The 144,179-nt window shown below is 36.0% G+C and overlaps 6 protein-coding genes across 15 annotated transcripts; 3 read left to right on the top strand and 3 right to left on the bottom strand.

Moving 5' to 3' along the window:
• The first annotated feature begins 5,714 nt into the window (after positions 1–5,714).
• On the top strand, positions 5,715–6,413 carry LOC137825181 (secreted RxLR effector protein 161-like). The gene has a single exon (XM_068630855.2). It carries the CDS (start codon positions 5,715–5,717, stop codon positions 6,411–6,413), a length of 699 nt encoding a protein of 232 aa, XP_068486956.2.
• Positions 6,414–13,099: 6,686 nt separating this feature from the next.
• LOC137826604 (BURP domain protein RD22) lies at positions 13,100–15,976 on the top strand. The gene is made up of 3 exons (XM_068632627.2): positions 13,100–13,183; positions 13,729–13,831; positions 15,003–15,976. The coding sequence occupies exons 1-3, from the start codon at positions 13,145–13,147 to the stop codon at positions 15,881–15,883; spliced, it is 1,023 nt and encodes a 340-aa protein (XP_068488728.1). The 5' UTR covers positions 13,100–13,144; the 3' UTR covers positions 15,884–15,976.
• A 31,382-nt stretch (positions 15,977–47,358) lies between these two features.
• On the bottom strand, positions 47,359–77,507 carry LOC137824152 (MUS308 and mammalian DNA polymerase-like protein). Of its 4 annotated transcripts, none has more exons than XR_016514899.1 (26): positions 77,295–77,507; positions 76,723–77,075; positions 75,965–76,196; positions 75,030–75,866; positions 74,604–74,668; positions 74,008–74,113; positions 73,658–73,858; positions 73,303–73,503; positions 66,982–67,143; positions 66,661–66,894; positions 66,195–66,407; positions 65,288–65,638; positions 62,265–62,417; positions 61,925–62,122; positions 58,723–58,941; positions 58,495–58,612; positions 57,012–58,177; positions 56,694–56,891; positions 54,389–54,648; positions 50,518–50,707; positions 49,998–50,105; positions 49,005–49,357; positions 48,484–48,592; positions 48,243–48,383; positions 48,078–48,158; positions 47,359–47,950 (listed from the first exon to the last, which is right to left on the bottom strand). XR_016514899.1 is itself a non-coding variant. In XM_068629626.2 (26 exons), the coding sequence occupies exons 1-26, from the start codon at positions 77,328–77,330 to the stop codon at positions 47,871–47,873; spliced, it is 6,381 nt and encodes a 2,126-aa protein (XP_068485727.2). In that variant the 5' UTR covers positions 77,331–77,507; the 3' UTR covers positions 47,359–47,870. The 4 variants fall into 4 exon arrangements, 3 of the variants coding, with proteins under 3 accessions (XP_068485727.2, XP_090150118.1, XP_090150117.1); XM_068629626.2 differs by having other exon boundaries at positions 48,078–48,174; XM_090293992.1 differs by lacking the exons at positions 74,008–74,113; positions 74,604–74,668; positions 75,030–75,866; ... (1 more) ...; positions 76,723–77,075; positions 77,295–77,507 and having other exon boundaries at positions 48,078–48,174; positions 66,982–67,139; positions 73,658–73,854.
• Positions 77,508–82,000: 4,493 nt separating this feature from the next.
• LOC150025590 (helicase and polymerase-containing protein TEBICHI-like) lies at positions 82,001–101,464 on the bottom strand. 6 transcript variants are annotated; one of them, XR_016515110.1, is made up of 16 exons: positions 101,214–101,462; positions 100,642–100,994; positions 99,884–100,115; positions 98,949–99,785; positions 98,523–98,587; positions 97,927–98,032; positions 97,577–97,777; positions 97,222–97,422; positions 90,901–91,062; positions 90,580–90,813; positions 90,114–90,326; positions 89,207–89,557; positions 86,184–86,336; positions 85,844–86,041; positions 84,540–84,760; positions 82,918–84,389 (listed from the first exon to the last, which is right to left on the bottom strand). XR_016515110.1 is itself a non-coding variant. In XM_090294434.1 (15 exons), the coding sequence occupies exons 1-15, from the start codon at positions 101,247–101,249 to the stop codon at positions 82,781–82,783; spliced, it is 3,417 nt and encodes a 1,138-aa protein (XP_090150560.1). In that variant the 5' UTR covers positions 101,250–101,461; the 3' UTR covers positions 82,001–82,780. The 6 variants fall into 6 exon arrangements, 2 of the variants coding, with proteins under 2 accessions (XP_090150560.1, XP_090150559.1); XR_016515109.1 differs by having other exon boundaries at positions 82,918–83,570; positions 83,723–84,760; positions 101,214–101,461; XM_090294434.1 differs by lacking the exons at positions 82,918–84,389; positions 84,540–84,760 and adding an exon at positions 82,001–82,855 and having other exon boundaries at positions 101,214–101,461.
• A 5,372-nt stretch (positions 101,465–106,836) lies between these two features.
• LOC150025589 (uncharacterized) lies at positions 106,837–108,676 on the bottom strand. The gene is made up of 2 exons (XM_090294356.1): positions 108,459–108,676; positions 106,837–108,308 (listed from the first exon to the last, which is right to left on the bottom strand). The coding sequence occupies exon 2, from the start codon at positions 108,076–108,078 to the stop codon at positions 107,110–107,112; it is 969 nt and encodes a 322-aa protein (XP_090150482.1). The 5' UTR covers positions 108,079–108,308; positions 108,459–108,676; the 3' UTR covers positions 106,837–107,109.
• A 14,523-nt stretch (positions 108,677–123,199) lies between these two features.
• LOC137824879 (abscisic acid receptor PYL8) lies at positions 123,200–138,348 on the top strand. 2 transcript variants are annotated; one of them, XR_016514947.1, is made up of 4 exons: positions 123,225–123,628; positions 136,429–136,644; positions 137,262–137,358; positions 137,732–138,348. XR_016514947.1 is itself a non-coding variant. In XM_068630559.2 (3 exons), exons 1-3 carry the CDS (start codon positions 123,497–123,499, stop codon positions 137,948–137,950), a joined length of 567 nt encoding a protein of 188 aa, XP_068486660.1. In that variant the 5' UTR covers positions 123,200–123,496; the 3' UTR covers positions 137,951–138,348. The 2 variants fall into 2 exon arrangements, 1 of the variants encoding a protein (XP_068486660.1); XM_068630559.2 differs by lacking the exon at positions 137,262–137,358 and having other exon boundaries at positions 123,200–123,628.
• Positions 138,349–144,179: the final 5,831 nt, after the last annotated feature.

Genomic DNA, 144,179 nt, shown 5'->3' with positions numbered 1-144,179 from the left:
CCCAAGTTTGAGAGGATTCGACCTCGATTTTAGAACTCCTGCAGATAACATAGTTAGTTTGTTCACATATAAAATAGTGCAAGGTGTGGGAAGTGAAACAAACTTATGTTCTTTAAGCTTGGGAAGTTCAAAAGGGCAAGCTCTTCGTACAAGCCATGTTGGGAAAGAATATTTGGGGATGAAAGGGCTTGGTGATAAAAAATCTTCTCAAAATGTGAGAACCCTTAGGAGGTGTTTGATGTTCATCTCAAAATTTCTTTGTCCAAGATGTCAAGTAATTAGTTTTATTTGGTAATGAAAAAGATAAGGAAGAAGAACACCTTGGAGGTGCAGTTTATAGCATGGCATAAGTCAACATGATTGATTTAGTTATATAAGATGATATGTTGTGACTCAGTTTATCTTTTCTTTCTTTATTTTTTCATTTTATCTTTTGTTTTTCATTTTATTTGATCCTCATGGACCTTTCTTGGAGAAAGAGATTTTAAGGTATTCTTGTGCCCATGGAAGGTGAAAGAAATTTTGTTAGTAAGGCCATCATGTAAAGTCTTTTTATCAAATTGCCATTGCCTTCCTAGAAGAATATGTGTGACTTCCATAAGTACAACATCACACAATAACTCATCCTTATATTTTCCAATTGAGAAGGCTATGAGGACTTGTTTATTAACCAAGATTTCCCCCTCTTTACTAAGCCATTGGAACTTGTAGGGCTTTGCATGAAAGATGGTGGGTAACCCAAGTTTTTTCACCACTTTTGTGCTTGCCACATTGGTGCAACTACCTCCATCCACAATTAAAGAACACACTTTGTTGTTGATAAGGAACCTTGTGTGAAAAATGTTTTCCCTTTGACTTGCATCAAAAGGCTTTTGAATGTGACCAAGCATGCGCCTTATCATTAACAAATCTCCCTCACATGGTAACTCACACTCTTCCTCACTTTGGCTTCTTGGAGAGGTAGGGGACCTAAACCTTCAGGAGTTATGGTCACTCATGACAAGCTCCCTTTAACCATCATGTTTCTTTTTCAAGAACAATTGGCTACTATATGCCCAAAATCTAGACATTTAAAACATTTTTGACTTGAGGTTTTGGTGGGTGACTTAAGTATATAGGGTGAGGGTTTAGAAACTCTAGAATTGTAAGTGGTTTCTTTTACTAAGTTAGAAGGAAAGGTTTTTGAAGAATTTTGATTTTCGTCCTTCCATGATGTTTTGTAGAAGCCATCATTATGAGTAGTTTTGAAAGAAGTTTTCTTTAAAAAAATTGATTCAACCTTGATGGCTAGGTGAACCAATTTTTCCAAAGGGGAATACTCATATAATTCTATCACATCTTGGATTTCTCTTCTCAAGCCACTTACAAATCTAGTTATCTTTGACTCCTCATTTTCATGCATGTCAATTTTAGTCAAAGTAGTTTCAAGATCTTTGAAGTACTCATCTACACTTCTAGGTCCTTGTTGAAGTCGTTGGATCTTCAACAAGAGTTCCTTCCTATAATGAGGAGGAACAAACCTCGCGCGCATACATTCTTTGAAATCATACCAAGATACCACGATTGGATTCTTGTTTAGCTCAATGTCCATTACAACTTGGTGCCACCATTGCATGGCATAGTCTAAAAATTATAGGGAGGCTAGATTTACCCTTTGGTCCTCTTGAACCTCATATACATTGAAAATTTTCTCAACCTTAGCCTCTCATCCTAAGTAAATATTGGGGTCACTTTCCCCACTAAATCTAGGCAATTTTATACAGGGAATTTTTCTTTTTAGAAGGATGGTGTTGGTGGCTCCTTTCATCATAGTGGTGAATTCTCCAATCTTCATCTTCTTCATGGCTGCCGTAATGGTTATAGCTCCTTGAAGCTCTCCTTTACTCCCACCTCTTTCCTCTTGGTTTTCTTTCATGTGTCGTTTCAAGTCTTTGAAGTCCCTCCACCAATTGTCGCATTTCTTCCTCTTTTTGGGCTAAGGATCTCTTTGCTGCCGCAAGCTCACCCATAAGAAAAACCTTTTGGGGAGATTGAGGTTTGGATGATTCTCCTAAAAAAAGAAGAGCCATAAAAATTGCACAAGGAGAACAAACAATTAGTGAAAGAAAATTTAATAACCCCCTCCTCACTTGTGTCACTCGTTTGTGTGTAGCAAAGAGGCGAAATAAACAAAGCACTCAAGAAAGAAATCTCTCTAAAACAAAGGTCTATCTTGGGATTTCAAGCTCTCAAATGAAAAAGGACAATGCCCTTAACACTTGATCTCAAAAGAACCACAACAAAACTAAAGAATTTTAAAATACAAACAAGAAAAGCCCAAAACAAAGAAGTTAAACCAAGTTGGGAAAAGAGATTATGACAAAACTTTTAAAGAAAGAAAATCAAGAAAAAACACACAAAAAGACTCTAAGATACTTACTTAACCTTTAAAAATGAAGTTTTTCTCTTGCTAGAAATTGTAAAAGCAAAAGGATCAAATTCCACAATGTTGAAATCAATTTGCCAAATAAAATGAATCAACTTTTTAAAAATGTTGGTCTTGCAAAAGAAGTTTGCGCAAATTGTGCTTTCCTTTTTTCTTTTTTGTTATGGTTTATGGAAATAAGATGTCCATAATTCTTATCATGCATATTTTCATTCATTTCCAATTTTTCACAAAAATAAAAGTTTGGGATTCAAATTAAATGAACACTTGAAATCTATGTTTGAAACTAAAATCTACTTCCACTTAAACAAATTTCTAGTTACTTTTTTATACCTTCACAATTAAAAGCAAAATAAGGACTCCTAGAAACACTAAGAACATATGACTCAAACAAAAATAGGTAAGAACAAAAATTGGACACAAAATAACATTGAAAAGCGAATTGAAAGTTATTGAATAAAGATAATCCCGAATTGAAAAAGCAAGAAAGTAAAGGTTGAATTTAAATTTGTTTGAATGTAAAGACAAGAATTTAAAGGTGCAAGAAAAGTAAAGTGCCAAATCAACTCAAAGCAAATATGCTAAAAATACCAAAGCTCTGATACCACATGATGTGAGTTGATTTTAGATTGTTCCATTTTAGAGGTGACACTTTACTTATCATTAAGATTTTTAACAATTATATGGTGAAACCTATGGAAGATTCTCATTGGACACGAACTTAACCAAGTGGTTAAGTAAGTGTGAAGGTTCACTTCCAAAGGCAAAAAGGAAAATCACATAATAAGGTGACAATGATGCATAGTGCGGAAATTGAAAGACATGAAAGGAAACACAATATCATAATGGAAACTGAATTGAAGAATGAAGCAAAACAAACATAGGAAACACAAATGAAAGTGGCGTATGGAAATGGTAGAAGAGATGAAAGGAAGAATGCTTATGGTGATGGAAGAGAGTTGGAGACACCACTTGGAGTGTGGTTCTCCAAGATGAGTGTAGAGAGCCACCACTTGAGAGCTCTCAAATCACTCAAGATAAGACTTAATGCTTAGAGCAAACTAGTCTCACACAATTTGTGCAAAGTTTTCCTTCTTCTATAAAATTCAACATCAAAATACAAGGAGGAAGGCACCCTATTTATAAGAGATGGTGCCTTGGAAAACAAGATGCAAGGGTATGATGGTAAATGTGTGAGTGGGCTGTCTTTAGGGTTTGACTAAGTCAAAAAACACATCTTAGGTCATTTCTTCTAGAAACTAGGTAAAAAACAAGTTAAAATGATAACTACACCCTCTATTATGCTAAAGGCACCTATTCTAGCATATCTTGTTATTTGAACCCCTAAAGTGAGCCAAATTTATTTACAACTTGTTTTATTATTAAGAAGACCAGAAGGAAGAACATTTGATGTTCTGGTCTTTGCCCATTTCTCCTTCTGGTGAGGTCTTTTAGATCCTTAGTGGGGTTTTCACTTGAAAGTTGAGATGACTTCTCATAGTGTGAATAGTAATTTGAGTTCTTGGTCATCTTCTTGTTGGCTTGGATTGTATCAGTTACCTAAGCTCAAGTTTGAAAAAGATCATATATGTGAAGCTTGCCAAAAGGGGAAACAAACTAAACATTCCTTTAAATCGAAAAATATGGTTTCCACTTCAAAACCCCTTGAGCTACTTCAAATGGATCTGTTTGGTCCCTCAAGAACTATGAGTCCTTGTGTGAATTACTATGCTCTTGTTGTGGTTGATGATTTTTCCAAGTTCATATGGACACTGTTTCTGGAATTAAAAAGTGATGCCTTCTCTACATTCAAAAAGCTAGCCAAAAGGTTGCAGAATACTTGTTGCAACAACATATGTGCTATCCGCAGTGACCATGGAGGAGAATTCCAGAATGAGAAGTTTAGCTCCTTTTGTAAAAAGGTTGGTATCTTCCACAATATCTCTGCTCCAAGAACACCTTAGTAGAATGGTGTGGTGGAAAGAAAGAAAAATTCACTTGAAGAACTGGCTAGGAAAATATTGAGTGAATCCTCCTTGCCAAAATACTTTTGGGCAGATGTTGTAAGTATTGCATGCTATGTGATGAACTGGGTTCTCATCAGGCCTATCTTGAAGAAGACTCCATATGAACTACTCAATGGAAGGAAATCCAATATAGGTCATCTGAAGGTATTTGGATGTAAGTGTTACATTCTAAATAATGGTAAAGAAATCTTGTAAAATTTGATGAGAAAGCAGACAATGGTATTATTCTTGGTTACTCTTTATCTAGTCATGCTTATAGGGTTTATAATAAAAGACTCATGACTGTAGAGGAGTCTATACATGTAGTATTTGATGAAAATAACCCTGCAGAACAAGGTTCTCTAAGGAATTGTGTAGAAAAAGATGAGCAAAACATCTTATTAAAGAATCTGGAAACCTGTCCAGAAAAGCAACCGATTGATTTTGCGAATCATCTGATTGATATTCTGCAACAGGAGGAGCTACCCAAGGAATGGAGGATTCCAAGAGGCCTCTCTGTGGAAAACATAATTGGGCAGATTCATAAAGGAGTTTGTACATGAAGAACCATATCAAACTACTGCAGGCACATGGCCTTTGTCTCTCAAGTTGAACCTAAGTCAATTAATAAAGCTCTCAAGGATGAGAATTGAATTGCTGCTATGCATGAAGAGCTAAATTAATTCATCAGGAATGATATGTGGTTCCTGGTTCCTAAAATAGATTAGATGAACATCATTGGAACCAAGTGGGTGTTCAGAAACAAGGTAGATGAATAAGGGGTGATTATAAGGAACAAAACAAGACTTGTTGCAAAAGGGTACAATCAGGAAGAAGGGATAGACTATGACGAAACCTTTGCACCAGTGGTCAGATTGGAAGCTGTGAGGTTACTATTGGCATTTGCTTGCATGAGCGACTTCAAATTGTTTCAAATGGATGTGAAGAGTGCCTTCCTTAATGGAGTTATCAATGAGGAGGTCTTTGTCTCACAACCACCCGAGTTTGAAGGTCATCAACATCCCAAACATGTATACAAGCTGAAAAAGGCCTTGTATGGTCTCAAGCAAGCTCCAAGGCAGTGGTATGAGAGGTTAAGTAATTTCCTCTTGTCTCATGACTATGAAAGAGAGAAGGTTGACAAAACTCTCTTTATTAAAAAGTCAAATTCTGCCATTATTTTAGTCCAAATATATGTTGATGACATTATTTTTGGTGCTACTAATGATAGCTTATGTAAAGAATTTGTGGCAGCTATGTAAGGAGAATTTGAAATGTCAATGATGGGAGAGTTGTCCTTCTTCTTGGGATTGCAAGTCAAGCAATCTAAGGATGGCATCTTTCTAAGTCAATCCAAGTATTGCAAGGAGATCATCAAAAAGTTTGAAATGGAGAAGTGTAAAGAGGCAACTACACTAATGTCCACAAGTTGCTATATGGACGCTAATGCAGCTGGAACAGTAGTGAATCAAACCAAATACAGGGGTTTGATTGGCTCTTTGCTCTATCTTATAGCCAGCAGGCTAGATATTATGTTTGTAGTGTGCCTCTGTGCTAGATTCCAATCCAATTCGAACGAATCACACCTTCAATCTGCCAAAATAATTCTAAAGTATCTAAATGGCACATCCATTGTTGGGTTATGGTATCCCTCTCACTCTCCTATACATTTAGTTGGATACTCTAATTTTGATTTTGCAGGATGCAAACTGGACAGAAAAAACACAAGTGGAACTTGTCATCTTCTTGGATCAAGCCTTATATCTTGGCATAGTAAGAAGCAAGTCTGTGTGGCACTCTCAACTGTTGAAGCAGAATACATCGCTGCAAGAAGCTGTTGTGCTCAGATTTTGTGGATCAAACAACAACTTGAAGACTTTGGGTTGAAAGTTAGCAAAGTACCTCTGCTCTGTGACAACACAAGTGCCATTAATCTCACAAAAAATCAGGTTCAACACTTTAGGACAAAGCATATTGAGTGAGATCTGACACCATGTCCTAAGGGATCATGTGAGCAATGGAGATTGTGAGGTGAAGTTCATTGCAATTGAAAGGCAACTGGTAGACTTTATCACCAAACCTTTGCCAAAGGACAAGTTCTTCTTTTTAAGAAATGAGTTAGGAATTCTTGACTCACAAACTCTATCTTAATGTTGTTTTTATCCCTCATTTGAGTCTATTAGTGAATACAAATAGGGGGAGAAGTTTATGGTTTGTAATGTGCTTATATTCTGCTTTAAAGCTTGGTTTATATGCTGCTTTATTCTGATTTGCAAACTGTTGCATAAACTCTGATTTGCACCTTGCTTTCATTGGTTTTCACACTGATTTTGTTGATTTTCCTTATGGAATCACTAAGTGAAAATTGGTTTTGTGGTGCTAATGAAATCTAGAAATGATTACCTCTGGTACATGCACATTTTGTGTTTTGCAGGTATTGTCAAATTCAAATAGAACATCCGTAGAAAACCAGGGATTTGTCTTCATCAAATAGGGGAGATTGTTGAACTTGAAGCTTTGATGTTTCAAAATCCATGAAGATTGCTTGTAGACAAGGTTGCTGCTTGTGGGCATAGGTTCTGGGTAGATTAGAATTTGTCAATCCACTCTTAACTTAATCCAAAACTGAATCAAACAAGTTCTTTCAAAAGAAAAGTGTTTTTCAATGTAAGTGAAAAACAACCTGTTGATTTGTCGTTTCAATCGGTTGTTTTACACTTGGTGATTTTGGAAAGATTTGAAAAAGCTGAAATTGGTTGACCTCACAGTCAAAGCCAAGTCAATCGGTTGAATCGTGCTTTCAATCAATTGTTTTTTAAAAACTTAACATAATTGGTTAAGTCTGTTAAATCTGTTTTTCTTGATTCAAATTTGTTTTAGCCCTTGATTGAAAGTCTAAAACAACTATTTTTTAGGCTACATAACTGGTGTTTAAATCTCTAAAATGAGAGAGTGATTAGATTACAAAAGAGATTAAAAGTTTTCCAAAATTTCTTGATTTCTTAAGGCTTTGCATTGGTTAAGAGTGGAATAGGATTTGATGTATTCATTTTGTATCAGGTGTGATCGTTCTTGTTCTTACTTGTGTTTCAATTCATATTTGTAAAACTGTAAGATACTGGTGTATAAAGTCAAAGGGTGTTCTGACTTGTAGTGTTTGTGTTTCAAAGAGGGTGAGTGTTCTTGAAGGATTCAAGATCACCTATTTGGTGTTTGTGTTGTGTAATCTATGGTTGATTACTTAGTGAAATACCCGGGGGTTTCTGGGGACTAGATGTAGCTCAGGTTAAGAGTGAACCAGTATAAACTTTGTTTGTGAATCTCTCTATCCCTCACTGCTTTAAAACTGTTTGATCTTTGTTTTTGTAAACTCCTGATAAAAACAATCAGTTGATTCGCATAAACAACCGATTGATTTTCTGAAATCAATTTAAAACAAATTTGTCTCTTGGCTGATTTGATTGCTTCTTTTGTGATTCTGCATTAATCTTCATTCTTGTCCAGTATTTTTGAAAATATTTCATTAAACAATTCACCTTCCCTCTTGTTTGAGGCCTTTAATTCTAACACCTGAGTATGTTGTCATGTTAGCATGTCTATAGAAATACTGGCACACACAATTTCCATGCATCATATATTAGAATGCAAGCAACTAAACTAAGCCTCTCCTCTATCTTTTTTCTTGATTAGTTTTATCTAGAGGTGTGAACTATAACTACCCAGGTTCCTAACCAGTGCATGATGGTGTACACCCTTATATGTTGAAATTGATACATAAAATAGGGTGATACAACATTCAGAATATATGAACCTAGTCTTAAAATATTTTTTGGAGATCCAACTTCATGCTTTTACTTGTGCACAGTTAATGTGCCATAACAACAATTCTATATCTTATTAGTTATACTAAATTAATTATACTAATAGTTAGGATAGATTAGTTATTATCTATAACTATATAAATCAATTAAGATAAGATTAATTTAACTACCAACTAAGTCTTACTCATTATAAACAGTTATTGTTTTGGGCTTCACCAAACCCTTTTTTGCAGCATAGGGCACTATTGATGTACCATGTCCTCTCAAAAAATATGGTAACATAAGAATATGAGACATATACTATTAAAATCTTAAATCTAAATTTAATTTTTTTTTAAAAACGAGTTTGATTCCATTCATTACAACTCACAACCTTCAAATTAAAGTTATATAGAGAAGTACCTATAGATGGAAAAATGCTTAAACTGCCACATCAGGTTACATCCAAGCCATGCAATCTCTAAACTTAGCTTTTATTAATAATCATATCTCATAACATTGAAAGGAAAATAGAATAGATATAGTTATGTCCATTGAAATGTTGGTGTTGTTCTTGATATATACTATTATTATATTATTAATACTAACTAATTATATAAATGGTATCATAAAGAGCATAGACATGGTCTCAAGACTCATTGTTCCAAGATCCATAGTTCAAATTCATGAATCTAAACACAACTAAGATGAACACTTTCAAAACTAAGTGTCTCAAATGCAAACCAAGAGCACAAAATTATGAAGCACTAGCCAATAATAAAAATACACAGCTAGATTTTATGACATTAAAAAGCAAATGTAATCATTCCATAGTAGAAGAACAATATTAAAGAAAAAAAATATCAAAGAAGATCAAAACAAGAAACGAATCGAAGAAAAGTGTTAGATCCTCACAAAACGCACGAAATGCACGAAACACATTGTATTTCTAGGAGGAAAATACACCATATGAGAACAATTCTTCACACAAAAAAACAAACACACTAGAGTTAGGCAAAGAATGTTAGAATATATGGCCTTAAACGAGAGGGGGTTGAATTGTTTAAGAGAGGTTTTTGAAAACTTTTTCAGGTTTAACAAAATTTTTTGTGTGAATCCAGAATAAGAATCAAGTTAGCCAAGAATATAAGCAACAAAACAGCAAAGCAACAGAAAAACAATCGGTTGTTTCTTCGAAACAATCGGTTGTTTATACTAGTAAAGCTTAAAACAAAATTTAAATAAGTTCAGAGTAAGAGAGAGATACACCAACAATTTATACTGGTTCACTCTTAAGCCAAGAGCTACATCCAGTCCCCTGAAAACCAATGGGTAATCCACTAAGTAATCAAACCAGATTACAACACACAAACCACCAAAGTAGTGACCTTGTACCCTTCAAGAAACACACTCCCTTTGGCAAGACACACCAAGAGTATTGATCTTGACCACCTCAAGAGCACACAACACTCCTTGACAACACAACACTAGAAATACAATAGGTTGAGAAAGGATTACACTTGTTCACAGTACAAACTAAAATCAATACAATTGCAATCCTATTTCACTCTCTTTGAAAACCCAAAGCTTGATGTGAATGTTCAAATCTTAGAATCAACTTTGTCACAGCTGAAAAACTCAAATATGTTTCTCTTGCTTGTTTGAAAACATAAACAAACCATTTATATTTTCCAAAGATTGGTCAAAGCAATTAATGAAGGAGCGTATTCAGTTGAAAAAAATTTAAAGCACATTCAACAACCAAAACATAATTATGTTAGGATTTTCAAAGAAACAATCGGTTGAAACCACGAAACAACCGATTGTTTGGTTTGATAGTTAAGTCAACCAAACTAAAACAGTTTTCAACCTTTTCAAAACTCATAAGAGTAAAAAACCCGGTTGATTCGACAAAACAACATGTTGTTTTTCACTTAGTTGGAAAAACACTTTATTTTCTAAAAGGTTTTAAATCACATCAGTTTTAGATTCAACAAAAGAGTGGATCACATTCTATTCTACCCAGATCCCTCCCAAACACAACAGCAACACCAGTCTTGCATCAAATACATTGGATTTGAATTCTTCAAAGCACTTGATCAACAAAGAAGAGATCTAGGGCATAAGAAATGAGGGTTTGAAAATACATACCAATTGGAAGCAGAGAGAAATGAGGTTCGAAGCAAAGGTAAAACGATGTCACACAATTCCTATTCCTATGACATAGGGAGAAAATGATTTGAAGATTAGCTCTAAAAGAGGATTTTAAAATATGTGAATATATGAAAAAAAAATTGTATGCGAAGACAATGTGTGTTGAAATAAGGAGCGAGGTGTGCTCCGAAAATATGTATAAAAGAGGGAAAAGTCTTATGTGTTTAGAAAAGTGAAAGTAAACGTGGGAAAACTTAAAAAATACAAGAAATTGGGTGCAGTTTGTCAAAACACTGAAGATACTCATAAGGGGTTTAGAAAACCTCCAGTATGACATGTCTTACCAGAGGTTATTAGAACATTAAAAATAATTTTTTTTGCAGTGTAACAAAAATTACATATTCATAATACTTCAAAAAAAACTTCAAAGAGTATAATAATATTTGTATCGGACAATCCCAAACTGAATACCAACATGTTCGTAATAGGAATACTACTACATTAACAAACTAAATCTATCATAATTGTAAATATATATTAAACAATACTATTATCTAATTTAAAAATTAATAAATTATTCTAAAATAAAAAAATATATAAATTTAAAAAAATAACCGCAAAAAATTTTGGCGGTTTGCTAGTGTTTTTTTATCACAAAATAAATTAAAGGTATTTATGGGATACCTCAACCCTTGTACAAAAGACCTACCTAAGTCTGTCTCCTTCCAACCTCGTTACACAAGCAAAAACCTTGAGTCTAATCTCTTATACAAAAATAAACTAAAAAGTTTTAAAACTAACCTCATTATAACCCCTCTACTCATCAGCTATACCTCCTAAATTTTTTTTGACAAACTTCATACAAACCAGTGGCTCAAGACACCAATCAGAAAAGGAAAAACATACCCTACGGGCTTTCGACTTTACTAAAGACCAAGCCTTCTGTTGCGCCAAAGTAAAAATCTCATTACGATCTATCCTACTGCCTCTGAAAATTCTCTTATTCCTGTGCCTCTATAATACTCCTACCACTGCTTTCCACACAACCCCAAATTTGATTAACACTTTATTTGGCTTCCCTTAACTTGAAATTAACAAAATGTTTTTGGGCTCCAAATGATTCGTCGATGCCAACCCCATCCACTCGTAGCACTTATAACACACAAGCCAGACAACTCTACACGTACATTAAAGATGAAACGTATTTTCCTCTCCCTCCCCACACATACAACAAAGTACAAATCCCCCTTCTTGCCAAATTCGCTTTATACGTTATTTTATCTTCAAAAACCCTCCATTTTGTGAGATGGGATGATGGTTGTGCCTTTATCCTCCAGAAATTCTTAAACAAATCCCTCTCGTCTGCCTAAGAAACTTCCTTAAGAATACTGTATGCAAATTTGTTGTGTACACTATTGTCGCGCCATCTTTCTAAACCCAAGAATCCTTTTTATCCACCCTTACCCTCTTCTCTCCTAAAAGTTGCATCATCTGTTGTTCTTGAATCTTTTCCTAGTCGAACAAATTCCTTCTCCATTCAATCTTCTAGTTCCATTATGAACTTTTTGTCCTCTCCCCTTCTTGGAAAGGAAAGATTCCTTATTGACATAGTGTTGACGTAAGAGTCATGGTACTGTAGTAGAGGAGGTACAGTGTTGGTGCTAGTGCGTTGAAGGCACGGTGCTGTTGAAGGCACAGTGCTGCTGTTGGCACGGTGAAGGCTTGGGCCGTTTGAACGGTGAAGGCGCAGTATAGTCCAATCCAGTAGGGGTGACACTGGTGACGGTGGTTCAGGCGTGGTGGGATGCGGTGACACTAAGGAAGAACGCAGAGGAAGAGAACCACAGAGGTGCTTGTCTTGCGGTTATCTGACACTAGTGGAGCGGTAAACTTCAACGGAAAATGTGGAAGGAAAGTTCAAAAGGAGCGGCGACACAAGCAACCGGAGAGTGAAGAGTGTAGAAAAAAATGGAGTTGGAGCAAGCAAAAAATACTAATGGATTGGAATGCATTTTAACAACGGTTGGTACATGCAACCGTCGTCATTTGCCGAAACAAAATTAATGTTATTGAGATTGAATCGTCGTTATTAAGTATCGTTATTTTAATATTTTGTGATTATATTAAAGAATCGAAGTTAGCGGGTGAGAGAGGACATATGATATCCAGAATCAAAGAACTTAATAACAGTTTATAATACAATGACACTAGATACCATCTTCAAATAAGGTTTTGTGTTCAAATGTTTTAAATAAAAACACATAATTAAAAGAAAAAAAAAACTCTACTTAAAATAACTAAATTTTTTCCAAGAGAATTAATATTAAAAAACGTTGATACATATATCATAGTAATATCATTTTAAAAATAAATAACCTTTGCAGCAAAATTGTTGTATTTTTCTTGAAAATAAATTAAGAGGAGCTGTATGAAAGCTAAATGTTGGAGTCACGTAATGCATGATGTGGAACTTGTTGATAAAAATAATAAAAAATGAAAAAATGCATGATGTGGAACTTTTGAACCATATACTCTACCAAACTCCTTACATACACCTGATTTTAATCAATTCTCTTCTCCTCCCCGCCCATATAAAAGAAAAACATTATTACTGAGGTATGGGTAGTTAGTTGAATTGAAGATAATAATTAATAAAGGTGGTTGATTCTTGAAAAAACAATTCACTATATATACTACGGTTGCAAGCCACTTTGTTTCTCATTTCTTAGTTGCATTTGATCAATTCTCCAAATAACAGTATGGAATTTCACATTCTTCCCATCGTTACTTTTCTCATGGTGAGCTCCAATTCCTCCCCCATCCACTTTTCTTTAACATAAAGTAGCTCAAACTCTTGCTTTACACAGTAGGAAAAAATAATTATTTACTATTAGTATTTGAGTTTAATGATAATGTACTTATTATGTAAATTATTTTGCACTGATAACCAGTTAAAAGTTATAGTTGGTATAACTTTCAATATAATAAACTTAAACAATTTAATTATATAATTATTTTTAATTGAATAATAATATGACATTATTTTAAATTGTGGTGGCGTAATTTATATTTCTTAATTTTAAATTATTTGAGCAGTGGTGATTAAAGTGCATTGGTGAATAGGGTTTGGACTAATTAAGAGGATAAACCATTTTTATTTCATGTAAAGTTTATAATATTTTGTTAGTTTTATTAATTTTAAAATGTCTCACCTAGAGTTTCTTTAGAACTGTAGGTCTAAACATACGTATAATTTATTTTCTTTGTAGCCTAAATCTTTATTTTGCATGTGAAAATGATTGTCATATATGAGAAACTAATGGGGTTGTGTTACGAAACGCAGCTTGGTGTGGCAGCTAGTGCAGCATTATCTCCAGAATTTTACTGGAAGTCCGTGCTTCCCACCACACCAATGCCCAAAGCCATCACTGATTTGCTACACCCTGGTCAGTACAATAATAGTCTTACAAAACAAAACAAAATTAATATTTGACAAATATTTTACTTATTTCAAATTTTTTTCAGGCTATGAACCTCAACACTATCTTTGTTTTAGATTAAAGGGAGACTCTTTCTTCCTCCATTCCATAGTTTCTTCATGCAACTTGATAAGATGTTAGAAAAATCAAAATTTATTATTCAAATATTTAGATTATGTAATTTAAAATATATTTTGGATTTGATTTCGAAATCTAAAAATGCATAACATATTAATCTTAATAATTTAAAAATATATTTTAGATTGTATAATTTATAATGTATTTTTTAATTATACAATTTAAAAACATATTTTAAATTGAATAATATAAAATACATTTTAAAACAGTAAAATCCAAAATATAACTACAAATTTTAATTTTAGATTACAGAATTGAAATATAGATTATAGAATTCAAAATATTTTTGATCCATAGATAATTTAGATTTTCTGATAGAGATACTCAAGAAAGCCTTAAAGAGAATACTTCAAAAACACGTACCTTGGAGGGCAACAGGCTAGTCTTGTTATGTAAGGATAAATTTCAATGATACCATATGCTTTTGCAAATACGTCATTAAGCAAAATATTAGTTTTAACTAGTTTTTTATAAAAATAATATTAAGAAAAAAACATAAATAAGTTTTTTTAAAATTAAACATACATAAATTAATATGTAAAAAATCATTTTTTTATAATTTGTACTGTTAACTTGTGTTATTTTAACTTATAAAATAACGGCTTAAGAGTGTACTTAAAAAATCCAATATTATCAGTAAGACAGACTTCATAATCTGATGAAATCCGTGTGAAATTTATTACATATGTGAGCCTTATTTCTTAGTATATCATTGTCTAACTAACACGAATTTCTTTACTAGGTAGAAGCAAGTTTGTTCGAAAGAAAGTATATTCCATTGTGATTAGTAATTAGCACACAATAAAGTAATAGCCACTTTTTGTTTGAGAATGAGACAAATTGTAAAAAAAAATGCAGCTACGTACTTTTTTTCTCTATTCTTATTTTCACAAGTTTTCATAGAATTCCCACCGCATTATAATTGTAAGAATGTATAAGAAGCATATTAAAAATAATGAGTGATTACAGTTTTCTCAAGTTAAAGCTGAAAAGTATGCAGATTGGAAGGAAGAGAAAGACGGGTCTGCAGATGTAGGGAATGGTGTAAATGTTGGTGTAGAAAAGGGAAACCAGGGACAAGGAGGTGGCACTGATGTTAATGTTGGTGGAGGAAACGGTGGAGTGAATGTACACGCAGGACCAAAGGGAAAGCCGGTGCATGTTGGAGTTGGGCCACACTCTCCATTTGATTACACTTATGGAGCCAGCGAAACCCAATTACGTGATGACCCCAATCTGGTACTCTTCTTCTTGGAAAAGAACTTGCATCATGGAACCAAATTGGACTTGCTCTTCTCTCAAACCTCTAATGCTGAGGCCACATTCTTGCCTCGTCCTTTGGCTGATTCCATACCCTTTTCTTCAAACAAGGTCAATGACATATTGCACAGGTTCTCCATCAAGGCCTGGTCAGATGAGGCTCAAGTGGTGAAAAACACCATCAGTGAGTGTGAAAGGCCTATCATCAAAGGAGAGGAAAAGCGTTGCGTGACTTCCCTTGAGTCAATGGTTGATTTCGCCACTTCCAAGCTTGGGAATAATGTTGGTGCTATCTCCACAAATGTGAAAAAAGAAAGCAAGTGGCAACATTACAAAATAGCAGCAGGAGTTAAGAAATTGGGTGAGAAGAGTGTTGTGTGCCACAAGGAGAAATACCCATATGCAGTGTTTTACTGTCACAAATCAGATAGCAGTAAAGCCTATTCTGTCCCATTGGAGGGTGCTGATGGAAGCAGGGTCAAAGCAGTTGCAGTGTGTCACACTGACACATCAAATTGGAATCCCAAGCATTTGGCCTTCCAAGTGCTCAAAGTTCAACCAGGAACTGTTCCTATCTGTCACTTCCTCCCTCAGGGTCATGTTGTCTTTGTTCCTAAGTAGAAGACCAAAAGTCCTAAATATGATGTTGAATAATTAGGCAGTTTTAATAGCATAAAATGAGCTATAAAACTGAATCGTAGTATTATTATAGTATATCTCACGTTGTCTCAAGTTTGCTTTTACAGTTTTACGCATGTAATATGTAATATTGTTTTACAAATGCACCTTGACGTTCAGCTTTTGATTACAAATCACAGATGAAAATGCTTTCTACGTCATCTAATATCAGAACAAGCACCCAAAACATGATGTTAAAATTAAGAAGAATAATTTAGATATAAGGTATAAGACTATATATTACCATTGTTTGTTTCATTTTGGAAATCTTTGTCGTAATTCAACGTTTTCGCAACTGATTTAAGGACACGCAAAGGTATTTATTGTTTTTCCAATTCCTGTATAATATGTTAATAACTTTCGAGTGTGGCGAGGAATGTATTTGGCTTGTGCTTCCAACACATTCAATAGATAATTTACCTGATGATAATAAGTAAACGATAATAACTGCTATAACTTAATTACCATTATTTTATATAGGGTGAGTTCAGGTACTACCTGACAATTTGTCATTGTTGTTCTGCAATGTTCCAGTTTGTGTATTTGTTCTTTTACTCTTTGAGTCGTGTGCATCATTTTCATGAATTTCTGAATAAGTATTTATAATGTTGAAGTAAATAAATTGGTCAACAGCAACACTTATATACAAACGAAAAATAATTTGGACAAAAAAAATTACATCTGAAACTCACCACAGTTTATCTCAGATAAGGGTGTTCTTTTCGTTTGGTGACCTGCTGCAAATTCAGAATAATGAAAATCAATAACATACACAGCTAAAATTTTAATCAGAGTTATCATTGTAGGCTGAGTTTGTCTTTGAGTCATCTTCACTTTCATTGTTGAAAATTATGAATAATTTTTCACCTAGACCTCGAATTTGGTTCACAAAACCATCTTTTCGGTTTTTCATAGTTTTTTCTTTTCGGTTTTCATAGTTTTCACAATAAACTATGGTGACGACTCCCATATCTCTATTTTTACGAAAACCTTAATTTTATTTGGTTCCCTTCGTGATCCTGGTTGTGATAACGGAAGATAAAACAGATATCAGAGAGAGATAATTGCATAGAAGATTGATTCACTCTTACACTAAGAGTTACATTTAGTCCCCATCAAAACCACTAAGAAAACCTTCTTTACAACTCATTCTCCAAGAATTATTTCAAAACTTTTTTGTTTCCTCTCTGATCATATTACATCCTTATATAAAGTAATAATGATTGAAAAAAAGGTTTGATCATTTAATAAAAAAAGGTTTAAGCCATAAGATCTGTGCACAACCGCTTTTCCAGCAGCAATATATTTTGCATCTGCAATTGAGAGAGACACACAAGCTTATTTCTTGTTGTGCCAGGAGATCAGACTAGAACCAAGCAAGTGACATCTACCACTTGTGCTCTTCCTGTCTAACTTACATCTTACAAAATTTGAATAAGATTATCCAATAAGACTAATAGGAAAGTTAAAATGATACCATAGACCAACACATTTTTTCCTTTGAGATATTTATGGATCCTTTTAGCAACAATGAAGTGAGATTCCATGGGATTTGACTGGAATCAAGCATACAGACATATAGCAAACATGATGTTTAATATGCTTGCAGTGAGATGGAGAAGGGATTCAATTAACCCTTTAAACTTCGTTTGATTTATAGATTTTCCAGCCAAATCAACATCCATGTAACAACTTGTTAACATAGGTGTTGCAGTTTTTTTGCAGTTTTCCATATCAAACTTATTCATAATGTCTCTACAGTGTTTGGTTTGACTCAAAAAGATGTCATTATTCATTTTTTTGACCTGCAGTCAAAGAAGTATGATAATTATCCCATCATGGACATCTCGAACTCCCTCTGCATAGTTGATACAAAATCTTCACATAGGTTGTCATTAGTAGCTCCAAAAATTATATCATCAACATAAACTTGAACTAAAATAATATCATATATAATCTTTTTAAGAAAAAAAATTCTTATCATTTTTTCCTCTCCCATATCAAATACATAAGAGAAAATTGCTAAGTCTATCATACCATTCTCGACGAGCTTGTTTTAATCCATACAAAGTCATTTTAAGTTTGAAGACATGTTCAGGATGCTTGTGATCTTCAAAATTAGGAGGTTGAGAAATATACACTTCTTCATTGATAAAGCCATTCAAAAACGCGCCTTTTACATCCATATGAAAAAAGTTTGAAGTCAATCATACATGCAAAAGCAAGCAATAATCTCACAACTTATAATCTTGCTATAGGGGCAAACGTTTCATCATAATCAATACCTTCTTCTTGATTATATCCTTTTGCAACAAGCCTAACTTTATTTCTAGTTATTATTTTTGCAATTGTACAACTCATAAGGGGTTTTCTTTATAATTGGTTTAATGAGTACTTTATTCATAACATAACAAATTGTGCTAATTGCATCAACCCATAAATATTTTGGTAGAGAAGACTCACTTAAAATGGTTCTTGCAAGTTCTTTAAGAGACCTATTTTTCCTTTCAACAACCCTATTTTGTTAGGGAGTTCTAGGAGCGGAAAAATTGTGATGAATAGCCCATTTTTCACTAAAAGAACTGAATTTTTCATTTTGAAATTCCCCACCATGATCACTTCGAATGGAATAAATATTGCTACAGTTTTTGTTTTGTAAAAGCTTAGCAAGCATTTTAAAAGCAAAAAAGGTATCACTCTTGGATTCAAGAAATAGGGTCCATGTGAATCTTGAGAAATCACCAACAATGACAAGTGTATAATAATTTCCACCAATGCTCATAGTTCTTGAAGGACCAAATAAATTCATATGAAGCAGCTCAAGAGGTCTTGATGTTGAAACAACATTTTTTAGTTTGAATTTTTTTTTTATCTTGTTTTTCCCTTTTGGCATGCTTCACTTATATGCTACAGTTTTTGTTTTGTAAAAGCTTAGCAAGCATTTTAAAAGCAAAAAAGGTATCACTCTTGGATTCAAGAAATAGGGTCCATGTGAATCTTGAGAAATCACCAATAATGACAAGTGTATAATAATTTCCACCAATGCTCATAGTTCTTGAAGGACCAAATAAATTCATATGAAGCAGCTCAAGAGGTCTTGATGTTGAAACAACATTTTTAGTTTGAATTTTTTTTTTAACTTGTTTTTCCCTTTTGGCATGCTTCACTTATATGATCCTTTTCAAACTTGATTCTTGGTAGACCATCAACAAGATTTCTTGAAATTAGTTTTTTTTTTAAATGATGCATGTAAATATGAGTTATCCTTCTATGCCACAACCAAGATTCTTCATGTTTGTTTAAAAGACAATTAATATTAGATGCAGAATGAGATATATCAAGTAAATAAACATTGATAAACCTTTTACCAACCATCTTAACATTCTGCGAATTTGGCATAATAATCATACAACAATTTGATTTAAATGTAACCAGATAGTTCTTGTCATATACTTGGCTTATGCTAAGAAGGTTGAGTTTCAGCCCTTCCACATACAACACTTCTTTGACAAGAAACGTGTTATGATCGCCTAGTGTGCCTCTGCTAAGGATCCTCCCTCGGTTATTGCCACCATATGTAACATAGCATCCATGCCTAAGTTGTAGATCCACAAATTTATTATTGTCCCCAGTCATGTGCTTTGAGCAACCACTGTCCAAATACCAAAGATGTTTTTTGGTTTTCAAATATTCCTGTAAAACAATTTAAGGAATAAGATTTGGTCCCCTTATTAATTTGAGTTCAATACTGTTAATTAAACTTTCAGGCATCCACTTAACAAGCCCCTTTGGAAAATCATATTTTCTAACTCTATATAATGTAATAGTGTGGCCTCTGTTTAAATAGTAAAAACAACTTATAAAGGTCTAGACATTGGTTCTTTGTTCTTGAAAAAACTTATGAAAGATTTGTGTTTGGTGCTTGGATTATAGCCTAGACCGGTTTTTCTAAAAACACAGTTCTGAGAACCAAGAACTGCTTCTAGATTTGACTGCCCTCTTGAAAACATGTCTAAGGTTTTTACAAGATATTGGACCTTTTTTTGGAGAGAGTCACAATTTTCACAATTTTTTATGTCAGCACATTTACAATAATATCTTTTATAAAAGATTTCTAGATTTTCAAAATCAATTTTGGTGTTGTTTAACTCTTCTTCTAAAGACTTGACTTTATTTTCTAACCAGTTGTTTAAACCTTTCAATCGATTGTTTAATAGAGCCAACATGTTATCTTTTTCATGTGTTTCCTTAAAAGCATCAAGCAATTTGTTAGAATATATGGCCTTAAACAAGAGGGTGGGTGAATTGTTTATAAGAGATTTTTGCAAACTTTCAAGGTATAATGAAATTCAATGCTGAATTACAGAGAAAAGAATCAAGGAAAAAAAGACTCAAAACTATTTTCAGATGATATCAGAAAAACAATCGATTGTTTATACCAGTTAGAACTTAAACTGCTTAAAAACAAGATTTAAAGAGTTAAGGGTAAGAGATAAGCACACAAGTAATTTATACTGGTTCACTCTTACACCAAAAGCTACATCTAGTCCCCAGAAACCATTGGGTAAACCACTATGCAATCAAAACCAGATTACAAACATCACACATCAAAGTAGTGACCTTGAACCCCTCAAGAAACACACTACCTTTGGCAAACCACACCAAGAATGTTGATCTTGAACACCTCAAGAACACACAACACTCCTTGGCAACACAAATACAAAAATACAGTAATCAAGGAAGAAGGGAATAGAATACACCTGGGTATTCCAAAGCTTAAAGTTCAGAAATTACAACCCAATCCTATTCCACACACTTAAGAATGATCCAAAGCTCTTTCAAATCTTGGAAAAATTGTTTTGATAAACTCTTTCTCTTACACCAAGATTAGGAGCATAAAACCACCTTTATATAGACCAACCAAGTGGTAAAAAACATTTAATAAAGGAGCCAAGTTAGTTAGGATCGTTTAAAACATATTAAAACCACTTAACAAAATTTTGTTAAGGTTTTCAGAAAAACAATCGATTGTTTTGTCAAAACAATAAGTTGAATTGACTTGACAACAAAGCCAAGCTTTTCAAAAACTGTTAAGGTAAAACAACCTGTTGAAATTTTAACAGCATTTTAGAAAACTCATCTTTTGAAAAGGTTAAAGATTCAAATGTGTTAGAATATATGGCTTTAAACTAGAGGGCGGGGGGGGGGGGGGGGGGGGGGGGGTGAATGGTGAATGGTTTAAAGAGGGATTTCGAAAACTTTTAAGCCTTGAATGAAATTACTTCGAGAATATCTTGATTAAGAAATCAGTTTTTCAAAACACAAAGCTAAAAGCACAGCACCAGAAAAACAATCGGTTGTTTCGCAGAAACAATCGGTTGTTTATACTAGTTAACAAATATCAAAACTGAATTTAAAGAGTTAAAGGATAGAGAAAATGCACACAGAGATTTATACTGGTTCACTCTAAACCCAGAGCTACATCCAGTCTTCTCAGAAACCACTGAGGAACACCAGTAAGCAATCAAACCTATATCACTTACAACATGATCCTGCCGGTTGACTCGAGTGCAAGAGTCTTGCCACGTCAAAGGTATCTTCTCTCGATCAGCTTCGCACCACACTAGCCTTCGATCTTCACGTCTCAATTCTTCGCGAGAACCTGAAGAAAACAAAGACACAGAATGGCGCCGCAGCGGCCGATCGCGCTCCGACGCTCAAGTCAGTGACTGAATCACCAAATACTAAGAGAGAAAAGCTAAACTCAAGGAACCGTGCAAATGTTCTCTCAGCGTACTCAAGTGTTCTCAAAAGCGTAAAGAAGTGTTCTAAACGCGCGTACCTCAGAAGTTCGTTAGAGTTCCTTATATACCTGAGCACTTTCTCTCTTCTGACGGTTACACCTCTGGACACGTGGCTCGCATCCAGCTGTACACGTGTCACCATCTGGAGCCACCTTCTACTTGAGCGTTACCTCTACTCTTCAAGCTTTCAACTAAGTTACCCATGCAAGGAGTAACTACAGCTTCCTTGGAGCGCGATCTCTTCTAAGTGGCGAGTACGGGGTGTCACCATGCACACCTTCTCTGTGGTCTCGCCTGCCGCTATCACGATCTGCTTCACTTGCACATCGTGCATGTTCTGGTAAACTGTTCCCTTGCCTCGACCTCTGGCTAGGGAATGATCATCTGATAACTTCATCCTTCGTGCTCGTACTTCATGAAAGCTTTAAGCAAGCCTTCTTGATCTTTCGGCGATGTGCCCCCTTTCGGCGGTCTCTAACCACTTGGTCGCCTAAGACTCACATACAGCGACTATGACGCGAGCCTGGTGACCGCCGGTTATACACACCAGAGATCGGAGAACGCCAAGCTAACAATTGGCGACTACACAAACTTCCCGATGTGCTTCCCTTCTGTCAGCCAAGTGTTCCGCTCAACACGTCTACATTATCGCCTGCTGCCACGTCATCACTTCCGACTACCTGATCGGTACACAAGCCCCCCAGTCTTAAGCTGAGACTTGACCAGCGAAAAGACTAAGAGGTCACGTCATCGTTGATCTACGTGGCACTGGTGCAGATTTCCGTACGTCCGTACCCTCTGCTTTTCTGACGCTCCACCAACCTCTTTTTCCATCACTCGACACGTGGCTTCATCAACGGTCGTCTTCAAGTGTCGTTTGCGCTTCCGAAAACGTTCGAAAAACCCTTAAACCCTTTGCGCTTCCACTGTTCCATCATCTTTCTTCACTCTCAAGCATTCCAAGCGTTTTCTCTGCGAACCACGAAGCTTCTCGTCTCTCTCAATCTCCAACTTTCTTCAACGCTCATCCGATCACAAAAAGGTAACCCTTTTACTCCTTCTATGGACATTTGCTGCATTTTAATCGGTTTGCATCATCCATTATCTGTCTGAAGCATACGTTGTGGGCTGTTTTTTCCTTTTCTCCTTTTCTCGTAACTTAGGGCTTCATCCTTCATAACGTTTATCCCAGCGAACCCTTATTCGTTCGCTCTGTCTTCTTCGTCCTCAATGGAGTCATTCTCTGTTATCCTCATTTCATCCCTTTCTCTTACCTTTGCAGTTCCTGCGATGGCTCACACGAAGTCCACCGCGAACCCTCCTCCTTCATCGTGAAACCCTCCACCCCAAGTGCGTAGGGTTGCCCCTGGGGCAAATCCTCCACCAGCGCGCAACCCATCACGAGCCTCTGGTGCTCCCTCTACACAGGCTAAGAGGCCTACCTCTTCTCACGCCAATCCCACTCAGGCAACTCCACCAGTCGCCGGAGGAGCCTCCCTTCCTCCGCAAGACTACAAGGAGCTCTACCCTTGGGCCACCCCAACTTTGCTAAAAGAAACTTCTTCGATAAATACTGAGTTGGGCGTGCACCGATTGAGGAAAGGAGACCAGCCCGACCTTTCCTTCCATAAAGAGCATGATAGCAAAGTGGTCGTGCTGCCCTGCTTCCCGGGTGAACCGATCTGCGCAGATGATAAGGGGAACAACGACGAGTTGTTCTGCTTTATCTACACCACTTTGTTCAAGAAAGTGAAGCTTAGGCTTCCTTTTACCCGCTTCGAGAGAGAGCTGCTAACCGAGCTCGATATCGCCCCCGCCCAGCTTCATCCCAACAGCTGGGCGTTTATAAGGGCGTCCCAAATTCTGTGTGCACACCTGTTGCTGCCGGCCTCAGTCGACGTCTTCCTCTTCCTGTTTGAGGCAAAGAACCCCGGAGATCGCCTCTGGGTCAGCTTGAACGAGATTGCTGGGAGATCCATCTTCTCAATCTTCCAGCAGTCTTACAAAGACTGGAAGGGGAAGTTCGTGAGGGTGTGCCAAAATGACCAAGACCCCTCATTGCTCGACGGCTTCCCCTTGTATTGGGTACACAAGGGGAACAAGGACTCTAAGGACAACTTTAGAAGACCAAGGAGCCCTGACAACATGGGGGAGTTGGACAAGGACCTTTGCCTCTTCTGGAAGAGCGTAGCTGCCGCCAACATCACCTTCCCCACCGCCTCAATCATTCCTTACGAGTTTTTCGAGAGCCAACTCGAAATACACATAGGTTAGCTCCTACCTCCACACCAAGTCTTTCACTTTGAGCTAATACTAACTTAGCGTCTTCACCACTCTGTATTGGCATACCATTATTCTGTGTTGACCCTGATCTTTCATCCATGTATTGCTTGTGTTGTCTCTGCATAAATATGCTTGTACTTTTTGTTTCCGTTTTGGTTGCTCACCTATCCTTTACCTTGTGCAGATAACATGCTGGGAAAAGGAAAACTAGCAGAACTGAGGGCGATCGCCCGATCCCACAAACTCGCGGCGGGCTCCCAAGCCATGCCTAACCCGGTGGTGGCGATCGCCGCCACTCAAGGCAAAACCCCGCCCCGAGGTGCAACCTCTTCCGGGGTATTACCCGCCCCTCAAAGGAAAAAGCTGATCTTGAGGAAACCAAAAAGGAAAGCTCCTCAAGTGGTGCAAGAGGAAGAAGAGGATGATGAGGGGACTGAGGATGGCCTCGTCACCAAGAGAACAAGAGTGGCTCCCTCTTCACCACCTGCACTCCCAACACCAACACCGCCCTCACCTCCAGCTCCATCACAACCAGTCCAAGCAACACCCTTGGCCGCCACAACCCCCGTGGTTGAAAGCAGCGACCCCAACTTCATAGAGAATCCTCCAAGCGCCTCCACACCGTTCGTATCTGTTGGAGAGGGTCCTCCTTCTACCACGTCTATTGCTGGGGCCGCACCAGGAGGAGATGAGGGCGCTCATAACTCGCCAATACTCATAACAGAATCTCTGACCTCACCACCACGCCAAGAAGCCCCCCTTGCCCTTCAAACTCAAGAGGGTGGTGGTGAAAGTCAGCACCAAACTCCTCCAGTACCTCCACCAGCAACAACCTCAAGCCTCCCAACCTCCCTCGAAGAGATCTTGGGGCCCTTCACAGCTAAACTGAAGATGATGGCGGAGGATCTCCCCTTGATTGTATCGAAAGCCGTAAAGGACTCCCTCAAGAAGCTCCAAGAGGAGAACTCAGCACTCAAGGAGTCAAATCTGATTACAAGGGCTGAGGCTGAAAAACTCTCGTGCAACCTGCTGATGACCGAGTTGGAGCACTCAAGGCTGAAGGACGCCGTGGATGCTGAGCTAAGGAGCACTCGCAAAGAAGCCTCCGATCTGCGCCAAAAACTGCACCTCCAAGTACAAGAGAAGATCGACTTGGAAAGCAAACTTGTCCCTTACAGGCTCAAGGTGGCAGACTTGGAGGCTGCAAAGAAGGCGGATGCGACTAAGATGGAAAACCTTGAGAAAAGGTCAGCAGATCGGGAGGTGCTCCTTGGGAAGGTTGAAAAGGAGAGGGACGATGCCATTGCTGAGCTTGCCAAAGCTCGAGAGGAGGCCACGAAGATTGCTGCGGAGTTGGCCCAGGCTCGGGACGAAGGCAAAAAGGCTGCTGAAGACCTAGCTCGAGCTCATGAGGAAAAGGAAGAGCTGAAGAAACAAGCACAAGAGCTCGAGCAAAGCACCGCCCAAGTCCTCATCGCCGGGTTCGACGCCGCTCTGGAGCAGGTTGCATGCCAATACCCCGAGCTCGACCTCTCCATGGTGTCAATCTGCAATGAGGTGGTGGATGGGAAGATCGTACCCTCTGAAGACTAGCTGCCTCCCTCCATCACCTTGCTTTTGAAACTTGGCGCTCATCTTTTGTAAAAACTTTATATGTAATTCTTCTGCTTATGTACTTGTTTATGTATGTATGTAAACTCGAACAACCACTTCTTGTACAACTTTCACTGTTGAAATGCTGTTTTCTGACACTTCGCTTTAAATGCTTCTTACTTGTTGTGTGGTTAATCAACATAACCGGTGAGACTCGCTTAAACAAATTAACTCAGCGATACTTCAGGCTTAACCATTCACTCACTACTTTGAACTTGAGCAAACTGTTAATCTTATAACAATTTATCGAACTGTTAACTCAAAGTAAAACTTGAGCAACTATTAACTTTCAAGCGATGACATTTAATATAACTTGTGAACTTAAGGCAACAAACTTTAACATTAGTTACTTACTAGGCAGCAAGTTTTAACTTAAACTAGTATCACAATACAATTTACCTGATCTGCCCAGCAAAGTGAGCCCTTATTCCTGTCACCGCCTGGAACTTTTCTGATCGCCGTAGGGTTCTGGCGATGTGAACTCTCTTGCCTTCATAACTTGACCATTGTTCCCTCATCTGGGGGGTAGAGGCGCCTCTCGGATCCTTCTCTACCTCCCTGAGTTTCAGAGCAATGAGCTGGATAGTGAGGTGTTCTCTTTGAACCTACCTTATGATGGATATCCACTAGGAGAGGATTTTATTAATGAAGGAAGAGGATTTTCACCTACACATTTGAAGTTCTTCCTTCTAGTCTTCTCACAAATTAAAAGAAGTCAAAGAGAAGATCAAGCCTAAAGATAAAGAAGTCTACAAACTCTCAAATAATAGGCTTCATATTAAATATCTCTCTTTATAGTTTCTTTTTAAATTGTAAATAATATAGAATAATGTTTAGAAAGGTGCTTAGAGGGAAACATGAGACACCTCTTTTGTAAAAGCATCTTTAGGCTTTAGTTTAGCAAATTCTAGAAGCTTGGGGAGTGAGCTTAGTAAGGGGGTGTGATCTTAGGAGTTTTTTGGGTAGCTTAGGGAATAAGCTATGTAAATGACCAGCCCTTACTCCTATAAAAGGAGGGCTTAGGTCCTTCACAATTCAGATTGGAATTTTATAGTAGAGAGACTATACTCAAATTTAGAGAGAAATTGTGAGTTTTGAGTCTTCTTCTTCCTTTGCCTTATCTTGTGTGCAATGGTGAGTTTCAAGTGGCGGCACTCCTTCAAGTGGCGTGAATTGTTCTTCCAAGTCTCAAATCCAGCAAGTTCTCTTCTATAAGTGCTCCTTCTTCCTTTTCTTCATTTTTCATTCGGTAGTTTTTAATTTCTAGTGTTTTACTTGCTTTTCTACCGTTTGAATTTCCGTTTCCAGCTTTGTTTCCAATTGTTCTGTTTGGTGCAGTAGCTTAATCTTTCATTTCTGTCCAGCTTTCATTTCTTGTTCTTCATTATTGTTGTTTGATTCCATTTGACAATATATGGACTTCCATATGAGCTTTGGTTTGGTGCAAAGTCTTGGTGAATTCTTGAATTAGAACTTTGATCCAATTCTAAGTAAAGTGCCATTTCATGACCAACTCAAGTTGCTCCTAAGAATGTCAAAGAATCATGTATTCTTGTAGTTACATTCACAACATGTGGTATCTAGAGTCTAGGCTTGTTTTTGCTTAATTCTTGAGTTGTATTGCACTTTACTTTCAAGAGCTCTTTAATTCAAGTTGTTTACCATTCTGTTTTAGGATTTATTTTGAGTTTTCTTGCTGTTTTTCTTTTGTTACACCATGTGTTTGTGAAAAGGTTTCTAGCACTCATTGTTCATATGAGTATGGCTGCTCTTGTGGAATGGCATTCTCCTTCCTAGAGCTGACCTTAAGCTTCCTTTCACTTGTGGTTATATCTTGTTATATGTCTTTTAATGTTGTAATCATGTCAAGTTTTGTCTTAGTCATGTTATTCCATAATTGTCATTACTTCTAGTAGTACTTTTATTGCTTTAATTGTTTCTTGCTTTGGTTTACTTTCTGTTTTTTTAGTTTATTGCTTGATCCTTTGTGCATTTTCATTTTTAGATTTGATTTCATGCTTGTATTTTCATTCTATACAAGTTCCTTTGCACAATTTCCATTATGTCTTTGCTAGTTCATCATACTGTTTTTCATTCCTAAATAGGCTCCTCTGTTTTCTTACAAACGTGCTACTGTTTTCAATTTACTGCAATTAATTGGCTCATAGGAAATTTGTGAAAATTTGGATTTGCATACTTCAAAGTGTTACAAAAGCATAGAAAAAAGAATCACTCAAAAATTCCAAGTACACAAAAATGATAAATAAAATACGAAAAGTGTACAATACTGCCGAAAAGAATACGGTAATTGGGCAGCAATTTTGAAAAATTTATTTCTCTCAATTGGCTTACTGTTTTTACCTCATTCCAGTGCCATTTTTGAGTTAAGACATTGAAGTTTCTGTGGTTAATTTTTCACATTCCAGTTCTCTTTCAATCGGTACAGTTAAATCTGTAAACATAGCACAGTTTGCTTTAAAAAAAAAAAATTCCAGTAGCTGTTTTTCTGTTTTCTTCAATCTACTCTAGCACTTTTCTTTAGGACTCTTTTTGTGTGCCTTCTTTCTTTATTGAGTTCCTTATTTTTCTTGATTGTCTTTCATTCATATTCTTTCTAGTTTGTCAAACATTGCTCTCTGTTTTTGGTTTAGCTATTATTGTTTACACCTTTTCTTACTTGTCTTTTTGTTCTTCTTAAAGTTGTGTGGAGACTTGTTCTTAAGTAAGTTGGTTTGTTGTGACATATTTCACTTGAAGCTACTCCATTCCACAAGCAAGGCTTGGTTGAGGACAAAATATTTTCTTGGAGTGGTTTGAGTGCTTTCTTGGGCATTTTCCAGCAACCTATATCTCACTGTTTTTTTGGTCTAACAAGTTTCTTTCACTGTTTTGTTTTCTGTTTTTGTGTATTTTCTGCTCATGGCTCATTTCTCTAGTGGTGAGTCCTCCAAACCGTGCTCCCCACAAAAGGCAGCCCTTTATGAGGACTTAAAGAATGTCAAGCAATCCAATGCTCACTATCTTGAGGTGATAAGGAAGATGGAAGCACGACTCCAAAGTTTGGAGTTAAACCGAGAAGAAATGCATCAAAACCGTGAGAGAAGAACTCCTCCTCCTAGTCGGCATTCTTCAAGGCACTCCCATGGTTAATATGAAGATAATCCAAGGCTAAGACATCATCACCATGAAGAGAGGCGCCAACATGTGGCTGGCCCTTGTTCTCCTAATGTAAAACTTCCTAGTTTTAGTGGTGAAAGTGATCCCAATGTATACTTAGGATGGGAGGCTAAGGTGGACCAAATTTTTGATGTAAATGGGGTTAGGGATGAGCATAGGGTTAAGTTAGCTTCTTTAGAATTTTTGGACTATGCCATGCAATGGTGGCATCAATACCTCATGGACATTGACCTACACAAGAGGTCGCCCGTGGTCTCTTGGAACGATTTGAAAGCATGTTTACGCGCTAGATTCGTACCCCCACACTTTAGGAAAAACCTTATGTTGAAACTCCAACGGTTTCATCAAGGCGCGCTAAGTGTGGATGATTACTTTAAACAACTAGACACGCTTTTAATTCGAGTTAATATGGATGAGAGTGAGGAAGCTAAGATAGCTAGGTTTGTGAGTGGCCTTCGAAAGGACATTCAAGACGTGGTAGAGTTACAAGAATATTCTTCTTTGGAAAATGTGGTGCACCTTGCTAGCAAAATTGAAAATCAACTTGCAAGGAAAAATGCTTTCAAAAATTCTTCTAAGGATAACTACTACCACTCTTCTTGGAAAAATAAAAATAACTCTTTTTCAAATATCCCTTCAAAGGACTCTACTTTTAAACCTAGAGAGTCTAAGCCTTCCACTTCCAATTCTCGACCTAAATCACCACAAAAGTCGTCTAGTAAGAAGTGTTTTAAATGCTTAAGCTATGGACATATTGCTTCTAATTGCCCTTCTAAACGAGCTATGTATATGCATGATGGGGTAGATAGTAGTGAGCATGGGTCCGAATCTTCTAGACATTCCTCACCTTCTAGATCCCCAAGTGAGAGTGAAAGTGAAAGCCCACATGAGGGTGACCTATTAGTAATAAGACGCATGCTTGGACAAGTGTTAAAACCTTTTGATGAAACTCAAAGAGAAAATATTTTTCATTCAAGGTGTCTTATTCATGATAGAGTATGCTCTTTGATTGTGGATGGGGGGAGTTGTGCGAATGTGGCAAGCACAAGAGTGGTAGACAAACTTGGATTGCCTACCATCTCTCATGCCAAGCCCTACAAGTTACAATGGTTGAGTGAGGTGGGTGAGATAGTAGTGAACAAACAAGTCCTCATTACATTTTCTATTGGTAAATATAAAGATGAGGTCTTGTGTGATGTTGTCCCAATGGAAGCCACACATATTCTTTTAGGTAGGCCATGGCAATTTGATAGAAAAGTTTTTCATGATGGCTTTACCAACAAAATTTCTTTTCACTTCCATGGGCACAAAGTCACTCTTACATCTCTCTCTCCAAAGGAAGTACATGAGGACCAAGTTAAAATGAGAGAAAAAAGAGAGAAAGAAAATGATATAAAAAGTTCCAAGAGAAGCCTTCTCATGTCCACACAACAAGTTAAAAGGGTAATAGTTACTCAAAAGCCTATTTTTTTAGCTATTCCTAGGACTATTGACTGTGAGTCGGCTAAGGATAGTCCCACATGTTTGGACAATTTGGTAAAGGACTATGAAGATGTGATTCAAGATCCTCCTAAAGGATTACCACCTCTAAAAGGGATTGAACACCAAATAGACTTAATGCCCAGGGTTTCTTTACCACATCGTCTAGCATATAGGACCAATCCCAAAGAAACTCAAAAAGAAAATGAAAAGGAAATTGAAGTACATGATAAACCGAGTCTTAATACCTTCTCAACTAAATCACTTTTGTTGACTCGTGCTACGCCTACAAGGTCTTCTTCTTATTTGTCATTTTCATTACCCAAGGTTCCTACTTCCACACCATATTGGATAAAGAATGTTAAGGATGATTTTTTCATATCTCCTATTTTACCAAATAATATCATTCCTAAACAATCTTTTCCAACATGGTCTGTGTATAGACCATCTTTTTCTGAACTCCCAACATTTCAAAGTGATAAGTCATGTTTGCCCATTTCTTCTTGTCTTCTCTTATATAATAGCAAACTGACTTTGTTTTATGCAGGAGTACTGAATTCGTGGACGAATTCTCTCCAACTCGGGGAGTATGATGGATATCCACTAGGAGAGGATTTTATTAATGAAGGAAGAGGATTTTCACCTACACATTTGAAGTTCTTCCTTCTAGTCTTCTCACAAATTAAAAGAAGTCAAAGAGAAGATCAAGCCTAAAGATAAAGAAGTCTACAAACTCTCAAATAATAGGCTTCATATTAAATATCTCTCTTTATAGTTTCTTTTAAATTGTAAATAATATAGAATAATGTTTAGAAAGGTGCTTAGAGGGAAACATGAGACACCTCTTTTGTAAAAGCATCTTTAGGCTTTAGTTTAGCAAATTCTAGAAGCTTGGGGAGTGAGCTTAGTAAGGGGGGTGTGATCTTAGGAGTTTTTTGGGTAGCTTAGGGAATAAGCTATGTAAATGACCAACCCTTACTCCTATAAAAGGAGGGCTTAGGTACTTCACAATTCAGATTGGAATTTTATAGTAGAGAGACTATACTCAAATTTAGAGAGAAAATTTGAGTTTTGAGTCTTCTTCTTCCTTTGCCTTATCTTGTGTGCAATGGTGAGCTTCAAGTGGCGGCACTCCTTCACTTATCTTGGATCAAGGCTCCAAGTGGCGTGAATTGTTCTTCCAAGTCTCAAATCCAGCAAGTTCTCTTCTATAAGTGCTCCTTCTTCCTTTTCTTCATTTTTCATTCGGTAGTTTTTAATTTCTAGTGTTTTACTTGCTTTTCTACCGTTTGAATTTCCGTTTCCAGCTTTGTTTCCAATTGTTCTGTTTGGTGCAGTAGCTTAATCTTTCATTTCTGTCCAGCTTTCATTTCTTGTTCTTCATTATTGTTGTTTGATTCCATTTGACAATATATGGAATCAACAATTCAAGTTTCTCCCCCTATCTTTTCTTCATTCAACAATTCAAGTTGGTCAAATGATTGCTCAAGAGGTGGATTTGGTAGAGATATTCTTTCTTTTGTTAAGAGCAAACCTACGTTCCAAAGATTTATTCACAAATATTCATCAACCCCATGACCACCAATGTGGTTGCCATTCATAAAAATCTTTGAATTTCAAAGAATATATCTCTTTATGATCTAATTCAGAGGAACAAAGAATGCATATTTGACTTATAATGGGTTATGAAAGAAAAGAAACAGTGTTAATCATGCATAAGAAATCATAACAACTTTACTAGTAGCCTTATACTATACTAATGTATGAAAAGATTATTTTAATTACGCCCTAACGAGATTACTGGCCAAACTGGGCCCAATCACATGGCCCACTTTGTTGGACCAACAGCCGACCTGACCTGCCTATACCATGCACTGAGCCCCGACCACTGAGCCCTAAGCGCTCGGTCCAATACAAATTTCACTTAACAAAAAAGACAATAGAAAACAAAATATTTTTAAAACTTTAAGTATTTTCAACCTCTTGATATGATAAATCAATCTATTAAAAATACTTACGATAGTCATCAGACTTTTATAAAAGTAATTTTAACCGATTAAAACATTAATCAATTGATTACAAAATACAACATATCTAGAAAACTTTTCAAGGAGATAGCTTTCCAAGTGACTTGTACCATAATGTAATGCAAAGATATACAATAAAATCTACCTAAGCACACACAGACAACTTCAAATCTTCGTGAAAAATTGGAATCATCAAAGTTTCTTGGTCAACAATCCCCCCCTATTAAATGTAGACAAATCCTTGGCACGTGTTATAGATATTGACAAAAGAAATCCTGAAAAACATAAAGGGAATAGTAAGCAATCCAAAATATGCAAATATATGCAACATAGATGGGTCACCAACAAATTATGCATAAATGAAATTATGCAAATAGTAAACCATAAACCAAACAGAATTATGCAGAAAGTGTAAAAATATTACAACAAACATAGTCAAATGTTATCCCCCTTTTGTCTTCAAGAAATAAACATTTAAAAAAAAAGTATAAGAGAAAAACAAAATTAAGATTTGTTTCGGTAATCAAGAATTCCCAATTCATTTTTATCCCTGGAAAGAGATTTGGTAAAAATATTAGCGAGTTATTTTTCAGTTTCAACAAACTTAATTTCACAATTACCGTAGATAACGTGATCACGAATTAAATGATGTCTGACTTTGGACCATAATTTAATGCATAGATATACAAAAAAATATACCTAAACACACACACACACAAAGTTTCAAATCTTCAAGACAGATTGAAATCATCAAAGCTTATTAGTCTACAATTAGAATGTTGTAGTTGATTTCCTTTAAATGCCCATGGAGAACAACATTTTTAAACATGTGATTGCGTATGATCTACCAAACAAAAGAGGAAAATCCTACAAATAATGGCAAGCAAATAAATTAACTTGCATGATAAACAAACATGATAAAAAAAATGTCAGAACACGAATATCACCAGGTAACTTCATGGTATATAGAGTAGTTGATAATGAGAAATGAAACCAAAAGACCGTCAGATAGCGATGTTTGGTCCTGAATTTGATCAAAAAATCTCAACACAGAAAATGGAGAAGCCTCTCCATTGAACATAGTAGTATGAAAACAAGTACCACCAACATATCGAAACAATAGATGATGGTCTCCTTTAAAACCATATAACTCTCCTAATTGTAAGCACCTTTCGGTAATCTGAGTGTACAAAAAAAATCCATCTTGTACGTGTCAACATGGTTAGTGCCTCCACTTTTCGCCAGACACCATATTGGTCCAAATTACATTTCAAACTCTATAACGAACCCACAGTCAACAAAGCCAATTTTCTTTTAAGATCAAAAAAATTAATATGGTACTTATTCATTGCAATTTTCAAAAGAATAATATTACCATTAGAAATGAAGTTGAAACATACATCATTGATTAGGTTCATCATGTTGAATTTGCCCTTGTTTTCAATACGACTATGTTCTTTGACTTTGACATGATATTGTTGATCAGGAAAGCAATGAAGAAAGCAATACGAAATAAAAATAGGGAAATAGAACAAAGGATATGACAAAAGGACTGTGAATAAAAAATAAAATATGTAAAGAATTGTATTTATAACACACTTTTAGTTGACACATTTCGGTAAAACTTGGAATAGAAGATGACCTGCTCCTTTGCCAAACATACAAAAAAAGGTAAAGATCATTCTTTGCAACGGCTTTGTGATGACAGACAAAGCATAAAATTGACTGACTTTGAATTTTGCAATAAGTTCAATTCTTACTTACAAATAATAATAATGTTCGTTTCTAAAAAAACATGAATTTGGATTTGAGCACATCAAATTATGCCAACACCCCAAAACTAATATAAAAAACTTTAAAAAAATTGTAGGACATAAAAACTTATCATTATCATCTTATACAATATTGCTTATTCAAGTAATAAAAATTACAATTGTAGACAAGAAAAAGGTAAACAGTTATTTCATGCTAAGCATAAAATGATATAAACAAACAAACAAACAAGAAAACTTATCATTATCATCTGATACAACAGAAAGGAATCTTATCTCTAATGAGAGCATAAAATAATAACAGAACAACCACCTGCCAGCAGGCACTATCTTAGGTGCCAACAATAGGGAAATATTTTGCTTGCGTGGGCACCCTACTCATGGTTCAATGTTATTCTTTACCATGCATGCAACTTAACCACTATGTGCCCTAGAACACACATACTTAGGTTAAAAGAAACATTTACTTGACCTAGCCACCACATGTACTATACGTACCCCTAGGTTAAAAAATACCCTTTACTAGTAGCCTTATACTATATTAACGTATGAAAAGATTATTTTAATTACGCCTTAATGGGATAACTGGCCAAACTGGGCCCAATCACATGGTCCACTTTGTTGGACCAACAGCCGACCTGACCTGCCTATACCATGCACCGAGCCCCGACCACTGAGCCCTAAGCGCTCGGTCCAATACAAATTTCACTTAACAAAAAAGACAATAGAAAACAAAATATTTTTAAAACTTTAAGTATTTTCAACCTCTTGATATGATAAATCAATCTATTAAAAATACTTACGATAGTCATCAGACTTTTATAAAAGTAATTTTAACCGATTAAAAAATTAATCAATTGATTACAAAATACAACATATCTAGAAAACTTTTCAAGGATATAGCTTTCCAAGTGACTTGTACCATAATGTAATGCAAAGATATACAATAAATCTACCTAAGCACACACAGACAACTTCAAATCTTCGTGACAAATTGGAATCATCAAAGTTTCTTGGTCAACAATCTCCCCCTATTTGATGTAGACAAATCTTTGGTACGTGTTATAGATATTGACAAAAGAAATCCTGAAAAACATAAAGGGAATAGTAAGCAATCCAAAATATGCAAATATATGCAACATAGATGGGTAACCAACAAATTATGCATAAATGAAATTATGCAAATAGTAAACCATAAACCAAACAGAATTATGCAGAAAGTGCAAAAATATTACAACAAACATTGTCAAATGTTCTCCCCTTTTTGTCTTCAAGAAATAAACATTTAAAAAAAATAAAAAGAGTATAAGAGAAAATCAAAATTAAGATTTGTTTCGGTAATCAAGAATTCCCAATTCATTTTTATCCCTGGAAAAAGATTTGGTAAAAATATTAGCGATTTATTTTTTCAGTTTCAACAAACTTAATTTCACAATTACCGTAGATAACGTGATCACGAATTAAATGATGTCTGACTTTGGACCATAATGTAATGCATAGATATACAAAAAAATATACCTAAACACACACACACAAAGTTTCAAATCTTCAAGAAAGATTGAAATCATCAAAGCTTATTAGTCTACAAATAGAATTTTGTAGTTGATTTGCTTTAAATGCCCATGGAGAACAACATTTTTAAACATGTGACTGTGTATGATCTACCAAACAAAAGAGGAAAATCCTACAAATAGTGGCAAGCAAATAAATTAACTTGCATGATAAACAAACATGATAAAAAAATGTCAGAACACGAATATCACCAGGTAACTTCATGGTATATAGAGTAGTTGATAATGAGAAATGAAACCAAAGGACCGTCAGATAGCGATGTTTGGTCCTGAATTTGATCAAAAAATCTCAACACAGAAAATGGAGAAGACTCTCCATTGAACACAGTAGTATGAAAACAACTACCACCAACATATCAAAACAATAGATGATGGTCTCCTTTAAAACCATATAACTTTCCTAATTGTAAGCACCTTTCGGTAATCTGAGTGTACAAAAAAAATCCATCTTGTACGTGTCAACATGGTTAGTGCCTCCACTTTTCGCCAGACACCATATTGGTCCAAATTACATTACAAACTCTATAACGAACCCATGGTCAACAAAGCCAATTTTCTTTTAAGATCAAAAAAATTAATCTGGTACTTATTCATTGCAATTTTCAAAAGAATAATATTACCATTAGAAATGAATTTGAAACATACATCATTGATTAGGTTCATCATGTTGAATTTGCCCTTGGTTTCAATACGACTATGTTCTTTGACTTTGACATGATATTGTTGATCAGGAAAGCAAGGAAGAAAGCAATACGAAATAAAAATAGGGAAATGGAACAAAGGATGACAAAAGGACTGTGCATAAAAAATAAAATATGTAAAGAATTGTATTTATAACACACTTTTAGTTGACACATTTTGGTAAAACTTGGAATAGAAGATGACCTGCTCCTTTGCCAAACGTACAAAAAAAGGTAAAGATCATTCTTTGCAACGGCTTTGTGATGACAGACAAAGCATAAAATTGACTGACTTTGAATTTTGCAATAAGTTCAATTCTTACTTACAAATAATAATAATGTTCGTTTCTCAACAAAAACATGAATTTGGATTTGAGCACATCAAATTATGTCAACACCCCAAAACTAATATAGAAAACTTTAAAAAAAATGGTAGGACATAAAAACTTATCATTATCATCTGATACAATGTTGCTTATTCAAGTAATAAAAATTACAATTGTAGACAAAAAAAAGGTAAACAATTATTTCATGCTAAGCATAAAATGATATAAACAAACAAACATGAAAATAACATTAACAATTTAAAATTATTATGTATAGCACAAGAAATTATGGCAACACATTATAAAATCATGCCAGTAAATGATATGAAAATTGTTAGAATTATAGGCCTTAAACAAGAAGGTGGTGAATTGTTTTGAAAGATTTTTGCAAGTATTGAAGGTAGAGTGAAAGCTATGAAAAATCATTCAATTAGAAAACTGTTCAGCAAATTAGAAAATTGTTTTTAGTTTGATTCCAGAAAATCAACCAGTTGTTTTTGCGAAAAAACTGGTTGTTTATACCAATAGAATTGAAAGTCAATTATAAAACAGTTTAATGAATGTAAGGATAGAGAGATCACACAAGATGTTTATACTGATTCACTCTTAACCAAGAGCTACATCTAGCTTTTAGCTAACCAATGAGAATTCACTATGTAATCAAACCTAAATTACAAACAACACACCAACAGTGATGATCTTGAACCCCTCAAAAACACACATCATAATTTGGAAAAACACAGTTTTCATAACAACCCTCGGAACTGCACCACACCAAATCACATAGAAATACAATGTTCAGAGAAGAAGGGAATAGAATACACCTGGGTAAATCAAAGATTAAAGTTCAGAATTACAAGACAATCCTATTTCACACTTGAGATGATCCAAAAGCTCTTTGAAATCTTGAAAATTGTTTTTGATTAATCTCTCTTTCTTAGTTAATGACCAGGAGCGTAAAATAACCTTTTTATACTCCAATCAGATGGTCAAAGTAGTTAAATCAAGAACCAAAGTTAGTTTGAATCATTTAAAACAGATTGGTACAACTTAACAAGATTATGTTAAGGTTTTCAGAAAAACAACCAATTGAATTGGTTTGACAGCAAAGTCAAAACAAAGCCAAGCTTTCCAAACTCATTTTAAAATCCACTAAGTGTCAAACAACCGATTAAATCAACATTTTAACAGGTTGAAATCTCACACTCTTTAAAAAAAACTCATCTTTTTCAATAGGATTAAGATTCAATTAACCTTTGATCATCATAAAGAGTGGATTAACAAATTCAAAGACTACTAGACACACACATACAACCAAAAGCAATGTCTTCAAGCATTCCTCTTGGATTTAAAGACATCAAAGCACCTTGTTCAACAATCTCCCCCTATTTGATGAAGACAAAACTCTTGTTTGCTTGTGTTGTAGTGTTTGAATTTGATAGGTTCTCCAAAACAGACTTTGTTCATATACAAAGCATACATAGCAGCAGTATAACCTTGATTTCAAAAGGCACACAAGAACCAGTTTTTTGCATAAGCCTTTAAGCAGAAAAACCAGTAAAATAGTGTGTAAACCAGTGTAGAGTAAGGTGCAGTTCAATGTGTATATCAGAGTTATAGCAACATAATAACACAGAATAAAGCATCATAGAGTATAGTAGCAAAATACAACACAAAAACCACCAAATCTCCTCATATTTATCTTCATAAATAGAATAAGAGAAGGGATACCATAAACCAACACGGGTTGTGCCCTTAAGATATTTTAGAATTCGTTTGGCAACCTTTAATTGAGATTCTTTTGGATTTGATTGAAATCTAGCACATAGGCAAACTACAAACATGATGTCAGGCCTACTAGTAGTGAGATAAAGCAAGGAACCAACCAATCTTCTGAATTTGGTTTGATCCACTACTGTTCTAGCCAAATCAGCATCCATATAGCAGCTTGATGATATTAGTGTGGATTCCTCTTTGCAATTTTCCATCTCAAACTTCTTGAGAATCTCCTTACAGTACTTGTTTGGCTTAGGAAGATGCGATCCTTTGATTGCTTGACCTGTAGCCTTAAGAAGAAGGATAACTCTCCCATCATAGACATTTCAAACTCCCCCTGTATAGCTGCAACAAACTCCTCACATAGGCAGTCATTAGTAGCACCAAATATGATATCATCAACATAAATTTGAACCAAAATGATGGCAGATTTTGAATTTTTAATAAAAAAAAGTCTTATCAATTTTCCTCTCTCATAGCTATGAGATAGGAGAAAATTGCTAAGCCTTTCATACCACTATCTAGGGGCTCGCTTGAGTCCATACAAAGCCTTTTCAGCTTGTACACAAGGTTAGGATGTTGGTTATCTTCAAAATCGGGTGGTTGTGAGACATAGACTTCTTCATTGATGAATCCATTGAGAAATGCACTTTTCACATCCATCTGAAACAGTTTGAAACCACTCATACAAGTCAATACAAGCAGTAATCTAACAGCTTCCAATCTAGCCACAAGTGCAATGGTTTCATCATAGTCAATGCCTTCTTCTTGATTCTATCCTTTAGCAACCAACCTAGTCGTGTTTCTTGTTATCACACCCGATTCACCAATTTATTTCTAAACACCCATTTGGTTCCAATGACATTCATGCAATCAGTTTTAGGAACAAGAAACCACACATCATTCCTAGTAAATTGATTCAACTCATCATGCATGGCAGCAACCCAGTTTTCATCTTTAAGTGCATCACCAATAGATTTAGGTTCAATTTGAGATACAAAAGTCATGTGTTTGCAATAATTTGAGATAGAGTTTCGAGTAGACACTTCCTTATTAATTTGTCCAATGATGTTGTCCATAGAAAGATCTCTAGGAATCTTCCATTGTTTGGGAAGTTCATCATGTTGTAGACTTTTTCAACAGGTTGTTTTGCATAATCAACCGGGTTTTGTTCTAAACAAGATTCCAGCTTCTGCAGAATGGTATTCTGATGATCTTCTTCTGCATCAGCTTCATTACCACTAGAAGAACACCCTTGTTCTCCATCTTTACTTACCCATTTGCCTTCAACCTTAATGAATCTCATCTTGCTAAGTGATCTATTATTGACTTCATGAGATGGCTTCACCACCTCAAATAGTTCTTCCTCAAGGTCAATTTCAAAGTAATGCAGAAGTTTTGAAATAAGAACAACATAGGGAAAGTGGTAGTCACTTAACCTCATTGATTTTTGTATGTGTTCTTTGAAGATGTGAATCCAATTAACCTTGATCTTCTTCATAATGCAGTATATGAGAACAAGATCCTCTTCGGTAAGTACCGAATGATTGCTCCCCCTTAGAGTCAACATGCAAGAGACTATGAAAGCAATGATTCTTTCATTCAGCTTCAAGCCTCCCACAGAAAAGCCTTTCGCTTTAGAATGAGGATTCTTGAGGCAGCTCCTATAATATCGCATCTTGTTGAATTCCTCCACTACACCAATATTCCATTTTTTTATTCTTAGCCCAGCATACTTCAACCCTATAACAGCAGTCCACACATCTGGAGTAATTTCCATATCAACACTTTTTACATGTGAGCATAAGTTCTCACCATCAATGTGAAGATTTGTGTAAAAAACCTTCACAAGATCAGGATATATGTTTCCTGACATTTCCAGAAATCGTTTCAGTTGTTGTTCCTTCAAGACATTTCTCACATCATTGAGGTTTTTCCCCTTCAGCCAGTTCAAAGTTATCAGCTTAGGATTGTTGATGGCTTTCCTACTTGATTCATGCAAGAACTTCTCAATCTTCCCATCATCACCTGAAAACCAGTTCTCTAGGTGCCCACCTCTTTTTACAGCATCTGCTTTCATTCTCTTTGATGAGGGAGGTGTTGAGGCCATGATGCATAAATGAATTTTGAGAAGAGGTAGTGAAACCAGCATATTCAAGTGAAGTAACAGAAGAAAAATAATGGGTTGATCCTGTGAAATATTCAATTGAACCAACACATGTAATAAGTAAAAAAAGAAATCAAGATACATTGGCATTTAGTGGGTTGTTTTTCAACAAAAAAATAATTTGTTGCAGTGTGAATATGCAAGACGTCATGCCCAATCAAATACGACATTCACAACACCTTTATTTTGATTTGACCATCTATAAAAAGCACTTAAATTTCCAAGGAAACCATGAAATATATTCCTTTATGACCAAAATATATTTCATTATGATCTCATTCATAGGCATAATTAATGCATATTTAACCCACAATAGGTTATGAAGAAAAAGAAACAGTTGGAATCAAGCATAAGAATTTATAACAGCTTTAATTCAGGAGTGCCAAAGGTAAAACATTTGGTTGTTTCGTGAAAACAATCAGTTGTTTTACTGAGACAGCAACTAAATGTTTTTTAAAGCAAAGAATTTTTCACTGGATGAGAAGTGCATAATGTAAATTTCACTTACCTTTGCACAGGGAATTTCCTCAACAGATTTAACCAAGAAAAGCATTTGAGTTTTCATTTGATCAATTATGAGGCACACACATAAATTGGGAAATGAAAATACACATACTTCTTAACTTTTGAAGATTCTCTTTTAACCAATCACTAGATATAAGCCAAGGATGTTACTTAGCATTCAAAGAATTCTGCAATGTGTAATTGAGAAGTGCAGACACTGGAGTCATACTTCTTTAGATGTGATTCTTGGCTTACAAGGATACCTACAAGAAGAATTCAAGAACAGGGTGCTTTGATGTCTCCAAATCCAAGAGGAATACTTGAAGACCTTGTTGTTGGTTATGTGTGTGTCTAGTAGTCTTTGAATTTGTTAATCCACTCTTTATGATGATCCAAGGTTAATTGAATCTTAATTCTTTTTTAAAAATATGAGTTTTCTAAAGAGTGTGAGATTTCAACCTATTGAAATGTCGATTCAATCATTTGTTTGACACTTAGTGGATTTTAAAATGAGTTTGAAAAGTTCGGCTTTATTTTGAATTTGCTATCAAACCAATTCAACCGGTTGTTTCGAGAATTCAACTGGTTGTTTTTCTAAAAACCTTAACAAAATTTTGTTAAGTTGTTCCAATCTGTTTTAAATGATTCCAACTACTTTTGGTTTTTGATTTGACTGTTTTAACCATTTGATTGGAGTATAAAAAGTTTGATTTACACTCTTATGCATTAACTAAGGAAAGAGAGATCAATCAAAAACAAAATTTGAAAGAGCTTGAATCATTCTCAAGAGTGGAATAGGATTGTCTTGTAATTCTGAATTTTAATCTTTGATTTACCTAGGTGTATTTTATTACCTTCTTTCTTAAACGTTGTATTTCTGTGTGTTCTCGTGTGGTGTAGTTTCAGAAGATGTTTCTGGAAACTTTGTGATTTGCCAAAAGTGGTGTGTGTTCTTGAAGGGTTGAAGATCATCACTTTTGGTGTGTGGTTTGTAATCTAGGTTTCATTACATAGTGAATTCTCAGTGGTTAACTAAGGTTTGGATGTAGCTCTTGGTTAAGAGTGAACCAGTATAAACACCTTGTGTGAATTTCTTTATTCCTACACTCATTAAACTGTTTTATCTTTGTTTTTCAAATATGTTGGTATAAACAACCAACTGTTTAATCAAACTAAAAATAGTTTTCCTTTTGGTTGAACAAATTTCTAATTGATTGATTAATACTTGCGAAAATCTTTCAAAAAAATTCACCCCCTCTTGTTTAAGGCCTATAATTCTAACAAAAACAATATAAAAAAGGACTAATGCAAATGTCTTTAATCCAAAGAATGAATAACCCAAAAAAAGTAGCATACGTCAAATATTGATTAGATAACAATAAAAGTTACGAAAAAAATGAAATGTAAAATTGTCTTGTTTTCATTAAAGGGAAACATTTGCCAAAATGAACAAAGAGCAAAAACAAAAACAACTTTGTTCCGTCCGGTTGACCTGGGACGTCTTCGTGCGCGACCTCAACCGTCAGCTAGGGACTCCTTCCCACTGGTTACCTGTGTAATCCTGCAAAGAAGGACAAAAGGGCGCCCTAGCGGCCGTTTGCACTCTGACGCTCAAGTCAGCCAGCAAGAAACACCAAAAACTGTGTACCTCCGTATCGGAGCACCGCGTATGGCACTCTGAATGTGGTAAAAAAGAACTGTGTCTAGTGTATCTTTCTCCTTCTAGCAAAAATCTTTCCCTAGTCCCTTGTGCATAACCTCAAGGCTCGAGCAAGCAACTAGAGAGTTTCTGGGAAATTTTCCAAAAGTTCCAACCCTGTTTCCAACATTCTCAGCGTTATTTAAACTACCCAAGCATTTAAAGCGCCTTAAAGCGCTTTTAATCATAAAACGTAACGCACTTAATTAACGCGTCTAATTAGAAACGTAGCGCATTTAAGACGTTGAAACGCTTGGGAGTCTTTATAGTACCTGAAACGCTCGAAACAGAAACTGTATTGAATGACTTTAATTACCTGGTACCTGACTAAAGGGCGTTTCTATTCTGACCTGGTTGTCGTACACGTGGAGGGCCTCACGCCGCCATGACCCCATCTGGGGACGTTTCTGCGTGTGAGTCCTCCTGCTTGGGAGTGCTACTGGGGTGACTCTTTGGGTGCCAACTCATGCCCCCAATCATCTAGTCACTCACTTTGAGAGCGTATCTGCCTTCCTCTCGTACCCTGCACCCGGCTACCCTGGGCGTGACCCTCCTCTTGAGTCGTATCTGTCCCAAAGGCGTCTCTGGGGCGGCAGGGGTACTTCACGAGTCAGGCTGCCCTACACTGGTGCTGTCACTATGGCCTTGAAGCCACATTTCTCTTCTCTTTATCACTACCCCGGATCATCGGGACCTGAGGCCTTCCACGGCGTCGCTCCCTCCATGGTCTTTCCTGCCCATGGGTATCGGGGAACCACACTGTGATTGCCTTGCCTTAGTGATATTTGACCTTGGCGACGCCCTGGTTGGGCGACGCCTTCACCTAGGCGACGCCTTCACCTAGGCGACGCCTTGCCTTGGCGACGCTTCTTCTTGGCGACGCTGGCACTTGGCGTCTCTTCACCTAGGCAACGCCTTGTGTTGACTTCAACTCCAGGCGTTGACTTTGACCTTGACTTTGTCAACGCCCGGATACGGGACGGTACAAACTTCTTTAGGAAACCACAATGACCCTGTTAACTACAGAGGGTTTCCCACTATGAAACTTAAAAATCAGTTTGTCCCTTTCACCAAGAACATGAAATTCACAAAATTCCCTCTTGCCACTTCCAAATTGTATACATCTTCTAAGAAACTAATCAATTAGAATGTTGTAGTTGACTTCCTTTAAATGCCCATGGAGAACAACTTTTATTTGATAAAAAATAGTGGTGTTTGGCCCTGAATTTGATCAAAATATCTCAACACAAAAAATGGAGAAGTCTTTCTATTGAACACAATATTATGAAATCAATTGTCACCGACATAACGAAACAATATATGATGGTATACTTTAAAACCATATAACTCCCGTAATTCCAACCACCCTTCAGCAATCTGAGAGTACAACAAATTCATTTTGTACGGGACATGGTAGTGCCTCCAATGTCCGCCAAACACCATATTGGTCCAAATTCCATTTCAAAATGTATAGCGAACCCACAATCAACAAAGTCAATTTCCTTTTAAAATCAAAAAATTAAATGGTTAGTCATTCATTACAATTTGCAAAAGAATAACATTACCATTAAAAATGAAGATGATGTTGAATATCTCAAGGATCCAACTTTGATGTTTGATGAAGCAATGTTGAAGACTTGTTGCCTTTAAGTCTCTATGTAGTTTATTTTTTATTATGTGTCTTGATTTATCTTTTGCCTTAATAAATGATGATGAATCAAAGAACAAACACTTTTTTAACTGATTAAAATGTTTTTCAACTGGTTCTAATTTTTGTTTTTTGGAAAGTTACAGTTTTTCAATTTGTTATCTTTTAAATCAATTAATTGAAAATACTGAAAAGTTTTTAGATTAAACTAGTGGTATCTTGAAAGTTACATTGAACATTGAGATATTTTGTATCAATTTGTATTTACTGATTAACAAGATAAATTGAAACAAAAGTTTTCTTAAAAACATTAATTGGTACTTCTAAATTCTGCACTTATCATGTAATTTCTAAAAATCTCTTTTTCTGTAATTCTTGATCATAAAAAACAATATGTTAAATCCAAAAATAACTTGTTGAAATTAATTCAAGATTGTTAAAACAAATTTAGATCTTTCAAAACTATATTTTTTATTCAGATATTTGATTTTTAAAATAGATTTAGATCTTTCCAAACTATATTTTGTATTTACAAGATTGTGTTTTAGGATATGTGTATTAAAGATTTTAATCAATTGTTTTTCAATAAAACAAATTCATTTTGTTTATTAGTGTATTTCAACTAAAAAATCAATTTGTTGTTTTAGAAAACAACCTGTTAAAATTCTGTCTAAATTGTTGTAAACAATTATTTGAAAAAATCTTTCTAAGTACAAATCACTCCTCCCCTCTCGTACATAGATTCCCCTTATTTCAACAAATGAAACATACATCATCGATAAGGCTCATGGTGTTGAACTTGGCCTTGGTTTCCAATACAACTATCTCCTGACTTTTCCACTATTTTGTTGACCAGAAAAACACTGAAGAAAGGAATACGAAATAAAAAAAAAAGGGTAATGGAACAAAGGGTGACAAAAGGACTATGAATAAAAAATAAGTTGTGTAAAGAATTTATTTATAACATACTTTTAATTGACATATTTGGGTAATTCATTCTCGAAAGATCCTTACAATTATCACGTTTCAAAATTAAAAACTAAAAATAACCTTAAAAATTAATAATTTAAAGAAAATTAATAATAATATATATTACAAAATTAAACTAAAAAGACTTTGCTTGTTGAAGTATGGTAAGGGTCAAGTCATAACACATGAGTGAAATGACATAAAGCAATAAACCATAATAAATATATTTAGTAACAACATTGAAAATGATTAGCCATTTACCTCCATGCAAACCTAATGTGTCTCAACTATCAATGAAAGCAATGGATTAGCACACTTGTATTATATAACAAAACTCATCAAATAGAAAATTTGTTAATGTCATAATTAGATGTTGCTAAAGATGTCCAACATATCTTCACAGAATACCCAATAAAGATCTTAAAAGACTCTACTTTTGGAACAACAAAGTCAAAGCACTTATGGAAAATGACTAAAGCAATTAAGAAAAACAACCAACATGGAAAATGAATAAAATATATAATTAAACGGAAAAATTATTTGTCTCCACGATGAAAGCAACAAAACTTGTAATTACAGTTGTTAAAGAATGTAACATATCGAATAAGAGATTCAACCGAAATCACATTAAACGATTAAAATACACTAATAGTGTTAAAAACCTATAATACAGAGTGAACAAAAATGAGTTCAACTAATCACAGTAATAGATGCAACCAAAATCATAGTTTAAAGACTAAGATATAAAAATAACATGTGCGACCAAAATGATAGCTCAAAGAATATGTAGAGATGGCGTTAAAAACTTGTAATACAAAGTGAACAAAAATGAGTTGAACAAATCACAATAACAAATGCAACCAAAATCGCACTTGAAAGACTAAGATAAAAAATAGCGTTAAAAACATTATACACAATTTGTTGCCAAGTAAAAATAAAAACACGGTTTAAAACACACAAAAAAAGTTAGAATAAAATACTTAATAATACCATACAACAACTTTCAATTTGTCACCTAATGATGTTCAAAGATTACATGTTCATGCTTCTGTAACTAACTCTATGGAGAATGAGAAAAACCAAAACAAAATGAATCAATAATTGAATACAACACCATATATATATATATATATATATATATATATATAATATTATAACCATTGTTATTTCAAAATTCAAAACTACACCTCAATCCAACAGATGTTTCATGCAATTATTAGAAAAATATCTTTAGTATACATGTACACAATTGTCAAACTTGTGAAAAAAATTACAAATTAGACTTAAATGAAAGTAAATAAACCCTAATGCAAAATTTGCTTCTTCAAAAACATAAAATAAGTAAGTTAATGATTTTAAAATACTTTCAAAAAAAATAATTAAAGTCCTGCAACAACGAAAAAAAACTGCATTGGAGAAAAAAAAATAAAGTATCACAATTTGAGTAAAACTTGCAACAAAAGATCAGTTGGTCTTTTGACAGATAAAAAACTAAGAAAAGATCGTTCTTCACGATTTCTTTAAGAGAGAGTTTCAAAGATAAATGATAAAAATATCACCGCGGAATCCTGAGAATGAGGTTGAGATACGAAAACTATTCAAATTATTTTTTGGCAAATTATGTGGTATTGACAAGTGGTGAAAGTTACCTCGAAATTGGTTCGATCTGTATTATATTATATATATATATATATATATATATATATATATAAAAAGCTTTTTAATTCATGTAAAAACCTGTCCATGTATTTCAGGATAGGTGTTTGTGATTTGCACATCAATGTTTAACAAAATTTAGACATAGAGCGTGTACTGGAATGTACACTTTGTATTTCTTATTTTAGACTAAAAAGAGAATTAAGATTTGTGTATAAATAAATCAATAGAATTAAGATTTGTGTATAAATAAATCAATAGAGTAAAATAGTTTTGTTTTACATTAGCATTGAGGAGAGATGATCAAGTCCTTTTTCTTTCCAACTCAGCCCCAAAACTAGATACTTAAATATATAGAAAATCCCTAAAAGTTGTCTTCCTATCCTTAAAAAAATGAATTAATGAATGACAGCATTGTCATTACTTGCTAGTCATGGAAGTACATAAGACACCTCAATATTAAACTCACGCTTCACCCCATCTTTTCTTCTCACCATATTACCTGTTACATCTATCACTTTGCTATCTTCTAGTTTATTCTCTTGTAGACGGATATGGTGTCCAAGAAACATTACCCTTTTGCCTTTTACTCAGAGGACTCTAGATATTATTACACCGTAGGCCTCGTCGTCAAAATTCTTTCCCCGTGCAATCAATCGGATTCTTCACCATGCCAAATCTTCGAATCCTTGGGTCGTGAAAAAAAAAGTTGGTGCTTCATGATGCAGCTACAAGTGTGTCATCCTTGAATTTTATCAGGCGTAAATGGCTCCAAAGATCCCCATGTTCTTCCAACCTTAAGTTTAACACGCAAAGGAACTGCAGAATCATAAATGTAAAACAGTGAATGTTATTTTACAATCCTTCAATTCATATTATCAACCTCGATCTTCAACCCCCCCACCCTCCTGAAAACCCAAAATAATTTAATTTATGTAAAACAAACCAAGAAGTGAGACTGCATTCTCCATGCTTGTCTGTAATAATAGGGCTGCTTCTTTTATGACAGAAGGATCAACTTCCAACACTAATTCATCGTGTACCTATTAACAATCAATAAAAGATGTAAACACAAACAAACAAAAGAAAAACCGAATCCTCTAAATTTTACCTGTAACAGAATCCGGCAACGTTCTTTAAGCATCTGAAACTCGGTTGCCACAGATGAAGTGGAATCCAGACTATCAAATCCAATGACAATTTCAGAGTAAATTCTTATCATTGCAATCTTAATTATGTCAGCAGCAGATCCCTGGGTGGTGTAGAGAGAAAAGGAAATTACGCAAGCAAGAATATTGTGACATGTTCTGAAGTAATCGTCGTCACTGCGAAGAGAAATAAATTATACTAACCTGACAAATAGAATTTACAGCTTGCCTTTGAGCTTTTGATTTTTCAGCACTGCTGCCAAATTTTATTTTTGACAAAAACCGCTTCCTTCCCTTTAGAGTCTCCACATATCTGGATCATGCATATAGAATGTAATCCACAATTCCCAAACATAACTCGAGTTTAACAATAATGTTTTAAATCATAATGCTATAATAAATCACCTTTATCATTGTCTAGCACAGTTTCCAACATGGTTAGATATAGATATCACAAAAAAAATAACTAGCGTACAAATTACAACAGAGATTAAAATAGTTGAAATACCGAGAAAAATATCAATTTGTATCAAGGCAACAATATTTTAAATCCTACCAAAAAATATCCCCTTGTAGAAATAAAAACAACATTGGCACTAAATAATCTAAATATTGTCCAAACAAGGGTATCCAATGCTTAGTACGGCTAGAGTATCTTAGTTACTGTATCACTGCAAAGAGATATTAGAGTTGGGATGACCAAAAGTAAAACAAGATCTCCTTACCCTTTACTACGGCAAGACGCAACAGCTTCACGAAGCCAGGAAGCAACACCAGGAAAAGAGCTTTTGAAATTAGCAATCTTTTCAGCAGCTTCATCAGAACTGCAATCCAGTTGTTCTGCAAGGCTGTTGACACCCATACCATAAAGAATACCATACACCATCCTTTTGGTCTGCTCTCTCTCCTGAGAATCCACAGAGACCTCCGAACACCCAGTCCATCTTGCTGCCATCATTTTAAAGACATCACCATCAGGTTTACTGAGAAGCTCAACAAGTGAAGGGTCTTTGGAGAAGTGTGCCATCAATCTCAATTCTATCTGCGAATAATCCGCTGTTAACAGTAACCAGTTCTCCTGCAAGGAAATAATAAATGAGGATGACCACAGGTATACCAAATATTTAAAACACAAGAGAAATTTACAATGAAAACTAAAAAGAAAACAGAGGCAGTAATAGAGTATAAAATGAAGGAAATGTGATGGGAAATGTAGAATATCTGTTTTAGAAAACAGTTCTATATTAGAAATTCCAGAATGACAGTAACGCATACAAACTTTAAGATGGTAGTTATGTGTAGAAAATAACTAGTAGTAGTTTTATGCAGTAGAGGTATATATAAGTTGAGTAATGAGGAGTGAGAAGTTACTTGCAGTTTTGGGGCAGTGAATACTCTGTCTCAGGGATAGCGTATTGTTGTAAGGGAGGAAAAGAAAATAATTATCAATTATGGTATCAATTATCTAGGGTATAAGGACAAATTTTAATCAGGCTAGTGTCTTGTAAAACCATGGCCAGCGATAAAGCAACAGAGAGTGTTTGTTTTGTTCTGCTTTAAATGTGACTAGAATCTCAGTAGGTATCAAGCAATAAACAACAATAAAATTCTATTTAAAGATATTCACCAATACTTTTCTTAGTCCGAGATTGTAAAAACTGTTCTACAATAAGAAACACACAAGTACAGACGAAACAATAAAATTAAAAGCCAATCACCTGAGTGGGAACAAAAAAATCACGAACATTAATTCTACAATGATTTTCATCAGCATCACCTTCATTTTCCTTCTCTTTCATTTTGAAGTGTACCATATGTTCAACACACTGCAGCACTCAACAAGACAGTATATAACAATAAATTGATTGAACCAACTTTCAAAAGCTTAAGCTATCTGGTGCAGACAAACAAATAATTTGTATTACATTTCTAGAATGCCCCCTCATTCAAGAGCTCTTTGGGATTAAAGCGTGGACAATGCATAAACCACAAACCGACTTACCTAGTGTTGAAATAACTTTTTCTTTATTAGAAAAATCAAAGCAACAAGCATCAAAGTGTAGACTACTTTGTCAAATAGAGGCTTTCATACCATGCAATAACTCATGATCCAATAATCCCAAATGTTTAAGCTATTAGGTGAAGACACATGAATCTCTATATTATGCATTTCTAACATTATATATAGCAGTTAACTGGAGGAAAAGGCAGAAGACATGTTAAAAAAAGAACCCAAACCTGAAGATTAGGTTCCTCCATTGAAAGGCGACCAGTTGCCGTAGATGTTTGGTGCCAATGACCATGTAGTGTATACTTTTGTGTGCTTACAGATAGCCTAGCCAAAGAACAAATTGATCCTAACGTAGAGTTCAACAGTTTTGCCATTGTTCGATGTTCTTTAATGACTGGAACAATGGGATGTTCATGCCTGAAAAAAAATCAAATTTTCTAGATGACTGGAACAATGGGATGTTTATAAAGCATGTGTTAAATTCTAAGGAAGAGAGAAACACTGAACTGAAAAAAGATGTTTCCGATGCAGCATGAGTGCTTTATTTATATTCAGAAAAAGGAATCAATACAGTAAATAGAAGAGATTTGTTAGCTTCTAACAAAGATGATACAGGAATAAATAAAAATGTTCCTAGTAATACATATATAATTTAAATATTCTTGACTATATAAGAACACCGCCTTATTTTATTTTCTAGAATTATAACATTCTCCCTCAAACTGGAGCATATAGGACATATGTGCCAAGATTGTTGAAGATATAATTGATCATCGGTCATATGAGAGTTGATGAATACATCAGCCAACTGTTGATTAGAGTTAACATATCTACTAATGATATCCCCAGACTCCAATTTTGCTTTTATGGAATGAGAATTCACCTCAATATGTTTGGTTCCCTCATGAAAGACAAGATCAAAGGTAATATGTAATACTACCTAGTTGCACATAGAAGATGCATTTGAGAACTTTCTTCAAATTTAAGTTCTTCAAGGAGTTGTTTTAGCCACATATGTTTGCCTCTACACTTGACCTTGCCACATTTTGTTTCTTACTTTTCCATGATATCAAATTACCTCCAATAAGAACACAGTACACAATACCCAAGATTTAAATTGTGCAGTGTTATTTTTTCATTCCCATTGTGTTTTCCAAGATCTTGCCACGGGGAAGAAGATTGGAGTTGCTAAAGAGTAGAGCGAGTTATACTACTTACATGCAAGCCACTTTTAATCTTCAGTCAAGCCCTGAATCTTGGTCATCCTCTCATATATGGTTTCAACATACATGTCTTGGTCATCCTCCATTTAGTACCCTAAATTCTTTATTTCCTGATTTATTTACAAAACTTTTTGTTGAGTCTTTTCATTGTTATGTTTGTTCGTTTGCTAAACACCATCGGACAACCTTTCTTCCCTAGAATAATAGAAGTTCTAAAATTTTTTATCTTATTCATTCAGATCTATGGGGACCTTCACCTATTCCTAATATCTCGAGTGCAAAATGGTTTGTTTCATTTATTGATAATTGTACTCGGGTTACCTGAAGTTTCACCTATTCCTCATGACAAATAAGTCTGAAGTTTTTCACTTGTTTGCCAATTTTTACCGAATGGTTCAAATACAATTTGGAAGCCCAATTAAGAGATTGTGTTATGATAATAGAAGAGAATATGTGAACCAAAACCTTTTCAGGTTCCTTAAGGTTACTAGAGTTTTTACTCTTTCAAACGTCTGTTCCTAGATCTTACTGGAAAGAAGTAGTCTTGAGAGCCACTTAATTGATCAATAGATTACCCTCTCGATTTCTAGAGGGCGTTAGTCTTATTCAACTTATGACCACATTCTATCCTTCTATTCCCATTATGGCTAGTCTTCAGAGTCGTGTCTTTGGTTGTCTTGTTTTTGTCCATGTTCATAGTCCTTATCAGGGTAAGTTAGATCCTCAGGTCATCAAATGTGTCTTCATACAAAGATATCTCCATCAAAGTCGTAAAGGCTATCTCCAAGGATGTTACCTTTCATGAAATGAAGTCTTTCTTTCCTAGTTCTCAACTTCAAAGAGAGTGTATTCAAGAAGTTGAGGTCCTTGAGTTATCACATTTTCCTTTGTTTCAGGATTTCATTCACTCTTATCAAGAATGAAAAAGCCTTTATGCCAACATCATGACCTCTTGTCTCTTCAAAAGGTTACCCAAGATTTAAATTGTACAGTGGTATTTTTCCATTCTCATTGTGTGTTTCAGGATCTTGCCACGGAGAAGACTATTGGAATTGCTAAAGAACAGGGTGGTTATATTACTTACAGCAAGAAGAAAATAAAAAGTGTGCTAGACTACAGGCACACACTTCTAATCTTCAGCAAGGCCATAAATCGATCATCCTCTCAAATATGGCTTCAACACAAACATCTTGGTCATCCTCTATTTAGTACCCTAAAGTCCTTATTTCATGTTTCATTTACAAAAGTGTTTGTTGAGTCTTTTCATTTTGCCAGTTTGCTTAACACCATCAGACAACTTTTTTTCCCAATAGTAATAGAAGTTCTAAACCTTTTGATTTTATTCATTCAGATGTATAGAGACCTTCACCTATTCCTAATATCTCTTGTGCAAAATGGTTTGTTTCATTTATTGATGATTGTACTCGGGTTACCTGGATATTCCTTATGACAAATAAGTTTGAAGTTTTTCACTTATTTGTCAATTTTTACCGAATGGTTCAAACACAATTTGGAAGCCCGATTAAAAGATTGTATTCTTATAATGGAAGAGAATATGTGAACCAAAACCTTTCCAAGTTACTTAAGGAAAATGGAGTTATTCATGAATTAACCTGTGTGAACACCCCTCAACAAAATGGAATTGCTCTTAAACATACAAGAGATTATAAAATCAATAGATTTTAAAGTGCTAATACCATGTCAAAAGAACCGTTTATGATATTATTCATAGAGGAGCAATTGCTCTTAAAAAAAAATACGAAGACTTAATAACTAAAGATCCTGATTTATAATGGATATAATCTATTCCCACAATTTAGAATCAATGATCCTTATACAATAAATATAAAATATATTGACAGTCTATTTATGGAATGTAATTAAAATTGTAAAAGGAAATATTAACTGCAAGATAACTCATAGGGTTTTGACAATGTCAAAGAAGTCATTACTAAGCACCTTCTTGATATATAATAGATATATAATCTAGATATTCTTAATTATATAGGATCAATTCCTTATTTCTATTATCATAGCAATATTCTTGATTATATAAGATCAGTTCCTTATCTCTGTAATTATAACCGGCAATATAGTTTCTTGTGTCACTCATATCCACAAGAGTGCACAATTATTAAGAGATGATTCTAAGATATTTGCTGATATGAAATGGTCATTGACCAAAGGTAGTCTTATCTCAAAATTCATAAACATACAATGTGTATCTCTATTTAAAACTTTATGTTTCACAATCCAAATTAAAGCAAAACCACAGATGGCAAACAAAACAAACTGGGAAAGGTCAGTCATATGGTCCATCTCAAAGCATCAATTATACTTTCTTTTTATCCTTTTTATGGCTTCATCTTTCTACTTCAGTTGTGTCTCTATCAAGTTGTAATGAGATGGACAGGTCTTGTGAAGAAGATAGTTTCATTCAATCTGAAGTTAATTACACTAAACTCTCTCAAGCCATGCATTAATTATGTTGTCTACTGCACCACGTCAAATAATCAAACTAAACTGAGCTTATTTTAAACTTTAATTATAAAAACAAAACACTTCAATATATCAAAAAATGTAAGCCCCCTTTTTACAAAAAATATGGCTTTTGATAGAGCCTAATTGTACCAACTGATCATGTAAGCCACCCATCTATTGGGATAAGGCCGGTACTAATAAACCCCCTCCATCCACAAATCCTTTTGTAGAAGATAAAAATCAAAGACAATGGAGATCTAAGTGCAATACGAATCTGCAGGTTTGAAAACCTACGAGTGGCAAATTGCTATTATTCTTGTATTTATACTCTGAAGTCACTATAAACAGAACAACCACAACAACAAACATATGGGAAACAGAAAGTTCTCAGTACCTCAGCGCATCCAAACAGTGTTTGCCAGTACTCGGATGTTGTTTTCCCTTATTTTTCACATTTGGTATGGGCAGCTTCAAGTGTTCAAACAGCACTTTTGCTATATCTGCTGGCATATTTAGTGAGAATGTTATCCCAGCCAGTTTATAAGCTTCCTTCTCAAGATGCTTTAGCCTGTTAACCAACAATTTACGAGCCTGGATGCATCTCTCCAAATCAACACCAATTCCCCAAAGTTCCATGTCAGCAAGAACATTCACCTAACATATTCAGCCATTGACATGTTAAGATCACACATCAACTTAGGTATAAAGGCAAAGTATGAGTTATCAACTTTAGCACTTCTCTCCTGTGAGCTAGCTACAGGGGTTGAATTGGTTCAATATATTTTGGTTCTAATATACCCATTTAAATTAATGTGCATATAAGTCATAAAGTAAACAAAAAGGTAACTCAGCACAGCTAATAAAAATCTTCCTCCTTTTTTCTTGATTCCTTATCCTAAACTGATCAGTTTCTCATCCTTCTTGCTTCATATTTGTAGCACGGACTTAAATTAGAATTAAAACTACAACATATATATTTATATGTGGAGAGAGAGATCAAATGACTTCTTCGAAAAGTTCTTATCATGCCTACAATATTAATCCAAACTTATTTTGTGCTCTAATGTCTTAAAATTCACAAATAACACACTTTACCAATAAAAGCTCACACATTTATTGATGTTTCCTTGCAATAACGAATTTATAGATTAGCAGTAAAGATCAACAAAACACCTACTACAATGAATCTCTAAGTGGTAAGTGTAAAAGTTTACAAACTTAACCTAATCCTTTTTATGCCATGACACAAAATATATAAAGTTAAAAACATAGTTCAATATTTACATTCTTCACTAAAGGTGAACTTCAGCATAAAGATATCAATATCCAATATAAATAAAATGTGTAAAGAACGAAATTCCACAAAAACTCAAGCTATAAGGTGACTTCTACACAATTTTATATCTAATATGCTCCCTCATGCCAAAGCCTATTGATTTCAATTTGTTAGCTTAAATAATCGTAGAGTTTATTGTAAAGGTGTTGTATGCTTTGTGCTACACCCAATTCCTAGATCAATCTTTTCATATTCTCTTCTCTTCCCTCTCATATTGTATCTTATGTGTCTAAAATTGTTATAAATATGAGATCCTAAGAGAGGGAAATACACACTCTAAATTAGTATGTTGCATAATTAGGAGATAATTATTCCATAATTAGTGCAGATCCTGTTTTTTTATTTATTAGGACAGATTTAATATATTTTGGTGATTTTATTTTATTTGTTTAGCTTTAATTACCCATTCTTTTCTTAATTAGTTGTAAAAAGTTTATAAATTTAGACTATAATCATATTTGTAAAAACATTCAGAAATATATTCAATCTTCTTTCAATTGTATGTATTATTCTTAAGTTAATTATAGATTATGCAAAGCTTAAGCTACATTGAGCTGAAACCCAACTTTTATTTGGTGGCATAGAGATAGCATGAATCAAACCCTAGGCCATGTCATCATTAAGGCCAATACAAACATCATCAACGACCTCACAAATAAAAAATAACAAGTGAGGTGAAGGCTTATAAATGGTTTTATATTTAAATCTTTCTAATTTTTTAAACAATTTGCAAGTGTTAGAAATCATGAAAACTCTTAGAAAATGAACTTCATGCCTAACTCAACCTCACAAAACATGCATGTAAAATGAGGTTTACACCTACTTATATACTATAATTTGGTTATATCTCTAATTGATGTGGGGTCTCTATCTCATCCCCTCACATTGAGGACTAAACATCTCAAGTTTGGGACAAGATTTTTGTGGTTGGTCCAATTATGACTCGATAATGAATGACATAATAGACCAAACAACCCATGCTAGGATAGACTCTTATGAACATATTAGAAAGTGAGTTTTAGAACTAACTCAACCTTACAAAACCGACTTTTAAGATGAGGTTTGCACCCACTTACATAGTATAATTTGGTCATATCTCTAGTCTATATGGAATCTTCAACAAAAATAAAATCCAACAACCATGCTGTGTTAAGTGAATGATTAATTAAGATGTATCCATCACACATATTGATAAGAGCATTCTACATAAATCCAGAAATTGTTCAATATTGGATTATCATTTTATTTTTATAGGTATATTGCCTGTACAATATAAGACATAAAAATTGCATTTAAAGAAAAATTGGTGTAAAATACTCATCAGACACGCTTCCAAGTATACCAAAGCTTCATAAATACTTACCAGCGGGACTTCTATTCCCATAAGCACTTCAGCAAGATCCTCAGAAACAAGTAATTTCCAAAGAGCGGAACATAATGCTCGTGTTTGAGCAACTCGACGACAGCAACCATTATGAGCAGCCCTTCGCATCTGATTCCTCCACCTACCACTCTGATTGGCAACTGCAGCTTCGTCAGAGGATAACCTCTTCTTCAACTCCTATATTGTCAACCACAATTGTTGACACTCGTAAGATACACTGTCAAATCACCAAAAATTGATGCCAAATAAAGGAACAAGTCTGCACATTCATGGAAGCAGTACAAGCATTTACATTACCTTATCCAGGTCTGGAGTAGAGCTACTCTCTTCATCAGGCCAAAGAATCCAAGCCACAATACATAGATCAATTGCATCCTGAACATGAATAGGGGGAAACAACACATAAGAATTGTCTATAACATCAAGGTCCACAATTTTTCCAGGTGTGTCCAAACATCTGAATTTTTGAACCGGAAATGCGGGCCTTTTCAGCACCTGAATCTGAATTTTCAAATTCCAGGTGAACTTTCTGACATTTCTTTTCCCTATTATTTTACTAATTCTACCCCACCTAATCCTAGCAATCTCCAAATCTTGGTTAGAGTTAAAAGATGAAACTTTCTGTTTATGGCTGCATGCACTCACAGATAAACAGTCATCTTTTCCTTTGTCAGAAAACAGAATATCTCTGGGAAGATTAATGTAATACACAGGAGAGTTTTCCCAACAAACGGCTATGCCATGTATTTCAAAGGGGGCAGCAGAGTGCAATTCCAATCGTTTGATGTGATGGATATCAAAGTAGAACTCTGGCAAAGTGTCCCATATTTCCAAAAACGAATCAAGCCCACCTGGACCACTAACTGCATTAATGGGTCCTTTCTTGCTTGACCAATCACAATTACCACTGGTCAAATTTCCATTCTTATGTTGTTCCTCTGTACAATGAGCATGGGGCCCATCATGTACACGAGATTTATCTTTTGGTTTCTGAAATGGAGCAGAAAAGTTGGACATGTCTGAATTTTTAGCAAGGTCAAAAGTCCCATTCTGCTTATCCATTATCGATCCTGCAACTGGAAAAGTGGACAAGCTACATAGCATACTGCTGCTTAATTTTCCTTCCACAGAAGCCAGAGCACCATTAACAGATAATTTAATTAAGTCTTCTTTTTCTTTGTCAGAAGTAAATTTATTAGAATTATCAATGTGATTTGCATCAACAAAATTACAACTAGTGTCAGTTGTGTCACTTCCGATAGTACTTCCAGCTTCTTGCCGGATAGAATCATGAGTAGCAGAAGATAATAGGCGAGGAGCAAACGGTGGGACACTAAACCCAAGAGACTTAAAGGTTGAGAAAGCAGCATTACTAGCCTCCTCAGCTTGATCAAGAACAATCTTGCGAGCACCATTCTTTATCTTTTTTGCTAACCCAAATTGTAAGTTCCTTTGGCCAGAACCTTTCAATGAAACAAAATCAACTCATAAAACAAGGAAAATGTAAGGCAGCTTCACACACACACTCCCAAGTTAAGAAAATCAATTTAATGAATTAAGCAAAATGTACATAAAAAAGATTAACTTGGATAAATTAAAAGCACAGTACATTGATAATGGGCTTTTCTCTATGAAAAAATGTTAATTTAGTTAATTTGGTTCCATATTTACAGTTTACCATATATAGTTACTAAGAATAATCAATACTATCTCAACCTATATGAAAATATTAAACTTAAACCAACATAACAGAATTTAGAAAACTTAATCCACAGATCACCTTCTGTGGCCCACGATGAAGACTCAAAAAGTGCTTTTACTATCTCGGGAATGGATGCTTCAGCAATTGCAAGAGGTGTACGTAAACCTGCTTTATAGAGTGATCTGGCTCGGGAACCCTGCAAATTGAATGAAAGAAACAGGGCATAAGATTACTAGTACAAGCAAATAAAATTATACCAAGGAGCATGTCAAGCAATCACAGAACTTGAGTGTGCTTAGTGCTTACTTTCACATAGGGAATGGTGGTAAGTTCTACAATCTCTGCTCTAACTCCAAACGATACGCGATTTTGAAACTTAGCAACTAAGCCTTCAAGATCTTGCCATCCAAGTCTTTCACAAAACACAGCAACCATAGATGCAAACCTACCAGCATTCTCTTGCAAGGATTGAACCATTCCCCTAGCAACTTTGAATGCTTCACAAACTTCACCCACAGGAGTTTCCTTCAAAACATCACATTTACACAAGAAATAAAATAAGCTCTAATGAAATTCCAGGGATAATCAACATCCTTTTCTCTCCTCTCCCTCTATTTTTCTCTAACACCTCAAGTAACTAACTCAGCAGTATTCTAACTATCTTAACTAATTTCTCCTTCGTTATGTCATAACAGACATAGTTATCAAAATCTTCTGATTCAAATCTTAAGATTTGATACATTTTGCTCTCTACCAATTCAAATATCAAATGAATCTTATGTTATGATACATGAATGAATCTATGTAATTAAGTATCACCGATACAATTCAATGTTTCAAATGATCTTACTTTTTCATCAATGTTAAGAAAAAATTAATATCACTCTTAATAAATATAATAATAGGAGAATAAATATTTTATCCATTTCTTTAAACTTCTTCCATAACAGATCTAAACTCCCCATGTTTCACTTTTTTAGTTTTTGGGAGTTTCTTGATTTTTCAGCATAGGTTTTGGCCTAGTCCCCTATGTTTGTTTGTATCTTTTTTATGTTTTATGATATCTTTCATGTGATAGCTTGAAAAAAAAATATCCCTTTTTCCAATGGATATGAGCTTTTTAGAGACTTTTAACATGTTAATGATGAAAACTATTGGTGAAAAGTCACGTTAAATTGGGTTTGCCTTGATTACAAAATCAAGGGTGGTTATTTAGGTACACATCACCTGGTAATGTGGCTACAATGGAATACATGTAAGTGGGGTGCAAACCTCATCTTACAAACAAATTATGTAAGTTATGTCCAAACCAAATTCTTAGATGGTATCAAAGTATATCCTAGATCACTTGTTGGGTCACCTGCATATGTCATGGGCTTGAGGGAGATTGTTGGAAGGTTGTCTTACGTGCAGTCACCCTTGGTGGTTATCTTAACTGCAATATCATGGGTGGTGGTTAGGTTTCACATCAATAAGTGACATGGCTTAAAAAAATTGGGTGCAAACCTATTACGAACCAAGAATTGAAAAGAAAGAATGACATTAATGAATAGGATGAAAAGAAAATTGCATAGGAGAGAATACTCTCCTCTAAGGGTTGCCCCTTCCCAAAGGATTCCTCCTTTCTCAGACTAAATATCCAATGCTCAATTTACACAAACAAATTTGAATCCCTCCTATCCTTCTTCCCCTATTTATATCAAACTAACCCATTAATGTTCTAACTATCTCCTTATATCCTAACAAAACCTTATCTTGCAACCTAGTTTTGCAAGATTGAATTAGATCCAAACCTAAAGTCTAAGAACTTTAAACATGTTTCCTTCATTGTTGATAGACTAGAGGCCCTAGCAATTGTAGTAGTATGAGACATGTTGTGGTAGTCCAATGTACACGTTTTGTTAAAAGTGTAAAAAATGGTCTGTTCAACCATTATTGTAAGCTAGTGCGTGAAAAATGTGGTAGGGTGGGCGAACCCGAATTCCTTATGGCCTACATACTTGTTGGCCCATCTCAGCCTATCCAAATTTTTAATCAATGTTATAAAAAAATCATGGCAGATTTCGGTAGCAAACTTTCTCCTGGCTGCCATAGCATGACAGCTCAGAGCAACCATGGTGTAAGTCGCAACATGGCCCAACCCGACCCAAGTTACTAAATACCCTAATCTTCTCTTCTCTTCTCTTTTCATTTTCCAAGTGGGTTAATATAATAGTTATCCCACGTGCTTTTTTTCTTAAAGAAAGGGGTTGGGCCATACAACTCGACCCAAACCAAACAATTAGAACAGATCTTTAACCTAGGCATTCTACCAAACTTCATCCACTCAGCCACCAGCTTACATTGTTGTTGTAATAACAGGTAGTGAACAGAATTAAAAATAGACTTCATTCTACTATTAGTTGCTTATAAAATAAGCAGTCTAATTCTGGTGTAAAAATAGTTATAGCTGTGGAAATCAGAATTATACATAGAATCTTTTGTACAGAGTTTTGGGGGTAATCAATAATCATTTTCAAAGCCCACTATCCTCTATAATTTCTAAGTGAATGTTAGCTGTTGCAATTGGTATCAGTTTCCTAGGGTCGTCTGAGGTATGATGGTGACCACAAAGGAACTGGAAACCCACATGGAGTCCTAGAAGTAGACATTCACAGAACCACAAGAATCTACAAAGATATCTTTGGATTTGCTGCAGCAAATGTTAGAGATCGTTGTTGTTTCTTTCTTTCAATTTCCTTTAATTCAACATCACTCAACTCCCTAGATTTTTTATTTTTCTTTTCCACTCAATAATTATTTTCTTAATTTTCTAAAAAAATCTATCACCTACTTTCCAATAAACAAAATTGGCACTGAAGATAAAAAGTTGGGATTCAAGAGATAGATAATTACAAATTTAGGACATTTATATTATTTTGTAATATTATTTTTAAGTCTTGAACTTGAAATTTGTGGTATTTTGATTTATTTTATTTTAATTTGAATTTAGAGACTTGCAATTCTTATTTATTACAGTTACCTTTCATCATTATTTCATTACAATTATATTTTTGCATTTTTTTAAATAACTATATGTATATATTGTGTTTTTTTGTCCATGATACTTCTACCCTAACCCATTATGGCTTCCAATATATTTCCATAAAGGATTTCTAGAGTCTCTAATATTTTCTACTATCCAATATCAATGACGCCATTCTAAATTTAGATCGCATTCAAAAGAAAAATAATAATATTAGGCCAACATTGCAATGGTCTAGGAAGACCCATTAGGATGAGTCAAATTAGTCCAATTTTTTCAGGCCTCAAATTTTAGAGCCCCGCCAGCCAAGTACATTGAATGAAGCCAATTTTGACAACTCTACTCATTATTGTGGTTAGAGATTGCATTTGGAGTGGAATGCTTAGGTTTTCAAGGGAAAAACCATGCTAGAATTTCCTCTGCCATATAAAAATAGTTGTAAGAATAGAAATATTTGAGTCCACAAAATAGAGAAAAAAGCACCTGAACTAGAAGTGACAAAATGAGTGCAACATAGAATCTTCTACAAACACGAAGTGTTTGATCATCATAGTTGTGGCTTCTTTGTTGATTGTGCAGTGATCTTGTATTATGTCTTGACTTGCTTGAAGCACGTAGTGGTGCGCCATGCGCCTTATGCATCAAAAATGGTTCTGTCACTCCTACTCTATTGCCAACTGACTGCATGCATATCAAAATTAATAAGACTTACGTATGCATCCGATGATGATAGGTGATAGTAAACATCTAATGAACTCCAAGCAAGTCTAGTAACATCTTTTGCCAAAATAGAGAAATGGAATTCTGCTTAATGAAGACCAACCTGGTCAAGAGGAGACAATCTCACAAAATGCTCATAGAACAATTCCCAATTTGGCTCAACATCAACATTGATTGGTGTCACCAAGTATACTAAATGTAAGTCAGATGCAAGGACAAATCCTTCCCTTGCCCTTGAAAGATCAGCTAACACAATCTAAGAAATCAAGAAAGCATGAGTTGATGCCAATAACATGACTATACTACCTCAAATTACCTACCATATTTTAAAGTTACCAATGGACAAAATTATATAGAAAAACTGAATATTATCCTTTTAGGATAATGGTACAAAAGAAATTACACACAAGTATATATATTGGTTCTAACCAAGTGCTTACAAGGACATAATCCTACCATCATCTTCACAAGAAATCAAATCAAACACAAAATTTAACAAGGACTTCAATGCAAATATCAACCTAAAAATGACAAAAATGAATTGATGATAATTGCACAAGAACACATGTGTATACAAGTTTTAAGTTTAACCTAGTATTTACAAGGAAATGATTATATAATAAAAAAACAACTTACAAGGAACTATTATGTTAGGATTGGAGAATATGGGCTTAGACTTTGAAAGTAGGCACAAGATTTGGAAAGCTTCCAATAGGAGAAACAAGGGATTGAAGAGAATTGTGTAACAGTGTAACAGAATTACTTAAAAAGTGAGAGAAGTACTGGAAATATAAGAGGGGGGAGGGGAGAACTAAGGAGGAGCATGCTCTGAAGATATAGGAAAAATCATCCTCTCGTATTTTTTGTCATTCTAGAAATCATACACATGTTCTCTCAATTTGCTTGTTTCTTTGTCTTCTACTTTTTGGGTCTCTAACATTTGGTCTAACCTACTGAATACAAGATCAAAACGAGTAGTGTCAACATACGCCACCAAAGAAGATGGAGGTAAGGTTGTAGCCTTGGAAAAGAAAGTTGTTGGACACAAGACGACTCTGCAACTATGCAACTTTGGTCTAATGAGAACCATGCAAATCTTATGGAGATGTTCTCAAACACCAATGGGATTTCAAACTTAGAAGAATCCGCTAACCAAGAGATGTCACAAATAAGTGAAGACCCACCATCAAAATTTCCTCAATAAGTAAAAGACATGTGAGTTGTTATTTTCAACAATGAAGGATCTACAAGATGGATTGTCAGAGCAAAGTTGCATTTTCAAGTCCAAGGTACCCCATAAGAGGTGAAGGTGAACCTCACCCAAGTTTGCATGGAGGGGTATCGTTCTTTTCTTTAAATCTAGTATTTATTAACATGAGTGTTTGACATGGGAGCAAGTCAAAAGTGATTTGTTGGAGCACTATGGTGCTATTGGCAAGGGTGATATATATTCAATAGGTTGGTTGTGAATGATGAACTTAGCAAGGTAGTTAAGATGGGGTTGTGAAATCATAACCTTCCAATTGTTTCATCCATATACAAGTCAATCCAAATATACTTTAAATATAATCTAATATCAAGATGTGTAATCAAGACGAAATCAAAAATCAATGTTATGCATAAAATAAAACATATATGGTTAGAGCTAATTTATATGAATTAACAATTATCACCACAAACAAAGTCCAACACAATTATATAAATATGGAAATATACGATTCCAACAATGTTCATATATCTCTTTAAAGGAATCAATTGATATGAAACTCAACCTGCAACGCAAAGTCAAGTTAACCTTTATATGAGATATTCTTGCAATATTTCCTTGCTTATAGGTTGCATCTCTCATAAACATGTGATGCTTTGGATGCTAAACTGCTGGAGTTAGTTAAAATTCGAATTGATGATAATGGTGTTGATATGATGACTAAAGCATCGCCAAGAGGAAAGTTTGAAGTTTAATGTGAGATTTCCGGTTTGGCAGTTATCTCCAAACAATTGTGAGGGAGAGATTTGTTGGGTATTGGGCATCCTACCCATGTGGAGAAAAGGCGCAAATTGAGGCCCACTTGATGTCTCACTTAACTAAGTGGAAAGGAGTCTAAAGTTAGAAAGAGAGTAAGAGGAAAGGTCTCAAGTCAATAAGAACAACAGCATTTTGAGAGAGATGAAGATAGAAAGTGATTCTCGATTTCTCACATAACTGCAACAGTAAAACTAGTATTGCATATTCATTCACCGTTTGATCAAGCTGAAAATTTGACAACTGGTTCAGAACACCTGATTTGTTATTTTAAACGGTTGGATCGTTGATACAAGGTCTGAGTAGGGAGATATTCAGTTCGCTCAGTAGCTATGTATTAGGGGGGTTTTCATCTTCCTTGTTCTCTATTTGTAAGCTTTATTGCTTTGTTGTTTGGCTGGGTGTTAGCATTGTTTTGTGCACTTGATTGAGACTCCTTTGTAGCCTTTATTGATCATAGTGGAGTTATTTCTTTGGTTTGGACGACCCATAGTTTTTACCCTTGCTTTGAGGGGTTTTCCATGTTAAAATCTTGGTATCTTTGTGATTTTGGCAATTTGCTATTGCTAATCATTTGTTGTTGTTCCTCATAGATTCTTGCAAGTTAGTGAGATTTATTTCTTCTGCATTAACTATTAAAGTGTACTACGTATTGGTATTGTGTTGTTTTTCCCCATCATGAAGAGAGAGGTTGGGGTGGCAAAGGGTGCAAAAGAATTAGTTAATGAGTGATGGTAGTGGAATAATATAAAGGGAGGTGAGTGAGGAGCAAGGATACAAGATACTGTGAAATTCTATTATGGCCAGGAGGTGCTAACCTCTCTGGAAGTGCTTGCTATGTGTTTTGTTTCATTTTGGAAATAATACATATATTCTCTCATTTTCCCTATTTATTTGTCTTCTACATTTTGGGTCTCTAACGTATTATGCACAAAGAATTAACATGTCATGTATCCAATCATCAAATTCACATGCCTAATATATTCTAACACAAAAAAAACAAGAAAAGTTTGACTGTAATAAACCCAAAATGGATCAAGGGGGAAAAAAGAAATGAAACTAAATAAAAGTAGAAAATTAAATAAAAGTAGACAAACACTTACAAGCGATTCTTCTGGACAAAGAGAGCTTCCAAAAGATGCTCGTCCAAGAGGTGTGGTATTATACAGTTTAGTGTCTTCATTCCATTCAAGAAATTTTCTTTGGCACAACCATCGAAGGGATTCTTGTGCAGATTTTACCACATCTTGAAATGATTTTGTAGAATTCAAAAGAGTACATCTAACATACCGGTTAATATCGCTAGCAGTTTGAACAATTCCTCCAGCCACTACTTCTAAGATTGCATGCGCCATTCCATTCATGTCTTCTGACAAACAAGAATGTAAAGGAGGACAGCTTTCATTAAGAAGTCCTGTAACTTTTTTTACTTCTGCTGGTTTACAGATAAGTATCTGTACGAATAAAAAAGTAAATCAACTCAGAACTACATAATTAGAGTCCACCCCAATAAAGTATGACATCAATGTAAAAAAGAAAAGTTAGTGTAGGAGATCACTGCATATCAATCAGAATCTGTTGGAGGATCAGCACATATTAATCAAAATCATCCAATTCTGATTTGTGCAGCCCATAATAGGATTTAATATTAATAAGATCAGTTTTATTTCCATAATTAGGCTAAGCATTTATAGGGACAATTATTTCACGCGATTTTCAGGATGGATTAGTGTACAGGTTTATTCTTTTATATTCTACTTATACCTCTATTGTATTTTTTCCAAATCAGAAAAATATACATCATATTTTCCACAGTAAAGGGAAAGAGAAAAAAGAAACATATGTTGAGTGCAACAAAGAGAAAATTCAAAACAAAAAATGACAAAAAGAAAGTGTAGCATATATATGTTTATGCTTAGGAACACCCCAAATCCATCAGCTTAACATCATGAAAATACCACATTCACATCACCATGTAACAGTTTGAAAGCATAATAAAAAAAAACATACACTTTCTCCTTTTGTATCAATTCCAGTTCGACCAGCACGACCAGCCATCTGTTTGTACCTCGTCCCATCTAGAAAATCACAACCAATTCTAGGTTGGCGAAAAATGACTCTCCTCGCCGGCAAATTTACCCCAGCTGCTAAGGTTGATGTGGCAGTTAAAACACGTAAAAGACCCTTCCGATAACAGGTTTCAACAATCTCTCTTTCCTCAACCTGTGAAACAGAAAAAAGTAACAGGTTATATAGACAACATTTTCATCATCTATATAGAGTAGAACCAACAAGAGGATATGTTATTATTAAGTAATCGAATTTAAGTCTAACTCAACCTCAAAATAGACTCATAAGATGAGGTTTGCACTCCACTTATATATTATAATTTAGATTTATTCCTAGTTAATGTGGGATCTCCAACAGTAATAAAGTGTTGGTGGAAGCCATGAAGCAAAAAAAATTGGAAACTTACCGTAAGGCCGGCATGATGAAATGCAACACCAGAAGGAAAAGTTTCCTCCAATATGGGGTCCAACCCAGCAGGGCACTTTCTCAAGGAGTTAATAGCAGAAGTAATATCAGCAAACTCACAATCATTAACATCAACAGTAAATCTTTTAAGGAACTTTGCAATGTGCCTTGCAGTTGATTCACAACCCTTCCGGCTAGAGCAAAATATTAACACTGATTGTCCCTCTTGAACAACCTGAAAATAATATTTAGTTATTCATAATTTTACAGTTTTCAGTATTACAAGGTATAGACATTGCAGCTAAGACTCTAGACCACCTACCTCATTACATAGTTCAACAACATGATCTGGATCTTTACCTCCAAGGTCAGCCACTTTTGAGATTGTTCTACAAAGTTCCATATTTTTATTGTAAATGGAGTTGCCAACTTTTACATATTCTTCTAGTGGAACTGGCCGGAACTCTGTCTGGTATAGTGCTGCCTTGATGAAAATTTGAGACATTTATAAGATAACATCAAAAAAGGAAGAATTTATACAAATATGACAATGCCAGATATGCAGCAATCAATAGTCATCAATTTGAATATAAAAGTCCGAGTTAATAAAAAGAAAAATTAGTCAATCTTCCATTCCCAGTCATCCAAAATTGTCTTTATCCCTAATGAACTTTGTGTTTCTTGTTTTAGTGGGTGATCTTGGATGCAAATTTATAAGAGATGCATAGGGCTAGGCCTTAGAATGCCATGGGTGGTGTTTCAAGAAATCAAGGTGTTGGAGATCCAACATTGACTAGAGATTAAGACATTTCATAATTTATAAGTAGGTGCAAACCTCACCATATAAGCCGGTTTTATAAGATTGATTTAGGCTTAAAGTTCACTTCTTAATATGGTATCAGGTCATTTCGAGTCTATCCTAAGAAGTGTTTGTTCAGCTTATCAGGTCACCCGCTATCAGATTGTTATCGGATCAACCATAATATATAGTCTCACACATGAGTTGGTAGCCTTGGTATAAGGAGGGGGGGTGTTGGAGATCCCACATCGACTAGAGATTAGGACATTTCGTAGTTTATAAGTGGATGCAAACCTCACCTTATAGGTCAGTTTTATGAGGTTGAGTTAGGCTTAAAGTCCTCTTTTTAATACAAGGATATCACAGCCAATAAGAGAAGGAAAACTAGGCATGCCACAATCTCGGGACCCTAGTAATGTCATGTTTTAAGATGTGATTTTGGCTAGCTTCGAATGATTTTGGTTCTTTTGGTGCCTTTTGGGAGTCTTAACAATACTTACTTGGAGTTTTAGCCTAGAGTCACTCTTGCATTCAATAAGTTGGAAGAGCCAAAATGGTATGATTTGTTGTTCTTCAGCATCTATGGTTGTAGTTTGTTGGGTTATTATATTTTAGGAGTTTTGGTGGTGAACATCTTCACTTGTTGAGTTGTTTCTTTGAAGTTAATTTTTAGAAGATGGATGATCAACTTGACCGGAATACCTACTAACTTGATGAGTTTCAAGTTTCTACAAAATCTATATTTATGCAAAAGGAGTTTTCCCCATTGTTTCAAATAAATCAAAAATTTGATGAAAAATAATAAGCCAAGTGGTTAAGACTACTAAAAGTGCTAACATCTAGACAATAGAAAAAGATTAAGCTCAAAACCATGTTTCTAGACAACATGGGTGCTTTATTTTCATTTAGAATGTTAAAAAAAGCCATCTTAAATGTTATTTAATGAAAATATGTTGTTTGCTTAGTATTCTACCTGGTTTCTAAATATTATTCTTTTTTCTTCCCTCTCATTCATTGTACTTGAAATCTCCAATGTCATTATAAATACGAGATCCTGAGATGGCGAAATTACTCCTTTGAAGTCATTCTCTATTTTTTTGTATTTAACTTAAGTTGGTATCAGAGTGGGTCAATCCCACTCTGGCTGTCTTAGTTCGACAAAGAAATCATCATTCGATGATTTTTTTTTTTAAGATCGTCATCTGTAGACAAAGTTCAACAAGGGAAGAAGAATGGTTTTCCGCTTTGTTCTTTACTTTAGCAATCAATACAGCCTATAATATTTTAAGCGCTCTCTAGTCATTCAAAACCCGTAACTCCTTTCGAAAAAAAGGCCCAAAATATTTTTGCAAACATCTAATGCCTCTATGATTCTACTAATCATTTGGCCTCTCTCAAGCAACTTAACAATTACATGGTGTATTTTATTGCTAAAGCTCAATCAGCTTGATTGAAGGTCAAATCTATGATTCTCTATTTGTTTCTTATTGGTTGTCTCTTTCTGTTGATCTCCTCCTACAACAAAAATCTTTTGGACTTGTCATCTCATTCTCTGGAACTTTTGCCATTACTTCTAAAAAACTAAATGGGAAAATTAACTCCCTCTTGGCGTACATCAATTGCACCTTGGTTCCGTGACCAAGGTTTCCACATTCACCTTGAACAAGACGGGAGTAATGTGTCATCTAATCAAGTTGAACATTGGCCAAAAACTATTGTTAGCTTTGTGCGTTACTATAGCAATTTGTGGAACCCAAATGATTGGGTACTCGTTCAAAACGTGAAACTCTATCTAGAAAAAAAAATTAATATTATTTCAAATTATATTCATCGCCATGGTAGTAAGTATCGTGTGATACATGATATGATTCATACGAAACAATACGATTCTGCTCTCCCGCGATACGAATTGTGGGAATAATCATTTTTGCTCCCGTATCGCAAGATACAAGAGCAAATCGTTCAAAAAATCGCAGAATTGCAAAATCACTTATGTATCGTGCCTTGAATCATGCAGTGTATTTGGGTTTGTTAAAACCCTAACTTTTCTTAACCATGAACTTGCTTCTCCTTCAACTAAGATTTCCCTCTTCTCCTCCAACGACCCAAACATAGTGACGCATGGAGAACGACAACGAGAGTGAATGATGAAGAAGCGAACTGCAGGAGGAGTGGGAGGCACGATTGGAGCCGCAGCGTATGAGGCATGGGAGCCCAACTGTCAAGGGGCACCATGCGAAAATGAAGAGACAACTGCAGCAGCAGAAACATGTCCATGGAAAATGAAGAGGCACTTGTGCAAAAGACAACATTAGACAACCCTAATGTTGTCTCTCCTTGGGCCACCAACCCAAATATAATTTTTTTTCATCTAACAAAGAGTTGGATCATATAATCCAGCCCAATCCAACCATTATAATATTAACCTAATATAGTACAACTACTCTTTTTAAATATGGTTTTGTGAGTATTAATTATATTTTTACATGTTTACATGTTTTATATTATATTTTTTAAATGTTCATGAATCTTATGATTCACGATACGAAACGATTCACGATTCAAAATATAAGCTCTCCGATTCACAATTCAAAATATAAGCTCTCCGATTCACGATACGATTCACGATTCAACTACCATGCTCATCGCCTTTATGACTCTGCCAATAAGTTTGCCTCTCGCAAACAAACAAATCACAACATGTTGTCTTCTATGAGTGAAGCTAAATCTACTATTCAAGAATTGAATATGTTATTGGAGGTTGAGTCATTAGACGAGAATAAGAAAAGGTTTGACAAATCATATATGGTTATGATCCTCCATGCCATGCATCTAAATTTTGAACATGTTGTTAGAGATCAACTTGTTAACCGATCACGAAGTCCCATCCACGGAATGCTTGACAACACGGCACCTATGGAATCTTCTGTCATGGTTTCTACAAGTGGAAGAGCATAATGCAATAATAGAGGAGCACATGGTTGTAAGGGACATCCTCAATGCACACACTATAAGAGAATGGGTAACATCGAAAGAGAATTGCTTCTCTTTGCACGACTTTCCAGATATGACAGCCAATATCTATAAATTTGAAGTTGTTGAACCCAAATTCTCTAGTAAAGAATACGAAAATATTTGAGATTGAAATCGGCTTGGCACAATCATCTCACAATTTGTGGAAAGTCAAAGTCCATGGACATTTGACTCAGGTGCTTCTGATCACATTTTTGGTAATACCTTTTTGTTCTCATCCCTTTCTTTTCCCAAAATTCCTCATTTCAAAACCTTAGCCAATGGTTCTAAAGTTTCCTTTAAGGGGGGTTGTCAAGTTTCGCTTTCTCCTTCCTTAAATCTAAAATGTCCTTTCAATCTTATTTATTTATTCAATTAACCAAGTCTTTAAAAATTTCAATAACCTTTGATGTAAATTCTTTTGTTATACAGGAACATAGTACGGGGTGACTAATTGGAGAAAGACATGAATCTAGAGGCTTACTATTTTGGAACTAGTTCATTTGTGTCTTGTTTTTGCATCCCCATCTCCCAAACTTTTAGACGATTGTTGGGTCATCCCTACTTGTCAAAATTTAAAAAAAATGGTCTTCAAACTTAGTAGACTTCAAACATTAAAATGCAGTCATGTCAACTAGGAGAACATGTGAGATCTTCTTTTCCTAAACAACCTTAATCAAGATGTATTTCTGTTTTTTCTATCATCCATTCTGATATTTGGGGCCAAGTCGTGTCTCGTCTTTTGGTTTTAGATATTTTGTTACTTTCATTGATAAGTATTCCACACATAGTTGGGTTTGTATAATGACAGGCCATTTTGAATTATTATCTATCTTTACTTCTTTTCTGAATGAAATCAAAAATCAATTTGTCCAAGTCATTAAAATTTAAAGAAGTGATAGTAATTCAAATTTGCCTATCTAACTACTTCGTAATGTGTGCTTTGTGTTGTACCCATTTTCTAGATATGACCTTTCTTATTCTTTTCTCTTCCCTCTTATTCATTGAATCTGAAATCTCCAATGCCATTATATATATGAGATCCTAAGAGAAGGAAATTATTCTCACAAATTCATTTTCTATTCTTTTGTATATATCTCAAGTGAGAAAAATGAATCAATACAATTAATAGAGAAGATTTGATATCAACTAATAACAAAGATATGATACTAAAATACATATATGATCTAGATAACCTTGATTGTATAGGATTAGCTCCGGAGGTATAGATATACAAAAATGCTGCAAGCAACTTCAGAAGTATATGGACTGTCAAAAGAAAAATAAATTGTCTGGTAATATTAGAGTGAGTTAGAAGTTTCATTAATCAGGACAAAACAATAATCTACCCAAGCATAACTTACAAAGTTTATTGTAGTATATGAAGAATTGAATATCCTTCATCCTATCTCTAACAATGTTGAAAAAATGCCTTTGCAGGAAAAACAGTTTGTGGTGGGGAGGTTTTCAGCAGCTCATGATCAGATTCACTCAGGTTCTTCAAACTGCAGTCACTTTTTGCCCTCGACTTTTGAGTTTCCTAATTAAATTGCATTTGGATAGTCTCACAATTTATAATGTACTTTCAGCTTCAAAATTATTGTAGGGGTTTGAACCCTTCTTTCCTCAGTCATTCACGCAAAAAGACTGCACTTGTTTAGAATTTTGTTGTCTGACCCAGTGACCAACTGTCTGCTAGCCAGCATCTGTTTCCACCCAACCCCAATGCTTCCAGTCCCTAACCCACTGCCAGCAGGTCTCTGTTCTTCCTTATGTCTCTACTCACTCATCAGAGCTCAGTCTCTATTTGCACCTAACGGCTTGCAGCTGACTTAAGTGCATGTGTTTTCTGTTCTTTTCACTTCCTTCACATTTTACACATCTATTCTCTCTTATTTCTGTGTTCTGTTTTTTCTTCATCCTTCACATATCACAAGTCTGTTTCTCTTCCTCAATGATTCACAGTTCACATATTCCTAATTTTTATTTGCAGTTTTCCTTTTTTCTATGAATTTCACCATTATCTTTAATTTAGACTTCATTCCCACAATCTTATTTCTCCTAGATTGATAGTAATTGTGTATAGGGTTTGACTTATTTATTATGATTTCTTTAGTTTTGGCCATTTTAGTAATTTTGTATTTTTGACTATTCATTTTCTTTATATTATAATATTTGAAATAATATTCAGTAGGATTGATCATTAAGTGATTTCCGAGTTTATCACTTTCCTATAGCTTCTTAAATTTTATCTATAGTCTATAATCCTAAATTAATGTCCAAAGTCATCCCACTATAGTGTTTCCCAGTTTTCTACTAACCAGTGGGTGGTTGATTCAGGTGCTACATACTTTATTTCTCTCAAATAAGGTCTCGAGCTCAAGTCTGGTGTATGTGAAAAAAAATACACCAGAGCTAGCCTCACCATGCCGAGGGTGTTCCCAACTCAAACAAAATTGCCTCCCTATGGAGCTAGACCAAAAACAACTGGTTTTATAGTAAATGTTACAAATGGATGGTTCAATTATATTAGCAAAATCTGATGTTCCTCTATTTCCAGTTAGTGTTCTATTGAATATGGTGTTTCTTTCTTTCAAACAGATAATAAGTTCAAAGTACTAAACATGCAATATGTTGATAACAAAACAAAAGTGGAATTAGGTTTTAAAAGGATAAATACCAATTTATGTAAAGTTATACTGATCAAGTTTCAACTGATTTCAGTAATTACACTACCAAAAATGACAACAAAAGAGGACAGTTGGCCAAGAGAAAAGAGGATGCCCAATAACAGTTGTGTACATAAGAGAGGATGTTTGTAATTATGCTTACTTGAAGCCAATCAGCAACTTCTGCAACATTTGGCATTGTTGCACTCATTCCAACAATTTGCAGACCTTGTGCAGGATCACCCTTCTCACTGCTTCCACCTGAACTTTCTCCATCACTTGACTTTGGAATACCTTCCCCTGCTGCATAACGAAGTTTTGTCAACATAAGTTCTAGAAGATAACCTCTTCTGGGATCACCAACCTGTTAACAGATGTAGACATTAATAAACCATGAGAACCATCCAAGTGTACCATTTTCTGTTCAGCTTTCACAATAGTCAAATTGAAAATACACAGGAAAGCAGCATGTAATAGAGCTCCTCCTGACAACTAAAAAGTGTAATAATTGATGATACCATGTGAAGTTCATCAATCACTATAACTCCCATTTCTGACAGACGACCCTCTTCCAACAATCTATTAATCAGAGAGTTTGCCTTCTCTATCGTGCAGACAGCTACAGAAGTATCTTTAGGAACTGTTCCACCACCTTGGTTTCCATAATAACTACGAACATGTTTACCAAGTGGCTCTAGGAGTCGTTCGAGGTGTTCTGCCTATATGAATCCAAATGACAAGACAAAACGTAAGTAAATTCAGAATTTAGAAATATTTTAAAGTTGAATTCCTCAAATAAAACCCACAAGACCATAGCAAGAAATGTAATCTTTAAATTTTAACATATTAGCAGGCCAGAAAAGAGAACCTTTTCTGCACAAATTGATACATATGGAAGAACAAGTAGTGCCATTTTTCCGGTTATTATCACCCTCCGTAGCATTAAAATCTCAGCAACAAAACTTTTCCCAGCACTGCAGCAACAAGAAAAACATTTAGTACATGACTTCCTCAAAATAAAAGGCAAAAAGGAAGCACAAGAAGAACAGAGGGAAAAAACAGAAAGCAAAGGAAAATAAAAAAGACTAGGGAGAATCACATGAACTGAAAACAAAACAGACAACAGGTAGCAGAATTATAATAAAATAGCATAAAGAATTCAGCAATCAATATTAAGAGAAAAAATTATAAAACCATGTATTGATGCAATAAAATGAGTGGTTCAGTACAACAAAATAAATATGAAATAAAATAAAATAATGAAGTTGTACAGCAATATGTTAATGGCCATTCCCAAAATTGAGACTCCAGCATTCTCTGTAAATGAAATCCTAGTTAATGAAAGTGACCACCAGTCACCCCCCAATTTTGTATCCCACCCCACGTAATTCTTTAACTTTAAATAAATTAATAAGACAAAAGTGTAACAAGGTTTACAGTAATTGCTATAAAGTGAGAGAATACCTTGTAGAAGCACAATATACAAGATTTCTTCTCTGTAGGACACCATCCACTCGAAGGCAGTCAGCCTAAAAAATAAAAATAAAAACAAAATAACCTGCTCAAACTTACGTATGCCAGAAACTATAAGTTTTTGAATAAAAAACATTTTAAAGAACCTTCTCAGCTACCTCTAGTATCAGACTGTGTAAGACACCTTTTATCACAGTCAGTTAGTATAGTTAGTATATAACTTCTTTTATTATACAGTTAGTTAGTTACAGCCATCATTATATTTTGTATTCTGTTAGAAGAAATTAAGATAAAGACTAGAACGGAAAAAAATGTAGCAGCCAAAATAAACATTCAATTATATAGCTAGAACGTAGTAAATCACTATAACAAGTTGATGACTAAAGAGACATCTTCACATATAAAATATAACAGTACCTGCCAATTGTAAAGATTTGATATTCCTTTTCTCCGATATATATTGCATATTTCAGGAGGAAGCCAGCTATTTACGTCAAAAGGATCATTAAATGATACACTAGTTGAAGGAGTATTGGCTTCAACAGTTTCACGTGCACTAATTGGTGTCCCGAACTCACTGTGGGGTGAACTAGATATACTAACATTACCATGACAAATTCTTTTTCCTAATTGATTTACTAAAGTCTTCTCTTGTACTTCATTCTTCTTTTCATAAGTATGACCTGTTGTAGGACCTGATTCATACTGTTTACCAGCCATGCAAGTAACATTGGTCCGATCACCAACATGACAATTTTGCATGGTATTTTCTTCTAAATTGTTGCCCTCAAACGAAAAATCAAAATGTTTAACAGGAAGGCTGGATGCTTCTTTCAAAGAATCTTTTGTGTGCATCCCAACTGACCCAAAAGGAGTACCTGTTTCCGTATTCCAGATTCTGTTTTTACTTTGATCCAACATTTTCCTTGACTTGCCATCATAATTTTGTAAATTGCATGAGTTCTTCATCTCAGGTCCATCTTCCACCACATTACTTTCCCCCATAGCCTTAGAAGGATCATTAGCCATGGGAACACACAAACTATCAGCAAGTAGAATTGCCTCATTCCAAAATGCCTCTCCAGGTGAAAATGATGAGCTTCCACGTACTGACTTTGGAGTCTCCTTAACCTTAGGTTTAACAATCAAAGACCCCGGTGTATAGCATTCAGCCATATTCCTAGACAGTTTAGGCGTATTACTACATTTTCTAAAGCCTGTCTCAAAGGCAGCAGTGTCACCACCACCAGAAACCTGTCACTCAGAAGCCAAAGCATCAAAACAAATATGATAAATTCAAATATCAATCAAGTTACAAAAGAAATCCAAACTACTAAGAGTTAGAGCTTAACCTTCGTACAAGAGCTAGGAACAGGTCCCATAGTATTATTACCAACAACACCAGACTTGACGTCTTCATCGATCTTGACATTCAATGATACATTTTCAACACCAAAACCTGGCTCACTGGCAGTGCATTTACTCTTCTGTGGTAAACAACTATTCCCCTCTGCCAGGGAACCATCACTCTTGTGATCATCCACTTTCATCTCTGATGGAAAATCCACACTTGGATGCAATTCACTGCAAGTAGCATAATTCAAAGGATAACAATCAAACACGCGCATAGGTAAAACAATACAAAAAGAGAAAGAAAACTTCTCAAAACCAGTCCTCATTGAAGATTTCATTGATACGTACAATTTTTCATAAGTGGTGATAAGTACATACAAAACACTATTATTTAAAGCATCACATTAACCCATATCATTTCTTTCAATCAGCTTTTTCCAATCACATCATAACAATCATACCCACACTTTTCTTTATTTGTAATAACAGTTTGTAAACAGAATTAAAAATTCTGTTAGTTGTTGATCTAATTCTGGCTTAGGAAATTGTAAACAGTCTTTGTTTTGTTTTTTAGAGAATAATGAGAAGTTCTCTAGTTTTCTGTATCCTCTACAATTTTCTAAAGAATTGAGAATGAGTTTGTACCGTGAGTGAGACATACCAATTTCTGAAACATAACATTATTCCTATAGGTGTCCACTATATTAGATGTGCCCACCAATCTTTATTCATTTTCCAAATAGATAGAGTAAACTACCTGCAATACAAAGACAAAAAGCCAGCTGCAAACTGTTTGAGCTCCAATTTCACGCCAGCCTCCCCAAATTCATTCGGCCCACTAGTTTCAGAATCTCCAAACCCTTGAGCCGATAAAACAGTGTGCTTATTAAGTCCATTGTCAAGAGAACTACCGATCTCTGATGCCAAATTTCCCTTAACTGTGTTTGGGGCGGTGGCACTGTCACCGCCACCATCCTGAGACGCAATCAAGAAACCATCCAAAGTGCCTCTGAAACTCGAAGACGCCTCAGCCCCGTGCCTGACACCTTTCTCGGATCTTCCTGCTTTACAAACCGGCGACGAGGCTTTCCTTTTCTTTGAAACGTAAAACTGCACGCGCAAATCCACAAACAAACGAACGCAAGTGAGAGAAACAAAAAAAAAGAATAAGAATTCGTAAAGCACAATTAAGCAGCGAGAATCAGAAACTGTCTATGTTTTTTGTTTGTCTTGATTTTGCGAAGCGATGCGAATTTGGAGGGGCGTGCGATGATAATGTGGGACAGAACGGCGTCGTTTAGGGTTGGAGAAAGGGAAATAGAGAAGGACCTGATCGATGCGCATGCGATGCGAAGGAGAAGTCATGGAAGAAAATGGAGTGGCGCGAGGAACCAGAAGTGTGGGTTCTTCTTCGAATGGCGCTAGCCGCGAGAATAACGCATACGATACTACGTCGCAGATGTTTTAAATGCTTCGCGGGAGCGAGTGAAAAGACAGAACGAACTGGCAATGCACAAGGTTTGTACGGCTCTTTGGAGTGACGCTGACTGAAAGTTAAAAATTCAAATTGAAATTGAAATTTCGGGGGAATGTTTGGTTGCGGTAAAGTCCTACGTGCCTACCTGAAGAGGAAAATAAAGTTCTATGAAATTGAGAAATGACGTTTTTTAACGAATTTTAAATAAATTTTAAAAACATATGAAAAAGGAAATGTTAAAATGTTTATATTATTACTATCTTCAATTGCTTTTCTCAAGACGTGGGAACAATTTGTAACTTATGAAAGTAAATATAAGCGGATACATATGTAAATATTTGTAAAAATATATAAACAATTAAATATATATATAGTTGCTCTGAATTTTTATCCAAATATATCTAAAGTTATAAGACGTATTAATAAAGTTTCAACTAAACTATTCAAAAATATTAATAAAAAATAAAAAGATATTTATTTGTGATACTTGAAATTTGAAATTAATTAAAGAAAATACAAATTTTAAAAATTATATATTATTAGTTAAGATTTAAAAAATAATAGACAACTAACTAAGGCTTCTTATAAAATACATAACAAGGGGATTCAATTTGAATGGTTTCATTTGAATCATTTAAACCTATAACCATAAAATGGCACCCACCATGAGGCTGGAAAAAACATTTTTTGTCTTCATATGATAAAGACATCAATGTATATTCATTTTTCTCTAACTCATAAATAATCAAATCTTCAATCCCAATCCAATCCATAAATGTTAAATTCCAAAAAATTTCTTTTGAATTCTTCTCTAATGATTCTGCTCGGGTCTCGGCATTACAGTAAATTTTAAATTTCATAATTGTAAAGCTCTATCATTATCATTATAAAAAAAATACACTTTTTTATAAATTTTTTGCTACTTTTCAACCGGATATTTTTACTCTTTAATAAATAAAAAACATTTTTAATTAAATAAATTTTATATTTAAAAATAATTACAGTATATTCTTTTAATATTTTTATATATATATTCTCATGGTCCAAAAGGGTGTGTCATAAGCTCGACCCAAGCGTTGGTAAGACAACACGAAAAAGATAGTTAAAATAGAAGAAATATTACGTTTGTTTATAATACACACGCTAATTAAATACTAATAAAAGTTGTTGGGAAAAAAAATAGTTAGCACCCGAGAATAAAGGTCCATGTGAACAGAATGTTTTATTACTGTTAAGCACCCGAGAATAAATGTGCATGTAAGCAGTATGTTTTTATGTTATGATTATATGTTTTCTATTGAGATTATATTTTCATTAGTGAAAATTGTTGAAGGGATATCTATAAAAGGGGCTTGAGACCCCAAGTAAAGGTACGCGGTTTCTGAATACTTAAGACTGAAACCGATTTGATATCTTGAATGTTCTCACTGACTTGATTGTCGGAGTATGATCAACAGGTAGAGCCCCTTTGTCCCAGTGAAGCGGCATCTTGGAGACAAAGCAGAAGAGGAGCTTGCCCATTCAGTCTGTCTGAGGTTAACCGACGAGAACTTTTGGCGCCCACCCTGGTGCCCAATAAAACCTAATCTCATCCACATTCGTGATTGAGCCTTTCAAAGTGATGAGAACCGCTAGGATCTGAAGGAAGCGATGCCCCCGCCTTACAACAACTCATGGATGCCATGAGGGCTCTCTAAGAGGCAAACGAGGAGCACAAACGAGAGCAAGAGCGGATCCAATAAGAAGCCAAGGAAAAGCAGAAGAGGCTACGAGCGAAAGCCCAAGCTGAGCAAGAGCTTCTATAGGATGTTTGATGGCAGAAATCGAGGTCTCCCGGATAGCTATGGAAGAACACGCGCAAACCAATGAGGAGTTGCGCAAAACCAATGAGGAATTACGGAAGAGACTGCACCGACATGACCGACGTTCCACCAAGGGACGATCTCTGAACTTGTCGTCGAGAGATAATCCCGAGCCATTCTCACAGGAAATCATGGATGAGCCCGTGCCACCTCATTATATCACACCTAAAATCACCTTTTTCACATTAATAGAGGACCATGAAAATCATTTCACGGCATTCAATGCTCAAATGATCATCTCTGGAGGATCGAATGTCATCTAATGTAAGATGTTCATGGGCACATTTACAGGTACAACCCTATAATGGTTTAGTGGAATCCTGGATGGTCAAATCATCTTTTTTCCCTCAGTTTTCTAGGATGTTTAGAGAAAAGTTATCGGTCAACAAAGTCAAACCCCCGAGGTTGTATGACCTTTTCAGCATCAGACAAAGGGAGGGAGAGGCGCTGAAGGATTATCTTAATAGGTTTTGGGCGGTTACGGTAAGACTTCGAACACATGATGAAGACATGATGATCGTCGCCTTTGAACAAGGAATGGCAGAAGGACCATTCAGTGATTCGTTAATCAGGAATCCAATGGAGACATTTTTCGAGGTACGTGAACAAGTTGTCACCCACATCGAGGCAGAAAATGTCGTACTCAGGAAGAATGGCAACTCAAACTCAAAGCAATCTAGGCCTAAGGAGAGCAACCGAGATCGCCCTCTACGGGTTAACGAAACCTCCGCCGAGAAGAGAACGGACTCTAGGTACGTACCATATGTAGCCAAGAAAGATGAGCCCAAGATGAAAGTCAGGGAAAAGTCTACAACTCGGCCCAAATACCGAGTATTCTATCAATAGCTCCAGAGTATACCAGGGGTAGCAAACAAGCTAAAGTTCCCCTAGAAGACGGATCAGAACTTGGGATCGCGAAGAGAAGCCTGGTGTGAGTTCCATAGAGCATTTGGGCACAACGTCGAACGATGCATAGCCTTGGGTCTCCAACTGGCTAGCCTGGTCAAGGAAAGGTTCTTGAAGGAATATCGTAAGGCTAAGTAGGAACAGCCAAAGGGAGAGGTTGTTATCCGGGACTAAACACATGAGACACTGATCCATGGAGAGTTGAACACCATCTCGGGAGGACTTTTCGAAGGAGGAAGTTGTTAGAATATGTGGCCTTTAAAGAAGAGGGGGGTGGAATGTTTAAAAGAAATTTTTGAAAACTTTTGAAGGTTTAATGAAACTCAGTGAAGAAATCTTGATAAGGAACCAAGTTAGCCAAGAATACAATCTGTTTTAAAGAGAAACACAGAAAAACAACCGGTTGTTTCTTCAATTCAATAGGTTGTTTATACCAACAAAACTTAAAATAACTTAAAAATATAATTTAAAAGAGATCAGAGTAAGAGAAATGCACACAAGCAGTTTATACTGGTTCACTCTTACACCAAGAGCTACATCCAGACCCCAAAAACTTTTGGGTTTCTACTATGCAATGAAAACCAGATTACAACAAAAATCACCAAAAGAGTGACCTTTAGTCATTCTACAAACACACTCCTTTTGGCACAACAATCCACAAAAATCATAACACCCTTTGTTTTTGCACTTACACCCAATTACAAAAATACAGTAATCAAGGAAGAAGAGAATAGAATATATCTGGGTATTACAAAGCTTAAGGATCAAAAGTACACCCCAATCCTATTCCACACAATTGAAAATCCAAAGCTTGATGTGAATCTTGAAAACTTGAAATCAAATTTGCACTATGATTTCTCAAAACTATTTTCTTACTTTCCAGGAGCGTATAACCAACTTTTTATACTCCAAAGAATGATTAAAATCATTTAAAACATGAGCACATTCAGTTAGAAATCATTTAAGAGAGATTCATAAATCAAAATTGAATTCTATTAGGATTTTCAAAGAAACGATCGGTTGAAAACACGAAACAACCAATTGATTTGGTTTGACAGCTAAGTCAACCAAGTCAAACAGCTTTCAACCTTTTTCAAAACCTTATAAAAACAAAACAACCGGTTGATTCGATAAAACAACAAGTTGTTTTTCACTTAGTTGAAAAACATTCAATGTTAAAAAGGTTTTCAAATCAAATCAGTTATGGATTCAAACAAGGAGTGGATTACATATGATTCTACCCTAAATTCCACCCACACACAACAACAACTTCATCCTTCCATCAAACACCTTGGATTTGGATTCTTAAAAGCTCTTGATCACTCTTGATCAACAGAAGCTCAGCCTCAAAACATAAACGATACATCCTCTTGAGCCCATTCTCTACTTCAAGAGTGTTTTCCAAAGTGTTAGAATGGATGGCTTTAAACTAGAGAGGGGTGAATTGTTTAAAGAGGGTTTTCGCAAAATTTTAAGTCAAGAATGAAATTATCTCAAGAAACAATTGATAAGGAATCCTGTTTGCCAAAACAACAAGCAAAAACAACAGTACCAGAAAAACAATCGGTTGTTTCGCAAAAACAATCGGTTGTTTCGCAGAAACAATCGGTTGTTTATACCAGCAAACAAAAACAAAACTGAATTAAAAGAGATTAAGGATAGAGAGATTGCACACAGATGTTTATACTGGTTCACTCTAAAGCCAGAGCTACATCCAGTCTTCTCAGAAACCACTGAGGAAATCCACTAAGCAACCACACCTTGATCACTCACACCACAACCAAGAAAGTGACATTGATCCCCTCAAGACACACATTTCTTGACCAACACACCAACACTAAAATTTCTGATCTTGATCCCCTCAAGATCACACAACAAATCTCAGCAAACACACAAACGAAACTTGTTTTACAGAGTGCAAGGATTACACTTGTTACAGAAGATAATCTGAAATCAATACAAGCCAAAATCCTATTCCACACACTTTGATCAATCACAAACTCTCAGCAATCTCAACTCTTTGAAAAACTCAAAAACTTGTATTCAAAAAGATGTTACTCAAATCTGTTTTTCTGAATTTATTCAAAGATGTTGTTTGTTATCAAATCTTAACAAACTTATTCATTGCATTTAATGATTGGTCTAAGCATTTAAAGACTGGAGCGTAAGCAGTTAAATCATTTAAAGCATTTAAAGCTCAGTCAAAGTTAAAACAGTTTTTTTGTTATGGTACCAAAACAAACAATCGGTTGTTTCCTCGAATCAATCAGTTGTTTTAGTTTTAACAGCTTAACCATTTGAAAAACAGTTTTCAATCTTTTCTAAAAACATCTAAGTATAAACAATCGGTTGTTTCGACAAAACAATCGGTTGTTTCTAACTTAGTTTGAAAAACATTTTTCTTTCAAAAAGATTGAGAATGCCTATGTTTTGGATTCAATCAAGAGGTGGATTACAATACACAATCTACCCCAGATCCTAACTAAAACAGCACAACAACAGCAAGCACAACCAAGGCTTCATCATCCTTCAAAGGGTTTGGATTCTTCAAAGCTTGAACACCACTTGGTTCAACAATCTCCCCTTATTTGATGAAGACAAATCCCTGATGCTTGTGTTGTACCTGATTGAATCTGAAGTAGTTCCTGCAAGATACAGTTTTAAGCAAAGCGTGGAACTTCTAATATTTGGTTAGCACATAAACATATACAGAAATTCAGAGCATAATATCATAATAAACAACATTCAAAATATAGCAAACTGTTTTGCAGAAAAACATACAAACTTAAATCAAACACAGCATATAAATCTCCCCCTATTTATCTTCACAAATAGACAAAAAGAATAGATAAAACAAGAGATAATTGTTTTGATTACATCATAATTAAAACAACAACAGCAGAAAGAAAGAAAAATTGACAAACTGATATAACCCCCAAAAACAATAAGTTGTTTCGAAGAAACAATCGGTTGTTTTTCTTCATTCATCATCATCAACAAACTGAAGATCAAAGATTTGGTTCTGGACAGCTTCGATCTGTTCATCTAAAGTCATGAAGCGTGCATCCATGTTGTCAAACCTGTTGTCAATCCTCTGGAAATTACTGACACAGAGATCATGGAGATTTCTTTGATTCTCCCTAAAGCTATCAAGCCTATTTACCATGAGTCTCTCAAAAGGAGACATGATTTGCCTCCTTTCTTCTTGATTTCCAGCACCAGCACTTGGTCCAGCATCTTGATAATCTTCAGGTGGATCTTCATGTTGAACATCCATATCAGCAGGTTCATCTTGTTCAAGATCAGCAACAACACTAGATGAGGCACCAAGGTCACCATCTTTGCTAATCCATTTGCCACCTACATTGGTAAAACCCATTTTGCTGAGTGATCCATTGTTCAACTCTTGAGTTGACTTGACCAACTCATATGTTTCATCTTCAAGGTTCACTTCAAAATAGAGTAGAAATTTAGATACCAAAACAGCATATGGATAGTGATAGTCACTTAACCTCATAGCCTTTTGCATGTGCTCTTTGATGATGTGGATCCAATTGATTTTGATCTTATTCATGATGCAGAAGATATACATCAGATCTTCCTCAGTAAGAACTGAATGATTGATCCCCCTTGGAGTTAGAATCCAAGTCACAATGAGGGCTAACAACCTTTCATCAAGCTTTATACCTCCAACTGAGCATATTCTAACTTGAGCATGTTGATTCTTCAAGCAACTCTTGTAGTATTGGATTTTGTGGAAATCCTCCACTACTCCAAGGTTTCCTTTGTTGATTATGAGGCCAGAGAACTTGAGACCAGCAACAACAGCCCATACCTCATGAGTTATCTCCATTTCTACACCTTTAACATGAGAAACTAGATTGTTTCCCTCAAATTTGAGATTTGTGTAGAACACCCTTATCAAATCTGGGTAGATGTTTCCTTTCATCTTCAGGAACTTTCTTAGAGATTGATCTTTGAGCAGCCTCCTTACATTATCAAGCTTTTGACTTTTCAGCCAATCAAAGCACACAACCTTGGGGTTGTTTATCTTTTTTATACTTGTTTCGTACCTATACCTCTCAATAAGATCATTGTCTCCAGAAAAGCAGCCTTCTAGCCTTCCTCCAAACCTTACACCTCTGGTTTTGACTCTCTTTGAGGTGGGAGGAGTTGATTCTATGATGGCAGAGAAGAAAACAGAGAAAAGCTCACTTCACAGATTTTGCAAGAGATATTGCAATTGGTTGTTCTTGTGGAAAAGATCAGCTGCAACAGAATTTATAGCAGCAAAAGAATCAAATAGCATTCAATGATATGAGTGGGTACCAGATTTTCAGAGAGAGAGGACTTGACCCTGCCCTGCACAGAAAACGTCAGAAAAAGCTGAAAATCACATGGTCTTCACATGTGATCTTTGACTAGTCGTTAAGGCTCTTCAATTTCCAAGATTTTGGAATATATTCCTTTATGACTGTTGTAACTTCTCTCTGAACGTGATCAACTTTCAACATAGGTTCTTTGACCAAGGATTCTCTCTTTAAAAAGATCTGCAACGGATAGAAATTCAAAATAGAAATTAAATTTATTTCTCCACAGTTTTGTCAGACTCAAAACAATTGGTTGTTTCGAAGAAAAAATTGGTTGTTTTTCTGCAACAGTTAAAACTGATTTTGAATTTCAACCATGAGCAGAAAAAGTTTCCTAGGGTCGTCTGAGGTATGATGGTGACCACAAAGGAACTGGAAACCCACATGGAGTCCTAGAAGTAGACATTCACAGAACCACAAGAATCTACAAAGATATCTTTGGATTTGCTGCAGCAAATGTTAGAGATCGTTGTTGTTTCTTTCTTTCAATTTCCTTTAATTCAACATCACTCAACTCCCTAGATTTTTTATTTTTCTTTTCCACTCAATAATTATTTTCTTAATTTTCTAAAAAAATCTATCACCTACTTTCCAATAAACAAAATTGGCACTGAAGATAAAAAGTTGGGATTCAAGAGATAGATAATTACAAATTTAGGACATTTATATTATTTTGTAATATTATTTTTAAGTCTTGAACTTGAAATTTGTGGTATTTTGATTTATTTTATTTTAATTTGAATTTAGAGACTTGCAATTCTTATTTATTACAGTTACCTTTCATCATTATTTCATTACAATTATATTTTTGCATTTTTTTAAATAACTATATGTATATATTGTGTTTTTTTGTCCATGATACTTCTACCCTAACCCATTATGGCTTCCAATATATTTCCATAAAGGATTTCTAGAGTCTCTAATATTTTCTACTATCCAATATCAATGACGCCATTCTAAATTTAGATCGCATTCAAAAGAAAAATAATAATATTAGGCCAACATTGCAATGGTCTAGGAAGACCCATTAGGATGAGTCAAATTAGTCCAATTTTTTCAGGCCTCAAATTTTAGAGCCCCGCCAGCCAAGTACATTGAATGAAGCCAATTTTGACAACTCTACTCATTATTGTGGTTAGAGATTGCATTTGGAGAGGAATGCTTAGGTTTTCAAGGGAAAAACCATGCTAGAATTTCCTCTGCCATATAAAAATAGTTGTAAGAATAGAAATATTTGAGTCCACAAAATAGAGAAAAAAGCACCTGAACTAGAAGTGACAAAATGAGTGCAACATAGAATCTTCTACAAACACGAAGTGTTTGATCATCATAGTTGTGGCTTCTTTGTTGATTGTGCAGTGATCTTGTATTATGTCTTGACTTGCTTGAAGCACGTAGTGGTGCGCCATGCGCCTTATGCATCAAAAATGGTTCTGTCACTCCTACTCTATTGCCAACTGACTGCATGCATATCAAAATTAATAAGACTTACGTATGCATCCGATGATGATAGGTGATAGTAAACATCTAATGAACTCCAAGCAAGTCTAGTAACATCTTTTGCCAAAATAGAGAAATGGAATTCTGCTTAATGAAGACCAACCTGGTCAAGAGGAGACAATCTCACAAAATGCTCATAGAACAATTCCCAATTTGGCTCAACATCAACATTGATTGGTGTCACCAAGTATACTAAATGTAAGTCAGATGCAAGGACAAATCCTTCCCTTGCCCTTGAAAGATCAGCTAACACAATCTAAGAAATCAAGAAAGCATGAGTTGATGCCAATAACATGACTATACTACCTCAAATTACCTACCATATTTTAAAGTTACCAATGGACAAAATTATATAGAAAAACTGAATATTATCCTTTTAGGATAATGGTACAAAAGAAATTACACACAAGTATATATATTGGTTCTAACCAAGTGCTTACAAGGACATAATCCTACCATCATCTTCACAAGAAATCAAATCAAACACAAAATTTAACAAGGACTTCAATGCAAATATCAACCTAAAAATGACAAAAATGAATTGATGATAATTGCACAAGAACACATGTGTATACAAGTTTTAAGTTTAACCTAGTATTTACAAGGAAATGATTATATAATAAAAAAACAACTTACAAGGAACTATTATGTTAGGATTGGAGAATATGGGCTTAGACTTTGAAAGTAGGCACAAGATTTGGAAAGCTTCCAATAGGAGAAACAAGGGATTGAAGAGAATTGTGTAACAGTGTAACAGAATTACTTAAAAAGTGAGAGAAGTACTGGAAATATAAGAGGGGGGAGGGGAGAACTAAGGAGGAGCATGCTCTGAAGATATAGGAAAAATCATCCTCTCGTATTTTTTGTCATTCTAGAAATCATACACATGTTCTCTCAATTTGCTTGTTTCTTTGTCTTCTACTTTTTGGGTCTCTAACATTTGGTCTAACCTACTGAATACAAGATCAAAACGAGTAGTGTCAACATACGCCACCAAAGAAGATGGAGGTAAGGTTGTAGCCTTGGAAAAGAAAGTTGTTGGACACAAGACGACTCTGCAACTATGCAACTTTGGTCTAATGAGAACCATGCAAATCTTATGGAGATGTTCTCAAACACCAATGGGATTTCAAACTTAGAAGAATCCGCTAACCAAGAGATGTCACAAATAAGTGAAGACCCACCATCAAAATTTCCTCAATAAGTAAAAGACATGTGAGTTGTTATTTTCAACAATGAAGGATCTACAAGATGGATTGTCAGAGCAAAGTTGCATTTTCAAGTCCAAGGTACCCCATAAGAGGTGAAGGTGAACCTCACCCAAGTTTGCATGGAGGGGTATCGTTCTTTTCTTTAAATCTAGTATTTATTAACATGAGTGTTTGACATGGGAGCAAGTCAAAAGTGATTTGTTGGAGCACTATGGTGCTATTGGCAAGGGTGATATATATTCAATAGGTTGGTTGTGAATGATGAACTTAGCAAGGTAGTTAAGATGGGGTTGTGAAATCATAACCTTCCAATTGTTTCATCCATATACAAGTCAATCCAAATATACTTTAAATATAATCTAATATCAAGATGTGTAATCAAGACGAAATCAAAAATCAATGTTATGCATAAAATAAAACATATATGGTTAGAGCTAATTTATATGAATTAACAATTATCACCACAAACAAAGTCCAACACAATTATATAAATATGGAAATATACGATTCCAACAATGTTCATATATCTCTTTAAAGGAATCAATTGATATGAAACTCAACCTGCAACGCAAAGTCAAGTTAACCTTTATATGAGATATTCTTGCAATATTTCCTTGCTTATAGGTTGCATCTCTCATAAACATGTGATGCTTTGGATGCTAAACTGCTGGAGTTAGTTAAAATTCGAATTGATGATAATGGTGTTGATATGATGACTAAAGCATCGCCAAGAGGAAAGTTTGAAGTTTAATGTGAGATTTCCGGTTTGGCAGTTATCTCCAAACAATTGTGAGGGAGAGATTTGTTGGGTATTGGGCATCCTACCCATGTGGAGAAAAGGCGCAAATTGAGGCCCACTTGATGTCTCACTTAACTAAGTGGAAAGGAGTCTAAAGTTAGAAAGAGAGTAAGAGGAAAGGTCTCAAGTCAATAAGAACAACAGCATTTTGAGAGAGATGAAGATAGAAAGTGATTCTCGATTTCTCACATAACTGCAACAGTAAAACTAGTATTGCATATTCATTCACCGTTTGATCAAGCTGAAAATTTGACAACTGGTTCAGAACACCTGATTTGTTATTTTAAACGGTTGGATCGTTGATACAAGGTCTGAGTAGGGAGATATTCAGTTCGCTCAGTAGCTATGTATTAGGGGGGTTTTCATCTTCCTTGTTCTCTATTTGTAAGCTTTATTGCTTTGTTGTTTGGCTGGGTGTTAGCATTGTTTTGTGCACTTGATTGAGACTCCTTTGTAGCCTTTATTGATCATAGTGGAGTTATTTCTTTGGTTTGGACGACCCATAGTTTTTACCCTTGCTTTGAGGGGTTTTCCATGTTAAAATCTTGGTATCTTTGTGATTTTGGCAATTTGCTATTGCTAATCATTTGTTGTTGTTCCTCATAGATTCTTGCAAGTTAGTGAGATTTATTTCTTCTGCATTAACTATTAAAGTGTACTACGTATTGGTATTGTGTTGTTTTTCCCCATCATGAAGAGAGAGGTTGGGGTGGCAAAGGGTGCAAAAGAATTAGTTAATGAGTGATGGTAGTGGAATAATATAAAGGGAGGTGAGTGAGGAGCAAGGATACAAGATACTGTGAAATTCTATTATGGCCAGGAGGTGCTAACCTCTCTGGAAGTGCTTGCTATGTGTTTTGTTTCATTTTGGAAATAATACATATATTCTCTCATTTTCCCTATTTATTTGTCTTCTACATTTTGGGTCTCTAACGTATTATGCACAAAGAATTAACATGTCATGTATCCAATCATCAAATTCACATGCCTAATATATTCTAACACAAAAAAAACAAGAAAAGTTTGACTGTAATAAACCCAAAATGGATCAAGGGGGAAAAAAGAAATGAAACTAAATAAAAGTAGAAAATTAAATAAAAGTAGACAAACACTTACAAGCGATTCTTCTGGACAAAGAGAGCTTCCAAAAGATGCTCGTCCAAGAGGTGTGGTATTATACAGTTTAGTGTCTTCATTCCATTCAAGAAATTTTCTTTGGCACAACCATCGAAGGGATTCTTGTGCAGATTTTACCACATCTTGAAATGATTTTGTAGAATTCAAAAGAGTACATCTAACATACCGGTTAATATCGCTAGCAGTTTGAACAATTCCTCCAGCCACTACTTCTAAGATTGCATGCGCCATTCCATTCATGTCTTCTGACAAACAAGAATGTAAAGGAGGACAGCTTTCATTAAGAAGTCCTGTAACTTTTTTTACTTCTGCTGGTTTACAGATAAGTATCTGTACGAATAAAAAAGTAAATCAACTCAGAACTACATAATTAGAGTCCACCCCAATAAAGTATGACATCAATGTAAAAAAGAAAAGTTAGTGTAGGAGATCACTGCATATCAATCAGAATCTGTTGGAGGATCAGCACATATTAATCAAAATCATCCAATTCTGATTTGTGCAGCCCATAATAGGATTTAATATTAATAAGATCAGTTTTATTTCCATAATTAGGCTAAGCATTTATAGGGACAATTATTTCACGCGATTTTCAGGATGGATTAGTGTACAGGTTTATTCTTTTATATTCTACTTATACCTCTATTGTATTTTTTCCAAATCAGAAAAATATACATCATATTTTCCACAGTAAAGGGAAAGAGAAAAAAGAAACATATGTTGAGTGCAACAAAGAGAAAATTCAAAACAAAAAATGACAAAAAGAAAGTGTAGCATATATATGTTTATGCTTAGGAACACCCCAAATCCATCAGCTTAACATCATGAAAATACCACATTCACATCACCATGTAACAGTTTGAAAGCATAATAAAAAAAAACATACACTTTCTCCTTTTGTATCAATTCCAGTTCGACCAGCACGACCAGCCATCTGTTTGTACCTCGTCCCATCTAGAAAATCACAACCAATTCTAGGTTGGCGAAAAATGACTCTCCTCGCCGGCAAATTTACCCCAGCTGCTAAGGTTGATGTGGCAGTTAAAACACGTAAAAGACCCTTCCGATAACAGGTTTCAACAATCTCTCTTTCCTCAACCTGTGAAACAGAAAAAAGTAACAGGTTATATAGACAACATTTTCATCATCTATATAGAGTAGAACCAACAAGAGGATATGTTATTATTAAGTAATCGAATTTAAGTCTAACTCAACCTCAAAATAGACTCATAAGATGAGGTTTGCACTCCACTTATATATTATAATTTAGATTTATTCCTAGTTAATGTGGGATCTCCAACAGTAATAAAGTGTTGGTGGAAGCCATGAAGCAAAAAAAATTGGAAACTTACCGTAAGGCCGGCATGATGAAATGCAACACCAGAAGGAAAAGTTTCCTCCAATATGGGGTCCAACCCAGCAGGGCACTTTCTCAAGGAGTTAATAGCAGAAGTAATATCAGCAAACTCACAATCATTAACATCAACAGTAAATCTTTTAAGGAACTTTGCAATGTGCCTTGCAGTTGATTCACAACCCTTCCGGCTAGAGCAAAATATTAACACTGATTGTCCCTCTTGAACAACCTGAAAATAATATTTAGTTATTCATAATTTTACAGTTTTCAGTATTACAAGGTATAGACATTGCAGCTAAGACTCTAGACCACCTACCTCATTACATAGTTCAACAACATGATCTGGATCTTTACCTCCAAGGTCAGCCACTTTTGAGATTGTTCTACAAAGTTCCATATTTTTATTGTAAATGGAGTTGCCAACTTTTACATATTCTTCTAGTGGAACTGGCCGGAACTCTGTCTGGTATAGTGCTGCCTTGATGAAAATTTGAGACATTTATAAGATAACATCAAAAAAGGAAGAATTTATACAAATATGACAATGCCAGATATGCAGCAATCAATAGTCATCAATTTGAATATAAAAGTCCGAGTTAATAAAAAGAAAAATTAGTCAATCTTCCATTCCCAGTCATCCAAAATTGTCTTTATCCCTAATGAACTTTGTGTTTCTTGTTTTAGTGGGTGATCTTGGATGCAAATTTATAAGAGATGCATAGGGCTAGGCCTTAGAATGCCATGGGTGGTGTTTCAAGAAATCAAGGTGTTGGAGATCCAACATTGACTAGAGATTAAGACATTTCATAATTTATAAGTAGGTGCAAACCTCACCATATAAGCCGGTTTTATAAGATTGATTTAGGCTTAAAGTTCACTTCTTAATATGGTATCAGGTCATTTCGAGTCTATCCTAAGAAGTGTTTGTTCAGCTTATCAGGTCACCCGCTATCAGATTGTTATCGGATCAACCATAATATATAGTCTCACACATGAGTTGGTAGCCTTGGTATAAGGAGGGGGGGTGTTGGAGATCCCACATCGACTAGAGATTAGGACATTTCGTAGTTTATAAGTGGATGCAAACCTCACCTTATAGGTCAGTTTTATGAGGTTGAGTTAGGCTTAAAGTCCTCTTTTTAATACAAGGATATCACAGCCAATAAGAGAAGGAAAACTAGGCATGCCACAATCTCGGGACCCTAGTAATGTCATGTTTTAAGATGTGATTTTGGCTAGCTTCGAATGATTTTGGTTCTTTTGGTGCCTTTTGGGAGTCTTAACAATACTTACTTGGAGTTTTAGCCTAGAGTCACTCTTGCATTCAATAAGTTGGAAGAGCCAAAATGGTATGATTTGTTGTTCTTCAGCATCTATGGTTGTAGTTTGTTGGGTTATTATATTTTAGGAGTTTTGGTGGTGAACATCTTCACTTGTTGAGTTGTTTCTTTGAAGTTAATTTTTAGAAGATGGATGATCAACTTGACCGGAATACCTACTAACTTGATGAGTTTCAAGTTTCTACAAAATCTATATTTATGCAAAAGGAGTTTTCCCCATTGTTTCAAATAAATCAAAAATTTGATGAAAAATAATAAGCCAAGTGGTTAAGACTACTAAAAGTGCTAACATCTAGACAATAGAAAAAGATTAAGCTCAAAACCATGTTTCTAGACAACATGGGTGCTTTATTTTCATTTAGAATGTTAAAAAAAGCCATCTTAAATGTTATTTAATGAAAATATGTTGTTTGCTTAGTATTCTACCTGGTTTCTAAATATTATTCTTTTTTCTTCCCTCTCATTCATTGTACTTGAAATCTCCAATGTCATTATAAATACGAGATCCTGAGATGGCGAAATTACTCCTTTGAAGTCATTCTCTATTTTTTTGTATTTAACTTAAGTTGGTATCAGAGTGGGTCAATCCCACTCTGGCTGTCTTAGTTCGACAAAGAAATCATCATTCGATGATTTTTTTTTTTAAGATCGTCATCTGTAGACAAAGTTCAACAAGGGAAGAAGAATGGTTTTCCGCTTTGTTCTTTACTTTAGCAATCAATACAGCCTATAATATTTTAAGCGCTCTCTAGTCATTCAAAACCCGTAACTCCTTTCGAAAAAAAGGCCCAAAATATTTTTGCAAACATCTAATGCCTCTATGATTCTACTAATCATTTGGCCTCTCTCAAGCAACTTAACAATTACATGGTGTATTTTATTGCTAAAGCTCAATCAGCTTGATTGAAGGTCAAATCTATGATTCTCTATTTGTTTCTTATTGGTTGTCTCTTTCTGTTGATCTCCTCCTACAACAAAAATCTTTTGGACTTGTCATCTCATTCTCTGGAACTTTTGCCATTACTTCTAAAAAACTAAATGGGAAAATTAACTCCCTCTTGGCGTACATCAATTGCACCTTGGTTCCGTGACCAAGGTTTCCACATTCACCTTGAACAAGACGGGAGTAATGTGTCATCTAATCAAGTTGAACATTGGCCAAAAACTATTGTTAGCTTTGTGCGTTACTATAGCAATTTGTGGAACCCAAATGATTGGGTACTCGTTCAAAACGTGAAACTCTATCTAGAAAAAAAAATTAATATTATTTCAAATTATATTCATCGCCATGGTAGTAAGTATCGTGTGATACATGATATGATTCATACGAAACAATACGATTCTGCTCTCCCGCGATACGAATTGTGGGAATAATCATTTTTGCTCCCGTATCGCAAGATACAAGAGCAAATCGTTCAAAAAATCGCAGAATTGCAAAATCACTTATGTATCGTGCCTTGAATCATGCAGTGTATTTGGGTTTGTTAAAACCCTAACTTTTCTTAACCATGAACTTGCTTCTCCTTCAACTAAGATTTCCCTCTTCTCCTCCAACGACCCAAACATAGTGACGCATGGAGAACGACAACGAGAGTGAATGATGAAGAAGCGAACTGCAGGAGGAGTGGGAGGCACGATTGGAGCCGCAGCGTATGAGGCATGGGAGCCCAACTGTCAAGGGGCACCATGCGAAAATGAAGAGACAACTGCAGCAGCAGAAACATGTCCATGGAAAATGAAGAGGCACTTGTGCAAAAGACAACATTAGACAACCCTAATGTTGTCTCTCCTTGGGCCACCAACCCAAATATAATTTTTTTTCATCTAACAAAGAGTTGGATCATATAATCCAGCCCAATCCAACCATTATAATATTAACCTAATATAGTACAACTACTCTTTTTAAATATGGTTTTGTGAGTATTAATTATATTTTTACATGTTTACATGTTTTATATTATATTTTTTAAATGTTCATGAATCTTATGATTCACGATACGAAACGATTCACGATTCAAAATATAAGCTCTCCGATTCACAATTCAAAATATAAGCTCTCCGATTCACGATACGATTCACGATTCAACTACCATGCTCATCGCCTTTATGACTCTGCCAATAAGTTTGCCTCTCGCAAACAAACAAATCACAACATGTTGTCTTCTATGAGTGAAGCTAAATCTACTATTCAAGAATTGAATATGTTATTGGAGGTTGAGTCATTAGACGAGAATAAGAAAAGGTTTGACAAATCATATATGGTTATGATCCTCCATGCCATGCATCTAAATTTTGAACATGTTGTTAGAGATCAACTTGTTAACCGATCACGAAGTCCCATCCACGGAATGCTTGACAACACGGCACCTATGGAATCTTCTGTCATGGTTTCTACAAGTGGAAGAGCATAATGCAATAATAGAGGAGCACATGGTTGTAAGGGACATCCTCAATGCACACACTATAAGAGAATGGGTAACATCGAAAGAGAATTGCTTCTCTTTGCACGACTTTCCAGATATGACAGCCAATATCTATAAATTTGAAGTTGTTGAACCCAAATTCTCTAGTAAAGAATACGAAAATATTTGAGATTGAAATCGGCTTGGCACAATCATCTCACAATTTGTGGAAAGTCAAAGTCCATGGACATTTGACTCAGGTGCTTCTGATCACATTTTTGGTAATACCTTTTTGTTCTCATCCCTTTCTTTTCCCAAAATTCCTCATTTCAAAACCTTAGCCAATGGTTCTAAAGTTTCCTTTAAGGGGGGTTGTCAAGTTTCGCTTTCTCCTTCCTTAAATCTAAAATGTCCTTTCAATCTTATTTATTTATTCAATTAACCAAGTCTTTAAAAATTTCAATAACCTTTGATGTAAATTCTTTTGTTATACAGGAACATAGTACGGGGTGACTAATTGGAGAAAGACATGAATCTAGAGGCTTACTATTTTGGAACTAGTTCATTTGTGTCTTGTTTTTGCATCCCCATCTCCCAAACTTTTAGACGATTGTTGGGTCATCCCTACTTGTCAAAATTTAAAAAAAATGGTCTTCAAACTTAGTAGACTTCAAACATTAAAATGCAGTCATGTCAACTAGGAGAACATGTGAGATCTTCTTTTCCTAAACAACCTTAATCAAGATGTATTTCTGTTTTTTCTATCATCCATTCTGATATTTGGGGCCAAGTCGTGTCTCGTCTTTTGGTTTTAGATATTTTGTTACTTTCATTGATAAGTATTCCACACATAGTTGGGTTTGTATAATGACAGGCCATTTTGAATTATTATCTATCTTTACTTCTTTTCTGAATGAAATCAAAAATCAATTTGTCCAAGTCATTAAAATTTAAAGAAGTGATAGTAATTCAAATTTGCCTATCTAACTACTTCGTAATGTGTGCTTTGTGTTGTACCCATTTTCTAGATATGACCTTTCTTATTCTTTTCTCTTCCCTCTTATTCATTGAATCTGAAATCTCCAATGCCATTATATATATGAGATCCTAAGAGAAGGAAATTATTCTCACAAATTCATTTTCTATTCTTTTGTATATATCTCAAGTGAGAAAAATGAATCAATACAATTAATAGAGAAGATTTGATATCAACTAATAACAAAGATATGATACTAAAATACATATATGATCTAGATAACCTTGATTGTATAGGATTAGCTCCGGAGGTATAGATATACAAAAATGCTGCAAGCAACTTCAGAAGTATATGGACTGTCAAAAGAAAAATAAATTGTCTGGTAATATTAGAGTGAGTTAGAAGTTTCATTAATCAGGACAAAACAATAATCTACCCAAGCATAACTTACAAAGTTTATTGTAGTATATGAAGAATTGAATATCCTTCATCCTATCTCTAACAATGTTGAAAAAATGCCTTTGCAGGAAAAACAGTTTGTGGTGGGGAGGTTTTCAGCAGCTCATGATCAGATTCACTCAGGTTCTTCAAACTGCAGTCACTTTTTGCCCTCGACTTTTGAGTTTCCTAATTAAATTGCATTTGGATAGTCTCACAATTTATAATGTACTTTCAGCTTCAAAATTATTGTAGGGGTTTGAACCCTTCTTTCCTCAGTCATTCACGCAAAAAGACTGCACTTGTTTAGAATTTTGTTGTCTGACCCAGTGACCAACTGTCTGCTAGCCAGCATCTGTTTCCACCCAACCCCAATGCTTCCAGTCCCTAACCCACTGCCAGCAGGTCTCTGTTCTTCCTTATGTCTCTACTCACTCATCAGAGCTCAGTCTCTATTTGCACCTAACGGCTTGCAGCTGACTTAAGTGCATGTGTTTTCTGTTCTTTTCACTTCCTTCACATTTTACACATCTATTCTCTCTTATTTCTGTGTTCTGTTTTTTCTTCATCCTTCACATATCACAAGTCTGTTTCTCTTCCTCAATGATTCACAGTTCACATATTCCTAATTTTTATTTGCAGTTTTCCTTTTTTCTATGAATTTCACCATTATCTTTAATTTAGACTTCATTCCCACAATCTTATTTCTCCTAGATTGATAGTAATTGTGTATAGGGTTTGACTTATTTATTATGATTTCTTTAGTTTTGGCCATTTTAGTAATTTTGTATTTTTGACTATTCATTTTCTTTATATTATAATATTTGAAATAATATTCAGTAGGATTGATCATTAAGTGATTTCCGAGTTTATCACTTTCCTATAGCTTCTTAAATTTTATCTATAGTCTATAATCCTAAATTAATGTCCAAAGTCATCCCACTATAGTGTTTCCCAGTTTTCTACTAACCAGTGGGTGGTTGATTCAGGTGCTACATACTTTATTTCTCTCAAATAAGGTCTCGAGCTCAAGTCTGGTGTATGTGAAAAAAAATACACCAGAGCTAGCCTCACCATGCCGAGGGTGTTCCCAACTCAAACAAAATTGCCTCCCTATGGAGCTAGACCAAAAACAACTGGTTTTATAGTAAATGTTACAAATGGATGGTTCAATTATATTAGCAAAATCTGATGTTCCTCTATTTCCAGTTAGTGTTCTATTGAATATGGTGTTTCTTTCTTTCAAACAGATAATAAGTTCAAAGTACTAAACATGCAATATGTTGATAACAAAACAAAAGTGGAATTAGGTTTTAAAAGGATAAATACCAATTTATGTAAAGTTATACTGATCAAGTTTCAACTGATTTCAGTAATTACACTACCAAAAATGACAACAAAAGAGGACAGTTGGCCAAGAGAAAAGAGGATGCCCAATAACAGTTGTGTACATAAGAGAGGATGTTTGTAATTATGCTTACTTGAAGCCAATCAGCAACTTCTGCAACATTTGGCATTGTTGCACTCATTCCAACAATTTGCAGACCTTGTGCAGGATCACCCTTCTCACTGCTTCCACCTGAACTTTCTCCATCACTTGACTTTGGAATACCTTCCCCTGCTGCATAACGAAGTTTTGTCAACATAAGTTCTAGAAGATAACCTCTTCTGGGATCACCAACCTGTTAACAGATGTAGACATTAATAAACCATGAGAACCATCCAAGTGTACCATTTTCTGTTCAGCTTTCACAATAGTCAAATTGAAAATACACAGGAAAGCAGCATGTAATAGAGCTCCTCCTGACAACTAAAAAGTGTAATAATTGATGATACCATGTGAAGTTCATCAATCACTATAACTCCCATTTCTGACAGACGACCCTCTTCCAACAATCTATTAATCAGAGAGTTTGCCTTCTCTATCGTGCAGACAGCTACAGAAGTATCTTTAGGAACTGTTCCACCACCTTGGTTTCCATAATAACTACGAACATGTTTACCAAGTGGCTCTAGGAGTCGTTCGAGGTGTTCTGCCTATATGAATCCAAATGACAAGACAAAACGTAAGTAAATTCAGAATTTAGAAATATTTTAAAGTTGAATTCCTCAAATAAAACCCACAAGACCATAGCAAGAAATGTAATCTTTAAATTTTAACATATTAGCAGGCCAGAAAAGAGAACCTTTTCTGCACAAATTGATACATATGGAAGAACAAGTAGTGCCATTTTTCCGGTTATTATCACCCTCCGTAGCATTAAAATCTCAGCAACAAAACTTTTCCCAGCACTGCAGCAACAAGAAAAACATTTAGTACATGACTTCCTCAAAATAAAAGGCAAAAAGGAAGCACAAGAAGAACAGAGGGAAAAAACAGAAAGCAAAGGAAAATAAAAAAGACTAGGGAGAATCACATGAACTGAAAACAAAACAGACAACAGGTAGCAGAATTATAATAAAATAGCATAAAGAATTCAGCAATCAATATTAAGAGAAAAAATTATAAAACCATGTATTGATGCAATAAAATGAGTGGTTCAGTACAACAAAATAAATATGAAATAAAATAAAATAATGAAGTTGTACAGCAATATGTTAATGGCCATTCCCAAAATTGAGACTCCAGCATTCTCTGTAAATGAAATCCTAGTTAATGAAAGTGACCACCAGTCACCCCCCAATTTTGTATCCCACCCCACGTAATTCTTTAACTTTAAATAAATTAATAAGACAAAAGTGTAACAAGGTTTACAGTAATTGCTATAAAGTGAGAGAATACCTTGTAGAAGCACAATATACAAGATTTCTTCTCTGTAGGACACCATCCACTCGAAGGCAGTCAGCCTAAAAAATAAAAATAAAAACAAAATAACCTGCTCAAACTTACGTATGCCAGAAACTATAAGTTTTTGAATAAAAAACATTTTAAAGAACCTTCTCAGCTACCTCTAGTATCAGACTGTGTAAGACACCTTTTATCACAGTCAGTTAGTATAGTTAGTATATAACTTCTTTTATTATACAGTTAGTTAGTTACAGCCATCATTATATTTTGTATTCTGTTAGAAGAAATTAAGATAAAGACTAGAACGGAAAAAAATGTAGCAGCCAAAATAAACATTCAATTATATAGCTAGAACGTAGTAAATCACTATAACAAGTTGATGACTAAAGAGACATCTTCACATATAAAATATAACAGTACCTGCCAATTGTAAAGATTTGATATTCCTTTTCTCCGATATATATTGCATATTTCAGGAGGAAGCCAGCTATTTACGTCAAAAGGATCATTAAATGATACACTAGTTGAAGGAGTATTGGCTTCAACAGTTTCACGTGCACTAATTGGTGTCCCGAACTCACTGTGGGGTGAACTAGATATACTAACATTACCATGACAAATTCTTTTTCCTAATTGATTTACTAAAGTCTTCTCTTGTACTTCATTCTTCTTTTCATAAGTATGACCTGTTGTAGGACCTGATTCATACTGTTTACCAGCCATGCAAGTAACATTGGTCCGATCACCAACATGACAATTTTGCATGGTATTTTCTTCTAAATTGTTGCCCTCAAACGAAAAATCAAAATGTTTAACAGGAAGGCTGGATGCTTCTTTCAAAGAATCTTTTGTGTGCATCCCAACTGACCCAAAAGGAGTACCTGTTTCCGTATTCCAGATTCTGTTTTTACTTTGATCCAACATTTTCCTTGACTTGCCATCATAATTTTGTAAATTGCATGAGTTCTTCATCTCAGGTCCATCTTCCACCACATTACTTTCCCCCATAGCCTTAGAAGGATCATTAGCCATGGGAACACACAAACTATCAGCAAGTAGAATTGCCTCATTCCAAAATGCCTCTCCAGGTGAAAATGATGAGCTTCCACGTACTGACTTTGGAGTCTCCTTAACCTTAGGTTTAACAATCAAAGACCCCGGTGTATAGCATTCAGCCATATTCCTAGACAGTTTAGGCGTATTACTACATTTTCTAAAGCCTGTCTCAAAGGCAGCAGTGTCACCACCACCAGAAACCTGTCACTCAGAAGCCAAAGCATCAAAACAAATATGATAAATTCAAATATCAATCAAGTTACAAAAGAAATCCAAACTACTAAGAGTTAGAGCTTAACCTTCGTACAAGAGCTAGGAACAGGTCCCATAGTATTATTACCAACAACACCAGACTTGACGTCTTCATCGATCTTGACATTCAATGATACATTTTCAACACCAAAACCTGGCTCACTGGCAGTGCATTTACTCTTCTGTGGTAAACAACTATTCCCCTCTGCCAGGGAACCATCACTCTTGTGATCATCCACTTTCATCTCTGATGGAAAATCCACACTTGGATGCAATTCACTGCAAGTAGCATAATTCAAAGGATAACAATCAAACACGCGCATAGGTAAAACAATACAAAAAGAGAAAGAAAACTTCTCAAAACCAGTCCTCATTGAAGATTTCATTGATACGTACAATTTTTCATAAGTGGTGATAAGTACATACAAAACACTATTATTTAAAGCATCACATTAACCCATATCATTTCTTTCAATCAGCTTTTTCCAATCACATCATAACAATCATACCCACACTTTTCTTTATTTGTAATAACAGTTTGTAAACAGAATTAAAAATTCTGTTAGTTGTTGATCTAATTCTGGCTTAGGAAATTGTAAACAGTCTTTGTTTTGTTTTTTAGAGAATAATGAGAAGTTCTCTAGTTTTCTGTATCCTCTACAATTTTCTAAAGAATTGAGAATGAGTTTGTACCGTGAGTGAGACATACCAATTTCTGAAACATAACATTATTCCTATAGGTGTCCACTATATTAGATGTGCCCACCAATCTTTATTCATTTTCCAAATAGATAGAGTAAACTACCTGCAATACAAAGACAAAAAGCCAGCTGCAAACTGTTTGAGCTCCAATTTCACGCCAGCCTCCCCAAATTCATTCGGCCCACTAGTTTCAGAATCTCCAAACCCTTGAGCCGATAAAACAGTGTGCTTATTAAGTCCATTGTCAAGAGAACTACCGATCTCTGATGCCAAATTTCCCTTAACTGTGTTTGGGGCGGTGGCACTGTCACCGCCACCATCCTGAGACGCAATCAAGAAACCATCCAAAGTGCCTCTGAAACTCGAAGACGCCTCAGCCCCGTGCCTGACACCTTTCTCGGATCTTCCTGCTTTACAAACCGGCGACGAGGCTTTCCTTTTCTTTGAAACGTAAAACTGCACGCGCAAATCCACAAACAAACGAACGCAAGTGAGAGAAACAAAAAAAAAGAATAAGAATTCGTAAAGCACAATTAAGCAGCGAGAATCAGAAACTGTCTATGTTTTTTGTTTGTCTTGATTTTGCGAAGCGATGCGAATTTGGAGGGGCGTGCGATGATAATGTGGGACAGAACGGCGTCGTTTAGGGTTGGAGAAAGGGAAATAGAGAAGGACCTGATCGATGCGCATGCGATGCGAAGGAGAAGTCATGGAAGAAAATGGAGTGGCGCGAGGAACCAGAAGTGTGGGTTCTTCTTCGAATGGCGCTAGCCGCGAGAATAACGCATACGATACTACGTCGCAGATGTTTTAAATGCTTCGCGGGAGCGAGTGAAAAGACAGAACGAACTGGCAATGCACAAGGTTTGTACGGCTCTTTGGAGTGACGCTGACTGAAAGTTAAAAATTCAAATTGAAATTGAAATTTCGGGGGAATGTTTGGTTGCGGTAAAGTCCTACGTGCCTACCTGAAGAGGAAAATAAAGTTCTATGAAATTGAGAAATGACGTTTTTTAACGAATTTTAAATAAATTTTAAAAACATATGAAAAAGGAAATGTTAAAATGTTTATATTATTACTATCTTCAATTGCTTTTCTCAAGACGTGGGAACAATTTGTAACTTATGAAAGTAAATATAAGCGGATACATATGTAAATATTTGTAAAAATATATAAACAATTAAATATATATATAGTTGCTCTGAATTTTTATCCAAATATATCTAAAGTTATAAGACGTATTAATAAAGTTTCAACTAAACTATTCAAAAATATTAATAAAAAATAAAAAGATATTTATTTGTGATACTTGAAATTTGAAATTAATTAAAGAAAATACAAATTTTAAAAATTATATATTATTAGTTAAGATTTAAAAAATAATAGACAACTAACTAAGGCTTCTTATAAAATACATAACAAGGGGATTCAATTTGAATGGTTTCATTTGAATCATTTAAACCTATAACCATAAAATGGCACCCACCATGAGGCTGGAAAAAACATTTTTTGTCTTCATATGATAAAGACATCAATGTATATTCATTTTTCTCTAACTCATAAATAATCAAATCTTCAATCCCAATCCAATCCATAAATGTTAAATTCCAAAAAATTTCTTTTGAATTCTTCTCTAATGATTCTGCTCGGGTCTCGGCATTACAGTAAATTTTAAATTTCATAATTGTAAAGCTCTATCATTATCATTATAAAAAAAATACACTTTTTTATAAATTTTTTGCTACTTTTCAACCGGATATTTTTACTCTTTAATAAATAAAAAACATTTTTAATTAAATAAATTTTATATTTAAAAATAATTACAGTATATTCTTTTAATATTTTTATATATATATTCTCATGGTCCAAAAGGGTGTGTCATAAGCTCGACCCAAGCGTTGGTAAGACAACACGAAAAAGATAGTTAAAATAGAAGAAATATTACGTTTGTTTATAATACACACGCTAATTAAATACTAATAAAAGTTGTTGGGAAAAAAAATAGTTAGCACCCGAGAATAAAGGTCCATGTGAACAGAATGTTTTATTACTGTTAAGCACCCGAGAATAAATGTGCATGTAAGCAGTATGTTTTTATGTTATGATTATATGTTTTCTATTGAGATTATATTTTCATTAGTGAAAATTGTTGAAGGGATATCTATAAAAGGGGCTTGAGACCCCAAGTAAAGGTACGCGGTTTCTGAATACTTAAGACTGAAACCGATTTGATATCTTGAATGTTCTCACTGACTTGATTGTCGGAGTATGATCAACAGGTAGAGCCCCTTTGTCCCAGTGAAGCGGCATCTTGGAGACAAAGCAGAAGAGGAGCTTGCCCATTCAGTCTGTCTGAGGTTAACCGACGAGAACTTTTGGCGCCCACCCTGGTGCCCAATAAAACCTAATCTCATCCACATTCGTGATTGAGCCTTTCAAAGTGATGAGAACCGCTAGGATCTGAAGGAAGCGATGCCCCCGCCTTACAACAACTCATGGATGCCATGAGGGCTCTCTAAGAGGCAAACGAGGAGCACAAACGAGAGCAAGAGCGGATCCAATAAGAAGCCAAGGAAAAGCAGAAGAGGCTACGAGCGAAAGCCCAAGCTGAGCAAGAGCTTCTATAGGATGTTTGATGGCAGAAATCGAGGTCTCCCGGATAGCTATGGAAGAACACGCGCAAACCAATGAGGAGTTGCGCAAAACCAATGAGGAATTACGGAAGAGACTGCACCGACATGACCGACGTTCCACCAAGGGACGATCTCTGAACTTGTCGTCGAGAGATAATCCCGAGCCATTCTCACAGGAAATCATGGATGAGCCCGTGCCACCTCATTATATCACACCTAAAATCACCTTTTTCACATTAATAGAGGACCATGAAAATCATTTCACGGCATTCAATGCTCAAATGATCATCTCTGGAGGATCGAATGTCATCTAATGTAAGATGTTCATGGGCACATTTACAGGTACAACCCTATAATGGTTTAGTGGAATCCTGGATGGTCAAATCATCTTTTTTCCCTCAGTTTTCTAGGATGTTTAGAGAAAAGTTATCGGTCAACAAGGTCAAACCCCCGAGGTTGTATGACCTTTTCAGCATCAGACAAAGGGAGGGAGAGGCGCTGAAGGATTATCTTAATAGGTTTTGGGCGGTTACGGTAAGACTTCGAACACATGATGAAGACATGATGATCGTCGCCTTTGAACAAGGAATGGCAGAAGGACCATTCAGTGATTCGTTAATCAGGAATCCAATGGAGACATTTTTCGAGGTACGTGAACAAGTTGTCACCCACATCGAGGCAGAAAATGTCGTACTCAGGAAGAATGGCAACTCAAACTCAAAGCAATCTAGGCCTAAGGAGAGCAACCGAGATCGCCCTCTACGGGTTAACGAAACCTCCGCCGAGAAGAGAACGGACTCTAGGTACGTACCATATGTAGCCAAGAAAGATGAGCCCAAGATGAAAGTCAGGGAAAAGTCTACAACTCGGCCCAAATACCGAGTATTCTATCAATAGCTCCAGAGTATACCAGGGGTAGCAAACAAGCTAAAGTTCCCCTAGAAGACGGATCAGAACTTGGGATCGCGAAGAGAAGCCTGGTGTGAGTTCCATAGAGCATTTGGGCACAACGTCGAACGATGCATAGCCTTGGGTCTCCAACTGGCTAGCCTGGTCAAGGAAAGGTTCTTGAAGGAATATCGTAAGGCTAAGTAGGAACAGCCAAAGGGAGAGGTTGTTATCCGGGACTAAACACATGAGACACTGATCCATGGAGAGTTGAACACCATCTCGGGAGGACTTTTCGAAGGAGGAAGTTGTTAGAATATGTGGCCTTTAAAGAAGAGGGGGGTGGAATGTTTAAAAGAAATTTTTGAAAACTTTTGAAGGTTTAATGAAACTCAGTGAAGAAATCTTGATAAGGAACCAAGTTAGCCAAGAATACAATCTGTTTTAAAGAGAAACACAGAAAAACAACCGGTTGTTTCTTCAATTCAATAGGTTGTTTATACCAACAAAACTTAAAATAACTTAAAAATATAATTTAAAAGAGATCAGAGTAAGAGAAATGCACACAAGCAGTTTATACTGGTTCACTCTTACACCAAGAGCTACATCCAGACCCCAAAAACTTTTGGGTTTCTACTATGCAATGAAAACCAGATTACAACAAAAATCACCAAAAGAGTGACCTTTAGTCATTCTACAAACACACTCCTTTTGGCACAACAATCCACAAAAATCATAACACCCTTTGTTTTTGCACTTACACCCAATTACAAAAATACAGTAATCAAGGAAGAAGAGAATAGAATATATCTGGGTATTACAAAGCTTAAGGATCAAAAGTACACCCCAATCCTATTCCACACAATTGAAAATCCAAAGCTTGATGTGAATCTTGAAAACTTGAAATCAAATTTGCACTATGATTTCTCAAAACTATTTTCTTACTTTCCAGGAGCGTATAACCAACTTTTTATACTCCAAAGAATGATTAAAATCATTTAAAACATGAGCACATTCAGTTAGAAATCATTTAAGAGAGATTCATAAATCAAAATTGAATTCTATTAGGATTTTCAAAGAAACGATCGGTTGAAAACACGAAACAACCAATTGATTTGGTTTGACAGCTAAGTCAACCAAGTCAAACAGCTTTCAACCTTTTTCAAAACCTTATAAAAACAAAACAACCGGTTGATTCGATAAAACAACAAGTTGTTTTTCACTTAGTTGAAAAACATTCAATGTTAAAAAGGTTTTCAAATCAAATCAGTTATGGATTCAAACAAGGAGTGGATTACATATGATTCTACCCTAAATTCCACCCACACACAACAACAACTTCATCCTTCCATCAAACACCTTGGATTTGGATTCTTAAAAGCTCTTGATCACTCTTGATCAACAGAAGCTCAGCCTCAAAACATAAACGATACATCCTCTTGAGCCCATTCTCTACTTCAAGAGTGTTTTCCAAAGTGTTAGAATGGATGGCTTTAAACTAGAGAGGGGTGAATTGTTTAAAGAGGGTTTTCGCAAAATTTTAAGTCAAGAATGAAATTATCTCAAGAAACAATTGATAAGGAATCCTGTTTGCCAAAACAACAAGCAAAAACAACAGTACCAGAAAAACAATCGGTTGTTTCGCAAAAACAATCGGTTGTTTCGCAGAAACAATCGGTTGTTTATACCAGCAAACAAAAACAAAACTGAATTAAAAGAGATTAAGGATAGAGAGATTGCACACAGATGTTTATACTGGTTCACTCTAAAGCCAGAGCTACATCCAGTCTTCTCAGAAACCACTGAGGAAATCCACTAAGCAACCACACCTTGATCACTCACACCACAACCAAGAAAGTGACATTGATCCCCTCAAGACACACATTTCTTGACCAACACACCAACACTAAAATTTCTGATCTTGATCCCCTCAAGATCACACAACAAATCTCAGCAAACACACAAACGAAACTTGTTTTACAGAGTGCAAGGATTACACTTGTTACAGAAGATAATCTGAAATCAATACAAGCCAAAATCCTATTCCACACACTTTGATCAATCACAAACTCTCAGCAATCTCAACTCTTTGAAAAACTCAAAAACTTGTATTCAAAAAGATGTTACTCAAATCTGTTTTTCTGAATTTATTCAAAGATGTTGTTTGTTATCAAATCTTAACAAACTTATTCATTGCATTTAATGATTGGTCTAAGCATTTAAAGACTGGAGCGTAAGCAGTTAAATCATTTAAAGCATTTAAAGCTCAGTCAAAGTTAAAACAGTTTTTTTGTTATGGTACCAAAACAAACAATCGGTTGTTTCCTCGAATCAATCAGTTGTTTTAGTTTTAACAGCTTAACCATTTGAAAAACAGTTTTCAATCTTTTCTAAAAACATCTAAGTATAAACAATCGGTTGTTTCGACAAAACAATCGGTTGTTTCTAACTTAGTTTGAAAAACATTTTTCTTTCAAAAAGATTGAGAATGCCTATGTTTTGGATTCAATCAAGAGGTGGATTACAATACACAATCTACCCCAGATCCTAACTAAAACAGCACAACAACAGCAAGCACAACCAAGGCTTCATCATCCTTCAAAGGGTTTGGATTCTTCAAAGCTTGAACACCACTTGGTTCAACAATCTCCCCTTATTTGATGAAGACAAATCCCTGATGCTTGTGTTGTACCTGATTGAATCTGAAGTAGTTCCTGCAAGATACAGTTTTAAGCAAAGCGTGGAACTTCTAATATTTGGTTAGCACATAAACATATACAGAAATTCAGAGCATAATATCATAATAAACAACATTCAAAATATAGCAAACTGTTTTGCAGAAAAACATACAAACTTAAATCAAACACAGCATATAAATCTCCCCCTATTTATCTTCACAAATAGACAAAAAGAATAGATAAAACAAGAGATAATTGTTTTGATTACATCATAATTAAAACAACAACAGCAGAAAGAAAGAAAAATTGACAAACTGATATAACCCCCAAAAACAATAAGTTGTTTCGAAGAAACAATCGGTTGTTTTTCTTCATTCATCATCATCAACAAACTGAAGATCAAAGATTTGGTTCTGGACAGCTTCGATCTGTTCATCTAAAGTCATGAAGCGTGCATCCATGTTGTCAAACCTGTTGTCAATCCTCTGGAAATTACTGACACAGAGATCATGGAGATTTCTTTGATTCTCCCTAAAGCTATCAAGCCTATTTACCATGAGTCTCTCAAAAGGAGACATGATTTGCCTCCTTTCTTCTTGATTTCCAGCACCAGCACTTGGTCCAGCATCTTGATAATCTTCAGGTGGATCTTCATGTTGAACATCCATATCAGCAGGTTCATCTTGTTCAAGATCAGCAACAACACTAGATGAGGCACCAAGGTCACCATCTTTGCTAATCCATTTGCCACCTACATTGGTAAAACCCATTTTGCTGAGTGATCCATTGTTCAACTCTTGAGTTGACTTGACCAACTCATATGTTTCATCTTCAAGGTTCACTTCAAAATAGAGTAGAAATTTAGATACCAAAACAGCATATGGATAGTGATAGTCACTTAACCTCATAGCCTTTTGCATGTGCTCTTTGATGATGTGGATCCAATTGATTTTGATCTTATTCATGATGCAGAAGATATACATCAGATCTTCCTCAGTAAGAACTGAATGATTGATCCCCCTTGGAGTTAGAATCCAAGTCACAATGAGGGCTAACAACCTTTCATCAAGCTTTATACCTCCAACTGAGCATATTCTAACTTGAGCATGTTGATTCTTCAAGCAACTCTTGTAGTATTGGATTTTGTGGAAATCCTCCACTACTCCAAGGTTTCCTTTGTTGATTATGAGGCCAGAGAACTTGAGACCAGCAACAACAGCCCATACCTCATGAGTTATCTCCATTTCTACACCTTTAACATGAGAAACTAGATTGTTTCCCTCAAATTTGAGATTTGTGTAGAACACCCTTATCAAATCTGGGTAGATGTTTCCTTTCATCTTCAGGAACTTTCTTAGAGATTGATCTTTGAGCAGCCTCCTTACATTATCAAGCTTTTGACTTTTCAGCCAATCAAAGCACACAACCTTGGGGTTGTTTATCTTTTTTATACTTGTTTCGTACCTATACCTCTCAATAAGATCATTGTCTCCAGAAAAGCAGCCTTCTAGCCTTCCTCCAAACCTTACACCTCTGGTTTTGACTCTCTTTGAGGTGGGAGGAGTTGATTCTATGATGGCAGAGAAGAAAACAGAGAAAAGCTCACTTCACAGATTTTGCAAGAGATATTGCAATTGGTTGTTCTTGTGGAAAAGATCAGCTGCAACAGAATTTATAGCAGCAAAAGAATCAAATAGCATTCAATGATATGAGTGGGTACCAGATTTTCAGAGAGAGAGGACTTGACCCTGCCCTGCACAGAAAACGTCAGAAAAAGCTGAAAATCACATGGTCTTCACATGTGATCTTTGACTAGTCGTTAAGGCTCTTCAATTTCCAAGATTTTGGAATATATTCCTTTATGACTGTTGTAACTTCTCTCTGAACGTGATCAACTTTCAACATAGGTTCTTTGACCAAGGATTCTCTCTTTAAAAAGATCTGCAACGGATAGAAATTCAAAATAGAAATTAAATTTATTTCTCCACAGTTTTGTCAGACTCAAAACAATTGGTTGTTTCGAAGAAAAAATTGGTTGTTTTTCTGCAACAGTTAAAACTGATTTTGAATTTCAACCATGAGCAGAAAAAGTTCAAAGCAAATGAAATTAAGCATTTTAAAGAAGATTTTTAACCATGAGAAAGAACTTTAAAACAGAAATTAAGAACAGAAAAAGGAAAGTCTTATCCTTATGTTATTTCTTCAATGAGCCATGTGCTTTATGATCAAGAAGCCTCTTTTCACTGTTGAGGACCTTTGGACATATGCATAGCATTGATTCAGCTTCAATGATGGTCTTTTTCTTCCAAGAACTTGATCACATGACTTAGTTCTTCATAATTCTTTAGAATTCCTGCACAAACATGAGTTCAAGCAACAAGATTTGGTCCCTTCACAAATGTGGGTCCAATAGATTTCTTTTTCTCATTTGGAACCTCAAACCCTTTAGGAATCCATTTCATGCAGCCTCTTGGAACAAAGAATTTTCTTATTTTGCAGAATCTAACCGAATGGCCCTTTTTCAAGCAATAAAAGCATGTAACAACCAGTTGTTTCGATTTAACAATCGGTTGTTTTACTGGCTTTCTTGAAAAAAAATTTGAAAATTTATTTTGTTGATTCTGTGGATTGAAACCTAAACCAGCCTTTCCAAAAACACAGCTTTGAGATGCCAAGACATTCTCAAAGTTAGATTTCCCTTTTGAAAGCTTGTCCACAGTGTCAACTAGATAATGAACATTTTTCTCAAGCTTTTCACAATTTTCGCAAATGAGAGTGTCACACTTGCAAGAAGAATTTTTGAAATGATTTTCCAGATTTTTGAAATAATTTTTAGATTTTTCAATCTCATCTTCAAGTGATTTCACTATCTTTTCCAGCTAGCTATTAAGTTCTTTCAATCGGTTGTTTGAAAGAACCAATCGATTAGCTTCATCATGAGTTTCTTGAAAAGCTTCAAGTAATTCACTATAATTTTGTTCATTTAAAGAAGCACATGAACTAACCTCACTTGAGCTGCAAGATTCATCATCATCTTCAACAATCAAACAGATGTTTGCTTTCTCATCTTCACTTGATGAAGAGCTTGATGATGATACCTGATGACTTTTTACGGCAAGTGTACCGCGTTTGTCAGAAGTAATAATTGTCCCTAAGGACGGATATCGATCCCACAAAGAACAGTGAATCATCGAGTACAATATTCGCTAAATATAACAACAGAACAATAAAAAAGAGTGTGAAGTGATTATGTTGGCACTGATCAATAAGAAAACAAACAAAGAATTAGTTGCTTCAATTAGAAAAATTGGGATTAAGTTTCATCTCTCTCACTCTCATGTATTTTGATTAGCATGTTAATATTAAGTTCTTTAATTGAAATTGATGCCCGTATAAAAATCATTTATATCGATTCCTCGCATATAAAATCCTTAAGAATGTTCCCTAACTATCGATCCCTCGCATACTTATAAGAACAACTTAGAACGAAGCTCAGACGTTTAATAGCAATTAACATTTCAAGTCTATTCCTAGCACTCAAATATGTTAAGTATTGTTGTTTAGGTCCGAACCCTAAAAATACCTCCCGGTCAGATTTAAGATTCTCAATTTGTCACGGAGAATTAAAAGTAAAACAACAATACCAATAATCAATCAAGAACTGAATATTAATATATAAAATATCACCTCAATACATAAGAGTTTGAGCAGATTACTCCCAATCCCAAAGGGTAGAATTAGCCACGCATACTTCTATCACCTTCCATTCTCCCAATTGGGTTACAATTCACTCTATGGTGTTTTCCTCTCAATCTGGCACCCTAAGGTTGAGCCTCTAGCCCTCTATTTATCCTAGTTTTCTAGGGTTAGGTTGTTTATTGTGTCGCGCTAATGGGCTAAATGATAAAACACATAAAAAAGGCCCAAACTTTCTTTGCATCTTTTTCCATTCTGGGACCTTCTATCTTTATCTTTTTAGCTCAAACCATTCATCTTTAATCCAAATCTCCAATCTTCCTTAGAAATCTGCAATTAACACCAAATTTGGGAATAAAATACTCTTATTCAAATAAAGATCATAAAAAATGTAAAAAGGTATAAATTCATAAATTAGGGATTATTTTATATGTAAATTAGCAATAAATCCTCATAAGTGCCTATATTTTAATATGAAATATTACTGAAATTAGACACTTATCAATACCTCATTTTCATCCCAAGCTATGTAGGCTCTCTTTGTATTGCCTTTCTTTTCCTTGTAGCTAGGCTTTTTCTCCTTGCTCTTGTTTGGACAATCTGCCTTTATATGACCTTGCTCACCACAACCAAAACAAGTATAATTATTGGAATTAAAATCATTGGATTTCTTGTTTCCATACCTATCTTTGTTGTTGTCCTTGTTGCGGTTTCTCTTCAAGAATTTGCTGAACTTTCTTGACAGCAAGGTAAGGTTTTCTTCATCACCATCATCACATGATTCTTGTTTTCCTTTGTGCTTGGAAGCTTTTAAGGCTATGCTCCTTATGTGCTTGTCTTCGCTTTCTTGAACATTGAGTCTATTCATCTCTAGCTCATGTTCCCTAAGCTTACCAAACAAAGAAGCCATACTTAATGATGTTAGATCTTTAGATTCGGAAATAACAGTTACCTTTGGTTGCCATGCTCTATCAAGACATTTCAAGATCTTGATGTTCAGCTCTTCCTTTTCAAAGGTCTTGTCAAGGCTCATGAGATGATTGATGATGTGAGTGAATCTTTTCTGCACCTCAGCAATTGTTTCACCTTTAAGCATTCTGAACATCTCATACTCTTGGATTAGAGTATGCTTCCTAACTCTCTTTACCTCATTTGTACCTTCATGAGTGACTTCCAAGGTGTCCCACATTTCTTTTGATGATTTGCATTGAGAGACCCTGAAAAACTCATCAGAATTTAAAGCAGAGGTTATTATATTTTTGGCAATGCAATCGAATTTGGCTTTCTTGCTTTCTGAATCAGTCCCATCTTTTTTAAACTTTGGGACAAAAGGACCATTTTCAATTGCATCCCAAATTCCTTTGTCAAGAGATTCCATAAATATTTTCATTCTTACTTTCCAAAACTGGTAGTTCAAACCACAAAACAGAGGAGGTCTGTTGATTGAAGCACCTTCCCCAAAAGGTAGTTTATCAGCCATTTTAAAAACAGTTTTAGGATCAACTTGAATAACTTTCAAGAACCAAGCTTTGATACCAATTGTTAGAATGGATGGCTTTAAACTAGAGGGGGGTGAATTGTTTAAAGAGGGTTTTTGCAAACTTTTAAGTCAAAAATGAAATTATCTCAAGAAACAATTGATAAGGAATCCAATTTGCCAAAACAACAAGCAAAAACAGCAGTACCAGAAAAACAATCGGTTGTTTATACCAGCAAACAAAAACAAAACTGAATTAAAAGAGATTAAGGATAGAGAGATTGCACACAGATGTTTATACTGGTTCACTCTAAACCCAGAGCTACATCCAGTCTTCTCAGAAACCACTGAGGAAATCCACTAAGCAACCACACCTTGATCACTCACACCACAACCAAGAAAGTGACATTGATCCCCTCAAGACACACACTTCTCTTGACCAACACACCAACACTAAAATTTCTGATCTTGATCCCCTCAAGATCACACAACAAATCTCAGCAAACACACAAACGAAACTTGTTTTACAGAGTGCAAGGATTACACTTGTTACAGAAGATAATCTGAAATCAATACAAGCCAAAATCCTATTCCACACACTTTGATCAATCACAAACTCTCAGCAATCTCAACTCTTTGAAAACTCAAAAACTTGTATTCAAAAAGATGTTACTCAAATCTGTTTTTTTTTAATTTATTCAAAGATGTTGTTTGTTATCAAATCTTAACAAACTTATTCATTGCATTTAATGATTGGTTTAAGCATTTAAAGACTGGAGCGTAAGCAGTTAAATCATTTAAAGCATTTAAAGCTCGGTCAAAGTTAAAACAGTTTTTCTGTTATGGTACCAAAACAAACAATCGGTTGTTTCCTCGAATCAATCGGTTGTTTTGGTTTTAACAGCTTAACCATTTGAAAAATAGTTTTCAATCTTTTCTAAAAACATCTAAGTATAAACAATCGGTTGTTTCTAACTTAGTTTGAAAAACATTTTTCTTTCAAAAAGATTGAGAATGCCTATGCTTTGGATTCAATCAAGAGGTGGATTACAATACACAATCTACCCCAGATCCTAACTAAAACAGCACAGCAACAACAAGCACAACCAAGGCTTCAACATCCTTCAAAGGGTTTGGATTTTTCAAAGCTTGAACACCACTTGGTTCAACACAAAGAACTGGAAAAAGAACCTGTTGTTTTATCGTTTCAATCAGTTCTTTTACACTTAGTGATTTTGAAACAGGTTTTGACAAAGCTTGAAATTGGTTGACCTTGTTGTCAAACCAATTCAATCAGTAGTTCCGACATTTCGACCGATTGTGTTTTGAAAATCCTTAACAAAATTTGTTAAGTTTGGTAAATATGTTTTAATTTATTCAAAACTAATTCTGCTTATGCATTAAATGTTTTTAACAACCTTTTGGAGTTTAAATAATCTGTTTTACGCTCCTGGTAGTTATGATATCAGATTAAATCTTTCAAATCAGTTTTCTCCAAGATTTGTTTCAAGCTTTGAATTTTTTTAAGAGTGGAATAGGATTGCTTTGTAACTTTTGAATTCAATCTGTATAAGGTGTGATCATTCCCTTTCTCTCTTGAATATTGTAATTATGTGTAAACGTGTTTTGTACAAATCCAGAGGGTATTTTGTGATCTGTGGTGTTTTGTTTGCGAAAGGAGGTGTGTGTTCTTGAAGGGTTCAAGATCACCTCTTTGGTGTGTGGTTTGTAATCAAGGTTATTGATTGTTTAGTGGAATACCAGTGATTTATGGGGACTGGATGTAGCTCTTGGATAAGAGTGAACCAATATAAATTTGTTGTGTGATTCTTTCTATCCTTAATCTCATTTAAATCATTTTTGGTTTGTTTTTATTAACTATTGATAAAAACAACTGGTTGAATCGCATGAACAACCTATTGATTTTCAGGAAACATAATAAAACATATTTGTTTCTTGGCTAACTGGGTTTCTTTCTCTTTGATTCTTCATTGGCTTTCTCTATAGCTTCAAGATTTGCGAAAATCTTTTGTAAACAATTCACCCCACTCTCTTGTTTATGGCCTTAAATTCTAACAGTTGTCTTATTCTAAAGGAAGGGTGATTACCATAAAGTCTGTTTCGAAGACGACGCGAAAATGCTACGAGAGTAGTTTGAAGAATTGAAGGGGAAGTTACGCAATCACTATCCAGGAAGGAGGGCTAGAATGAATTGCGGAGGCAGATGTCGTCAATTAGAGACGACCTGGACCTACTAGAGAGGTTCAGGAAAAGGAGATAAAAGGGAAGAAGTTCAAGCTCGCACCTTATTATGCAAAGAGTTAGAAGATAAGATAGTTTAAGTGATATCAGAGAACATGAATGCTTTCGCATGGTCATCCATGGACATGCCCGGGATAGACCCAGACTTTCTATGTCATCGACTTACCATGGATGAAAGGGTTAAGCTCATGGTCTAGAGGAAAAGAAAGTTCAATGAAGATAAGTGCTTAGTCATTCGAGAAGAGACTCGTAAGCTTTTGGTTGTTGGCCACATAAGGGAGATCCAATACCATGAGTGGTTAGTAAATGTTGTGTTGGTAAAGAAGGCCATTGGGAAGTGGAGGATGTGCGTCGACTTCACTGATTTGAACAAGGCTTGTCAGGATTCTTACTCGCTACAGAGCATAGACTCTTTGGTTGACTACGCCTCGGGTTGTCGGTTATTAAGCTTTTTGGATATGTTCTCGGGGTATAACTAAATTCGGATGCACCCAAAGGACAAGAATAAGACAACCTTTATGGTCGTCACATCCTTTGGCCTTAAAAATGTTGTCGCAACCTATCAAAGGCTGATGGAACGGATCCTCGTCTCAATGCTCGGGCGAAACGTGCAGGCGTATGTAAACGACATGGTCATCACGTTGGAAAGGAAGCATCAACATATTGCCGATTTGCAAGAGTTATTCACAACAATAGTAAAGTACAACTTAAAGCTTAATCCAAATAAGTGTGTGTTCGGGGTAGTAATAGGGAAGTTCCTTGGCTTCCTACTACCTGAAAGGGGCAAAGAGGCGAACCCCGATAAATGCACGACAATTATAGGGATGAGGAGCCCGACCAATGTGAAGGAGGTACAACAGCTACCTTGGCGCATAACCGCCCTCTCTCGTTTCTTGTCTGCTAGTGGAGACAAGGGGCACCACTACTTCCAATGTCTTAAGAAGAACAACCGTTTTGCGTGGACTAGTGAATGTGATGAAGCTTTCACCAAGTTGAAAGAGTACTTGGCTAGTCCCCCTGTTCTTGGTAAGCCAATCCCAGATACCCCTATTCATCTTTATTTTGCGATTACAATTGGGCAATCATCTCGGTCACTTTGCAAGATCAGGATAAAGTCCTGAAGTCAATCTATTTTGTGAGTAATGTACTGCAAGGACCGAAAACTCAGTATCAAGCCATCGAGAAAGCCGCCTTAACCGTGGTGTTTACAACTCAACGACTTTGCCACTACTTTCAAAGCTTCATCGTGATCGTGATAACCGATATGCTCATTCGTAAGGTCCTTGAAAAGCCCGATATAGCAAGTCGAATGGTCCGTTGGGCGATGGAGTTATCTGAGTTTGAAATACAGTATGAACCACGGGGGACGATTAAGGGTTAGGTATACGATGACTTCATGGTAGAACTTTCATCTGAGGACTCCCAGCCTGATGCAGATGGCTTTTGTTGGGTCCTTTCGGTAGATGGATCCTTAAATCAATAAGGGAGTGGAGCTGGGTCATCTTAGAAGGGACAAGCGAGCTTTTAATCGAGCAAGCCCTCAGGTTTGCATTTAAAGCAAGTAGCAATCAAGCCGAGTACGAGGCCTTGATAGTTGGGATGTTTCTAGCCAAAGAGTTGGGAGCTCAAAGCTTGCTAGTAAAAAGTGACTCATTGCTTGTCACCAGGAAAGTTACAGGCGAGTATGAGGCCAATGCCCCATAGCTAGCTTCATACCTTAGGTACGTATAGATCTTGAGGTCAACTTTCTCTACATTTGACCTTGTTCATGTTCCTAGTGAACAGAACTCCCGAGCGGACCTGATGTATAAGCTAGCTAGCTTAGGAAAAGAGGGTCGATCGAGGTCGGCCACATGGAGGTCTTAGGTATCAACTCAGGAAAAGGGAGAAGGCATCAGTCGATGATTTAAGAAACCTTGAAAGTCCCAAGAATAACCACCTATGGGTTATTGGGGGATGAGTTTCTTCAAGTTTTGTAGGTCGACACCACAGAGACTTGGATAACACCTTACAAGCCTTACCTCACTGATGGGTTACTTCTTACCAAGCCCATGGAGGCCAAGATTGTTAAGAGGAATGCATGGCGGTATACCTTAGTATATGGAAACCTTTTCTGTCATGGTTATACCCACTCAATCCTCACATGTGTAAGTGGAGATCAGTGTGCCCGCATAATGGTTGAGATCCATGAAGGCATTTGTGGTAGTCACGTAGAAGGACAAGCTCTCTCATTGAAGGTCATCCGAGCTGGGTATTATTGGCCGACCATGAAAGAGGATTGCATGAAATATGCACAACGTTGTGAGCAATGTTAAAAGCATGCTGATTGGTGCCACGCACCAACCGAGGAGTTGCAGTCAATTTGCAGCCCCTGACCTTACCATACATGGGGAATAGACATTTTAGACCTTTTCCTGTTGACGAAACGTCAGATGAAGTATCTCATTGTGGCCATTGAATACTACACCAAGTGGACTGAAGTTGAGCCAATTGCACAAATAACTGCTCACAAGGTACAACATTTTGTGTGGAAGAACATTGTGTGCCATTTTGGGATTCTGAGACACCTAGTGTCCGACAACATAACCCAATTTCCCAGCCAACAGTTGGGTAAGATATGCTCAAAGCTCAAAATAAAGCAGGTGTTCACCTCGATAGAACATCCTCAGACGAATGGCCAAGTTGAGTCAGCTAACAGAGTTCTTTTGAGAGGTTTGAAGAGGAGGTTAGAAAGGATAAGGGACCTTGGTCAGAAGAAGTTCCTAAAATTTTGTGGGCCTATCACACCACTCCGCAATCAACAACCAAAGTGACGCCTTTCAGTTTGGTATATGGGTCAAATGCCATATGCCATGATACCAGTGGAGATACAAGAGAATTCTCTTAGGTTCTAAAGCTTTGTTGTTGAGGAATCTAATGAAGGAAGGAATGTAAACTTGGATTTGTTGGATGAAGTGCGTGAACATGCTCGTATTAACTCGGAGGCTTTAAAGAGAAGGGTGGAGTTAAAGCAAAAGACCAAGATGAAACCTCGACAGTTCAAGGTTGCCGACTTGGTGATGCGAAAGGCCCACCCCTACTGATGAGAATCAAAAAGATGTTATCAATAGAAGAAATGGACAAGGGCCAAAGCATTTAAAGTTCTTCTTATTAGTCTTTGCAAAAGATGAGGCCCAAGCCCAAGCCCAAGAAGGCCCAAGCCCAAGAAGCCCAAGTCCAAACTTTGAGGGGCAAGGCCAAACATTAAATAAAAGAGCATCATTTGAATGACTCTTGTAGGAGGTGTGGATATTAAATAAATAGGTGTGAATGTATTAGAGAGAGTCACTTTGTCCATGTGACTTAGTAGGGGGGTGTAGGTGTAGTTTTTAGGAGGTGTCATAGTAGAAAAAGGTCACACCTCCCATGTGACTTGTTTTTGGTGGGAATTTCAAATGAGTTTTATTTGAAATTTCCCACCTATTTTTCAGCACCACTGGGCTATAAATAAAGGTGCTTAGCTTGTACAATTCAGATTGGAATTTTATGGTAGAGAGACTATACTCAAATTTGGAGAGAAATTGTGAGTCTTGAGTCTTCTTCTTCCTTTGCCTTATCTTGTGAGCTATGGTGAGCTTCAAGTGGCGGCACTCCATCACTTATCTTGGATCAAGGAACCAAGTGGCGTGAAGTGTTCTTCCAATTCTCAAAGTCCAGCAAACTCCTTCTATAAGTGTTCTTCGTTCATGTTCTTTCAATTCCATTCGGTATATTAGCTTTGTTTGTTGTTTCTTTTCATTTCTACCGTTTGAATTTCTGTTTTCCAGCTTTGCTTCTAGTTTCTGTTCGGTGCAGTAGTTTATTATTTCAATTCTGTCCAGCTTTCAATTCTTGTTCTTCATTTCTTGTGTTTTGATTCCATTTGACAATATATGGACTTCCATATGAGTCTTGGTTGGTGCTAAGTCTTGGTGAGTTCTTGAATTAGAACATTGATCCAATTCTAAAGTAAGGTGCCATTTGTGACCAGCTCAAGTTGCTCCTAAGAATGTCAAAGAATAATGTATTCTTGTAGTTACATTCACATCATCTACCAGTTGGAAAATAAGCTATTTCCAAAGTGGACTGGCCCGTTTCGCGTAGTCGAGGTTCTCGGGAATGGAACATATAAGCTGGAAACCCTGGAGGGGGGAGCCATCCCACGAACGTGGAACGTGGCAAATCTCAAGTTTTACTTCAGTTAAGATATTTCGTTTTTATGCTTTACTTTTGAACAATATGATGTTTAAGATGATGCTCTTTTTCCCTTGAAGGGGTTTTTTAACGAGGTCATCTAGTGATAAATTTGTTCCCAGAAGATGGTGCATTAGTTTTGATTGATTAATGTTGATGTAGCACATGGTGAGACGACCTAGCTCGCATAAGTATGTCTACTGGAGCATAGGCCCCTGTGAGATTAGTTTGCCTAGTGGTTCACTGGATTAAGTGTCAGGCAAGACGACCTAGCTCAGCGTAAGTACGATTGCCTGAGTATAGGCACCTTGCGCGTAAAATTGGTATAAATGAATTATTTGGCAAGGTAAGACAACTTACCTCAACATAAGTTGTTAGATTTGATGCAAGGTAAGACGACCTAACTCGTCGTAACAACGACTACCTAAGTATAGGCGCTCTGCGAATTGGTTTGTTATGAATAGAGTCATTCGCATATGGTAAGACGTCCTAGCCCGGAGTGAGTAGAGTCATTCGAGTGTAGGCACCCTGTGGTGATGAGTTTGTTAGATTTGGTACATGGTAAGACTACCTAGCTCAGTGTAAATACGACTACCCAAGCATAAGCGCCCTGTGAGATGAATTTATTTGTTAAGGTATGTGGTTTGGCACACACTAAAGTGACTTTGCGTAGGATGAATAAGGTCGTTTGAGTATGGATACCTTATAAAGATAAGTTGCTTGATAGGAATGGAGATGATGGTCGAGCCTTAGACAGAGGCAGCTACCTGAGTAGGCACTCTACGAGGTGAGGCATCGTGGAATCAATGCATTAATCGTACCAAGAATCGCCCAATATGGAGGCTGTGTATGAAATCAAGTTGAGGCAAAAGTTTGCCCTAACTGTGAAATCATCACTTTCTTAAAGGTAGACGTTTTATCAAGGTAAGAAATTTGTTACTTTCACGCTTAAGTTAACAACAACTTGTTGTATGATTTATGAATTAAGTAGCAAGGCATATGTTGGTAAAGATCTCAAAATCAATATACATAGGATATATCATAAGTGATGGTAAATAGGAAAAATGTTCAAGTTGTCAAGATGATTAAGAGAATTTAACATGGGCATAAAATATTACAAACCATAGAAAGTTAAATTAATCATCCCTTAATTGGCCATCAACCACGGTTTTACCCAGGTCGAGTTCTGAGAAGTCCATAGTAGGATGGAGTCTTGATGCTTGTTCAAGAGCTGCCTAGGAAACATCTTGGCATTGGCAAGGTCCTCATCTTTGCAGATCAGTTCCCCCTTTAGCTTGTCAACTTTGGCCAAGAGTTTGTTCCTTTCTTCGGCCAGGCTTGCTGCCTTTTGAGCTTGGTCTGCTGCCTCTTTAGTCTTCTCAGCTCGAAGTCGTTCAGCTTCTTGATGTAAACCATTTAAATGTTTGAGCTCAAATTGGAGGCGTTCTATCTCTTTGTGAAGCTCCACATTCTCTTGGATTCTCTGGTCCTCCGCTGCTCTCCGAGCTCTCATATTAACAACGACCAAACAACCCATGGCAAAGGCTTGCCCAAATTGATTCATGGCGTCATGAAGCAGATGATCTTCGTCGTGGGCCATGAGCCTATTTTTTTCTTCGCTGGGCAGGAAGGCCGTTTCACCATATGTTGGGATGTCGAAGTCAGGATCCTACAAACCCTTCCCCTTAGAACTCCCAGCTTCACATTCTTGGATGACGATTACGTTTTGATGCGGAGCATAGCCATCTGAGTGAGCGACGTATTGATGCGCGACTCGACCATCTGAGTGAAAGTGCTTAGTGGGGGGAGTAGCCGTTTTCCTCTTCCTTTTGAAGATGAACTCGAAAGTGGTCTCCTCATCCTGTTCGGTGGGGGGTTTGAGTGATCAAAGTTGGGGCTTTCCTTTTATGCTTCAAAGATTCCTTGAGCATGTTAGCAGCTGCCCTCACCTTCTTAGCCATCTCGACTAGCTTTGTCTTGTTAATGTTAGACAACATCCTCTATGCAAAGAAAACAAGTAAATGGTTAATAACGATAACATAGTTATTTTCACAAAGGGTAGGAAATGAGGAGTACCAGTGTAAGCTTTCAGAGCACCGAGGATGTACTCTTTGGTCAACAAGTACGAGGTGTAAGAAACAACCTTCAAGCTCGTCAAGAACTTGCAGATTCCTTGATCTTTTGGCACAAATCTTCCAGGCGTCGAGCACTCTGGAATTTAGGTTCAAGGGTCTAGTAAAGGAGAAATCTGCCCAGTAGGGTTGGATCTCCTGTTGAAGCTCGAACTTCAACAAATTTACCTTTAAAAAATTTGTATGAAGATTGGAAGAGGGTGAGTAAAGCTCTTTCAGGGGCACCGTTCAGAAATACCTATAGTTTACTGCTTGTGTGTTTAGCCTCGAAGGAATAAAGAAAAACTTCAACAGATGGCGAGATGCCGAGCTGTGACCTCAAAATGATAAAAGCACGAATAAATACCCAACTATTAGGGTGTAGTTGGGCAAAAACAACATTAAGCTCGATTAATAGCTTTTTTTAAAAAATGGATAAAGGGAGACGCAATAGAATCCTTTTGAAAAACGTGGCATAAAAGAAACAAAATTGACCACCAGGGTTTGATGACTCATCACGGTAGATGGGCTCACCATCCATACACTTTACGGTTTTGACATTACCCTCGTATCTTTTACTCATGTTACACCCATTTTCTCTTAACTCTCTAAGACATAAATGGGTGGTGTAATAAGAGACCTCTTTTATAACCTATTTTTTGGCCCAGGGATACATTGAACCGTAATCCATTGCAGAAATAGCTAGAACAAAAGCATAAACACAAACAAGATACAAGCATAGTTCAGGCCAAGCAGAGAAGACGAATTGACAGGAAATCACAATTCAGGTAATGCATTCAGTAAGATGAATAAATATTTGACAATAAAGACTAGTGGAGGAAAATACCTAGTATGATGATGGAGAAGAAGAAGTGTGAAAGAAGTTTTGGTGTAAGAGAGGTTTTGAAATCATAAGAGTTGTGGAGAGAAGATGATAGCGTACACGTGAGTGAGGAAGAAATTAGTTTTTAATTGTTTGAAAGAAGGAGATGAAGCGACAGTGCTTCCTGGTTGTTGATCGGCGTGCCACATTGATGTCTCAGATTTAGTGTGGTGAGATGTCTCGTCAGGAAATGCTTCGGTAACTGCGCCTCACCTACCCACCAGGGAAAACATCATGTCAGCCGCCAAATGTTGGTAAGCCTCTCCGCCTAGTCGAGTTTGGCTCGAGCATGGGGGCTTGTGTACTAGAGCGGAGAGCTCGGGACCTAAGGAATATTCTGTTTGTTTATAATACACACGCTAATTAAATACTGTTATTTTTGGTTGACTTGCTCGCCTGTTGACTTTGATAACAAGCTCTAACTCCGTCTGTTTCTTCACGAGTCTGTCCTATCTCTTGCTGCTATGGAACATAGCTCCATTGAAACAAAGGGGACCCTACCTGTTGATTGCACTCCAACGATCAAGTTAGTACATGGCTTATAGAAGTAGTAGGTTTCAGTCTTAGAAACATCGTCCCTTTCCCTTGGGTCTCAAGCCCCTTCTATAGTTTACCTCTTGTAACAACTTTCCATCACGATAATCTAATCTCAATTGAAAGGATACTCAATAGGAAAATATTATGTTCAAGGCTATACCCTCACAGTGCTGCAACAAAACCGAATCTTTCCTCTAGGGAGTGCATAAAATAATAACAGAATAACCACCATGGTACTAACTCATGTACCAACATCAGGGGTTTAGTTTGTTTATGTAGGCACCCTCTCCGTGGTGCTATGCTACCTTTCATCATACATGCAACCTAATCTTCACGTGCCCTAACACACATGGGCTTAAGTTTAAAAGATAACACTTACTTAACTTAGACCCCATACGCACTAAGCGCACCGCTAGGTCCGCAATTACCCCTTGCTAGTCGCGTAGGCCTTACGTATGAAGGATTACCTTAATTGTACAAAAATGGACTTATACATACAACTGAAGCCCAATTACATGGCCCGCTATTCTGGCCCAAGAGTCGAGCTGATCTGTCTGCGCCATGTACCGAGGTCCGACCACCGAGTGTTGAGTTCTGAGCGCTCTGCTCCAGTACAAATACCAATTAAAGTTGTTGGGAATAAAAGTAGTTAGCACCTAAGTATAAAGGTGCACGTAAACAATATGTTTTTTCTGTTATGATTATATGCTTTATGTTGAGATTATATTTTCAACAGTGAAAACTTTTGAAGGGATATCTATAAAAGGAGTTTGAGACCTCAAGTAAATGTACGCTGTTTCAGAATACTTAAGACTGAAACTGATTTGATATCTTGAATGCTGTTACTGACTTGATCGTTGGAGTGCGATCAACCGGTATAACCCCTTTGTTCCAGTGAAGCGACATCTCCGAGCAACAATTGAAGACAAAGCAGAGGAACTTGTCCTCCAAAGTCAATTGACGAGAACAATATTAAATTGTATTATTTAATATTTGTATTATCATTTTTATAAAATTATATTACTTTAATGTAATAAAAATATAAATACAATTGGTAAAATGCGTTTTTTTACTAAAAAAATATTAAATATGTAAATATAATAGTTTATAAACTTAATCAAATGTCTCAACATTAAATCCTTAAAGTATGAACAAATAATATTTACGTCCATAGTAAGTTAATAACTGAAAATGGCATGCTTTTTTTTTACAAAAGTACAGTGATATTAACCATTTGACTAATCTTATTTTTTTACCCTTTAAATTATTTGTTATTTAGTAATTGATATTTTAGGATTTTAATTATTTGGGATAATAATAAGAGGTTCGGTAGCAGAAGTTTCCCTTCCATGTGATCCGCGGTGGTGTCTGTGACGCTCACGCGCAACTCCTTCGCTTTCCCCGTAACCCACGCATTTTTTCTAGCCGGTGAGCCTCGCCGGACGGCGATCGGAACTCTTCGCCGCCGATCGGCTCGGCATCGCAGTTCCATGGTGGCGTTGGCGATTGTTGCGGTTGGAATTTGAAAACTGTGCGTTTTGAGATTTGGCTTTTGCGTTGAAGAGAGGGAGGGGAACAAAATGAATGAGATTGGGAATGGAGGATTGAACAACGTGGAGATGGAGCACATTAGACGACACCACAGGCACGAGCCTGGGGAGAATCAGTGTGGCTCTGCGCTTGTTAAACATATAAGAGCACCGGTTCCTCAGGTCTTTCTTTTTATCCTTTTCTAATTATTTATCGAATATTTGTGTGTTAGTGTGACCCGGTACGGCGTTGGATGTGTGTTGCGAAGATTTTTTTCGTTTTCTGTATACATCAATGTGATCCGGTCGAATATTCGTAACCGTTATTGGAATATTTGAGCATCTATGTTTCCGTTTTTTTTTATTAATTCCTTTTAACGGTTTTGCTGTTTTGAGTTTGATTTAGGAGGAATTGTTTATTGTTTATTTATTTGGAGGGATAAATAGTAGTTTGGATGTGGGGTGTGGGGCTGATAGTTATGCTTCAATAGTTGTTCTTTGAGAAAAAAAAAAGACAGCGTGATTCTAGTGAGATGTTTATTCCAGACCTCATTCTTCATCCTTCCAGGGAGCAGTTACAGTTCATTAATTCAGACCGATTAATGCTCTTCTTAGTCTGTTTCAGCAAATAAGTTTCAATTACATTTTTAGAAGTATCAATTCCGAGTCTTTTAGCTTTTGTAAAATCAGTGGTACAACTTTCGTTTCTTCTATTGAACAGATTCATTGCTGATGTTTTTACCTTTTTAGAGGGGGATTTGCAAGTGGCAAGGTTCTTTACTTTCAGCATTTCAGACAATTGAGAGTTAAATCAGCTTATAATGTATTTAAATCTATTAGCAACCAATAATCTAGTTAATGATTTTACTGAATAGAAAGAAAATAACAAGAAATGGGAGAGCTCTCTCCTCCAAAGGTTTTCCGCTTTAGAAAAAGCATAATGCTCAATCTACAAAATTATCATTCTTCTCGCCCTTCTCCTTCTTCCCCTATTTGTATTTCACTAAGACCTTAGTAACTAAGTCATTAATATTCCAACTATCGCAACTAATTTTTCTTCTCCGTATATCCTAACAATAAACTCTTCCTAAAATCAACCTTGTCCTCTCAAGATTGGAATAGTGGAAGCTTGATCCCATGACTCATTTACATCAGTGTGATCTTCATCTGCTCTTCCTAAAAGCATTTGTGATACTTTCCTATCATAATCATAGGAAGGGAACACACTGGCTACTGCATGCATATTAAAGTTTGGAGGCTTGGGTGGTGGTGGCATGAGGGTGGATTTTGTATAACAACCTTTGAACCTTTTTTTGTGTTGGTTCCATAGCTCTTCACAAAGCATCTATAATACCCAGTATGGCCAAGGAATCCTTTAAAACCTTTTATATTTTGGATATAGGCCACAACCACATTGCTTCAACTTCTTTGGATCAGCTGCCACCAAGGTTTTCAAACTTGAGAGAGTCTATGTAGACTCGTGGAAGCCCCGTAAACTCGTAAGAGGACGAGTTTACTTTATAAGAAAAAAATATTTCACTAATATAATTAATCAAAGTAATTAAAACAAATAAGTCCACAACATTAAAATAACTACATTTAGTAATGAATGATAATTATATAACTTTGAAGTACCTCAATAAATAAGTTCATACAAATATTACAAACATTAAGCGGTTAAAGTCATAGAAATTAAATAACTAGACAAATGTCAAGTTTCTATGTCCAATCCTTTAATGATATCATCCTCTCCTCCAGTTGCACTTGGATTGCCCCTAGTTGAATTTGGTCCACTACCAGACATACCTTAAAAGACCATGAATTTAAAAAATGAAATATTTTTAAATTAGAAACAAAACTTAATTGAAAATAAAAAATAAAAATGTTCACAATTTGTATATATGTACTGCTCCAATGTGCCAAATTAAAAAAATTCCTAATTATAAAATTCCCTCAACCTGCAATCTCCCAAATTAAAAAAAAATCCCAATTATAAATTTTCACTAATTTGTAGATGCACCCCAGTTAAAAAAAACCCGGAAGTGTCATGTTTTCTCTTAAAAAGAAAATTGCAGATACACCCTACTCTGCCCATTTAAAAAGAAAACCTTGCAACTATAAACAAAACATAGCACCAGCAACATGACATGCCTCTACATTATTTTATGGCCATCACCAACCTCAATCGAACATGAATTTGTATGCACGATTGGTAATTGGAGTTTGTTTACTAGTTTGAAATAAAGTTGAGTTGCTCCAGAATCAATTAATACCACCACCTTATGACCCAACACATGATCCCACACCTTAAAAGATCTTCTACTTGTGAACCTCATTATCATGTGTTGGGATAATTGTGTTTCCTATTGCTCCTCTTCAGTAATTCCAACCTCTATATCTAGACCTTCCTCCTTTTCTTTCTCTTCTAAAATCCTCATGACATTGAGTTTCTTGTTCTCAAAAACATTATTTAAATAATAGTTTTCTTCACAACTAAAGCAAAACTCCTTTTTTAATCATCTCCCATTGTTCAAAATGCATTAACCTTTCAAAATTTGCTCTATTGTGCCTCTCACTGATTGCCTTCACTTCATTATTGCCATCCTGAAAGTGGATTGAGAACTATTGAATGTAATGGGCTTAGCCCATAGTTTCTGTTATTTAGTTATGTTAATTAGCTATTATTTCTATCTATAAATAAACAACCCTATGTGTGTACTTTACACAAAGAAAATAATCCTATATTTATTTTCTTTATTCTTAATATGGTATTTAGAACACAAGGTCAGGGTTCAATTTTTATTCCGGTGAACCCACTGTTCACCGAGTTTTCTAGACACCGTCACCGCTGTCGCTGTCGCCATTGATTGGGCTGCAACACCATCATCGTCTGACTCGCCTTGGTCAGGCAACCACCATGATGCAGTGATCGTGATGATCTGAGCTCCGACACGCCTCTCCTTGCTGCAACACCGTTGTCGCAATCGCCGTGTTGTCCTCTGGATCTACCCTGGTCATCCTAATCGGAGCTCGTTTGATTGTTTTATAGGATTTTTTATTTTATTTTCTCTCTCCTCTTCATCTATAGCTTCTTTCCGTGCCACTATGCTTGATGTGAATGTTTATCTTTCCATTGACAAATTGGATGGAACTATTTATGACATTTGGGTATCGGATATTAAATTATGGCTTGAGTCAAGGTTATGTTGATCATCTTACCCATTGTGTTCCCAAAACTGAAAATAAGGTTTTCCATTGGTTGAAAATTAATGCTCAATTATGCATTGTTATTAAATCTACCATTACTCAAATTTGTTGTTCTTATGAGACGTTTTCAGAAGTTTGGGAACAGGTAAAATTATTATACACCAATGATACTTAATATCTTTATGCTATGTGTCAAAATCTTCTCACAGTTGTTGTTCCCAAACGTCTTGATGGTACAATGGCTGAATATTTGGGTAAACTTCATGTTCTTTATGATTTTAATTTGTTATTTTCTCCTGCCTCCAGTCCTTCTCAAGAACTAGAGCAAAGGTCTAAGTTCTTCATGTTATTGAGCTTGCATGGACTTCCTGATGATTATTCTCATGTATGTGATCTTATTTTGGGATCTACTCGTGTCCAATTTTACTTCCACTTGTTCTACCATTTTACATGTGCCAGGTAAAAACACCACTAATATACCTACTCTTGTTGATGACACTTCTACTTTAGTCTCTTAGTGATGACTTTCCTATGAGCTCTTCTTGGATTTTTGTTGAAGATGGTGCGAAAGCTTAATGGAAGAGATGAACAAGGTCCTCTTAAGAGGTGTGGTGACCTTGAAGGTGCATGAAGAGTGTGGAAATGGGGAGGTTCGGCCAGCCCCTTTGAAGGTGGTGAAATGAAGATTAAAACCTAGAAGCTAGGCAAGGAGTAATGTATGGCACTAAATTGGCAGCATAACAATACTCTATTCAATCTTCCAAATACATGAGCCAAACCCTCTTATTTATAGTGTTTAGAGGGCTGGAAATTAAAAAGAAAGTGGAGGGAAATTCAAATGAGAAGCATTTGAATTTGGAGCCAATTCCTAGTCACAAGGAAAGTGTGACTTGGTTTCATTTTTTTGGCACCTCCTAAATTTACACCTACACCTTCTTTTTATGTCACATGGAAGGTGTGGCTTAGCTTTATACATTTGCACCTCTTATATTTATATCTACACCTCCCTTTATGTTCTACTAAAAATACTCAAAAGTAATTACAAAAGAAACACATCCAATGATGCTTAGTTGGCCCATATCTTCTATTTGTTGGGCTTGAGCTGAAGCTTGAACTTGTATTTGGGCTTGGGCTTGGGCTTTTTCTATCATGGGCTTGGGCCTCTTCCATCACTTAGCGTAATGAATGCACTCGCCCCAACAAGTCAGGAAAAGGGCTTTAACAGGAATTTGATGATCAATATCTTTACTAGATGGAATACATATTTGTTATTGAAAAGCTTCTGCAAACTAACATATCCTACAATTGTTCCCTTTATTCTTTGGACGTATCTTCTCTAATTTTGTAATTTGTATTTTTTCCATCCCCCACAAAACTGATATCTCCACCTCTCCTCTGACTATTTTCTTTCAGACTTCAAAGATATCATCAGTTTAGATAAATTTTATTATCTCCTTTAATAACAATATTCTGACCTTGGTGCATAAAAGACATTTGCAATTCCTTCTAATTCTGTTTAACCTCCCCTAAAGTCACTAACCATGCTACACTTAAAATCGTATCCATTAGTAATATCCAAAATCTGTTATGGCGGTGCCATGCCAAAAATCGATGGTGGATTTACAGCTTGTCGCCACAATATGGTGGTGGCGATGCAGGTTTCTCATGGTGGCTCATTGTTTCCGCTTTTTGCATCAGAAAATGTTAATGCAAAACGAAGAATGTGAAAAAGGTAGAGAGGCACACAACTCCCATCTGAAAACAATGGAGGAAGATATGCAATAGTGTATGAGAGAAACTCTAATGTGCAATGGTGCATGAGAGAAACCCTAATGTTCTATCTGTTTTGTCTTTTCTTATTCTCTCGTCGGGTGATTTGCCCAATTGTTCATTTTGTTAAAAGAAGTTGGGCCATACTCGGTCCAATGCAAACATTATAATTTGACCTAATACCCTACCCACATTACAACAACCTCTCCTTTGTTGTTCAATCTAGCTACTGCTTGGCGTTGGCGCTACCATTTTCCGCTGTTGACACTTTTGTAATTTTTAAATTATTTGTATGTATATATTGTTTTTCTTCTGACCACAATGCTTCCATCATAACCTGTTGTGCTTTCTGTTAAAATTTTGTAAAGGATTTTGGGGTTCCCCAATATTTTCCATTATCCGATATTGATAATAGTGACATCCACTCTCCCAACTCAAACAAGAAAAATTTACCTTTCATCACATATGTACCCATTTGTATCTCTAAGTTCTTGCATTTACCATCCCCCAATCTAACGTAATGGGGTTTTGTTGGATCAATTTCAAGACCAATACTTCTTGGCCATATAATTCCCCTTTAAGCTTCAAAGTGTGAGATTGGGTAAATCCTCCTATTGTAAGTTCCCTAAGTTCCATTCATTAGCAATTCACCTCATTCCCTTTGATTTCCTTTTGTCTACTTATCTCTACCTCGTCTTGCTTTGTTCATCTGCAGCCAAGATGGTCACATTTAACTTCGTTTATGGGTAACGATGTGATTGGACATCAAAGCCTAAGGGCATGGGAGGAGGATCATTACCAAGAGCCAATTCATGGCTTAAGTTGACCCATGAGGAGAGGAAGGCTTAGAAAGGCCCATGAGACCAAGATAGTCAAAATCGAGATCTTACTTAGGATCGGAAAGATAAACATGAATCGTAAATCGAAAGATCGTAACACGAATCATAAGGTCTTACAAATTTTATGAAATTCATAATTGAACCTTATAATATATAAAAGGGAGGAAGAAAGAAAACTGCACTTTGAAATGCAGTGCATGTACAGAGGGAAATTAAATAGAGGAGGGAAGGGGAGAGGAGAGCAAGAGTCATGACTGCAGTGGGGAAGTTGAAAGGAAGGAAACAATTAATGGCTTAAAAAAATTAATTATGTTGGAGAAGTTATGTTTTCACTAAAAAATTAAAAATTTCACTGTGCAGTTTGTGGTTCTTTTCACTGTGCAGTAAGTGGGTTCTTTTCACTTATTTAGGCTTTTTATTTAATTGAGCTCATCTGCTACTGCTGCCTTCGTCATAAACAGAAAGAAACCCTAATATCGACTACCCTATCTGCTGCTGCCACACCACACCCACCTTTTAGCCACCGTGCCGCACGCCGTCGCGACATTGTAAGCGTTGTCGTGCTGCCGTAACGATGTAAGAAGCGCTGCATGTGGCGATTTCCAGCATTGCGAAACTCGACAATCCCACGTGAATTGCAATTTGCAACTCTGATCCCACGCGATCTGCCAGAATTGTATTATTTTGGTGATCGCAGATCGACACCACGACTATATATCGTAAAATCGTACGATCTGACGATGCAACTCGCGATTTTGATTACCATGCATGAGACATTGCAACGCCTAGGTTTCTCATCTTTGGCAGCCCGACTAAACACTTTTTAAGAGACTATCCGAATGACATGTATAACATGCTTGGAGTATTAAAATAAAACTATTAATATTTTATTTGGAATTAGGATTCGAACCCAGAATCTGTTAGAATTTGTTAACATACCCACCGTTACAAATCACCTCTTCTTAGAACATAGGATTGTATTTTCTTTTATTTACTTACAAACGAGGCAAAACCTACAACTAAATTTGTTTTTATACCTTTTTCGAATTTAAAATGCGGGATTATCAAGAATTCACCAATTCTTGTGACAATCGTCCATAGAATTATCAAACCTTATTTGTGTTATCTTCCTCTATCTTTGTTTTTGTTGTCACGCTTTCAATTCCTAATTTCCTATTTTAATTGATTCCAATCTCTAACCCTAAGTTTTCTACTTGTGTCAATTCCAGTGTTGTCAATTGCGGTTGAAGAAGTTTTGTCTGATGTGTTGTGTATAGAATATTACTAGGTTTAATTGGGTTGAGTATGACATGGTCCAATTTAATTTAGGGTTTTCTGCCGTTATTAGGTTAGCACTATAGCCTTTTATTTGGGTTGGGTATGGTATGGCCCTATTCTTCTTAGAGTTTTGTTGTTGCAATTTTTGTTTTTACATAGACCACCTAAGTCATGTTGCTTGCTGTATGGGTTATTATTATGTGGCCCAATGCATTTTAGGTTAGCTTAGTTCAAAATGTTAGGGTTCCTCACTCACACAGAACATGACTGTTGTCGCACACCATCATCGGTGCTACCCATTCTCATCGTGCCTTACGTCGCCACCGCTCAACCTCCTTCTCTCCTTTTCCGCTATCTCCGTTCACCGTAAGCATCCCATGATGCAGAAAACGACCTACATGAAAAACCCGCATCGCCACCGCCATATTGTGGCGACACTCATTAAATTTACCATCGGTTTCCACAATGGCACTGCCATAACCGATTATTGATAACACTGACAAGGTTATCAGACTCAAGAGTCTACTCAGACTCGTGGGAGGTTTGTAAACCCAACTCGTAAACCCGACTCGTAAGAGTCTACTTCACATAAAATATTTAACAAAAAAATAATAATTCATGATACCAATTTCATAATATTAAAATAAACAACTTCATACCCCAACAAAATAACTAAAAGAAACAAAATGTTATCAATTTTAAAAGTCTCATTCATCTAATCCTCTAAGGAAATTATCTCGAAGATCTTCATGATCATCTCTATCATCATCTCCATCTTCATCTTCATCTGCCAAAAATCTTTAAAAAAATCATTTAATCCCTAGTCTGCCCAAAAATCCACAATCTATCCAAAAAATTCCAAACCCTAAAACCTAAAAATAACCTTAATTTAAAAATCTCTAACCCTAAATCCTAAACCCAATTTTAAACACCATAAACCCAATTTAAAATTAACCCTACATCCAATTTAAAATACCCTAAATCCAACCTAGAACAGCAGCAACAAATACTTCTGCGGTGATTCGCAAGTGGCGCGCGTCGCAGTGCGACGGCGATGATGTGCGGCGCAGTGCGATGACGAGGCTGCACGGTTCAACGACGGTGCGCGGTGCGGTGTGACAACGACAATTAGGAAGATGGCACCGTGAACGTGAGGTATGGGAACCAAGGAAACCCTAAAATCTAACCTAATGTTAATGAAACACCGTTTTGAGCCTTTTTTTTCTAAACTCGGTGACTCAAGTTTAAGGGTTAACCATAGGGTTTCATAACCTTGAATACTGGTCAATTCTTTTTGGAATCTTGTCATGATGTCCAAGTGCATACACTCTTGCATGCCAAAAGTGATGGAAAACCTTTTAACCACAACATCCACAGAATTAGGAGGTTGAAGACCTAGAAGTTTATCCAAGACCTTACCAGCAAAATGGGCCTAAATGGGCCTTTATCTGCCCTTTGTGGGCCCAATAAAGAGGACAACTCAGGATTAAGAAATGTACAGAGCAACTGGTAGAAAACCTTAAGTCATGGAACAACAACTATAGCTTTGGTCAAGAGAATACAAGAAGACTGGGACACAACTGACCTCAGTGGGCCCGAATTCTTATCATCATTGTTAGACTTTAGTTTGTATATGTGTAGAGTAAAATGGGATTTCATGGGCCATGTATTGGGTCAAGTAGTATAGAATAATTGGATCTTGTAGTTGGACCAAGAAGAATAGGATTTTGGGCTTGTATTTGGGCTTATAGTAGATTAGGGTTTGAGAAGCCTATCTAGGGTTTCAATTAGGCTGCTTCAAGCCCAAATTGATAGCTTGAAATCTCCATGGATTGACTTGGTTCTTCAAATGTAGAATGGAGTGGCGGAAGCAATGAAGTATGGAGGACAAGGAGGAGCTGCAAAGAGCTCCTCCTTGGAGTGCCGTGAGGAGTATGGAGAGTGATAGGTTAGGCCTAATCACTTGGAGATTATGAGAGAGATCAAACAAGGTGTCTACCCTAGAGAGGGGAGAGCTTTGTTTGCAATATTGGCAGCATAACTCTAATATCTGATATTTTCTTTACATGTAATTTGCCACTTATTTATATTGGAAGGGGTTGAACATTTTGGAGCCAAAATTTGAAAAATTCAAAATAAAGCTTTCCAATGAGAAGGTGCCATGTGGACTCATGCTTTCCATGTGTAGCTCACACCTTCCATGCTAAATCCCCTCCACTCCTAGGCTGTCATGAGGACGTCCATGTGCTTCTTGTCATGGTAATTTTCGTCTTATATGACATTTTATGGTTACATTGGACTCAAAGAAGCCCAATTGTAACCCTAACTAGTCACTTCTAACCCTAGCTAGACATATTCTACTATTGGTCCAAATACAAGCCCAAAAACCTATGCTACTTGGCCAAAATATTTGGCCCAATTATTTTATGCTACTAGGCCCAACACATGGCCCATGAAATCCTAAACTTTATACAATTTATTTAAGCTAAAGCTTGACTCAAAAATAATGTTGACTAGTCAGCCGAAACTTAGTCTTGTGTTCTTTTGACCAAAATTCTAGTTAATGTTTTGATGACTTAGAGGTCTTCTTAGATATGCTTTGTACATTTCTTCATCCTAGAGTTGTCTTCTTGATTGGGCCTACAAAGATAAACAAAAGTCCGATCAGGCCCATATTTGAAAGTAAGTCCATAAACAAACTCTAGGTCTTCATCGTCCTTATTATGTGGTTGTGTGTGGGTGGACGGTTGCCATCACAAATGAACCCTTTTCCGTCCAAGCATTAAGTGAGGGCGCAAGATGCATGAGGGACATGTAGAAAGCATGAGTGGATACGTGTCACCTTCTCCACTCATGTGTCAATTGGGTTTTGAATTCAAATTTTTCCACCTCACTCTCCTCCAAACGGACGTCCAAGAAGGCTATAAATAGGAGTGCTCCCTTCTTGTAAATTTTAACTTGGAATTAGTAATGAAATGTTGCTCAATTAGCCATTCAACTTGTTCCTAAGTTCTCTTTTGATTAGTCTCCTTCTAGATTTTTTCCTAGTGAGTTGGCTTCACCTATCACTTGCACATGATTTTCTCTTCTACTTCAAACACCGAAAACTCCTCTTGAGTTTTACAATGCTTTCGCACTTCAATTCTTTTCCAATCTCCATCCAAAAAAGAAACTAAAAAGAAGACTAAAAGAATAGGCTTCTATCATAAATCACCTTCCTTCATTATTTTCTTTTCACGTATTTTGCATATGAGGTGTTGCTCATTGAACCTCCTCTTGCAACAACTCTGCATTCTCCTTGATATGTTAGACTCGATGTTGCACCTAACAATTTTCCTCATACACTCTTGTAACCTTGAACATATTTCATAGCTTCTTCCACATCTCGGATTACCTCCATGGCTCAAGTAAGAAGATCGTTAGGATAATGTGGATGCACCATGCTCCCAATATCATGATGCAACCTAACCATAAAATAACCTAACATTCGTCCTCCGCATTGGGGTTAACTTGCGCAAACCAATAACTTAAATTCTTGTGTGTACTCTTCTACTTCCAATACGCCTCAATGATGACAATATTTCATATGTATGACCTCTAATTTTCTCTCCAAATCATCTTATTAAGGCTTCTTGAAAAACTCTTTTCAAGAAGGGTTCTTGGTTTTCCAATGCCATATTGATACCAGTCGACAACACTCCCTTCCATACTATCAAGGCCAATTTTAACCCTTTTGAAGACTTGATTTGTTGAACTTCAAAAAGAAAAACATTTGCCCTCGCAAGCTATCACCGTGGATCTTCCCCCTTCGAAGGAAGATAACTTTCTTGGTCCAAAATCATCTTGGTGCTTCTTTTGAAGTTGATCAACTTGATTTACATAGTTATCTTCCTCCACGGTCTTATTTTTCTGATTACTCTTTAACAACAATTTCTTAATATAATCAAGATTTGTGCTTCCTTCTTCCAACATCAATCCTTTCATGTTGACTAATTTCTCCAACATTCCACTCAATTCTCCATCATGATTAGATCTGACAGGTTGAAACATTTTGTTAGAAACCAAGAATTCAAAAGAAAAAGAAAATGAAAGTTTTTCACTAAGTAGAATGAAAAACATGAAATAGAAGAGCGCTCTCTCCTCAAAGGGTTTACCCTTCACGAAATTCTAATGCTGAATTTAAAAAATTAACTTCCTTCTCCCTCATCACCTTCCCCTACTTATATCTAACACCTTAAGTAACTAGCTCGTTAATATTCTAACTATCTTAATTAATTTCTCATCCTATATCTTAACAATTGTTACAAATCCCCTTACACCTACAATAAAGAAAAACCAAAAATCCTAAGTCACACACAATCCTCTTTAATGTAATAATAGTGGAATTGCAATACTTATTTATTATTCCACACTTTTTGCAAGACAAGGTTTCCTGGCTAGGAATGGCAAATAAACTTGCCCTTGTAGGAATTGCTTAAACCCGTCCTGATTTTGACGTCAAATCCTTGCATTGACTGGGCATGGGTAATACTCGATTTTTTAAATTGGGTATAGGAACAGGATGTGCATGTACATACATGCCCCATCCCTGTTCCTATTTTGAATTACTAAAACACCCTTAGTTTATTAGGTAACCTAGACAACTTATTTTCACTATTCTCTTTAGTCCTTTGTTTTGTTTGATTTGAAAAACCTTTCTTTTGCTACACAATTTTTCGTTCCCTCTCTTAATTGTTCAACTCATTCGATATCCATCAAATTCACCCAAATCTTTAAGGTACTCTCCTTATCATACCGGTACAATCTAGTTACGAACACGAGTTGTCAAACCGGCTTACAACTAAGGACCTATCAGAGTAGGTTCTCTATCACTAACAATGGGGATACGTATCATGTAGCCTTGTTATCTCTAACAAAAATCTCATCAATCCTTTTTGCAGAATATGGGTGTTTTATTAAAATAAAATGCACATAATTGCTTAAACTTTCCACCACCACAAGAATCACCTCATATCCTTTTGAATTTGGGAGCCCTATAAGGAAATCAATACTGATTTCTTCCCAAATTGATCTCGAAATAGGCAAAGTCTGCAACATTACGGCAGGGGAGACTGTTTGATATTGACTCCTCATACATAACAAGCTGCCACAAATTTGGTGATTGTTTCCTTCACACCTAGCCAAAATCAAGATTGTGCCATTATGTGATATGTTCTATAGATACTCGAGTAACCTCCCATTAGAGTTGCATGTAATTCATGTAATAATCTGGGAATCCATACCGAACTATATGATAAAACTAACCTCCTTTTAGAATTGAAAAGAGAAAGGAAGAAGGATTTTTATTGAATATTCTCCAAGGGTTTTTCCTCCACGAAGAGCTAAAGTTCCATTGACAAAAGTAACATCCTTCTCTCTCCTCGTCTTCCCCTATTTATATCTAACTAACATCTCAAGTAACCAACACGCTAATATTCTAACTATGTTAACTTATTTCCCTTCTCCTTATATCTAACAGAATCTCTGTTGAATCATCACAAATTTGTGTCAGATTTACAAATAAACATAAACACTACTGTTGGATTGGTAGGTTCAATCAGGACACACTATTAGTTTTGTTTCTGCAGAAATGTATTACAATAGTATAGTTGAATGGTTACCTTTCTAAGTGAAGATTAACCACAATTCAAAGTGAACATAATTTTTTTCCATTTTCTCGTCCTCAGCTTCTGAATCTAGAGTTTCATGTGCTTTCAGACAGTGTTTTTTTCAGTCCTGTATAATGCGGAAACACTTTTTCTTTAAGATTGCTAATATTTATGCTAAGCTGTCACCTACCATGTCTGCTTGAAATTGTTTATTTATTGTGCATAGATTTTCTTTCTCTAGGTATGGTCCTTGGTGAGGAGGTTTGATCAACCACAGAAGTACAAGCCATTTGTGAGTAGATGTGTTGTAAGGGGAAACCTTGAGATTGGGAGTCTGAGAGAAGTCGATGTTAAATCAGGGCTTCCAGCCACTACAAGTACAGAAAGATTGGAACTCCTCGATGACAATGAGCATATTCTCAGCATCAGGATTATTGGTGGTGATCATAGACTTAGGGTATGAATACATCCTTACAACGTAGCTGAATTTTTTTTATTTGGAATTTAGTTTGCCTAAAATCTTGTGCTGGTGTGAATCTGGTTTTGTTCTTCTGAAAACTCATTTGTATCCCTTGAAGTGAGCACTCTTCTTCTCTGCATGTCCGTACTTTATATTCAACCTCGTCTGCCAATTTCATTCAATTGCATTGTGTGTGAGTTGAGTTCATCATCATACCAATTAGAAGGTATGAAAAATGCTGTTTTCTTTTTCTGGGCACTTAAAAAATCTTTAATTAGAAGCCTTTGTTGGATGAGTTGATGTATACATACATTCTAGTAATTGACTGAATGATTTGGTCTATACACACATTCTTCCAATAAATATGTAAGACACTTTCAGCTCTAACTAACATTACAAATGCTGGCATTTATTTGGAGGCTTGGGAATCATATTTGCTTATAAATTTGTCTTTCTCTTTCTGAAGATAACTTCACTCATTAATTTTGATGCATGTTGTCTTTTATATTAGACTCTGTTTTTTTAGTAGTTTTTTTTTCCAAATCAAAATATCAATGAAAGGTTAGCTGTTATTTGTTGTACTTATGGGTATAGTGGATTATTATTTCTTACAGAGATGGAGGATTACACAGCCTGATTTAATTTAAATGTTTCAAGCTCTGGTCAACCATTTAGATAACAGAAAGTAGCTAGAGTTATTTCAGTTCGGAGGTAATGAAATTATCGGGAAATTCCTTATGCTGGTTCTGGTTCCAATCCTGCGTATTATAATTTATGGTAGCATGTATAGAGTGAGTAGAATCTTCATTGTCAACCAGTTAAATTCCTCTTTCATGAACTAGAGTGAAAAAAACAAGTCAGGATGAGTAAATGGTGTGGAACTTAACTGTTATGAATGATTTGCTGTCTGTAATAACTGATGTATCTGTATGAGAGATGCAAATAGCATTGTGTCCAGCATGAGTAATTATATATATTTTGTATGGTTGGCCTTACTAAGAAGTTGGGCTAAATGATTAAACTATCTTATATTTCTGAGCTGACAAAAAATAAACTGTCCTAAGTTGTATCTTCTATTTTTCAGAACTACTCGTCTATCATGTCTCTCCACCCAGAAATCATTGATGGAAGGCCAGGTACACTGGTAATTGAATCTTTTGTGGTGGATATACCTGATGGCAACACGAAAGATGAGACCTGCTACTTCGTGGAGGCCTTAATAAAATGCAATCTCAAATCACTTGCTGATGTCTCAGAAGGGCTTGCTGTGCAAGATCGCACTGAACCAATTGATCGGATGTAGGAGATTATGTTCAGAAGTTGCTGAGAACTTGACTGCCATGGATGAAGCTTCAGTGGCTTTCCTATCTCGGAGGCTTAGGAGACCGACTGGCAAATATGCTCCTTTCATTAGCATAGAGTAGCAGTGTTTTTTATTCTATTTGCTCTGTTGATTATCCTTGTGATATATGCTGTTTACTCTCATTAGGAGTAAAAGAACAATATTTTGAGACAGGTGACTAAATCCAATACCATAACAGGTGAAGGACCAGGTGCTTCTCGAAGATGTTCGTGGTTTTTTTCTTTTCGTTTTCTTTTTTGTATATAGGTGGTGGTGAAACTTTGTCTAAAATTATTTTGATTGGTCAGCTGTATTTTCCAGAAGATTACATAATTACGGACTTCCAATTGCTTTGGTTCTTTGTTCTTTTCCCCTTTGGTACATACTCTAGTTCCTTCCGATTTACGACAAAAATGTCCTTAAATAAAAGTCTGGTGCGAATCAAAAAATACTTGGAACACTTTTTTAAATTTTGGAATTCTTTTTGGAATCCATTTTGAGATTGTTTATTTAATTTTTTTTTGAAATGTATTTTTGTATTCTGAGTTTGTATTTCTAGAACGAGATTTTTGATTTTCAAATTCGATTCCAAAATTTCATTTTTGGAACATAATCGATTTTGGATTTGTTTTTTCAAAAGTTTTCTGAATTTTGAACTTTTAAATTTGTATTGAAAGGTAATTTTGGAAGTTTTGAAAATGCACTGGGTGTGTTTTCTATTTTTTAAAAGAATGACGTATATGTTGCTTAATTGAAACAATGCATTACGACGATTCTTCGATGTTGATGCAATGTGATTTCTGGGAGAGATCTGAATGTGTGAAAAAATTCAATGAAGCGCAGATAAATAATGAGAGTAACTATGACTTAAGTGAGAGTTATGGAAGCTCATGCGGAATAATAGATTGCAAAAGAATAGAAAAGGGATATAATTCGAGTTGTTTCTTCTACATTTCCATATATTTTTCTCAGCACTCCATAAATTTTATAATTCTACAAATATCTTTTAGTAAAAAAGTTAAAAAGCATGAGACAATGGTTGTGGAATTATGGTGGTCTTGACGTTGTTTGTTGAATGAAGAGAGTAAGTGTTGAAGGCGCTAATGGTTGTTGTAGTGGTGGTGAATTGTGCTGGCGGTTCTTTGTGATGCTTCCTTATGATGGTTGTGGTTTTGAGATAAGTTTTCGTGTTTTTTTTATCATTTACATGTATATTTCGGTTTCGGTAATCCAATGCATCTTCGAATTTCATAATCAATAAGCATATATTATAAATATAAGGGCCTTTCAAATTCAGTAATTCATAACTTCTACTAATTCTGCAATTATGTATTTTGAATTACATAAAGACAAAATGTTAATCCGAAATTGGGTAGTAGTTCTGAAACAATCAATCCATAATGGACTTGTTTTTATAATATGTTTATGGATTATGTAATCTAGAGTGCTGTTCCAAATTCGGTGTGGAAGGTGTTGTGAATGGTATGCTTCTGGATTATGCAATTTGCAAGTTTTTTTTTTGTAATTTCAAAATACCTCATGGATTATCCAATCTAAAAGGTTTTTGTTTTATTCAAAAAATCATATGAACTGGTCAATACAAAAGTCTAATAGTATAGTCCACTCTTTAATGACATAATTCTTTAAAATTACACTAAAATGTTAATTCCAATTTGGTATTACACTATAGATTATGTAATCCAAAATTCCTTATTCTCAAAAAATCGTACCAAATTACATAATACAAGACTACTATCAGATCCGGGTTTGAATATCGCATTATGTAATGCAACGACTTTTATTTTCAAACAAAACATACTGAATTACATAAATTTGGAGGCTATAACTGGATCCTGGCCACAATACCAGATTATATAATTCAAAGGAACTTACTCTCAACAAAACATAATAGAATACACAAATTTGGAGGCTATAACTGGATTACGTAATTCGGTATATACTTGTTCTTATCGGTTGACCTGCTTGCCGGTTGACTTCAACGACAAGCTTTGGCTCCGTTTATCTCTGTTGGAATCTATTCTTCCCTTTGTTGTGTTAGAACGCGGACAGAGGGGGTCCTACCTGTTGATTGCACTCCGATGATCAAGTCAGTACAAAGCTTATAAGAAACAAGAAGTAATAAGTTTCAGTCTTAGAAACAACGTACTTTAACCTGGGATTTCAAGTCTCTTTTATAGTTTACCTTTTGTAACAACTTTCTATCACGAGAATATAATATCAATTGAAAGCATACTCAACAGGAAAATATTCTGCTCAAGGGCACACCCTCACGGTACTGGAACAAAACGAAAACTTTTCTCCAGGGAGTGCATAAAATAATAACAGAATAACCACCAGGGTACCAACTCATGTACCAACATCAGGGGTCCAATCTGTTTACGTAGCCACCTTTAGCGTGGCGCTACACTCCTTTTCTGAATACATGCAACCTAATATTTACGTGCCCTAGCACACATGGACTTAGGTTTTAAAGAAAATATTTACTTAAGCTAGACCCCCTGCGCACTAAGCACACCCCTAGGTCAACAACTACCCTTCGCTAGCCACCTAGGCCTTATGCACAAAGGGTTATATGAAAAAGGAACTAATACGTACATCCGGGCTTAATCACATGACCCACCATTTTGGCCCAAGAGCCGAGCTGACCTGTCTATGACAAGTGCTTAGGTCCGACCACCGAGCGCTGAAATTTGAGCGCTCTGGTCCAGTACACAAGCCTCTCAGGCTCGAGCTAAAATTGCTTCAGCGAAGAGGCTACTTGCTCGCTCTTGGTGGCTTATGTGTCTTGCGGGTAGTGGCGCGTGTGGCGCGACGGACAAAGCGTTTATGAGAGGACATCTCACCATACTTCATCGTGAGCGTACACGTGGCCCTTATCAACGACTTTAAGGCATTGCCGCTTACCCTTCCCAACATTGCATTTCTTAACGTTCAAAACCTTTCAACACTTCGCACTATTTAATTTCTCCCCTACGAAGCTCTCACACCTCTTCTCAGATTCTTTGCACCTTATTTCTTAACCTAGGAAATCTCTTCTCCTCCACTCGCCTTTTGAGTCAAGGTACCTCCTCCAACTCATGACTATGTACTGGCATCACCTGATGTTTTCATTACGATCATATTACTTGTGTTGGGACTGCTCTGTATTCATTTTTTTTTTACAATACTGATTGCTATCTCTGTTTAGCTTCGTCGTTTTTCTTGAATCTAAAATGGCGTGTTACTTTCATTGCATGTATGTGTGCTTGTATTTGCTGCTTGTTTTTTTTTGATTTAGATACTCTGTATGATGGATTATCGAACCATGTACCCGTGGGATCCTGAGAACCTCTTTGAGGAAACCTCTACATACACCTTTTATGAGTAAATAGTAGCCCTTAGGAAAGAAAAATGTCAGCTTAAATATCGTTTTGGTAGGGAGAGTGATATAGACTTTAGAATAATCCCTTTTAGTGAGGACGAGCCAGTCGGTTACGATGAGTCCTCTGACCCTGATGGTCCATTTTGCTTTTTCTATACCACTGTCTTTAAGAAAGTTCTCCTTCACTCACCCTTGTACAATTTTGAAAAAGAGCTTCTTACTGAAATCAACGCCGCCCCAGCCCAGCTACATCCAAATAGCGGGGTATTTTTTTCGTAGTTTTTCCATCCTTTGTGCTCACTTCGGCCATTTTCCATCTATAGAGGTCTTCCTGTATTTCTTTGAGACCAAACGTTTAGGCCGCCAATTGTGGGTTTCTTTCAATGGGGTGGCTGGGAGAGCATTGTTATCGCTCTTCTAGCAATCTTATAAGAGTTTCAAGGGTAAATTTTTGAAAATACGCTGCAACAAAAGGAACCCAACTCTTCTAGATGGGTTCCCTTTATACTGGACCTAGAAACCGAGCTTCCAGGGTGCCTGATGTCTGGAGAGCATGCCACAACGGGACTAGGAAGTGTGCCACTTCTTCTCCAACCTGAAGGTGGTTTTTGATATGGCCACCCTCAAAAGCCAAGAGTTCTTCATAGGGGACTAAACGCGTACATTGGTATCCTTCCTTTCTTTAATCTTACTGATGTTGACGTACTTATTTGTTCACTGAACTTCTCCTGTTTTTCTTGCAGACAGTATGTTGGGTTCCTGTTGCAGACTTGGCACCTAGAGCGCTAAGCTCTTCCTGCTAAAGACCTGAAGCTAAAAGTTGTTAAGGCTGTCCCTGTTCCTACAGACATGAGGAGACCTACTCTGGATCAGTCTTCAAAAGGAAGCTAAAGGCCACCGTTGAACCCTTTGAGCTCTCAGTCTCAGACGGGCGTGAACCTTCATCGCAGGTTGCTCCGCCAAGCCCACCTCTTCCTCGCGACATGGTGGTGGTGCAGGAATGTGAGGACATAAGTGCTCCAGAGGAAGAACAGTGGGATCCCAACTTGGATGCCCCTTCCTACCTTAAGAAGATCCTGCTGCCCACCAAGACCAAGGAGAAGTTGGAGGGCCTGGAGGAAGACCACTTGGTGGAGCTGGCTGTGAGGTAGCTGGGACAAGCCTTAGCCACAAACTGCCTAGCCATTTCCAAGCTGAGGGAGTGGAAAGAATCGACCAAGAGGAAGTCCCATGAGGTCACCAAGCTCTTGCAGTAGGTTGGGGGTCTCAAGCAGGAAAAATCCAAGCTTCACAAAGAGCTCTAGCGATCGCAATAAGAGGCTAAGGCTCTCCTGATTGAAAAGTACAAGGAAGCCTTAGAACTATCTAACAAGAACGCAAAGCTCCAAGTCGAGGTGGAGAGGCTGAAGGAGGAGCTGGCCAAGAAGGATGAAGAGCTGATCCAGAAGGACGAGGAAATGGTGAAAGAAAGGGAAGCCCTTACGGATGATGTTGTGAACTCTTACATGGCGGGCTTTGAAGATGCTGTCGCCCCAACCTCAGGGAATTACCCTGAGATGGATTTCTCCCTACTTGGCTTGGGTAAAACGGTGGTGAATGGGAAACTTGTGGATGAGTAGCATATCTTTGTAGCCAACTGCCTTTTGTAGTCTTCAAAACAATTTTAACTTTATAAACTCTTGCATGTATATTAATTTACTTATTTAATCTTGTTCTAGATTCAGCTCACCTCGACTAGTATATTAGTAATGCATGTCTTGGTAAAAACGACTAGCATAAAATTAATATCAAGTGGTAATATAACTAATTACCTTAACAACATAATGCGTCAACGAAATACAGTAAATCACAATGTTCCTGTAGAGCTAACCTATGTATGACTCATTCCCCTTGACCGTGAACCTGGTCGGGTGTTGACTGATCACATGAGCAAGGATCTGATCCTTCGAATAATCTCCTCTAGCTTAGAGGATGGCTTGAGCATCTGACTAGGGTTCCATTCTCCCCCTTGAGCCTACTCTTCACTGATTTTCTTAGCGCACCTGACTTCTTCTACTTGGAGATTTGACTTTGAGGTTGGATTACACGCCAAGTCTACTCATTAATGACTTTGGTTGGAGTATCTGACTGGGGTGTTGGCTTAAACACCATGTCTGCTCTTAAACCTTATTACTCTTGTTCAAAGCATCTGACTTAGGTGCTAGCTCAAACACCAAGTCTGCTCTTAAACTAACACCTTCGCGGTGCATTACTACCCCACAAGGTTATTCTCAGCTTTCAGCTGCAGAGCGCCCGAGCTTGGGTGATTTCACCAATGCCGAGGTGGATCGTATTACTTGCTCATAGATGAACAATTTTTTTGCAGAGCGTCTACTCAGGTATTCTAATCGAGTGAGGTCGTTCTATCTGCCTTTAGCCAAACAATCTTAGTTACGGTAGATGAAACTTTAGAACACTTGAGCTCAGAATCTTACTAAGACAAAGGTAGTCTTGCCTTATAACACATACTTAGGGTGCTTGAACTTAGAATCTTATCGAGACAGGTCGTCTTCCCCTACTTAAGCCAAACAATCTTAGTTATTCCCAAACGTGATTTAGGACACTTGAACTAAGAGTCTTACCGAGAAAAAGTCGTCCTATCTAAATCACCATAAATATCTGAACACCTAGGCTTGGAATCTTACCAAGAAAAGGTCACCTTATTTGAAAACAATTCGCACAAAACGTCTGCTCGGTTATTCTACCGAGGAAAGTCGCCTTACCTGGCACTATTTTAGGACGTCTGAACTTGGTGTCTTCCCAAGGGTA

The sequence above is a fragment of the Phaseolus vulgaris genome, chromosome 8 (genome assembly GCF_051622355.1).
Source record: "Phaseolus vulgaris cultivar YP4 chromosome 8, ASM5162235v1, whole genome shotgun sequence".
In the NCBI taxonomy this organism is placed as follows: domain Eukaryota; kingdom Viridiplantae; phylum Streptophyta; class Magnoliopsida; order Fabales; family Fabaceae; genus Phaseolus; species Phaseolus vulgaris.
Note: the sequence above shows the minus strand (reverse complement) of the source record. Positions and strands in the feature narration are given on the sequence as shown.

Coding starts and splice junctions, on each gene's coding strand:
- LOC137825181 (XM_068630855.2), top strand. CDS start 5,715: ATGGGAGAGTTGTCCTTCTTCTTGGGATTGCAAGTCAAGCAATCTAAG.
- LOC137826604 (XM_068632627.2), top strand. CDS start 13,145: ATGGAATTTCACATTCTTCCCATCGTTACTTTTCTCATG. Junction 13,184..13,728: donor CCATCGTTACTTTTCTCATG/GTGAGCTCCAAT, acceptor TACGAAACGCAG/CTTGGTGTGGCAGCTAGTGC. Junction 13,832..15,002: donor CACTGATTTGCTACACCCTG/GTCAGTACAATA, acceptor AAAAGTATGCAG/ATTGGAAGGAAGAGAAAGAC.
- LOC137824152 (XM_068629626.2), bottom strand. CDS start 77,330: ATGACTTCTCCTTCGCATCGCATGCGCATCGATCAG. Junction 58,178..58,494: donor TTCATCGTGGGCCACAGAAG/GTGATCTGTGGA, acceptor TTTCATTGAAAG/GTTCTGGCCAAAGGAACTTA. Junction 49,358..49,997: donor ATTTTTTTGTTCCCACTCAG/GTGATTGGCTTT, acceptor ATTTCCTTGCAG/GAGAACTGGTTACTGTTAAC.
- LOC150025590 (XM_090294433.1), bottom strand. CDS start 101,249: ATGACTTCTCCTTCGCATCGCATGCGCATCGATCAG. Junction 100,116..100,641: donor TTTTTGTCTTTGTATTGCAG/GTAGTTTACTCT, acceptor TGCTACTTGCAG/TGAATTGCATCCAAGTGTGG. Junction 97,423..97,576: donor TGATTGATGAACTTCACATG/GTATCATCAATT, acceptor ATCTGTTAACAG/GTTGGTGATCCCAGAAGAGG.
- LOC150025589 (XM_090294356.1), bottom strand. CDS start 108,078: ATGAAAGGAAACATCTACCCAGATTTGATAAGGGTGTTCTACACAAAT.
- LOC137824879 (XM_068630559.2), top strand. CDS start 123,497: ATGAATGAGATTGGGAATGGAGGATTGAACAACGTGGAGATGGAGCAC. Junction 123,629..136,428: donor TAAGAGCACCGGTTCCTCAG/GTCTTTCTTTTT, acceptor TTCTTTCTCTAG/GTATGGTCCTTGGTGAGGAG. Junction 136,645..137,731: donor GTGGTGATCATAGACTTAGG/GTATGAATACAT, acceptor TCTATTTTTCAG/AACTACTCGTCTATCATGTC.